The sequence below is a fragment of the Schistocerca serialis genome, chromosome 1, assembly GCF_023864345.2.
Source record: "Schistocerca serialis cubense isolate TAMUIC-IGC-003099 chromosome 1, iqSchSeri2.2, whole genome shotgun sequence".
Classification (NCBI taxonomy): Eukaryota; Metazoa; Arthropoda; class Insecta; order Orthoptera; family Acrididae; genus Schistocerca; species Schistocerca serialis.
The window spans coordinates 373,204,176-373,348,354 of record NC_064638.1 but is presented as its reverse complement, the minus strand read 5'-3'; the positions used below and the strand labels follow the sequence as shown (position 1 = coordinate 373,348,354).

At 43.3% G+C, this 144,179-nt stretch overlaps 1 protein-coding gene across 7 annotated transcripts; it reads left to right on the top strand.

Moving 5' to 3' along the window:
* The first annotated feature begins 58,849 nt into the window (after positions 1–58,849).
* Positions 58,850–119,444, top strand: LOC126470760 (uncharacterized PE-PGRS family protein PE_PGRS54-like). Of its 7 annotated transcripts, none has more exons than XM_050098812.1 (8): positions 58,850–58,964; positions 94,075–94,125; positions 100,344–100,781; positions 100,992–102,452; positions 102,624–103,310; positions 112,236–112,265; positions 114,807–114,854; positions 119,187–119,444. In XM_050098812.1, the coding sequence occupies exons 1-8, from the start codon at positions 58,892–58,894 to the stop codon at positions 119,237–119,239; spliced, it is 2,841 nt and encodes a 946-aa protein (XP_049954769.1). In that variant the 5' UTR covers positions 58,850–58,891; the 3' UTR covers positions 119,240–119,444. The 7 variants fall into 7 exon arrangements, with proteins under 7 accessions (XP_049954769.1, XP_049954740.1, XP_049954761.1 ...); XM_050098783.1 differs by having other exon boundaries at positions 100,344–100,886; XM_050098804.1 differs by having other exon boundaries at positions 100,344–102,227; positions 102,357–102,452.
* The last annotated feature ends 24,735 nt before the right edge of the window (positions 119,445–144,179 follow it).

Sequence of the window (144,179 nt, the reverse complement as noted above, 5' to 3'; positions counted from 1 at the left end):
GTCGTACAAATTGACACATATGCTTAGAATGACATGGTGTTTTATTAGAACAAAAAAAACGTTAAAAATGTCCGACAGATGGCGCTTCATTTGATCAGAATAGCAATAATTAGCATAACAAAGTAAGACAAAGCAAAGATGATGTTCTTTACAGGAAATGCTCAATATGTCCACCATCATTCCTCAACAATAGCCGTAGTCGAGGAATAATGTTGTAAACAGCACTGTAAAGCATGTCCGGGGTTATGGTGAGGCATTGTTGTCTTTCAGCATCCCTAGAGATGTCGGTCGATAACGATACACTTGCGACTTAGGTAACCCTAAAGCCAATAATCGCACGGACTGAGGTCTGGGGACCTGGGAGGCCAAGCATGACGAAAGTGGCGGCTGAGCACACGATCATCGACAAACGACGCGCGCAAGATATCTTTCACGCGCTAGCAATACTTTGTTTTCTTTTTTGTTCTAATAAAACCCCATGTCATTCCAAGCATGTGTGTCAATTTTTACCTCTCTATCTACATTATTCCGTGGTTTATTAAGTTTTCAAATTTATACTGACTTTTTGATCACCCGGTATTATTGTCACTCCACCTGTATTATCGGTAACAACGTTCACAGCAGTGAATGCGCGCACTGCTCCATGCGTGGTAAAGCCGATCTGGGGCGGGAACGTCGCCCACAGAGGCCATTTGCACCGGCAAGACGTGCATTATTCGGCGAAGCTGCGTGATGTCCGGTGCGGCGTCCTCCCTTTCACCTGACCGCCCACCGGTTTCCAGGTAACGCATCTGCTTCTCGTGACCGTGGACTACCTGCAAGACGGGCGCCATGCTCATATTCTGAGGATGTTATTTCCACAGCCTCGCATCGGCAACCACACGAAACTTTGATCTACATAAAAGGCGTTTTCAAATGAATCCCATTACAGACCTCTATTCATTGACCAAGGAGAAACTAAAAACAGCAGACTACCAAGTATGTCAAACGGACATGTCAAATTTGACGCGGCTAATGCGGCGTAAGGTGGTGTAGGCTGAAAAAAAATGTGAATTTTTATAGAATTCAGTTTTATTTTGAAAGTACAATGCATGGAAGGGACAAGTCAGTCATAAAATTAATGTTTTCTTGTCATAAAACTAAAGTAAACTCCTTCCGAACGGAACATGAAGGCCCAACGATACCGACCGGCCGCCGTGTCATCCTCATCCACAGGCGTCACCGGATGCGGATATGGAGGGGCATGTGGTCAGCGCACCGCTCTCCCGGCCGTATGTCAGTTCCCGAGACCGAAGCCGCTAATTCTCAATCAAGCAGCTCCTCAGTTTGCCTCACAAGGGCTGAGTGCACCCCGCTTGTCAACAGATCTCGGGAGACCGGATGCTCACCCATCAGCCCGACAGCGCTTAACTTCGGTGGTCTGACGGGAACCGGTGTTACTACTGCGACAAGCCGTTGGCTTCTTCCTGTCATAAGTAAATCTTAAATCTGTTACAAATTCCCTACATTTTCATAGGAATGTAGATTTATTGTCAATGTGCAGTAAGACAAAGGGGAACTATAAAATTAAAATTTTCTTCTTGATAGTTGACATCTCTTCTCTGGCACTTTCTTTTCCATTCTGCGAGAAATGATATTTCTACGATTATTTTAAAAACTGAAACAAGTTCTGCATCGAAATGGAGACTTATTTGCCTTCAGTATTGGAAATAACTACTCACACCGATAAATACTGCCAACCATGGATATAATTTCATATGGGAATTTTCTGGTACATTCAAACTCAGTAGGAAAATATTTGTTAAAGGCAGAAGACCAACTTCACTGAATTTTCACTTGGGGACTGTATCACACTCGATTTCAATTGCCTCCAGTATCTAATAAAATGAGGACCAACAGTTAGTCAAAAATGCTGAAGAAATCAAAGAAAAATTGTCTTTCAAAATTGTATAAGCTGCATCGTTGATTCCTGTTTTAAAACAATGATATTCATAACCGGCCCGCCATTGTTTTATTTTTCTGAAAATTCTATTCTTAAAGTCCATTGTACGTCGGTCCGAAACACATTGTCACTATCTTCCTACAGTATTTCATTACTCCGTGCAGTTCTTTCAAAGAGTCCATGTATGGCGTTTATTGCCTATGAATTGGTAAGTGCGCTCTGTCGACAAATATTGTAACTGTTTTTTGCATTCTATTTAGCGTCAACGTTCACAGAGCTCGCGTATTTCATCTCGTACAAAGATCTCACAACCCATGCTTGTTACGTATTAGAAACGCAAAAAATACTTTAGAATCTTATTTTGCGTCCGATCATACACTTGTACTCATTCCCCTTCTTTTACTAATAAGGTGGTAAAGAATAAATTACCAGAAAAGTGAGAAAGAAATGGAGCCACTACAGATTTCAAATCAAAGTATGAGCTGACTTTCCCTTCCCCTGGAAACAAGTTACCAAACGTGTCCCTCTTCATCACTCTACAATAGATGTTAAACTAGATTTATTTCGTTTAAGTACATTATAACTGTCTGGAATTTGCTTTTAGTTTACTGATTTAATTAATACCATTACTTTCCATTTGAACATTGATCTGTCGATGTAAAGTACTTCTTGGTGAATCAACGTTTTTCCATTTAAATTCTTCAAAATTATCCGTTAAACAAAAGCACTGAAATTTAATTCTCTGTACATTCTCTCGCTTAACAAATCCGCACTTGTGCTGTCTATTGACGTGTCTCACGTCACTGTATCAAAGGCAACAAGAGTCCTCAATTTCAATGCTCGCAAAATATACTGTGCCATAGAGGCACAAAGGTGAGTTTTACCTCAAGAAATACACTCTGTATCACTTTCGCTCGTCCTTATACACACACACACACACACACACACACACACACACACACACGCACACACACACACACACACACACTTTCTGCCTGATGTAATCAAAACATGGCTCCCGAAAGGATAAAGACTTTTCTCGCCCATATCCACTTCTTATAAAACTGTAATATTTATACATACTTCATCCAATTTCGTGATTAATTCACCATTATTTCTCATTGTACCTTATATATTACCTTTCTTAAATATCAACGATGTCCTTTTTTGTCACTGTTCTTCCCTCATGACTCCCACACTCACCTTTAAATAATTTTAAAATTACTTTATGTTTCCTTAATTGTTTTCATGGCCTCTCCTCTCCTTACAGTGAGCTGTTTTACCTACAAGTTAGTTTATTAGCCCTTTCTCTTGTTACCTCATTTTATATTCTGTTTCCTCAATTAGGAAGTTATCAGTTACCTACAATTGATTGTTCAATTTTCTTGTAATTCTTTCTTCCCAAAAACAAATGCAAAGTTCTCATTTATTTTTTCCTGTTTAATATATTCATATTACACGTGCTTACTACTAAATCAACACTGCTAAGCCGGTGACAAGCCGAGGGGCCCGTCTCGCAAATAATGGGGAAGCAGGAGTGCAAGGCGTAGCACCTCGTTAAAAGGCCTTGACCCATCAGATCCGGTTGATAGCACGATGTATGAGCCTTTTGCCAGGGTAACGGTGAAGACGTCAACGGCAGTGACACCGGAAAAACAGTCTTTTGGAACTGTGAAACTGGCGAAAGAAGCACCTTTCTTCTCTTTGCGTGTATGAAGAATACTCGTAGAAGTAGCGCCTGTACCCCAGAGGGGCGGCTATTGACAGCATCTGACCCATAACACGAGGCTGATTCTAGCCTGGGCAACCTACTGCCTGTGTGGATACTAACGGGATACGGCTACATTAGTTTTGAAAGCAGTAAATGTCATGCCTCTCCATGTGAAAGAATCCGGAGCAAATGCATCCTCATCCTCTCGCTCAGATCTCCGGGAGGGGAATACGTTGAGTGGAACATACGTGAAAGGAAGAACAGCAGAGTAATGGAAAGAGAAATAAGGTTTGGAGCATTGAATGTCCACACGCTGCTGCAAACAGAAAACTAGAAAATGTGAAACAGGAGTTGAAAAGAAACAGATTAAATTCGCAAAAGGAAAACCAAGAATTGTGAAAGCGGAGCAGGAAGGCTGACAGGACAGAAAATGAAAAATAAAGTAATGAAGGTGCAATATATTGATGGAAGATACACTCCTGGAAATTGAAATAAGAACACCGTGAATTCATTGTCCCAGGAAGGGGAAACTTTATTGACACATTCCTGGGGTCAGATACATCACATGATCACACTGACAGAACCACAGGCACATAGACACAGGCAACAGAGCATGCACAATGTCGGCACTAGTACAGTGTATATCCACCTTTCGCAGCAATGCAGGCTGCTATTCTCCCATGGAGACGATCGTAGAGATGCTGGATGTAGTCCTGTGGAACGGCTTGCCATGCCATTTCCACCTGGCGCCTCAGTTGGACCAGCGTTCGTGCTGGACGTGCAGACCGCGTGAGACGACGCTTCATCCAGTCCCAAACATGCTCAATGGGGGACAGATCCGGAGATCTTGCTGGCCAGGGTAGTTGACTTACACCTTCTAGAGCACGTTGGGTGGCACGGGATACATACGGACGTGCATTGTCCTGTTGGAACAGCAAGTTCCCTTGCCGGTCTAGGAATGGTAGAACGATGGGTTCGATGACGGTTTGGATGTACCGTGCACTATTCAGTGTCCCCTCGACGATCACCAGTGGTGTACGGCCTGTGTAGGAGATCGCTCCCCACACCATGATGCCGGGTGTTGGCCCTGTGTGCCTCGGTCGTATGCAGTCCTGATTGTGGCGCGCACCTGCACGGCGCCAAACACGCATACGACCATCATTGGCACCAAGGCAGAAGCGACTCTCATCGCTGAAGACGACACGTCTCCATTCGTCCCTCCATTCACGCCTGTCGCGACACCACTGGAGGCGGGCTGCACGACGTTGGGGCGTGAGCGGAAGACGGCCTAACGGTGTGCGGGACCGTAGCCCAGCTTCATGGAGACGGTTGCGAATGGTCCTCGCCGATACCCCAGGAGCAACAGTGTCCCTAATTTGCTGGGAAGTGGCGGTGCGGTCCCCTACGGCACTGCGTAGGATCCTACGGTCTTGGCGTGCATCCGTGCGTCGCTGCGGTCCGGTCCCAGGTCGACGGGCACGTGCACCTTCCGCCGACCACTGGCGACAACATCGATGTACTGTGGAGACCTCACGCCCCACGTGTTGAGCAATTCGGCGGTACGTCCACCCGGCCTCCCGCATGCCCACTATATGCCCTCGCTCAAAGTCCGTCAACTGCACATACGGTTCACGTCCACGCTGTCGCGGCATGCTACCAGTGTTAAAGACTTTTTTTTTTTTTCTTTTTCTTTTTTCTTTTTTTTTCACTTGCTGCTCTTTATTTATTGACCCACCTTCTAATTGCTTATGGTGGGTCGTATTAAGCCTCTTAGCCACTGTGACTGGGCTCGGGCCCAGGAGTGGTTATGTGAGTTACCTCCCCTGTTCCCGATCCCACTCACACTGTTGCCCAAGTCTTGCCACGTGGAGGCGGGCTTTTACGTTATTTGTTCGTTTTTGTTCGTTGTGCAGCTTTTAGATACATTACAAATAATATAAATAATACGGAAATGGAAAACAATTTCATTTTGAATTTAAGAAGGAGTAAACAGAAAGATAGGAAAGAAAAGGATAGAGAAATTACCACCACCTATGTGTGGGTTGCGGTCAGGGTCTTGGAATGACCTTCAAGACGCTGGCCGCCACTCACAGTTCACATATGTACTTGTATACTTCATTAGCTTATTACTACTTACATAGTGCAAAATTAAATAATAACTAGTCTAGATGTGATGGAGTGATTTTATTGAATTTCTTTAGGTCTGTGTTTGTGTCATTATGTGTGGTTGTGGGTGTGTGTGTGTGCTTGTCAGACAAGTTCTCGCTTGATGAATGATTGGCACCTCCCGGCTATATGGCAACTCAGCCTGGACGGTGGTTTTCCCCGATCTACATTGTGTATCTGTCGGGTTGGGCCCAGCTAAGGGGAACCACAATTAAGATCCTTCCATCCAGGCCCAGTGTTGCCTCTCGTCGGGAGGCGTAGGTTCGTATGGTAGGTGCCTATCTTGGAGTTAACCCTTGTTTACAGGTGTCATGTCACCTTTGACTGCATATCCTCTTGTGTGTGTTCTTATATATATGTGCTATGTGCGTGTGTGTGTATGTGTGTACATGTGCATGTAAGACCAGTTCCCGCCTCCTGGTTACGCGGCAACTCAGCCTGGACGGTGGTTTTCCCCGATCTACGTTAAGTATCCGTCGGGTTGGGCCCAGCTAAGGGGAACCACAGTTAAGATGTTAAAGACTGCGATGGAGCTCCGTATGCCACGGCAAACTGGCTGACACTGACGGCGGCGGTGCACAAATGCTGCGCAGCTAGCGCCATTCGACGGCCAACACCGCGGTTCCTGGTGTGTCCTCTGTGCCGTGCGTGTGATCATTGCTTGTACAGCCCTCTCGCAGTGTCCGGAGCAAGTATGGTGGGTCTGACACACCGGTGTCAATGTGTTCTTTTTTCCATTTCCAGGAGTGTAGATGATGATATAACTGCAGGGTAGTTCGAAAGAAGTGATATTAATACAGGTATACGTGCCAGCCATCCATCATAGAGATGAGGTGGTGGGCGAATATTTTGAGAAGATTCAAGAACTTATCAAGCAAAAGATAAAAGACCATGGTTATCATTATGGGTGACTGGAATTCAGTGGTGGGTGAAGGAAGAGACGAAGATTCAGTAGGAAAATTTGAGCTAAGTATAATAAATGAGAGAAATGACCGGCTAATTAGGTTTTGCAAAGACAACTCACAAGCGATCGATGATATATCATTGGAAAACCACTAAAGATGACGTCTAAAGAATTTCAAAGATTACCCAGGAGCAGACACAAATTCAGACCACAACCTCGTAATGGGAGAAATATAAGTAAAGTTGAAGAAAGTGTGGAGAGGTACAACGAAAGATTAAACTTGAAGACACCAAGGAGGTAGGTAAGGCATCAGAGTTGGATGACAGGCTTGTGGAAAAATGCGAAAGCCGTAGAGTTGAAGAACGTGTAAATGACAAATGGATAAAAATGATAGAAGAACTCATGGAGTCTGCCAAAGAAGTATTGGGAATTAGAGTGTCCAGAAGTATCAGGAGAGAATGAACAACGAGAGACATGTTCAAAAAGATGGAAGAACGGAGAAAGTGGGAAAAATTGGAAAATGAAGAAGGCAAAAAAGGTACAGGAAACTGAATAATGAATTAAGAAGAGAAACTGAAGAAGCATTGGAAAGATAGATGGAAGAGAAATGTGAGGAAGTAGATACAATGAGGAGAGCCGAAAAGTATGGTATGATGTACAGATTGGCTAATAAGACAATTTTTGAAAGTAAAAGAAAGAAGACTGCCATGGAAGTAAAAAAAAAAAAAGCGGGCCGCACGTCAGTCGAATCAACGCACTGCCTGCTGCAGGTTATAAGACAAAGGAAGAAGAACTCGATAGGATATTCGTTGAGACGGGATGTTCACTACAGATGCTTTGGAAGGACCAGTTTATGGAAAGAGATTGAGAGGAATTACGAGACAGAAAACGACAGATGACATAAAAGAAAGCGATATTACGTAGAGTTGAAGAGGACGGCAGAGTACAGGAAAGCATGGAGAGTTACCATGTGAAAAGCTGCCTCTGGGCAGAACACTGATGATGATGATTAAATCTTATCCTTACACATACCCAATAAGCAACAATATCAACCTTAAACTTTTCCTAATACTAACTCCCTTATAAAATTCTCTCCCACTTACTTTCCTCCATTTCTTCTCCTTGTGTACTTTTCGTTCTACCCTTTGCTGTACAACAGAGCAACACCTCTTGCTCTGTTCCTTTGTACTGATCTTCTGTTTCTGTCGAGCAACATATAACTCAGCTTCTTGCTTAAATGGCCGTTCTGAAACTAATAAAATCTTTACCCTTGTTTTCTAACACCGTGATCGAGTGACTAAAATGCAAATCATTAATAATATTTGACATCATAGTGGACCCAGATGAATCATACTTACTATTTCAATAAGAAGCAGTCATGATCGTAATAAATTATTTAGTTTTGTTTTTGTTTTTAATTTTTTTTTAAATAATATATTGCAACTTGGACAGTTTTTTATCAAAACATATCATTAATGCTGAAAATAGTGAATACCTCTTTTGGTAACATTACTACTATTTCATTCACTCACACTTGTTATCATGTAATCCATTTACTTGATATCAGAGACCAGCGCTGTTCCAAAGTTCTTCCTGAACTAGGATAAAGTACTAAGTAAGTCCAATATTAGGTCAATTACCCTATTATTCACCCATCCTTTGACTAACGGTCGTATTTTTACCCCTTTTTCTAGAACCTCTTCAGTCTATACTTCTGGTGTTTGATCATGCTGGGATCTCATTTAAAATAATATGTCATTCTTCTGCTCGTGTTCCCTTCGTTTGTCTCAGACAGGCCTGACCACGCGGAGGGCAGCCGGGTCTGGTGAACAATCCGGCGTCCCGCACCACTGGACTGTTCCGAGCAAGTGTCTAAGCGAGACGGTCATATGCTGAAGACTGCACATGCGAGAAACTGAGGAAGACGTGTTTGCAGCAAAATGCGACTACTTCTATCGGGCGAATATTTGCAGCATAAGCAGAATGTTATGATTTATTTTCAGTTTTTTAATTTTTCTATCAAAGCAATAATTGAACTACTTAATTCAGTAAATACATTAGACAGTGCTGATACAATGAGCAGATCTACAAGAAGCTTTACATGTAGGCATTTAACATTAAGTTGTGATGTAGACGTTTAGACTTTAGGATTGGTAATATATCTGGAAGAACGATTCAGTCAAACACGTGGAATTATGCAGATTAAAATCTGTTAAACACAAACGCTGGCGGGACTTCATCAGTCTCATAACAGAAATAAACTGTTCGCATACGTCTAAGGGGCAGTCAAATGAGAATGAGATGTATGAAAAAAGTAAGTAAATTGTTTATTATTTAACATGTAATCGCCATAATTGTCAATTAATTTGCCCTACTGTGAGACATGACTGTCAATGCCTTCATGGAAAAATATTTTCGGTTGCCTTCAGAACCAAGATTTTGTCCAGGTGTGCATCTCTTCGCCCGAGACAAATCGACATCCAAGAATGTCTTTCTTTGGGCTCTAAAAATATGGCAATGATCGAGACTGTATTGAGGATGCGTAAGGGCTTACCAGCGGAACTTCTGCAGCGTACTCGAAACGATCTTAGCGACATGTGGGCCGTCAATATCCTGGAGCAGACCAATGACGTCCGTCAACATTTTTGGGTGAGTTTTTTGGAGACGTTCGTGGCTGTCGAATTGATTCGGATGAAGAGGTGCGCGCCTGGGTTCAGTCATGGTCCCACAAGCGACCGGAAATATTTTTGCATGAAGGCCCTGACCGCCTTGTCTCACAGTGGGATTAATATATAAAGAGTCACGTCGATTACTTTTGAAATAATAAACAGATTACCTACTTTTTTCCTCCTGTCTCGTTTTCATATGATTGTCCGTTATACGTTGAACCAAAAACTGAAATAACTTTAGCGACTTGTCTGTGCATTCGAGGATATTGTTCTTGGTATAAAATTTTGTAAGGGTCTTGTAATTTCCTGGATTGGACAAGGAGGTCGCTGAGCCAAGTGCTACATTGTACGTCTGTCAGCTCATGTTGGAACTAATGACAAGTTACATCAGCAGTCGAAACCGAAAATGGTGCCACAGATAAATCGAAATCAGTATTCAAAGTGCAAAATCTTGGAATCTCTTTCAGAACTCCCGATGAAATAATTTATTGAAACGTAGTTATTTGTGGTCCACAAAATACTGCCCTGAGTTCAGAGAAATATTCCATGCCATGAAAGTGAAGCCGATTTTTCCACATGATTAATTCTTCTTCAATACCATGAATTTTGCCCAGCATATCTGTAGCCAAATGATTGTCCCCTTGCATTAAAAGACTTAATGAATTCAAATAATTAGTGATGTCCATCGTAAAAGATTTTGTCAGTTCTCTATTTACCCATAACTCAGTTTTTTCCGTAATGGTTGCCTTAAGTTCAGCCAGCATTCACTCTCGTTCCTCAGAAGACAATTACATCATATCGTTTTTGTGGTGTATTATGCACATGGCCTTCAACTATACCAAAAGTAAAGCAATTTCTATTCATCACTGAATGGTGTGGCATCTCCACTTACTCTTTTAGTGGACTATTGCGTTGATGCCATGGTATTCCTAATGCAGAATGTAAATGAAATATAGCACAACTAGTGTTTTTAGCAAACTGTGACATGTCGACAGCTTTGCTCTAGGTGCGACTCTCCGATTGCAACTTTCAGGGATGCGGGCGTGGAGTTCACGCTCGCGAAGAGCTGTTTGTCCATATCTGGTCTAAGATTTCATCACTTGCGCGTTTACACCTTTTGCCAATCAACTTTGGTTCAGCTAACTCTACCACCTTCCTTTGTGCTCTCATTTCAGCCACATTCGGTTCATTAATCTGTTGTCCTTTGTCTAGTATTTCTACTCCTTGCACTTCAGTGATTAACCACTTTCTCACATCACGGATACTATATAAGCCCGTGGTTTGTCCCAGTGCTGGTTCACCTTTAAATTTCGCTGATGACCTCAATGTTGAACGCCCATAAGATCCAACGTTGATATTTAATCTTCTACATTTTCCCTCACACGTTAGACTTATGCCCTGAATCCTAAATAATGCGTTAACTTGGTGTCTTTTCAACCGGTCTACTACCAACAAAATTTGTACACTTAGTTCTGTTATCACGTATTTAGGATGTAGGAATTACATACCACCTATGGAAAATCTCACTCACGCCACTTTCGCCATCTTTCTGTTTTAACTTTCCTCTACTCCTACGATACAAGTCAAACCCTAAATCAGTTAACAAATTTACAGTTCTCATACTCACCTGATCTTCACTGAAGGCCGAAACTAAGCCTTCATACTCTCTTCCTCTTTTAACAAAGTCTCCCTCAAAAATTAACCTTCTGATTTCCAAAATCCGATTGCTACACTGTTTCTCTCCTCTCACAGGTTTCCGTGCGATTTGCTTGATTAAGATACAGTAATTTGATCCTGAGTTACTGTGCCTACGACTTCCGTTTCCCCTCACATTTCCACACTGCTCTTGGATTTTGCCAAGAATGTCTATGTCCGTCATACCCATCTCCTCTCCCGATTTTTCTATTTTGATCATCTGGTCTTTGTTACCTATCACCTCTAAATTTATTCTTAAAATTTAGACCTGGATTATGTGTTATTGACAATAATGCACGTCAGGCAGAGAAATGACTCTACCGTTTCTTGTACACATCACCATATTATGGCTATATGTATTCCACTTACTCCCATACACTTCCTCAGTTTAGAAATTCCAACAATACTTGAACATTCTACCAAGTTCCAGCTATTAGGTTTTCTTTAGCTGCCCTTGGCAGTTAGCTAATTACCAAATGTGATTTATCGGCTCTTTCATCTAGATATTTGGCTTGATTTACATTCCACTCTACGAAATTCCTATGTCCACCGCATGGTTCGTTATAAGCTCCAGGTCTTAAAAGCTGCAGCCGTAAACGGTTCTGGCTTACTGATAACCAAAATTTTGCTTTGAACTCCCTCTCAAACTAATTCACACGACTGCAATTTATTCACAGTTAAGTATTCCCACTGCAATGCACTACCCTCTAAAAAGCTAATTAATAATCGTATTTTTCTTTGCACAAGACCATGAAGAGGGTAACGTGCCCTGAAATGCTAAAAAAAAAAAGATGAGTTTTACTTTGGGGATCAGATGTAGGAAATTTCTGTGTGATACCATTGCCGATTTCGATGCGAACTTCCTCACCACGAACTGAAACCTCCATTCGAATTCACACTTCCTGAATTAGGATTACGTACACATCCCCTCTGGCCGACACTGCCTGGCAGAATTCTTTACTTTGTGCTATGTTGTACTGCTTCTGTCAGTTTGGGCGCTGATGGCCTACCAGAATGTAGTAAGAGGCGACATAATACTGAATATGGGTTTGTACATGTTGCGTTGTTGAAATATGTATTTCTAAATATCATTTTTGTCGTATGTTCGGTATTTGGAGCACTGATTTTATACTGGGGATATCCCTAAACGCCTAATGAAATGTTAATAAAAATGATAGTCGTGACCAGTACGAGAGTAATTCGATAAAGGAAACACCATAGGAAATAAGAAATGAAGTCATGTCGTAACACCATAGGAAATAAGAAATGAAAAGTCATGTCGCAAGTGCTCCATCGTTGGCCGAATTCGACATAAAAATGCAACAGTGAGCTCTTCATTCTCCCGTTGTCGTCCCCTCCCTTCACATTCCAACCCATCGACGGAGTATTTGGCATAGTTTATGATCAACAATATCTTTGTTATTTAAAGAGCAGGTACTTTCGTATGACTTGCAATCAGTTTGCAAACAACTCACTAAGATAAGCGAAACAAGCCAGGAAGTGAATTAAAACATAAAATAGTTATAATGCGCCTGGTTGCAATCCAACATAAATTAAAATTTTTAAATGCTGCCGACCACTAGATTCACGACCTCCCGTCTGCTGACATTGAACGCATATTCGCCACCTGCTAGTCACAACAATTCTTTGTTGGAAGCACACACAATAGACCAGAGATTATACTGAAGAAGAATGATCCGGGTACAGTCCACATGGTATCTCCCAGAACAGGAGGTCAAGGTGTCCTCAGCTGCATCAAATGCTACAGCCTCACCTTCGACACAGGAAAACCCCAACAGCCGTGTGTAGAATTGCCGTGGTCACGAATTCCTGTGAGACAACACCTGAGGTATGTGCAGTGACGATGCGGCTTGCATGAATTAGAATAATTTTTCGTTTGCTTTTCCTCGTTCCCCTTTCTGTTTCCTACATAACGATCGACACATCTTTTTTTGGCTCAGGCCACTGTCGACTGGACACTGATTTAGTGACAGCTCCTGTATGGTACTACAACCCTGTTTTAAGGTGCTTAAGACGCGAGAAATGACAGAGATGTTGGTTATTGACATTTTAATGGCAGAACTGAGAAAAGAGCCGAGGTGCTGAACGTGATACAGTGTACAAGACCTGTAAAGAATGTAGCGTAGCAGGAGAAGCAAGCGAAACTGGTTTGGGCACGGGGGCCAATAGCCAATGCGACTGTTTCCCTACATGTTTCGTTTTTCAGCATATAGAAAATAACTTTACAGGCCAAGTATCTGAGATTACAAAAAGTAGTGGACCGCCCTTGCATTTATCATATTTATGTACAATATGTCATCAAAAGTATGCGGACGCCCACAAAAACATACGTTTTTCATATTAGGTACATTGTGCTGCCACCTCCTGTCTGTCATGCACTCCATATCAGCGACCTCAGTAGTCATTAGACATCGTGAGAGGGCAGAATGGGGCGCTCCGCGAAACTCGCGGACTTCGAACGTGGTCAGGTGATTTTGTGTCACTTGTGTCATACGTCTGTACGCGATATTTCCACACTCCTAAACACCCTCAGGTCAGTCTCCGATATGATAGTGAAGTGGAAAGGTGAAGGGACACATACAGCACAAAAGCGTAAGGCCGACCTCGTCTGTTGACTGACAGAGACCGCCGACAGTTGAAGAGGGTCTTAATGTGCAATAGGCAGACATCTATCCAGACCATCACACAGGAATACCAAACTGCATCTGGATACACAGCAAGTACTATGACAGTTAGGCGGCAGGTGAGAAAACTTGGATTTCGTGGTCGAGCGACTTCTCATAAACCACACATCACGCCGGTAAATGCCAAATGACGTCTCACTTGCTGTAAGGAGCGTAAACATTGGACGATTAAACAGCGGAAAAACGTGTGGAATGACGAATCACGGTACACAGTATGGCGATTCGACGGAAGGGTGTGGGTATGGCGAACGCCCAGTGAACGTCGCCCTGCCAACGTGTGTAATGCCAGAAGTAAAATTCGGAGGCGGCGGTGATGTTATGGTGTGGTCGTGTTTTTCATGGGCCGGGGGGGGGGGGGGGGCTTGCACTCCTTGTTGTTTTGCGTTGCGGTATCACAGCACAGGCCTACATTGATGTTTTGAACACCTTCTTGCTTCACACTGCTGAAGAGCAATTCGGGCATGGCGATTGCATCTTTCAACATGATCGAGCATCTGTTCATAATGCACGGCCTGTGGCGGAGTGTTTACACGACAATAACATCCCTGAAATGGACTGGTCTGTACAGAGTCCTGACCTGAATCCTATGGAATACCTTTGGGGTGTTTTGGGACGCCGACTTGGTGCCAGACCTCACTGACCGACGTCGATACCTCTCCTTAGTGCAGCACTCCGAGAAGAATGGGCTGCCATTCCCCAAGAAACCTTCCAGCACCTGACTGAACATATGCCTGCGAGATTGGAAGCTGTCATCAAGGCTAAGGGTGGGCCAATACCACAGTGAATTCCAGCATTACCGATGGAGGGCGTCACAAACTTGTAAGTCATTTTCAGCCAGGTCTCCAGATACTTTTGATCTCATGGTGTGTATACACTAGCGAACCCGGCAATGCTTTGCAATTACCAAATATGTATTATAATCGGATTCATGTCCTAATTTCCTTCTCCTTCCTATACCTGTCCATCTCGTCCTCCCCCCTCCTGCCTCTGTCTATCTCCTCCTCCTTCTCTCTCTCTCTCTCTCTCTCTCTCTCTCTCTCTCTCTCACTCACTCACACACACACACACACACACACACACACACACACACACACAGAGAGAGAGAGAGAGAGAGAGAGAGAGAGAGAAAGAGAGAGAGAGACAACCTCCTCCTCTCCATCCTCTCTCCGTTCATTTCCTCGTTCCCCTCTCCATGTCCATTTAGTCCTCACCCTCCCCCCTCCCACCGCTCTGTCTGTCTCCGCTTCCTCCTCGATCTCTAACCTTGAGCCTTGATTACTACTATTGGTAACAACATCTTGATTGGGAATTGAAGTCTCTTAAAATGAATGGGTAAAGCGGTTGGTATCATTGGTACAAGGAGTATGAAAGAGAGCACACCGGTTGCTGGATGCGTGACGGTATTAGTTCCAGTGACACTACTCCGCATAATTTTAATATACGAATGGATCGGATTACAAAGTTTCGGACGATTCACATTCCCTAGTAGTATTCAAAATAAGTCGATAAACCATTAATATAACATTCTAGTTTTCTTTCAAAGCCGAAAGAACATGAAACAGCACATTGTTGTGTATACAATTCCTCTTTAAAATTATATGTAAGGAGAAAGACTAGGAGAAACAATTTGTCTAATGGTTTAAATTCCCTGCTATCGTAGATAAACCTGACTGCGATACTTTTCCCAAAATAGCACAGCATTTTTTCTTGCAGTCCATTTTTAACATAAACAAGATTTAAAGAAAAGTATAGTTTACCTTGAACTGCCCGAACAACTCTTACTCTACGTATTATAAATATTGCGTTTTAGTTTTCAGTATTCTTACCCTAGGTAATGTAAATATTCTCAATTTAATTTGCGTTTTAGCTTTCACAGTGTCAAATGGGTTAAAGTCTGCATTGAGCCTAGTGAGTATTTACGTGTCGCGTGCAGGTACAGGGTGTTTCAAAAATGACCGGTATATTTGAAACGGCAATAAAAACTAAACGAGCAGCGATAGAAATACACCGTTTGTTGCAATATGCTTGGGACAAGCAGACAAACTTTCGAAATTACAGTAGTTACAATTTTCAACAACAGATGGCGCTGCGGTCTGGGAAACTCTATAGTACGATATTTTCCACATATCCACCATGCGTAGCAATAATATGGCGTAGTCTCTGAATGAAATTACCCGAAACCTTTGACAACGTGTCTGGCGGAATGGCTTCACATGCAGATGAGATGTACTGCTTCAGCTGTTCAATTGTTTCTGGATTCTGGCGGTACACCTGGTCTTTCAAGTGTCCCCACAGAAAGAAGTCACAGGGGTTCATGTCTGGCGAATAGGGAGGCCAATCCACGCCGCCTCCTGTATGTTTAGGATAGCCCAAAGCAATCACACGATCATCGAAATATTCATTCAGGAAATTAAAGACGTCGGCCGTGCAATGTGGCCGGGCACCATCTTGCATAAACCACGAGGTGTTCACAGTGTCGTCTAAGGCAGTTTGTACCGCCACAAATTCACGAAGAATATCCAGATAGCGTGACGCAGTAATCGTTTCGGGTCTGAAAAATGGGCCAATGATTCCTTTGGAAGAAATGGCGGCCCAGACCAGTACTTTTTGAGGATGCAGGGACAATGGGACTGCAACATGGGGCTTTTCGGTTCCCCATATGCGCCAGTTCTGTTTATTGACGAAGCCGTCCAGGTAAAAATAAGCTTCGTCAGTAAACCAAATGCTGCCCACATGCATATCGCCGTCATCAATCTTGTGCACTATATCGTTAGCGAATGTCTCTCGTGCAGCAATGCTAGCGGCGCTGAGGGGTTGCCGCATTTGAATTTTGTATGGATAGAGGTGTAAACTCTGGCGCATGAGACGATACGTGGATGTTGGCGTCATTTGGACCGCAGCTGCAACACGGCGAACGGAAACCCGAGGCCGCTGTTGGATCACCTGCTGCACTAGCTGCGCGTTGCCCTCTGTGGTTGCCGTACGCGGTCGCCCTACCTTTCCAGCACGTTCATCCGTCACGTTCCCAGTCCGTTGAAATTTTTCAAACAGATCCTTTATTGTATCGCTTTTCGGTCCTTTGGTTACATTAAACCTCCGTTGAAAACTTCGTCTTGTTGCAACAACACTGTGTTCTAGGAGGTGGAATTCCAACACCAGAAAAATCCTCTGTTCTAAGGAATAAACCATGTTGTCTACAGCACACTTGCACGTTGTGAACAGCACACGCTTACAGCAGAAAGACGACGTACAGAATGGCGCACCCACAGACTGCGTTGTCTTCTATATCTTTCACATCACTTGCAGCGCCATCTGTTGTTGAAAATTGTAACTACTGTAATTTCGAAAGTTTGTCCGCCTGAAAATGTACTGTTGTCCCAAGCATATTGCAACAAACGGTGTATTTCTATCGCTGCTCGTTTAGTTTTTATTGCCGTTTCAAATATACCGGTCATTTTTGAAACACCCTGTATGTTGTCAATGCTCGCCGCGAAGTATCATGAAAACGAAAATGGAGTATGCAGAAGAAATAACCAAATATTTGTACCAACAAAGATTATAAATTTCATTGCTGCTCGTAGAAAACGTTACTTCTTTTCTCGCTACATGCAAGAGTGGAACATGATAGTACGCATAGGTATTTACCTTGAAACGTGGAAACTCTCCTACTCCTGTAGTAGTACGTTCTAGTCGTCATCATGTCCCGCAGTAACGGAGCAGCATTAGTTTAAGTGGATGCAAACTCTCGTCGAGTGTTCACTGGAAGAATTAAGCTAATTGAGGGAGAATATTTCTTCTTTTTAGAACTTGTCATATTGAGTTTCTTGTTACTACGGAAACGCGCAGAGGTCTCTGACATTGTTGCACCAAAGATATTCCATGGATCATATATTGTTGCCGACGTGTTATTACTGGATCTGAGCTTATATAAATTTTATTACTGATTATAGAGTTTGCCCGTAACTACATAAAAATGAGTAGATAAGAACGTATAACTTGGACTACTCACTTCCTGTGTTTCGTAAGAATAGCTATAATTGCAGAAAATTATTTCACATGTAATGTCAATTTATGTAAAGTCAAGTCTCCGAAGATGTTCACTAACAGTCCTCTGACATTTTCTTTAGTAGTTTTTTAAATAACTTCAAACACTTATTTCACTCGTATACAGCAGAAATCTTGTGCATTAACACTATTATATTCTTCGCAAGCAATTACACACAATTTTAAGAATACTTTATCCCCACTCAAATTTAACACATTCAATGGCGCTAATACACTGAAGCGCCAAAGAAAATGACATAGGCATGCGTATTCAAATACAGACATGTAAAGTGGCAGAATACGGCGCTGCGGTCGGCAACGCCTGTATAAAACAACATGCGTCTGGCGCATTTGTTAGATCGGTTACTGCTGCTACAATGGCAGGTTATCAGGATTTAAGTGGGCTTGAACGTGGTGCTATAGTCGGCAGACGACTGATGGAACACAGCATCTCCGAGATAGCGATGAAGTGAGGATTTTCCCATACGACCATTTCATGAGTGTACCATGAATATCAGGAATACGGTAAAACATCAAATATCCGACATCGCTGCGGCCGAAAAAAGATTCTGCAAGAACGGGACCTGCGACGACTGAAGAGAATCGTTCAACGTGACAAAAGTGCAACACTTCTGCAAATTGCTGTAGATTTCAATGCTGGGCCATCAACAAATGACATCGTGCGAATCATTTAACGAAACAACATCGAATGCGCTTTCGGAGCCGTGCACTATTGATGACTGCACGACAAAAAGCTTGACGCCTCGCCTGAGCCAGTCGGGGCCGACACTGGACTGTTGATGACTGGAAACATGTTACCTGGTCGGACGAATCTCGTTTCAAATTGTATCGAGTGGATGGACGTCTACGGGTATGGAGACAACCTCATGAATCCGTGGATCTTGCATGTCAACTGGGGACGGTTCAAGCTGGTGGAGGCTCTGTAGTGGGGTGGGGCGTATGCATTTGAAGTGAAATGTAACTCCTGATACGTCTAGATACGACTCTGATAGATGACACGTACGTAAGCATTCTGTCTGGTCATCTACGTCCGTTCATGTCCACTGTGTATTCTCACGGACTTGGGCAATTCCAGGAGGACAATAGGACACCCCACACGCCCAGAATTGCTACAGAGTGGCTCCGGGAGCACTCATGAATTTAAACACTTCCGCTCGCCACTAAACTCCCCAGACAAGAACATTACTGAGCATATCTGGGCTGCCTTGCGACGTGTTGCTCAGAAGAGATCTCCAACCCCTTGTACTCTAGCGGATTTATGGACAGCCCTGCAGGATTCGTGGTGTGAGTTACCTCCAGCACTACTTCAGACATTAGTCGAGTCCATACCATGTCGTGCTGCGGCACTTCTGCGGGGGCCTTACGCGATGTTAGGCAGGTGTACCAGAGTCTTTGGCTCTTCAGTGTAGTTTGGTAGATAAAGACAGCCTTCACAGTTCTGCATGTGGCTATAGAATAACTGATTTATAGTCACACAACATTTGATTCAGTTAGAGTCACACATTTATTTTTTATTTGAAAATTTACAATAAATAAGTATCAGTGACACAGACGATTCCAACGGCAATTCCTTCTATGAGCTGATTTTTGCATGGTAGGCTTTCCGCGACTGGCGACAATCAGACCTTTGCATAGGAAGTACAAGAATGGCTTTCCCTGCTCTTACTCGATTGCATGCAACAGTCGTAAAGAAAAAAAAAACACTCACACAGTTAAAAATGGCTCTGAGCACTATGGGACTCAACTGCTGAGGTCATTAGTCCCCTAGAACTTAGAACTAGTTAAACCTAACTAACCTAAGGACATCACAAACATCCATGCCCGAGGCAGGATTCGAACCTGCGACCGTAGCGGTCTTGCGGTTCCAGACTGCAGCGCCTTTAACCGCACGGCCACTTCGGCCGGCTCACACAGTTACGTCGGTTCATCTACTACTTTGACCCTAATACATCAAAGGCATTAGTTAAAAATAACGCATGATTGAACGCCCCTCAGCTCTACAAGAAGGTAGGGCTCGGAACACTGTGGCACACTATTCTTCCAAGTCAGATTCCAGTCTCATAACTATTGGCTCGTTTTTGATGTAGTACAATGTCGAAGGAAAATGCTACCGTTTGGTGGAATTTTGCTGCAGTAGCGACTGCAAGAGAGCCGAGAAATACTAAAACTCCTCAATCAGTTTAAAACAAAATGTATTTTTTGACACCCTACCATAAGCCAACCAGTGAAGATATTAGTCACTTGTAGCACCGTTTGCGTAACATTTTCATCTGCTTGCATCTTCGTACATGACCCCTTTGCCACACTCAACGCAATAATGAGCATATAGAATAATAATTTCCATCCACACATACTTCAAGATACCTGGAAGTTCTTATTAGCTTACTGAAGCTGTTTATCGGTTCCCTTATCTGTGCAAAAATTCATGCAACCTTTCCGCTACCTTCAAATTTATGAAATTAGGGCGTTTATTGTAAAGCCCGTTAGGCAACCCAACAAATCTATCACAATTCCATCTAAATATGCACAACAAAATGACTACATAATCGATTACAGTAAGCCTTCGTTTGACATCCTAGCACTGTAATGTACAGGGTAATCAAAAATTCAGTATAAATTTGAAAACTTAATAAATCACGGATAGAGAGGTACAAATTGACACACATGCTTGGAATTACATGGGGTTTTATTAGAACCCAAAAAAATACAAAAGTTCAAAAAATATCCGACAGATGGCGCTTCATCTGATCAGAATAGCAATAATTAGCATAACAAAGTAAGACAAAGCAGAGATGATGATCTTTACAGGAAATGCTCAATATGTCCACCATGATTCCTCAACAATAGCTGTAGTCGAGGAATAATGTTGTGAACAGCACTGTAAAGCATGTCCGGAGTTATGGTGAGGCATTGGCTTCGGATGTTGTCTTTCAGCATCCCTAGAGATGTCGGTCGATCACGATACACTTACGACTTCAGGTAACCCCAAAGCCAATAATCGCACGGACTGAGGTCTGGGGACCTGGGAGGCCAAGCATGACGAAAGTGGCGGCTGAGCACACGATCATCACCAAAAGACGCGCGCAAGAGATCTTTCACCCGTCTAGCAATATGGGGTGGAGCGCCATCCTGCATAAACATCGTACGTTCCAGCAGATGTTCATCAGCCAGGCTGGGGATGATGCGATTCTGTAACATATCGGCGTACCTCTCACCCGTCACGGTAGCTGTTACAAAACCAGAATCACGTATTTCCTCGAAGAAAAAAGGCCTGATAACGGTAGATGTGGTAAATCCAACCCATACCGTGACTTTCTCGTCATGCAATGGAGTTTCCACCACAGTTCCAGGATTTTCGGCAGCCCAAATTCTGCAGTTGTGGGCGTTGGCAGACCCTCGGAGCGTGAAATGAGCTTCGTCGGTCCACAACACGTTACTCAACCAATCGTCATCTTCCGCCATCTTTTGAAACGCCCACATCGCAAATGCCCTCCGCTTCACTAAATCGCCAGGTAACAGTTCACGATGCCGATGGATTTTGTACGGATAGCATCGGAGCGTACGCCTAAGTGCCAACCAAACAGTGGTGTATGGAATGCCGATGCGACGTGCGACTGTACGAGCGTTGACTTCCCCGTGCATAGACGAACCCGCTACAGTCTCCATTTCTTCCTGAACTGTCTCAGCTGCATTACGCCTTGTGCTCGGTCGGGGTCTATCCTCTAAACAACCGGTGGCTTCGAACTTCGAAATCATTCTCGCCACAGTTGCATTCGAATCCCCTTCCTATGCCGATAGGATCGTAACGCTGAACTAGCACATTCCCCATTCTGATAATACAGCTTCACTAAAAGCTCCTTTTCAGGTAACGTCAACATTCTGCGACTGCTGGCGCATCTGATTCTCTCTCTCTCTCTCTCTCTTTTTTTTTAGCACCATTTATTCACTTTGGGGGTCAGGATTGTGATTTTTTTCTAACTTAAAAGTTCACCAATCCGTCGCCCTTGGTGGGGTGCTGTGCCTTGCAAGAAGGCTTGGTGTTTGTTGGTCCTTTCCTCTTGGTCCATGGTGTAGCTGCGGCTGGTTTGTCGCTGTCTTCTTTGTCCATGTTGGTTCAGCGTCTGCTTGCCGCTAGGTTGTCTCTTGCTATACGATCTATTTGGTCTGGTTTAAGGTGGTTGGTGGTTGGATTTAGCTTCTGGCTGGGAGTTGGGGGGGGGGGGGGGGGGGTTGTATAACCTGACTTAATCTGTGGGATCCTCTGTGATGGAGCGTGGCATTCTCTGTTTGTGCCAGGTTTTTGGTCTTAGGGTGCCTACGTCTGTTAGGTGTCGGCAGCTGTTTCTGATGTTGTCTAACTTTTGGAAAATTTTTGTAGTCTGTTTCCTAATCGTTTGATCGAGTGTGTCCATCTCCAGCTGTTCATGTAATTGGGTTATTCTGGTCCAGTAGGGTGCTCCTAGGATCCACCTGAGCACCTTGTTCTGCACCACCTGCATTTCATATTTCCTTGTTGGGCAAGCCACCGCCCATGATGAGCAGCCGTATGTCATTGTGGGCTGCACCGTTGTCTTGTATAGTGTCCGTTTTGTTTCTGTTTTCAAGTTCTTGCTCTTGAAGAGAGGGTAAAGGGCCTTGGCTAGGTTCAGGGCTTTTGATTTCTTTTCTCTGATGTGATGGTGGTACAACAGCTTTCTGTCCAACGTCACGCCAAGGTACTTGACCTCATCCCTCCAAGGTAGTTCCTGGGCGTTGAGCCATAGGTGGTTTTGCAGGACTGATCGCTTTCGGGTCTCTCTCACTACAGCACCTTTTATACACGATTGTCATGCGCAGTCACTGACGTTTTGCTGTCCAGCGCCATCTATCGGACATTTTGTGAACTTTGTTTCTTTTTTTTTGTTCTAGTAAAACCCCATATCATTCCAAGCATGTGTGTCAATTTTTACCTCTCTATCTACATTATTCTGTGGTTTATTAAGTTTTCAAATTTATACTCACTTTTTGATCACACGGTATATTTGCAAGGAAACGAAAACATCAAATAAAACAAACAAAAGAAAAGCTATCAATAAATAAACACAACATAATAATTCCTTATGTGCAAAAACAACTGACTTCCAATGTGCGCCGGCCGGTGTGGCCGAGCGGTTCTAGGCGCTTAAGTCTGGAACCGCGAGACCGCTACTGTCGCAGGTTCGAATCCTGCCTCGGGCATGAATGTGTGTGATGTCCTTAGGTTAGATAGGTTTAACTAGTTCTAAGTTCTAGGGGACTAATGACCTCAGAAGTTGAGTCCCATAGTGCTCAGAGCCATTTGAGCCATCCAATGTGCAGACGTTCTAATGAAACGAATACTTCGGGGAATCTTAGTGAAAGCATGAGAAACCATACAACGCTTAGTCCTGTTCGATACGTTGAACTGATTACACTGTTTCCTCGCAATAACAGTCAGTATAATCTCGACACTGCAAGCTGTGATGGGTAGCAGCAGATCTTCCAGTTAAACGCCGCATAGTTTTGTTTGCCCGTGAGACGCACGGAAGTCTAAACCCTGAAAGTTTAAATTATGGACTCGCAAGATCCCTTAGTGTGATGGAAAGCAGTTCACTTCCGGCACAGGTGGAGTGCGGACGTGGTATTTCCGTCTACTTACACCGTCTGAGAATTCTTCCTCAGCCAGCGGAAGTAGTAACAGTGTTGAAGTGAGGTGAATTCCCTGAGAGTCTGTAATAACAAGAAATGTCGGTGGGAGAAGGGCCACCGGACAAGGCTAGATGTTGTCGACGGTACTGAACGCTATGATACCAATGGAGAAACAAATGTTACCACTAGTTCACAACAAGCAAATCGGAAGCGCCCAAATAATTTTTGCAGATTCCGTAGTAGGATGACAAGAAAACACCTTAGTGTCTTTGTTTGACTCCAGCGTATTAAATTTATTTCATCACTAGCCGGTCTGTTTTAGCTGGTGGTTGTTATGTAACTTCTGCACGCTAGGGGTTATAACATTTCTTCCCCGTTTCCTTGCCTTGCATACTACACATATCAAAAAAAGTTTTGCATCACCTCTGTTCCGAGAGTTTCGGAACCCGTACAGAAAATTGGAAAAGAGATCAACATAAACATCATTTCTGCACTTTTTATTGCTCATGAAAACTACACATTGCATGTTTTACCACCATACAGCGAGACCTTCAAAGGTGGTGATCCAGATTGCTGTACACACCGGTACCTCTTAACACCCAGTAGCACGTCCTCTTGCATTGATGCATACCTGTATTCGTCGTGGCATACTATCCACAAGTTCATCAAGGCACTGTTGGTCCAGATTGTCCCACTCCTCAACGGCTATTCGGCGTAGATCCATCAGAGAGGTTGGTGGGTCGCGTCCTCCATAAACAATTTTCAATCTATCCCAGGCATGATCGTTAGGGTTCATGTCTGGAGAACACGCTGGCCACTCAGATCGAGCGATGTTGATATCCTGAAAGAAGTCATGCACGAGATGTGCACGATGTGGGCGCGAATTGTCGTCCATGATGATGAATGCCTCGCCAATATGCTGCCTATATGATTGCACTATCAATCGGAGGATGGCAGCCACGTATCGTGCAGCCGTTGCGGCGCCTTCCATGACCACCAGCGGTGTTTGTCGGTCCCACATAATGCCACCACAAAAGAGCAGGGAATCTCCACCTTGCTGCACAGTGTGTCTAAGGCGTTCAGCCTGACTGGGTTGCCTCCAAACACATCTACGACGATTGTCTGGTTGAAGGCATATGCGACACTCATCAGTGAAGAGAACGTGATGCCAATCCTGAGCCGTCCATTCGACATATTGTTGGACCCATCTGTACCGTGCTGCATGGTGTCGTGGGTGCAAAGATGGACCTCGCCATGGGCGTCGGGAGCGAATTTGCGCATCATGTAGCCTATTGCGCATAGTTTGAGTCGTAACACGACGTCCTGTGGCTGCACAAAAAGCATTATTCAACATGGTGGCGTTGCTGTCGGGGTTCCTCCGAGCCATAATCCCTAGGTAGTGGTCATCCACTGCAGTAGTAGCCCTTGAGCTTCCTGAGAGAGGCATGTCATCGACAGTTCCTGTCTCTCTGTATCACTTGCATGTCCGAACAACATCGTTCTGGTTCACTCCGAGACGCCTGGACACTTCCCTTGTTGAGAGCCCTTCGTGGCACAAAGTAACAATGCAGGCGCGATCGGTATTGACCGTCTAGGCATGGTTGAACCACAGGCAACACGAGCCGTGTACCTCCTTCCTGGTGGAATAACTGGAACTGATCGGCCGTCGAATCCCCTCCGTCTAATAGGCGCTGCTCATGCGTGGTTGTTTACATCTTTGGGCGGGCTTAGTGATATCTGTGAACAGTCAAAGGGACTGTGTCTCTGACACAATATCCACAGTCAACGTCTATCTTGATGAGGTCTGGAAACCGGGGTGATGCAAAACTCTTTTGATGTGTGTATTATATGGTCCATTCTCTCGCAGTTTTTATGATCACATGGCCTTCCTTTCTCAGACTTGGGACGAAGAGTATTATTAAAAAATATACATCGTCTAGGATACAAGACTGACAAGAAAAATCTCAATATAGTTTAATAACACAGAGAAGACAGTGAGTAGATGTTAATTAATACGTTTTAATTATTATTTATCCTTCCTCACATGTATGCGATTGTAGATTAATAACAATTTCTTCTAAATATTAATATTTACACATGCCGGCCTATCTCATAAGCTTGCTTGTAATGGTAGATTACGGTTTCCATTCATTACATTACTGTTAATAGTGTATGAGAAGGTAAATGTATCTAATAAATTTCAAAAGCATCAAAGGCATACTAGAATTAACTATATCTGATCATTGTCCACGTCGTCGGAAAGAGGGAGATAAAAGGAAAGGATTCCACAGATGAATTGTTATTTATACTATCTTTATTATTATTATTATTATCATTATTACACTCTAAGACAAAAAAACGACACTCCACATATTATTATTATTATTATTATTACACTCTAAGACAAAAAAACGACACACCACAAAGAAATTACCCAAATAGGACGGAAATCGATAGATGAGATGTACATGCACAGACAAACAAATGGTCACAATTTCAGGAGAATTTGATAATTTATTCAAGAGAAAAATTTTCACACACTGAGCAAGTCAATAACGCGTTGGTCCACCTCTGACCTTTATGCAAGCAGTTATTCGGTTTGGCATTGATTGATAGAGTTGTTGGATGACCTCCTGAGGGATATCGTGCCACATTCCGTCCAACTGACGCGTTGTGTCGTCAAAATCCAGACCTGACTGGAGGGCCCTGTCCATAATGCTACAAATGTTCTCAGTTGAGGAGAGATCCTGCGATCTTGCTGGCGAAAGTAAGGTTTGGTAAGCACGAAGGCAAGCAGTAAAACCTCTCACAATGTGGGGGCGGACATTATCTTCTTGAAATGTAAGAGCGAGATGAATTGTGATGAAGGGCAACGGAACAGGGAGGAGAATATCGTGGACGTACCGCTGTGCTCAAAGGATGCCGTTGATGACAACCGTAGAGGTCCTGCTACGAAATGAAAGGGCACCCCTGACCATTTCTGATTGTCGGACCATATGGCGGGGGACAGTCAGGTTGGTATCCCATTGCTGTCCAGGGCGTCTGCAGACACATCTTCGCTGGTCGTCAGAGTTCAGTTCGAAGCGCGACCCGTCGCTGGAAACGAACCTACTCCAATCAATCAGATTCCAGGCCAAAGACATTTATGGAGACGCGCCAGACAGCGGTGTGATATCAAGCTCACCGTCGTCCGCGGTACGGCCCGTCAGTCAGGTATGCTGGTCTGGGGTGCCATTTCATTTCATGACAGGACCCCTTCGCTTGTCATCCGCAACATCCTTACAGCACAGCTGTACGTCGACGATATTCTACGCCCCGTTCTGTTGCCCTTCATGGCAAGCCATACTGGGCCCACATTTGACCTAGGTAATCCTTACCTGCACTCGGTGATAGTTTCTATTGCTTCTTTTCATGCTTGCCAAACACTACCTGGGCCAGCAAGGTCGCCTGATCTCTCCCCATCTCAGAACGTTTGTAGAATTTTGGGCAGAGCTCTCAAACAAGCTCTGTGTTTTGAGGATATAACGCGCCAATTCTACAGAATTTAGCACGATATCTCTCAGGAGCACAGCCAACATTTCTATCTATGTCAAGGCGAATAGCTGCTTGCAGAACGCCAGAAGTGGACCAACGCATTATTAACTTGTTCAATTTGTGAAGCTCTTTCTCTTGAATAAATCCCCTGAGCGTTTGCTTTTCTGTACTGTACATCACACCTACCGACTTCTGTTCCCTTTCGGATAGTTCCTATTAGGTGTTTGTATTCTCTCTCTTCCTCTCTCTCTTTCCTCAGAGTGTATTACAGCTATCTCTGATCTGTGACCCACATATATGTAGTTTGTACTATTCATTGCTAACAACCGGCCGGGGTGGCCGAGCGGTTCTAGGCGCTACAGTCTGGAACCGCGCGACCGCTACGGTCGCAGGTTCGAATCCTGCTTCGGGCATGTATGAGTGTGATCTCCTTAGGTTAGTTAGGTTTAATTATTTCTAAGTTCTAGGGGACTGATGATCTCAGATGTTAAGTCCTATAGTGCTCAGAGCCATATTCGTTGCTAACAACTTTATTTGTTTCAAAATTAAAAACACGGAGGTATTACACGGCCTTGACTGGTATTTTGTTTCCGACTTCGATTATAGGCGGTCTGTAGAAAGTGCCAGAGGGCAGGACTGCAGTACCATGAAATTGACCGCATGTGAGTTCAATCCCTGACAGTACCGAACAAATGTAGAGAGTGTGATTGCTTGTCATTAAGAGCACCAATATTAGGCGTGTGGCGGAAGTCCTCATGGAAATAGGAGGTAGGTCTGAAAAGAAGGCCAGTGTCTGCTTCGTTTGCCTGGCAGGTCTCGCACGAGACGTGGAGAAGGCTCTCCTGGCAGCAACTGAGCGCACAGGTCTCGCACGAGACGTGGAGAAGGCTCTCCTGGCAGCAACTGAGCGCACTGCGTGCTCCCGGCTGCAAATTGTGGCTCTTGTCGCCACAAATGGCGCCTACTTGATGCAGGGAGTAGCAATTGGCCCTCAGCATAAGCAAATGTAATCTACTGCGATTACATAGACAGAGAGACCCTATATTCTATAATAACACGGTTACAGAACAATTAGTAGAGGCCGTTACTTCCATCAGATGTCTAGACCATGCGTACCGAGCAATTTGAAGTTGGCATATCGCATAAAGTTCACTGCGGATAAGGCGGATGCCACACTGAGATTCATTAGGAGATTTCAAAGGAATTTCAGTCCACCAGGAAAGGAAGTAGCTTACAAAATTTTCGTTCGACAAATACTCGAATACTGCTCGTCAGCATGAGATCCGTACCGGATAGGGTTGATAGAGAAAATAGAGAAAATCCAAAGAAGAGCAACATGTTTCGTTAGAGGTTCATTTAGCAAGCGCGGAAGCGTCTCGGAGATGATCAACCAACTGCCGTGGCAGACGCTGCAACAGAGGCGTTCTCTATCACGGTGAGGTCTACTGTTGAAATTTCGAGGGCGTACATTCCCAGAAGAGTCACCAAACATATTGCTTGCTCCCAGGTATATCTCGCGGAAAACTATGCAGATAAAATTAGAAAGATTCGAGCCCACACGGAAACTTATCAGCAATCGTTCTTCCCGCGAACAGGAAAGGGAGAAATGACAGTGGTTCACACAGTAAAGTGGCTTTCGGAGTAAAAATGTAGTGTAGGTTAATGTCAAAGAAACAACTGTACGAGCAAGCGAATGTGATTAACACAATCCCATATGCATACTTAGGGACTTCAGAAAGTTCCTACTGCGGAACAAGAATGGCGCATTGTCAGAAGAGAGAACATGTCCTGACTTTCCTGCAGACCAATTGTGCTGCGATACGAATAACGGGAGCATCACAATACGAGAGTGAAACGGCTTGACAACTACAAACGCAGTACGATTCTTGTGGGCAAATCGCCGAATCTGCACACAAATTAGCAGTGAAATTCTGGCCGTATGTGGACTGAGTCCAATGTCGCGTCCAGCCTAAGTGAAATGATACCAACAACTTGACCACGGCCTCACAGACGTGGGTCATGCTGATCAGGAATGACAGCCGGCGGCATCGACCACTGACTACAATGTACAGGTCTCTTTCCGGCAAGCTGAAAGAACATCTCCAGCGTGAATGATTTTCCAGCGGTGAAGACGTACACACGGCGTTCCCGAATGGCATCTTGACCAAGGAGCAGATTTCTATCGGCCAGAAATAGAAATATTACTAGAACGTTCCGACTATTTTTTTACAGAGAATTAGTGGCTATGTTGAAAAATAGTCTCATGTATCTGTGTCACTTTGAAGTGCAGTGCAGCGTTCAATAAAACTTACTTGGCCCACCATAATAGTGTGTTACTTTTTGAAATTCCCTCGTACATAGCATTATAATTACGTTTTCTCTTTCTTGTAATCATCTAGCAGAGTCAAGTGGCTTGTAATGTATTTAGTTTACTTACGCCTGCATCTCAGTCTAAACTTTCCCAAGGAATTATTCAATACTATATTTTTGTTTGTAGTGTGATACTGAATTTTGAATGAGCCCTAATGTGTTTCGTGCTCTTCAGGAACGTGTTGGCCTTTGTCTGTTATGTATATTTACGTCTACAGGGTGTAAAAAAGGTGCACACACAACATTTTAAAGTGTTTATCAGTAATAAAAGAACAAATTTTTATGTGACCAAAATGTCACCAGTCTCTATTTCTCCGCTAGGGATCTATGGAGGTTTTGAAATTAGTGAGACGGTGTTCAAACTACCGTGTGATGAATATTGTTTTAGAGACGTTGCTGAAAATGTCATCCGTTTACACTAATACACAACTGGCATCTGCGTTTGGTGTACGAGACACCGACAGTCACTCCAGAACTGATTGCCCGTTTGGGTGAAGCTGCAGCCGTTATTCGTGAAACACGGGGTAGCTCTGAGCGCGTTAGACAGTCATCAGTACGCAGAAGCCAACTATGGGATAGTGATGGTGGACGACATTTTCAGCAACTTCTCTAAAACAGTTCTCATACACGGCAATTTGAGTAACGTCTCTGAACATCACTAGTGTCAAAATCTCCAGAGACCCCCAGCGGGGAAATGCTGCGCATAAAAGAGTTTTCTTTTTACCTTCTCCAAACGGTATAGAATTTTCTGCATGGCATTTTTTACATCCCGTGTGATTCATTGCAAACTTTTTTCTCATTACATACAATTCGCTCCCCAATTCATGAGAGTTCCACATTTTTTTTATGCTCATGAAAAAGTTACTGCTTTACGTAGCTATGGATGTTTGTAGACTGTAATCAACTCAGTCTTTCAAACAATTTGTTAATAATGTAGTTGGTTCTACATTGTACTTTTTATTGCCCAATTTTACATTATTCCATATCAACTGGCTACACAGCCAGTTTTCTATAGTAAGGATTGTTTTCATCTGATGCGGGTTCTAAGACGTCACCATAACACATGTAAGTTTAATAAACGTTACGCAAATTGAAGCCCAAATATTCTTATGAAAGCACAGTAGTACGTTTACATAGTTTCTCTGGTTCATGTGAGAATTTCGCAACTACCATATTATATTAAAATAAAGAAACTGAATGCGCTCTCTGTCCATTCGTGCCAACAGTGTTATCTACAATTTTTGAAATCGAATATCAGTTGCAGCACATTCTTAGCACGGATTAAACTTGAGCTAGATTACGAACAACTTAAATTGGAAGGAACATGTAAAAAATGTTATGGGGAAGGTTAATCACAGACTGCGTTTTATTGTCAGGACACTTAGAAAATGCAACAGATCTACTAAGGAGACTGCCTACACTACGCTTGTCCGTCCTCTTTCAGAATACTGCTGCGTGGTGTGGTATCCTTACCAGATAGGACAGACGGAGTACAACGAAAAAGTTCAAAGAAGGGCAGCACGTTTTGTATTATCGCCAAATATGGGAGAGAGTATCACAGAAATGATACAGGATTTGGGCTGGACATCATTAAAAGAAAGGCGTTTTTCGTTGCGACGGAATCTTCTCACGAAATTGCAGTCACCATCTTTCTGCTCCGAATGTGAAAATATTTTGTTGACAGCGAGCTACATAGGGAAAAACGATCACCAATATCAAATAAGAGAAATCAGAGCTCGTACAGAAAGATATAGGTGTTCGTTCTTTCCGCGCGCTATACAAGATTGGAATAATAGAGAATTGTGAAGGTGGTTCAAAAATTGGTTCAAATTGCTCTAAGTACTATGGGACTTGACATCTGAGGTCATCAGTCTCCTAGACTTAGAACTGCTTAAACCTAACTAACCTAAAGACATCACACACATCCATGCCCGAGGCAGGATTCAAACCTGCGACCGTAGCAGCAGCGCCGTCCCGGACTGGAGCGCCTAGAACCTCTCGGGAACAGCGGCCGGCGAAGGTGGTTCGATGAACCCTCTGCCAGGCACTTAAATGTGATTTGCAGAGTATCCATGTAGATGTAGATGTAGATGTCGTTTGTAAAGGGCTTATTATAATTAAAGGCTGTAGAGCTGATGGAGAAGGAGACGTCACGAAATATTTCTCTAGGTAGTCAGATGGATACAGGACACTAACTATTGATTTTGGTCTAGTGACAACCTTAAATTTGTCTCGCGGTTACGATGGTTGTCACTTTTATTTATACCGGTTTAATAGTGTAGTTGTGGAAAGAGTCGGCATCTAAAGACTTCCAAGTAACTTTGCCAAGCAGTACGTCGCGAATGTCTCTCGGAAGTCGCATGTTTGTAGGGGTGCATGGATTCCGGCAGAGACAGTGTGCGGGCATTCGCACGACGCCGCTACAGCTTCAAATATGTTTCAACACGACCTGAAAAGTAATAGTTGACCTGATATTAAGTTACTGCAAAATTCAGATGATATATATGAACACGTAAAATACCTTTAAGCACAAAGAAGAGACCAAACTCTCAACAGCCATCTCAAACACGAAAACAACCAGCTGTTTCTGTGGATTAGAAATAATTACCAAGGAAATCAACTATTGTCCTGTTTACAACCCAAGTTAAGATAACTGCTTGTAAGACAGCCCCAATTTTTAACTATAAAATCGTAGACTCGATTTTTGAATTTCATATTAGATTCCCGGTTACACTGGTGTCGTCATGTCCACATACAACGTTGCAATAACATAGGTAACTAGTAGCAGACAATATCCTACAAACTATAAAGATGACTCAAACGAACTACTTGCACATTTAAGTTGTCACCAACGGAAATCTGTGCTGTTGGACATTATATTTACGGACCATGCGTCGTTGTCAACCTGAGCTCTTGGGCATTCCATGCACCACGGACAAATGTGAGTGTGGTTGTATCTATGCGTCATATATCGTGCAGAATTTTTCCTATAAGCAGAAGATAATAATTGTACATCGTTGATGAGAACCAAATTTAGCATTTAAGAATATCGTAGAATGCCACAGTGTGTGATTTTGGTATATTAATTGTACATCTGAAAGGAACTATTTTGTCTGTTGTGTGTTGTGATTGTGGCGTAAGAAGGACAGGTGGTAAGGGGACCAGATAGGTGTTGCTTGGTTTCTTTTCCGTTGGGGAAGCGCTGGGGTGCAGTAAGAAATGAAATATAGTGAAGTTGGTCTTTAAACTGTGGTTTTTACTGTGCCAACCAGCTGCACACATTCAACAAATCGTGATTTAATGCGAAAATTGGTAAAGGCGTGAATGGTAACATCAACTCCTAAGGAGCCAAATGTAAACAGTACGCTTTACGACAAGATTTTCACAGCCAGCAGTGTCGAATAACATTGTAACGTAGTGGTTAACTCATTCACAAATTATCAGCCTACAGAATTTTTCGGACAATTTCATCGTTCAATTCCCGCAGGGAGTGATCTCTTCGGACAAAATCGAACTATATACCAGACTAGGCCTCAGACAGTGGCGTTTTCTCCTCGAGAGAAATGCTTTTATTGACTGAATAATCCATGAACGTGATGTATCTCCACTGTGGTACTCTGCTATTTTCCAAGCATCATAGAAGCTCTTTTATGTACCTTATTTGGTTGCCAGTACCAGAGAAACAATTAGGAGAGGAACGTCTACGCCAATGCTGTAATGTTGTCTCCAGAATGATGGTTTCACACTACAGTATAGACTACAGTATTACGAAATTTCTTGACAAACTCAAATTGTCTGTCGGACTAGGACTGAAACCCAGACCTTTGCCTTTTGCGGTACGTCCTCCACTATACCCTTTTTTGCAATGAATGCTAGCTCAGGATGGTATGTAGGAGTTGGAAAAAAGAAGGAAATACTGGCAGGATGCAGCTGTCAACCAGTTCGTGAGTCGTCTATGGGTGGGGGGTGGGTCGGACGGTAACACCATTTCCTGCGAAATAGTAGCATCCCCGTTAGAATGGTTCAAATGGCTCCGAGCACTATCGGACTTAACTTCTAAGGTCATCAGTTCCTTTGAACTTGGAACTACTTTAACCTAACTAACTTTAGGACATCACACACATCCATGCCCGAGGCAGCATTCGAACCTGCAACCGTAGCTGTCGCGCGGTTCCTGACTGTAGCGCCTAGAACCGCTCGGCCACTCCGGCCTGCCGCATCCCCGTTAGAAAAAATGGTTCAAATGGCTCTGAGCACTATGGGACTTAACATCTACGGTCATCAGTCCCCTAGAACTTAGAACTACTTAAACCTAACTAACCTAAGGACAGCACACAACACCCAGCCATCACGAGGCAGAGAAAATCCCTGACCCCGCCGGGAATCGAACCCGGGAACCCGGGCGTGGGAAGCGAGAACGCTACCGCACGACCACGAGATGCGGGCTCCCGTTAGAATTTCCCTTCCGACACCAAGTTACGAGCTGTTTAAAATTTTCACAGCGGCCTGCCACCAAACGTAAAGTGAAAAAATAAATGTCTATGGCCTGATGACGCATTCGGCTACGTCGTCATCAGTCGCAATTGCGAAATTTTTGTTCCGTATTTCCTTCGTTAACGTAGAGGAAATCTGTTTAGTTGGTTCACCACACAATTTGTTATCAGTAAGGTCGAACAGGTCAGAATATACGCTGGAATATGGATCTATCTGTCCAATATAGTGAAGTACACGTAATAAAACAATGAATTTCAAAATAATGTGCCGGCCGAAGTGGCCGTGCGGTTAAAGGCGCTGCAGTCTGGAACCGCAAGACCGCTACGGTCGCAGGTTCGAATCCTGCCTCGGGCATGGATGTTTGTGATGTCCTTAGGTTAGTTAGGTTTAACTAGTTCTAAGTTCTAGGGGACTAATGACCTTAGCAGTCCCATAGTGCTCAGAGCCATTTTTTTTTTTCAAAATAATGTGTAAAAGAAATAGAATTAATCCAGAAGGAAGAAGAAGTACAGGAAGAAGTAAGGATGTGAGGGCGCGTCGTGAGTCGTCCCTGGATAGCTCAGTGGGTAAGAACACTGACCGTGAAAAAGAAGGTTCGGGTCCTGGTCCGGCACAGATTTTTAAACTGCTACGAAGTTAGAAACCACCATTCATATTTACCCAGAGAGATGTCCTGGAGGTGCGGAAGTTTTGAACGAGACAAACATAAATTATTATGGTTTAAAAACAAAGTATTTCAGATATATCAGTCGCACGACATAGAAATTACCTCTCGTAAGAAATGTTTTGCCATCAATGAGTGATGCGACTGTATATTGACATCGTGTTGCCATAGGTCAGATAAGAAGGTTCTTTTATAAACGGAGATGAGAAAGTTCCGGGAAAGGCAGTGAAACCCTAATTATATAACTCGACAGTCAAGGCAACAGGTATCATAAATTTGTGGCAAGTGAAACCAGTCTGCAGTATATGAGTAATTATATTAAAGATACTTTAGCAATACTTGGGCCTTTGATGATAAATTGACGGGTGCGATAGTTATCCAACATAAACTGCGGAGCGAACGCTCCCTTGTCCACGAAACGTGCATCGCTTGGTCGTTACACTGAAATGCAGCTGTCGCAAATATCCAGAGATCACGCTAGTGTAAATGTAGCCTAGTCTTTGGAGCTATCCATATCCCTTTCGCTGTTTCCGTGAGCCAATCTTGAGGAAACTAGTTACAATAGTACGTAAGTCTCTCACTCTCGCCCGAGAGCGGTGGAGTACTAGAGAGCAGCGACGTTCGAATTATCTTCTAACCGTCCTGGTTCACATTTTTCGTGGTTTCCCCAACTTGACACAGACGCATGCCGCATATATTTCTCAAATAGGTCATTTTTCCATTCTCCTGTATTATTTCGTTAATGTTTCAGCTCCAAACGGCGTATACAGGGTGGTCCATTGATCGTGACCGGGCCAAATATCTCACGAAATAAGCGTCAAACGAAAAAACTACAAAGAACGAAACTTGTCTAGCTTGAAGGCAGAAACCAGATGGCGCTATGGCTGGCCCTCTAAATGACGCTGCCATAAGTCAAACGGATATCAACTGCGTTTTTTAAAAAATAGGAACCCCCATTTTTTATTACATATTCGTGTAGTGCGTAAAGAAATATGAATGTTTTAGTTGGAACACTTTTTTCGCTTTGTGATACATGGCGCTGTAATAGTCACAAACGTATAAGTACGTGGTATCACGTAACGTTCCGCCAGTGCGGACGGTATTTGCTGCGTGATACATTACCGGTGTTAAAATGGACCGTTTACCAATTGCGGAAAAGGTCGATATCTTGTTGATGTATGGCTATTGTGATCAAAATGCCCAACGGGTGTTTGCTATGTATGCTGCTCGGTATCCTGGACGACATCATCCAAGTGTCCGGACTGTTTGCTGGATAGTTACGTTATTTAAGGAAACAGGAAGACTTCAGTGACATGTGAAACGTCAACCACGACCTGCAACAAATGATGATGTCCAAGTAGGTGTTTTAGCTGCTATCGCGGCTAATCCGCAGACCAGTAGCAGACAAACTGCGCGAGAATAGGGAATCTCAAAAACGTCGGTGTTGAGAATGCTACATCAACATCGATTGCACCAGTACCATATTTCTATGCACCAGGAATTGCATGGCGACGACTTTGAACGTCGTGTACAGTTCTGCCACTGGGTACAAGAGAAATTACAGGACGATGACAGATTTTTTGCAAGTGTTCCATTTAGCGACGAAGCGTCATTCACCAACAGCGGTAACGTAAACCGGCATAATATGCACTATTGGGCACCGGAAAATCCACGATGGCTGCGACAAGTGGAACATCAGCGACCTTGGCGGGTTAAAGTATGGTGCGGCGCTATGGGAGGAAGAATTATTGGCCCCCATTTTATCGATGGCAATCTAAATGGTGCAATGTATGCTGATTTCCTACGTAATGTTCTACCGATGTTACTACAAGATGTTTCACTGCATGACAATGGCGATGTACCTCCAACAGGATGGATGTCCGGCATATAGCTCGTCCGGTGTGGCCGTGCTGTTCTAGGCGCTTCAGTCTGGAACCGCGTGACCACTACGGTCGCAGGTTCGAATCCTGCGTCGGGCATGGATGTGTGTAATGTCGTTAGGTTAGTTAGGTTTAAGTAGTTCTAAGTTCTAGGGGACTGATGACCACAGATGTTAAGACCCTAGTGCTTAGAGCCATTTGAACCATTTTGAACCACATAGCTCGTGTGCGATTGAAGCGGAATTGAATAGCATATTTCATGACAGGTGGTTTGGTCGAAGCGCACGTTCACCGGATCTGACGTCCCCGGATTTCTTTCTGTGGGGAAAGTTGAAGGATATTTGCTATCATGATCCACCGACAACGCCTGACAACATGCGTCAGCGCATTGTCAATGCATGTGCGAACATTACGGAAGGCGAACTGCTCGCTGTTGAGAGGAATGTCGTTACACGTATTGCCAAATTCATTGAGGTTGACGGACATCATTTTGAGCATTTATTGCATTAATGTGGTATTTACAGGTAATCACGCTGTAACAGCATGCGTTCTCAGAAGTGATAAGTTCCCAAAGGTTCATGTATCACATTGGAACAACCGAAATAAAATGTTCACACGTACCTACGTTGTGTATTTTAATTTAAAAAACCTACCCGTTACCAACTGTTCGTCTAAAATTGTGAGCCACGTGTTTGTGACTATTACAGCGCCATCTATCACAAAGCGAAAAAGTGGTCCAACTAAAACATTCATGTTTCTTTACGTACTACACGAATATGTAATAAAAAATGGGGGTTCCTGTTTAAAAAACGCAGTTGATATCCGTTTGACCTATGGCAGCGCCATCTTGCGGGCCAACCACAGCGCCATCTGGTATCCCCCTTGAAGCTAGACAAGTTTCGTTCTTTGTAGTTTTTTCGTTAGACGCTTATTTCGTGAGATATTTGGCCCGGTCACTATCAACGGACCACCCTGTATAAGATGTTGAACGCTACTCTTCCTTCTTACTCCCTAAATTTAGTATAAGTGCACTCTTTTAGATTTTAACTATCATTAAATGTAGACTGATCTGACAGTTTCATTAATTATCCGGTATTTGATATTACAATGTGGGAATGATATATTTATGATCACATCTTGGACTTGACGTAGATTATCATTCTTCTGAAGCGATTATTTTGTCAGGTATATGTACTTGTAGCCGAAGTGTAGGTAGTCTTCGAAACGTCGAAACGGTGACACCATTAGGGGCAGGATAGCAGTTCATTTGGAAAAACTTGGGAAGCGAAAATGTAACAAACTATGCCCCGTTTTTCAGTATTCCTTACGAAATCCATGCAAAAGTGTGATCAGAGGCGTGAGCGGAGTTTTTCTTTATTCCATCAGGCATGTGATTCCGCTGACTGTAAGTATGGAGATTAAACTACTTTATAACACGGAAATGTTTACAACGTAAAAAGTTCGAGAGAGAACTTGCGCAAGGTAAACCTGCTCTGCGGAACGTAACATTGTGTAATGAACGCCACATAGAGGTAGTTACGTACAGCGTCCTGGTGCCGGCCAGCAGTGACCGTACAGGTTCACAACGGAGTGCCGCATCATGCTGGTTGCACGGCTACCGCGGTACAATTTGCGGGCACTGTTGAATCTAGTGTGTCATCTAGGGCCATGATGTTACGCTTGTTGGAATTTCGAGTATGGGCAAGGTGTGGTACTCGCTTTCTTCCCTCAGACACCTTTTCAATGTGTAGCTCACCACAAAGAGTGTCACGAAATACGCAGATACGAGAATTAGTCATGAAGCTTAATTACATGGTGACAATTATTGAACTAGATGAAAAAAATGAAATTAGTTACATATACTGCGTACACACACTTTATTCAACATGTAAACGTCACTACAGATATTCGGATTTAGGCTATGACATGTTCAATATGCCTTCCATCATTAGCGATGATGTAACGCAGACGAACAGCGAAATTCTGCACGACCCGCTCATGTGTCGGAACACTGATGTTGTCGATGCCCCCCTGAATGACTGTTTTCAGCTCAGCAATGGCTTTTGGGCTATTCCTATACACCTCGTCTTTATAGCCCCACAAAAAGGAGTTGCATGTGTTCAGATCCAAAGAATATGGCGGCCAGTCGAGGTCCATGCCCAGAGTCATAATGCGGTCCTCAAAGTGCTCCTCCAGGACATCAGACACTCTCCTGCTTCGATGGGGATGAGCTCCTTCTTGCATGAACCACGTCTTGTCGAAATCGGGTTCCCTTTGGATAATGGGGATGAAATCATCTTCCAAAAGCTTTACCTACCGTTCGGTGGTCACTGTGCCATCAAGGAATATCGCACCGATTATTCCGTGACTGGACGCTGCACACCACACAGTCACCCGTTGAGGGTGAAGAGACTCCTCGATCGCCGCGCGGGATTAGCCGAGCGATCTGGGATGCTGCAGTCGTGGACTGTGCGGCTGATCCCGGCGGAGGTTCGAGTCCTCCGTCGGGCATGGGTGTGTGTGTTTGTCCTTAGGATAATTTAGGTTAAGTAGTGTGTAAGCTTAGGGACTGATGAGCTTAGCAGTTGAGTCCCATAAGATTTCACACACATAAAAAGACTCCTCGATCGTGAAATGCGGATTCTCAGCCACCAAATGCGCCAATTGTGCTTATTGACGAATCCATGCAATTGAAAGGGGGGTTCGTCGCTAAACCAAATCATATTCATATCATAATTCCCATCATTCCCCGCGGTCAACCGTGAAGTTTGAACGTACTAACGCAAGCCGTTCAGAAACTATGACGTTTTCTTTCATATGATTCAATAACTCGAAATAAACCAACCTGTGACAGTGAAACTTGGTGTTAGTTTTCTTCTATATATTCACCCTTCAATGATACACATTTTTCTGCGTTTTCAGCTATTCCGGAAATTTTCCACTTCTAAACACCTCCTCATTCAGGAAATGCCTCCCGTATCTTGTCAAGAGATTTCAGTAATATGCTGCTTCGCAGCATAATCGAGCATTATCTATCAGCACCACACGATGGCAGTGACAAAAATCACGCATCAGCATGCCCAATGATGGTTTATATTTGTACTCTTTCGGTGGTGGTGAATCCACAAGTTTCCACTGCCTGACTTTCTCCTTAGTCTGTGGATCTCAGTGATACAGCCAACATTCGTCCATGATGATTAAAAAGACAAATGGATTGGCCTCACACATTTCTGCTGCTGCCTCAGTGTGACTCGTTTTTTAATGACCGTGAGCAGTCCCGGACTCCAATGGGCAGCAACGCTTGTCATTTTCAAAATGTCGTGCAGGAAGTTGAAAATTGATCCATAACTGAATTTCACATTTTCCGCTATGGCGTCGATAGTGATACGCCGGTCTCTGAGCACCAGAACCTCCAACTCTCTTGCGACTTCGTTTCCTTCGTCATACAGAGTTGATGACCACACTGCAAACATCTGCGCCACCTAACCAATGTGTGATACTGGTGCGTCGTTACCGCACACTTTCACCAAGTCAGCGTGGACTGTCGCAGTGTTGTTCCCTTCCAAATGCACAAAACTAATCACCGCAAACTACTTCAGTTTCGTGATTCTTCAGTTTATCAAGGCGTATTTCCTGCTAGAACTGTCCACGGGTGTACTCCGGTCCTTAGTGTCCAACGGGCAGAATATTTCGGCAATCAGACATGTCGCCATCGTCAGGTGCGCCATATTGTTTTGGCTCCTCTAGTGTCGTGCGCTCGTACGATACTCTAGAGCGAGAATTTCAATGTGCACCAGGGCTGTACAGGGTACCTGCAAACCAACAAAAAATTTATTACTTTATTTTTTCGAGATGATAATTAAATCTTTGTGACTCTCCTCGTAAAATCAGGTAGACAACGGCTACTAGAAAGACCTATAAGCAGTCATTTTTAGCAATTTCCTCAATTGGACGGGAAGAACGTAAACATAATAGAACAACACAAAGCACCCTTTAACATGCACTGTAGTGATTCGCATCGCATAGATGTGGTTGTAAATGCAGAATTGGAAAACCAAAAAAAAAAATCTAGGAACAAAATGGGAATAGTGGGATCACCAGCTACAGTTCATTTGTAAGTTAGGAGAAATCGACGGCCACATAGGGTATGAAATTAACATGTTTTAATATACGGTGATCTTGTAGTCCATCTCTAGTACTAATAATCGTGATTATGCTGTGGGTGCTAACCCTCTGGCGGGTACAACATTGTGTGTAAGTTTGCAAGTATTTTATTCAGCTGCTTCAAGGCAATCAAGTTCTTCTTTCAAAGGTTCTCACTGTTTATGCATGTTGGGTTTGTGCCTATGACTGAAACCAGGCACAATCATCGCAGTGAAAGAGTTCTTCACTTTTACCTAAAAAAGTTTGACAAGTCAAGAGCAACAGTAATTCCTTGTTGAACCTGACAGCATTGTTTATAAAGAGTTCGTCCCTACTAGCCAGACGGTCAATAAACAGTTGTTGAGCAATTTTCCTGGACGTTTAAAGAAGGGCATGAAGAGAAAAGCCAACAGAGTTGGCGTATGAACTACTGGGTAATCCACGTCGACAATGCACAGCCGCATTAGGCCTTCATTGTTCAGGAATTTTTGACTAAAAACAAGATAGTTGTCTCCCATCAACTGTACTTACTAGACAGTTTCGTGTGACGAAGTTGAAAGGGCAAAGAATTGATTTAGTGGAGGAGATTCAAACGAAGTCACTTAGGGTGCTGAACACCCCAGCAAAGAAAGGTTTCTTGGGTACAGTTCTAAAGAAACAGACACTTTGCGATTCTTGTATTCTCTCCCAAAGCCGACTAATTTGGAGCTGATCGTTCAGAATAGGATCTATACATGACGTAACAATGTCAGTTAACATATTTCGGAAACTTCTGGCTACCATCTCGTACGTGAGGCTGCAGTCATGATAGTGGACACGTATTAGCGGCAGACTGTCGTGGAAGATTGCTGACGGTCGCGTTCGATAGGTGTCGAGCCCTTTCGCACTACTTTAGTGTGGCTTCTGGCGAATGATGATCTGCGCCTACACACTGTGCCAGTCGACTCGAAGGAATGCGCGAAGTTAGTGGCTCCGCTGGCTTGCAAGGCAGGTTCCCAGCGGCATACCGTACCAACGCGTTTTAAGCTGGCCTCACACCGGTCGAGTTCATGTGGAGTTGTGCGAGTTTTGTGACGTCACTTTCTCTTTCAGGCTGAGAAGACATTTCGTCACGCGTAACACAAAATAGTTTACGCGATATTTCGACAAAGTTCCCCGGAAAATAGAACAAATAAGAAGCAAGAACGCTCTCTTCTTCATATGCAGAACTTCGGAGACGCCATATTGAATTTCTCGTTTTCAAGTGGAGCCCATAATTGTTGGGTTTTATATTATAGCTTATACCCTATGTATGCTGTATGCTTATACCCTATGTATGCTGTTTCTAACTACCAGCACACTGAAGGTCCCTTGAAAACGTGTCGTTGTATGTACGACTTGTTATAATAAAATGACAGGAAATGTCATGTTGGTGGTTAAAGAATTTCCGTATTTAGTTATTTTCGTGTTATAATTTGCGGGTAATGAAAGTACATCGTTTCAAGGAAATGACACACTGAAGATTCATCAAAAACAAGTCTTTCTTGGTAGGACTTGTTACAATTAAATGTCAGTTAATACTCATATATGGGCGAGTAAAGCCTTCAAAACATCGTAAGAAAAAATACAAAGTCGTTTGTTGTTTAAGCGGGCGTAGTTTGTAGAGGAGGCTAGTTACGACACAGCACCAATCGGTTTCGCATATTACTCTGATCTAATTTTCGTTTTTCACCTTCATGTTTTGTAAAAGAAGTATTTTCTGTAGAATTCGATGTTATGTGAATATAAGTGTTCTGTCTATCAGGAGCGAGTTTGGCCGATTCTGTGTAGTTTTACAAACTAATGCACTTACTGAGTGACTATGAAACTTTCATTTTTGCCTTTTAAGATGTTCATTGATACTGGTTTGCATTTACACTGAAGAACCAATATCCTGTAACCCTCGCCCCCCCCCCCCCCCCCTGAGCATGCAGAAGTGCCGCAACACGACATGGCATGGTCTCGACTACTATCTGAAGTAGTTTTGGAGGGAACTGACACCGTGAATCCTGCAGGTCTGTCCATAAATCCGTAAGATTACTAGGAGGTGAAGATCTCTTCTGAACAGCGCGTTGCAAGACATCCCAGGTATGCTCAATAATGTTCATGTCTGGGGAGTTTGGTGGCCAGCCGAAGTGTGGTAAACTCAGAAGAGTGTTCGTGGAGCCGCTCTGTACCAATTCTGGTCGTTTGGGGTGCCGTATTGTCCTGCTGGAATTGCCCAAGTCCGACGGAATGCACAATGAACATGAACGGATGCATGTGATCAGACAGAATGCTTCCGTAGGTGTGGCTAGACGTATCTAGACATACCAGGGATCCCATATCACTGCAACTGCACACGCCCAACACCATTACAGACCCTCCACCAGCTTGAACAGTCCCCTGCTGACATGCAGGGACCATGGATTCATGAGGTTGTCTCCATACAGGTACACTTCCATCCGCTCGATACAATTTGAAATGAGACTCGTCCGACCAGGCAACATGTTTCCAGTCATCAACAGTCCAATGTTGGTGTTGCTGGATCTTTTTCGGCCTCAGCGATGTCGGAGATTTGATGTTTTTTTTACCACATTCAAGATATTCACGGAACACTCATGAAATGGTCTTTCGGGAAAATCCCCACTTCATTGCTACCTCCGAGATACTGTGTCCCATCGTTCGTGCACCGACTATAACGCCACGTTGAAACTCACTTAAATCTTGATAATCTGACATTGTAGCAGCAGTAACCGATCTAACAACTGCGCCAGACACCTGTTGTGTTATACAGACGTTGCCGACCGCAGCGCCATATTCTTCCTCTTTACGTATCCCTGTATTTGAATACGCAAGTCTGTACCAGTTTCTTTGGCGTTTCAGTGTATGTAGACTAAGTTACAGATAGAACAACATGATTAGGACATGGACAAGGGAAGAAATTTGCGTTTTAATAGAGGCAATGCAGGGATTTTAAGCGTGTCCATTTTTATAAACAAATTGTGTGTTTGGAAGGCACATGCAGCTGACAACCGCTGCCGGAGAGCACTGCAGTAGCAAATCACGTGAACTAGCACGTGCCATGTGATGATGGAGCTGTGTATCGAGAGGTCGGGTTTCCCGTCTGCATCCACGTCAACATTAGGTGCCTCGTCCCGCGTGTGGACGGCCGTCCGTGAGATGTGGGTAAGCCCATGAATGTAGTGCTTTCTCACGTTTCGTGAGTAGCCAAACGAATTCGCTGGTGGCTTACTACGACAGCCGTGTCGGTCATCAATTGCAATCAGAGTGATCACGTCCAAATTGGACAGCGCTGTTCTCCATTTTTCGCGTGGTGAGATCTCTCTTTGCAAACAGGTAAAGGAAACCGAGAAAGAAAATATGCCGAGTGAGATAGAGAATGAGGCAAAATGATTTTCCCTCTTTGTTAATACACTCCTGGAAATTGAAATAAGAACACCGTGAATTCATTGTCCCAGGAAGGGGAAACATTATTGACACTTTCCTGGGGTCAGATACATCACATGATCACACTGACAGAACCACAGGCACATAGACACAGGCAACAGAGCATGCACAATGTCGGCACTAGTACAGTGTATATCCACCTTTCGCAGCAATGCAGGCTGCTATTCTCCCATGGAGACGTTCGTAGAGATGCTGGATGTAGTCCTGTGGAACGGCTTGCCATGCCATTTCCACCTGGCACCTCAGTTGGACCAGCGTTCGTGCTGGACGTGCAGACCGCGTGAGACGACGCTTCATCCAGTCCCAAACATGCTCAATAGGGGACAGATCCGGAGATCTTGCTGGCCAGGATAGTTGACTTACACCTTCTAGAGCACGTTGGGTGGCACGGGATCCATGCGGACGTGCATTGTCCTGTTGGAACAACAAGTTCCCTTGCCGGTCTAGGAATGGTAGAACGATGGGTTCGATGACGGTTTGGATGTACCGTGCACTATTCGGTGTCCCCTCGACGGTCACCAGTGGTGTACGGCCAGTGTAGGAGATCGCTCCCCACACCATGATGCCGGGTGTTGGCCCCGTGTGCCTCGGTCGTATGCAGTCCTGATTGTGGCGCGCACCTGCACGGCGCCAAACACGCATACGACCATCATTGGCACCAAGGCAGAAGCGACTCTCATCGATGAAGACGACACGTATCCATTCGTCCCTCCATTCACGCCTGTCGCGACACCACTGGAGGCGGGCTGCACGATGTTGGGGCGTGAGCGGAAGACGGCCTAACGGTGTGCGGGACCGTAGCCCAGCTTCATGGAGACGGTTGCGAATGGTCCTCGCCGATACCCCAGGAGCAACAGTGTCCCTAATTTGCTGGGAAGTGGCGGTGCGGTCCCCTACGGCACTGCGTAGGATCCTACGGTTTTGGCGTGCATCCGTGCGTCGCTGCGGTCCGGTCCCAGGTCGACGGGCACGTGCATCTTCCGCCGACCACTGGCGACAACATCGATGTACTGTGGAGACCTCACGCCCCACGTGTTGAGCAATTCGGCGGTACGTCCACCCGGCCTCCCGCATGCCCACTATACGCCCTCGCTCAAAGTCCGTCAACTGCACATACGGTTCACGTCCACGCTGTCGCGGCATGCTACCAGTGTTAAAGACTGCGATGGAGCTCCGTATGCCACGGCAAACTGGCTGACACTGACAGCGGCGGTGCACAAATGCTGCGCAGTTAGCGCCATTCGACGGCCAACACCCCGGTTCCTGGTGTGTCCGCTGTGCCGTGCGTGTGATCATTGCTTGTACAGCCCTCTCGCAGTGTCCGGAGCAAGTATGGTGGGTCTGACACACCGGTGTCAATGTGTTCTTTTTTCCATTTCCAGGAGTGTAGTTTGATCCATGGTATGACGAGATTCTCAAAGACGTAGAACATGTGTTACAAACAAAAATATATAATATATATTCAAAAAAGACGAGATACGCTAACGTTGCTTGCAGAGACCCGAAATGAAATGGTCCTTATTGATGTGAGGTTCCAAATTTGAAACATATTTCCATTTATAAGCTAATACAAACTTGTGACAAGCATGACAATTTAGATACAGAGAACAATATAAGGTACTTCTTAGGCTATTGTAGCCACGCCTCATCAAACAGAAAGTTGTTTACAAAGTACAACCTCAACAGACATAGTATTATTCACACCTTTTAAAAAGCATAGTGGTCGGTTAGGAGCGCTGCAGTTGATCCAGGACTCGTAACAAGCGGTTATAAGACCCACTACCGCCGACTTAAGCCACGGTACTGAAGTTGTGTGGGTGGGAGGGAGGGTGGGTGGGTGGGTGTTTGTGTATCATACGGTTGTATAGGATCAGCACAGTAAGATGGATTGACCTGGAGTCGTGACCGAATGGCAGAAAGGAGCTAACGTTTTTGGACGTACTACACATGACAACACTGTAACTGAAACTGCCTGATTTGTTGGAAAATTAATGAGGACTGTCTAATTTGTCTACAAGGTATGGTGCACTACTCATAACCATATAACACGACTAACATGGCGTAAAAACTGGCCGCATAAAATGCCTAACCCACAGCGACCAGAAAGAAGTGTCACGCCTTGTCATTGACAGTCGCTTTCAGACTGGACAGGAATTACTGCTGCCAGTGAATGCAGTTCCCGAGCAAAGAATATGATGGGAACAGCATGCAGTAGACTTTTGAAGTCGCATACCTTGCAAAAGCCAATTGCTGACAGTGGCACTTAATGATGGATATCTGCAGTGAGCCAAACAACACAGAAACTGGACAACAGCTCAGTGCAGACGTGTAGTATGACCCCACGTAAGAGCGACCTAACCTCTTTTCTAATGATCCAAGGCGTCGAGTGCCAATGAGGCGTTTAACTCACAGAGCGTGGAGGGCGTAGTTCAGGCTGGAGGTTGTTCTGTGATATTTTGGGAGTGTTTTTCATACCATTATCTTTGTTCAATCGTTCAGGTTACCGTTGATGCGAAACGAGATCTTTATTCCAGCATTATCTGTGACCAAGTGTCGCCCTTTCTCTACTTCTTCCAAAATGTGTCGTCCTTTCGTCTACTTCTTCCAAAATGACAGCAACCGCGTTCACAGGGCTGCACACATGTGTTTATGATTTGACGAACGATAAGGCATTGTATAGCGCCTCGACTGGGCCACTACCACACCCAATATGAATCCCATGGAAAGTTTCTGACATCATTTCGACAATTTGGTGAAATGTATCATTCAAGATTCTCGCAGTTTTATAGATCTGTTGGATGTAATCAACAATTAGTGGCTTCAGGTGAGTGTGACATACGTGAAGAAACTTACGGACTCTCTTACTCGTCGAACTGAGCCCATTATCAAAGGTTGACGCGTTGTTACTCGGTATCAACGTGATATCTCCTGAGGGATGGATAATTTTTGCTCCAGTGTTCCTTTTTACGCATATCTCATTAATGCATTAAAGAAGACACGGTTTGCTTAACGTTCTCGTTGTTTATATCATTCTTAAAATATGAGTCAACTGATTCTACTTACAAATTCTTCAGTGGAGTAGCCGCGCGGGATTAGCCGAGCGGTCTAAGGGCGCTGCAGTCATGGACTGTGCGGCTTGTCCCGAAGGAGGCTCGAATCCTCCCTCGGGCATGGGTGTGTGTGTTTATCCTTAGGATAATTTTGGTGAAGTAGTGTGTAAGCTTAGGGACTGATGACCTTAGTAGTTAAGTCCCATAAGATTTCACACACTTTTTTTTTTTCAGTGGAGTAGCAGCTAAGCCCCGAACAAATCCTTTAGACTCCCCTTAAAATGTAGTTTTTGAGTAGCTAATCTTTTTGTGGCGGCTATCATATTACTGAAAATTTTTGTTTCTCACCTAAGGTTACTTTAAATCATTATACAAACTATTTTTATTTCTAGTATTAATTCCATGAAGTAACCTGTTGGTTTGAAAAGGATATATATTAATTATTACGCATTTTATTAAAGAATAAATATCCTGGTAAGTAGAAAAGCATTCCTCGCGTTCCTCGAATATTGCTCTGCATAACTTTTTTGCATTCACACCATATATAATTCGTGCTGCACGCTCTTGTATTCAGAAAACTTTAGCTTGATTTGATGAGCTACCCCAAAACGTGATCCATTAGACATTAGGGCATGGAAGTAAGCGAAGTATCCCAACTTTTTCATTTTTGTGTTACATACCTATGTCTGTCAATACCAACTTTGCAAATAACGATGTGCTTTGCTGTTTAAGTAGTTCTGTGGCATGGTCTCCCAACCCAGTGCGGAAACAGTGCCGGTTTTTCTGAAAAGTATATAATGTAGGTACTTTAAATAAGAAAAAAACATATTCTGTTACACAATGCAGTTTTTATACCTTCACGATGATGGGTTGCATTACGTATCTGTTTTCCAGTGGGCTGTTTTCAGAAATTTGCAGTCTGAAAAGGTGCTGCAATCTGTTTCTGTGTATGCCCACATAACCGACAATGAATTATACCACTACAACGCAGAAAGAAACAGAAATAACTACTTACGGAATGGCTAAGTCTGTTTTTCTAATTACTGCGGTATCTTTCAGGGAGACAGAATGGTGTTTGTTATTTGCTCAAACTTGGTCATACGAGAAACAGTAGGGTTTTTCAGTCGCCAGCAAAAAGCACAATTAAATTTGTACCATTACTTACAGTTTTGTCGAGAAACAGTTTTTCCTTTGTTCGTTAATGGCTTTAGGAGCCCTCTGCGAAAAACTTGTGTCTTTTGTCTGCACTATAGTAACTTCTAATTGTTGCGTTCTATCTCATAACACGTTTATCGTAATGATTGTAACCTAAAGTAATAGAATAACTAATGGCCTCAATCGTACCGTGTTAAGTAAATCAATATATGTAAAAAAAATAGGTAAAGACGTAAATTTGGTTTTTGGGAATCTGCCATCGAAGAAACATCACACGGTTTTCTTTTTGGCCATCGAAACATGTCTCTTCTTAATAAATCCCGTTCTGAAAGCTAAGACGTTCAAGACCTGCACGTAGACATCCAAATGGACCAAAACTATATTGGGGTGACTTAGAACATACTGTTACCCCAATACCTTTACAGTGATTGAAATTTCTTCATTAAATTAGCCATCTTCAGGTGCAGACATACCATTGCGTTAGACTTTTCCTAGACATATACCACCATCTGCATACAAGTACACGGGCTCTCGATCCGTCCGTAATTGAATGCTATGTTTTGGTAGACAGACTTTAAAACTGATCCGTGAAACGATCTGCATGTCCTGACAGTGACACACACAAGTACAGCTCAGGTATATTGATAACGTTAGGCAAGTGATAAGTCCACCTGATACATTACCAACCGAATCTAAGGAATGCTTTTAAGGCCAGGTGAAAAGAATAGTCAGTATATACTATCTAATCAAAAGTATCCGGACACTTATTAGCGGACATACGGAGTGTATCCTCTCTTCACGTCCATGACGGCTTCAACTCTGCTGGGGACGCTTTCAAAGAGCTGTCTGAATGTCTGTAGGAGAATGGCAGCCCATTCTTAGTGAAGAGCTGAAACCAGAGAAGGTCATGCTGTTGGACGCTGAGGCTCGGAGCGGAGTTGACGTTCTGACTCATCCCGAAGGTATCCCACTGGGTTCAGGCAGACTATGGACAGGTCAGTAGAGTGCCTCCCAGATGTTACTTTATGGTGGGGTGCGTTGTCATTTTGATATCAATCAATCAACGTCCCCCAATTGCACCTCTACTGCACGCAGTACACAAAGCTGTGAAATGTGTTCACATACTTCCGCATTTAGCAATTTCTTAAGCGTAATAAGAAGACCACATCCTAACCACAAAAAGATCTCTATACCGTAATGCTACCTCCTACGTAGTTCACTGTTGGCATTACAGATGGCCGCGCGGAGTGGCCGCGCGGGTTGAGGAGCCTTGTCACGGACTGCGCAGTCCCTACCGCCGGAGGTTCCAGTCCTCCCTCGGGCATGGAAGCATGTGTTGTTCTTAGCATAAGTTAGTTTAAGTAGTGTGTAAGTCTAGTGACCGATGATCTTGGCAGTTTGGTCCCTTAGGAATTCACACACACACTACAGATGATGGAAGGTAACGTTCCCCAAACATCCACCAAAGCCAAACTCTTCCACTGGATTCGTCATCTGCCCAATGGGGTTACTCTTTACACCATCGCAATCGTCGCTTAGCGATGACTACGGAAATCTGTGGCTTATGCGGAGCTACTGCATGGGGGCTTAATTAAATAAAATGCAAATATTTTTGGTAGCTGTTTGTCCGATTACGCTGTCTCGTAAACGGTTGGCCCTGACTAGTATTATTACGCTATCTGACTGCATAGAACAACAACAAAGAATAAAATGAAAATTTTCTGTTAACACAATTAATTAATTAAGTCCCCAGCAACTATAAAACCTACGAAACTAAAGCACAAGTGTAATTGTTCTGTGTGTGGGAGTGTGACTCAACGTACACATCTGGCACGGTTCTTCTTCAACAAGACAAGAAATTTTAAATACCATTTATACTGACATGATAAAAAAAAATTAGAAATACTATAATTGCGTAAGGAAAGCGGAATTACACTCTAATACAAGAACACAAGCCAGATGCTTTGTTGACTGAACCTGTAATGACGCATTATTCAGGACATTGAAATAATGAGAAAAAAAAGAAAAGTAGTTTGTTACCTTAATTTATATTGATGAAAAGCACTCTAATCATTACAATATCTCCACACCGACTCGCTACTACGACATCTCAACCAGAACTCTCTAATATCACATCTCAGCAAGCACTCTCTGCTACGAGTTCTCGACCAGCACTCTTCACTAGCACATCTCAACAAGCACTCCTCACTACAACATCTCAGCACAGACTACCACGAGACCTCGACAGGCACTGTGGAGGCGGCTGAATAATACTCTTTGGCGCAATCTCTGGCGCCGTGGCTCAGTGTAGCCACCTTTCACTACTCCACCACTGTATCCCATTCTTTTTAATTCCTTACACATAGCTATACTGTTGGTAGCACTTTGGAACTCAGGAGTGATGCCTTCCGCTGATTTCGTGTGGTTTTGTACAGACACGGTCCTCCATGATCGACCGTCTTTGTCTGTCATTAAATGAGATCCGCCTGGTCTTAGTTTAGCTGTGGTTGTTCCTTCGCGTTTCTACTTCAAATTCGATAACCAGCAGTCGGCTTTGGCAGCTTTAGAAGGACTGAAGTGTCTCTGACGGATTTGTTACGTATTTCACATCGAATGTCTAGTCCACATTTGAAGCCGCTGAGCTCTCCGACCCATACTGCTGTTTTTGCTATTCTACTGACAACACGTAACTTTCCTCCTCCTCCAGTACTAGTGTATCTTCTTTTCGTGACATCTACTAATAAATTCCGCATATAAAGCAATTGTCTTCTAAAGTCAGATGTCCTGGTTTCGAGGTCCGGTCCGACACAACATTTTAATCTGCCAATATGTTCAAGGACAGAATTTCTATGACAATTTACGAGAGGATTTTGGGTGCTGTAGCTACGTAGAAGAAGATTAGCACAAAACAGGAAAAGATGGAAAACGGCACCTAAACAAATTACTACTTTAAAAAATACTGCTGCCGCTATATCTACGCCCTTAGTGCGAACAAAATATCTGGATACTCAAAAGGGAGTAAATGACATCTGGTAAGCTTATTTGAAAGAATAAAGCTACATTTTGACATACCACATTAAGATTGCACCGAGGACAAGCTTGTAAATAAACTGCTGGCCATTAAAAGTGCAACACCAAAAAGGATACCAAACAACAATATACAGTGAATACTGTAATAGAAAGAATGAATTATTATAATTTGTAGATGATTTCTGGCAATATAGAGTGGGAAACTTGGGAGACAAAGCTACAACCTCTGGCAGAAACGATGGCTCTGTCCCGACTTGCCCTCGAGTCGAAGTGAGCTTGCATAACAGATACAGGTACCTCAATTCTATGCTGCTTCGACACATTTCAGAAAGTCGTCCATCTTAGTGGCTGGCGAGTGGTACGATTCAATGTTTTGAGTGGGCGGGAGATCGGGAGAACATGTTGCTCAGAGCAACAGACGAACACCGTCAGTATCGAGGTAGGTCAGGATGGCACAGATGACGATGACGCTGATGTTTGGTTTGTGGGGCGCTCAACTGCACGGTTATCAGCGCCCGTACAAATTCCTAACCTTTGCTCAGCCCAATCTCGCCACTTTCATGAATGAGGATGAAATGATAAGGACAATACTAACACCAAGTCACCTCGACGCAGGTGAAAATCCCTAACTCCGCCGGGAATCGAACCTGGGACCCCGTGCTCGGGAAGCGAAAACGCGACCAACAGACCACGAGCTGCGGAAGATGGCACAGAAACCTCGGAGATAACCCACACCTTATCACGTCATGTATGTAATGACTGCCGTCTAAATTATCGGCTATGCGAACCGGAGGTGATAAGAGTTCCGTATGCAACGTCATCCCAAACTATCAAGTGAGGTGCTGGGCTCGTGAGATGTGGCGAAAGGAATCTACATCTACATCTACATCTACATGACTACTCTGCAATTCACATTTAAGTGCTTGGCAGAGGGTTCATCGGACCACAATCATACTATCTCTCTACCATTCCACTTCCGAACAGCGCGCGGGAAAAACGAACACCTAAACCTTTCTGTTCGAGCTCTGGTTTCTCTTATTTTATTTTGATGATCATTCCTACCTATGTAGGTTTGGCTCAACAAAATATTTTCGCATTCGGAAGAGAAAGTTGGTGACTTGTAGCCATGGTTTTGCTCGGAGCCTCCACCCACGGAAACATCCATTGTGATGTCGTATGCAAAGCCGACACTCGACTCATACGAGTGCTGTCCAGAAAGTAAGTTACGATCGGTCGCTAAATGGAAACGACTATGAAAATCCGATAAAGCTTTGCAAAGATGTGTTGGGCAGTGTCTCTAGTATGACTCTAGGTAGAATTATGTCGCTCTTTTCATTCCCGAGCTCTTAGTGAGCGCGTAAAGATGTTATAGAAAGTAGTGTCTCCCGCCAAGTACGAGGGCCTGGTGAGAATTTTCCCCTGAAGCTATGCAAGCAACATTACATAACTGTCGTGCGGTTTCTTCTTCAAGACAATTCTCAGCCTCATTCTGCAGGGCAATGAAGATGTTCCTGCATCGTTTCAATTGGAAATGTTTGGTTACCCACAATACAGCCCGTAATTGTCTTCTACTGAGTTTCACCTCTGCTCAAACGAACCGCTGGCTATGAAGACAACATTTTGGCACAGACAACGAGCTTTAGGCCAGCGTAGAGACTTGGCGGAAAGCACTGGCGGCTGCCTTCTATGGAGGTGATAGATCGCGTCATGGAGAACAACTTTCATTAGAGACTAAATGTTCATTTACGCTTCCCGACGGTGTAGTCTGATAATAGCCGGACCTGGGGCGACGAGATTTCACTAAACTAGCAAAGTCTACAAACCAGATGCGTTGGTTGGTACAGGAATTGGAGAAAAATACGGAAACACCAAAAACATAGCACATTACTATGCCTATTGCACTGTAGGAAACATGCTGGCATTTAAAATAGCTTCCTGTCTTCTCGGAATGGATAAATACAAGTCCCGTATGGTTTTCCAGTGAGTATTACATCATTCTTCCAGCAGAATAGTGGGAAATAAACGTAAAGATGATCCAGGTGGATAGCTACCACGTACTCTTCTCTCGAAAGTAGACCGCAAATTCTCAGTAGAGTTGAGATCTGGTGACTGCGACGGCCAGGACAGATGCGATAATTCATCCTTATGCTCAGAAACTCAGTACTGGACGATGTGAGCAGTATGAGTAGAAACCCTGTCGTCTTAGATCACGGCAACACCATTTGGGGTACAAACATTCCACCGTGGGATGCACCTGATCGACCAAAATGGACACTGAATCCTTTGCAGTAATGACATCTTGCAGAATAGACTTGTGGCCCATGGAGTTGCAACAAGACCCATCCGACCAAATGAGTTTCTTCCATTGTTCCACAGTTCAAGTTCTTATACCTTTCGCAGCACGTTTTCCCGTTATGAGGATTTGCATCACTGATGAGTGGTTTTGGAATTCCAGCTCCCCTTGCAGTGGATTTCTCTTCGTGTTGTTTTGGTACTGACAGGATTTGCGAGTGTGACATTCAGTTCTGCACTGACTTTTGCAGCTGTCATCCTCTCATATTTTGTCATAAACCTCTTCAATGATCGTCTGAAATGACCACTCAACACACATTTTCGTCCGCGTTATGATTTAGTGGATAATATTTATCCGCTTTCCCTGTATTCGATATAGATCTTGAACACGGTGCCTCTTGAAACACCAAACATTTCAGCTCCCTCTGTTACGAAAGCGATCACCGTACGAGCGTCAGCTATCTGCCTACGTTCGAATTCACTTATGTCCGACATGATGAACTCACAACTACACGAAACACTGTTCTGGCCATGACTGACACCCGCAGTGCAATGAGGACCCTGCACAGCTACCACACGTGGTCAAATACGACAGCGCAACCCGCAGACTTGGCTAGCATATGAATTTATCTTCAGGCATGTATTTTTCTCGATTTTTGTCCAACCCCTGTAATGTATCTCAGTGAAATGACAGAGTGATTTTCAACGAGAAAACCTTCAAATGTTCAAATGTGTGTGAAATCTTATGGGACTTAACTGTTAAGGTCATCAGTCCCTAGGCTTACACACTACTTAACCTAAACTATCCTAAGGACAAACGCACACACCTATACCCGAGGGAGGACTCTAACCTCCGCCGGGACCAGCCGCACAGTCATAAAACCTTAAGAATTGGTGTTTTCAAGCAGAGGAAGATAGTTTGGATGCAAATCAGGAACTTTAATGTTTCTGGGCGTACCCCCTTTCATACAGACCACAAGAATGGATTATAGACAACACACAAGGCATGTGCACTTCACAGGGTACCTACTCTTCCATATTCTGATCACAGTTGTGGGATCTAGACCACGCGAGCAACAACGATAAACTGTAATATCGATGGGTCGCGGTGCGTAGGTTGTCGACTTGTGACGCTTGCTGGTAGACGTTTCTGCTTGTTCTTCTTACAAACAAGTAACATTTCAATGTGATTTATGAACGAGAAACCCGCTGCGTAACTGTACCTCATAATGAAGAATGAAAACGACACTTACTGATAAAACATTTGTCTTCGCCATAAATGTATATATTTTTATTCATCATCTCATTATGCGTTTCGGAATAAACTTATCATCAGATCGGTCAACAATGCAATGGAATACGAGGTGGCAGGGTATTTTGTATTCATTTTGACAGATCTGGCGATGGGATGATCCGGAAACACATAGTGAGTGATATAATAAACAAAGAACTGTATTAGTGACCAAGACAAGTGTATAGCCATGCAGTGCTGAAGTATGGAGGGACTGCTATTGGGTTCGTGGATAAATTGATAGCGTTTTTCCATCAGTTAAATTAGCACAACGGATAGACATAACAGAGAATTTTATCGTCAATAATATGTTCTTCATCACTATTTACGGCTTGTCTGCCAACGCTTGGGTAACTTTTCGATCACGCGACTGTAGAATCATGTGGTTCCGAGGAGAAGAACTCGTCGAGACACCTTCGGTGCGCATTTTCATACGGATAAGGTAGTTCTTTTGAAGTTTGTTCGATAGAGAGCGGAAAAAATTAAAAGCTGAAGGCGCTAGATCAGATGAATAAGGTGTGTGTATAGTGGTTTTTGTCAATCTAGCAGAATGCGGGCGGACATTATCGAAGAATAGCATCACTTCACGCAGTCTCCCTGGACGTTGTCTCGGATTGCGTCTACAAGACGTTACAGCTGTCGATAATAAATACTAGCAGTGATGGTTACACCTCGGGAAAGCAATTCGTAGTACACAAGATGCGTGACATCATCTCTTGTGAATGCGTGCACGTCTTTGCATTTGCTGCTTCGTTTGGGCTCAAGCATTCGTTTCTTTTCATTATGTTAGGATAAAGACACCATTACTCGTTACTAGTCACGATACAAGATAGGAAAGATCTCTGTTGTTCACGAGCTAGCATCACATATGGAAGTCTGCTGATTTTTTTGTGATTTTGGCATAGAGCATGCGGTACCCATACACCGACTTTGAACACCGATTTTGAACGTTTCCCACTGCATGCAAATGTCACACGATGGTGTATTGATCACAGTTCGCAACATTTGACATTTCTCGAGTACACTGACGTGGATCGTTGTCAATTAACGGGTTTAAACGGTCTTCATCAAAACCCGAAGGTCTTCCTGAACGTCGAGAGTCACTAACGTCAAAACGATGCTCCTGAAAACGAGAAAAACATTATCTTGCGTGCTCTGTCCAGTGGCGTTATCCCCATACACGACGCAGATGTTTCTGGCTACTTCCGCTGCTGTCACACCTATATTGAACTCAAACAGGCGAATATGTCGAAAATGTTCCGATTTCTCCACTTGGCGGCCGGCCGTAGTCGCCGTGCGGTTCTAGGCGCTACAGTCTGGAGCCGAGCGACCGCTACGGTCGCAGATTCGAATCCTGCCTCGGGCATGTATGTGTGTGATGTCATTAGGTTGTTGTTGTTGTTGTTGTCTTCAGTCCTGAGACTGGCTTGATGCAGCTCTCCATGCTACTCTATCCTGTGCAAGCTTCTTCATCTCCCAGTACCTACTGGTGTATTCATCTCTTGGTCTCCCTCTACGATTTTTACCCTCCACGCTGCCCTCCAATGCTAAATTTGTGATCCCTTTATGCCTCAGAACATGTCCTACCAACCAGTTCCTTCTTCTTGTCAAGTTGTGCCACAAACTCCTCTTCTCCCCAGTTCTGTTCAGTACCTCCTCATTAGTTATGTGATCTACCCATTTAATCTTCAGCATTCTCCTGTAGCACCACATTTCAAAAGCTTCTATTCTCTTCTTGTCCAAACTACACTCCTGGAAATTGAAATAAGAACACCGTGAATTCATTGTCCCAGGAAGGGGAAACTTTATTGACACATTCCTGGGGTCAGATACATCACATGATCACACTGACAGAACCACAGGCACATACACAGGCAACAGAGCATGCACAATGTCGGCACTAGTACAGTGTATATCCACCTTTCGCAGCAATGCAGGCTGCTATTCTCCCATGGAGACGATCGTAGAGATGCTGGATGTAGTCCTGTGGAACGGCTTGCCATGCCATTTCCACCTGGCGCCTCAGTTGGACCAGCGTTCGTGCTGGACGTGCAGACCGCGTGAGACGACGCTTCATCCAGTCCCAAACATGCTCAAAGGGGGACAGATCCGGAGATCTTGCTGGCCAGGGTAGTTGACTTACACCTTCTAGAGCACGTTGGGTGGCACGGGATACATGCGGACGTGCATTGTCCTGTTGGAACAGCAAGTTCCCTTGCCGGTCTAGGAATGGTAGAACGATGGGTTCGATGACGGTTTGGATGTACCGTGCACTATTCAGTGTCCCCTCGACGATCACCAGTGGTGTACGGCCAGTGTAGGAGATCGCTCCCCACACCATAATGCCGGGTGTTGGCCCTGTGTGCCTCGGTCGTATGCAGTCCTGATTGTGGCGCTCACCTGCACGGCGCCAAACACGCATACGACCATCATTGGCACCAAGGCAGAAGCGACTCTCATCGCTGAAGACGACACGTCTCCATTCGTCCCTCCATTCACGCCTGTCGCGACACCACTGGAGGCGGGCTGCACGATGTTGGGGCGTGAGCGGAAGACGGCCTAACGGTGTGCGGGACCGTAGCCCAGCTTCATGGAGACGGTTGCGAATGGTCCTCGCCGATACCCCAGGAGCAACAGTGTCCCTAATTTGCTGGGAAGTGGCGGTGCGGTCCCCTACGGCACTGCGTAGGATCCTACGGTCTTGGCGTGCATCCGTGCGTCGCTGCGGTCCGGTCCCAGGTCGACGGGCACGTGCACCTTCCGCCGACCACCGGCGACAACATCGATGTACTGTGGAGACCTCACGCCCCACGTGTTGAGCAATTCGGCGGTACGTCCACCCGGCCTCCCGCATGCCCACTATACGCCCTCGCTCAAAGTCCGTCAACTGCACATACGGTTCACGTCCACGCTGTAGCGGCATGCTACCAGTGTTAAAGACTGCGATGGAGCTCCGTATGCCACGGCAAACTGGCTGACACTGACGGCGGCGGTGCACAAATGCTGCGCTGCTAGCGCCATTCGACGGCCAACACCTCGGTTCCTGGTGTGTCCGCTGTGCCGTGCATGTGATCATTGCTTGTACAGCCCTCTCGCAGTGTCCGCAGCAAGTATGGTGGGTCTGACACACCGGTGTCAATGTGTTCTTTTTTCCATTTCCAGGAGTGTATTTATCGTCCATGTTTTACTTCCATACATGGCTACACTCCATACAAATACTTTCAGAAACGACTTCCTGACACTTAGGTTAGTTAGGTTTAATTAGTTCTAAGTTCTAGGCGACTGATGACCTCAGACGTTAAGTCGCATAGCGCTCAGAGCCATTTTTTTTCTCCACTTGGCAGACCCTTTTGTAGAGTCCACAGCTCCTCTCACTGTCTCCAAAAGACAAAAGACAGTATGGAAACTCAAATGGCTACAATGAACTACAGGTAAAAAGTGACAGTCGATAAGTAAAGCCATAGCAATTGGAATACCGACATGCAAAACAAAAACGCTGCGAAGTTACGCTTCCAACCTAATTAGCGGTGTGGATCGTACCAACTTTGAGCTGTTGCATTGAAATGCTGATTGTTAGTAGCATCCGAGCCAAACTGACGTTTGTTTGAAGCCATCTCCACGATGTTAAAGTTTAATAGAGGTAAGGTATTTCTGACGCCGCAATGAGACAAATGTCACTAGCTTGCGTGTACTGTACTTGTTATTAAACGTAAATGCGGATATAAGATTGTGATCTAATTCCTGGAACATCACATCCACAGGGAACAAAGAGCGCATCGGTAAAACCCCGGGCCAGCTGCAGCTGCGCCGGGGTGTCCTCTGGCCGCAGCTCGCGCAGCGCGGCGCCTGCGTCCCGGAATTCCGCGCTCGCCGATCTTCCCTCCCCCCCCCCTCCCCCCTCTCCCACCAGTCCCCTACAGCTGGTAACGCGGCGCCTCTTCTCCGCCCCCGCCGCAGACCCCGATATAAAAGCGCGAGCCTGCCCGTCGCATCGCACTGGATGCGAGCGAGCTCACCATGGCCGCTCACCGCCGCACCGCTCATCTGCTTGTAGCGTACCTGTTGGTTGCCACGGCAACCGCCACACCAGGTCAGTACAAAACTGCCTTACCTCCCTGCTGGACGCAACTACACGTTTCTTGCTACAGAACATCCTTGTCTCCGGTATTAAGTCTTTTTTTTCTGTATAGGACCTACTACGTCGTATGTCATATCACTTCAATGTGTCTGTACCATTGTAGACTGTCCGTTTTTAGGAGTGAAATTTGGTTCAAATGCACAGCGTCTTATGTTATTTTGGAAGTATTGTATGAAGGCGATTTTTTGCGATATCACACTCCGAACCTTTTTTTCCATCAGGGTCAGGAAAAGCTTGTTGGGGCAGTGGCTATGTACTGTGATTTTTGTGGATAGTGCTTTCTTGTGGTCTGATAGCGCCCGTCACGATTACGTCTCCTATGTCAACCTCTTTATTACCGAATAGAACATACAGTGTGGCGCACTAAATGTGTTACCATATTGTTTTTGAGTATAAACTTTATTGTCAATACAATCTGAAAGGAACATATACTACATTGAAGAACCGTCCATGGAGATTTGTTCTAACTCGGCACATTCTCAATATGTCCACCATCTCGCTTCCTAACTTCCTTCAGACGAACACTGAAGTTAGTGATTACCCTACGGCACATGTCTTCCGTAATTTCACTGCAAGCTTGAAGAATAAGTCTTCTGAGCTCCATTAAATCACGTGGACGTTTCGGGAAAAATTTTTCCTTCAGGTACCCCCAAAGAAATAAGTGACATGGATTGAGGTCTGGACTATTGGGGGGCCAATTTCGTCCGTCATTCAAGCGACCTGGAAACCTGAGTGAAATGATCCGCATGTCGAAATGCCCGTGTAAAAACTCCAACACAGTGTTTGCAGTATGTGGCCTTGCTCCATCTTGCATGAACCACTGCGTGTTGAAGGGAAGGCAGTCGCAAGGAGCTGTGGAATGAAGCTGTTGCGAAGCATGCTCAAATAACGCTCGCTGTTCACAGTTTCGTCAAAGAAAAAGGGTCCAATAAGTCCGTGACAGGAAATCGTTGCCCACGCTGTAATCCTCGGAACCACTTGTGGGTTTTCAGTGGCCCAAAAGCGTACATTTTGTTTGTTAACCATACCGTCTAAATGAAAATGCGCCTCGTCTGATAAGCAAATGTTGTTGAGAGTTTCTTCCGTATCCTCCGCCAACTGAGCAAACAGTAGTCTCTGCTGGTTGTGTTCTTCAGTGAGCTTCTGTGCACAGGTCATTTTGTATGGGTACATATGGAGGTCACTTTTAAGAATGCTTTGAACGGAGCGTCTGGATATTCCCAGTTGCACTGCTGCCTTTCTACACGATTTCCCGGGACTTCTCTGTACAGCAACTCGTACCGCTTCAGTATTCTCCGGCGAACAAACAGGCTTAGGCTGAGGTAGCTTCGCTTCCAATACTGTTCCTTCCTGTACTCTATCGTACAACCTGTGGATGGTCTTCTTGCAAGGGACCCATCGTGTATTAAACTGTTGTCGAAAACGCCTCTGAGTCACAACAAGGCTTTTCGTTTCATCAAAAAGTAACACAATTGCCGAACGTTGCTGTGTCGTCAGTCTTCCATTGTCAGCCATTGCTGCTTACAAGTCTCCCAGCGGCAGTATCGTGAATTACACGTCATTTCGTAACTCATTTGTTTTTCCAAGCTCTGCTGGTACTGCTGTAGAGATCCCAGAAGGATATCTAATATGCGTCGTACATTGTGGAAGAAACAATTGGTAACACATTTCGTGCGCCACCCTGTACATGCAACATTCTCGGTTGTGTGTGAGGCTTTATGAGTGTGTGTGTGTGTGTGTGTGTGTGTGTGTGTGTGTGTGTATGTTCCACTACGGTTTGTTCCCTCTACAACTCCATCTTGCGCCGTGGAAGTTATTCCCAGATGTCTTACCCCGTATCCTGACATTCTCTCCCGTCTCCTTATCAGTGCTTTCCACATATTCCTTTTCTCGCCGATTTTGTGTAGAAACTCTTAATTTCTGGATTTATCAGTCCACTTAATTTTCAGCATTCCTCTACAACACTACACCTCAAATGCTTTACTCTCTTCTTTTCCGTTTTTCCTTATCGTCCATGGTTCACATCCTGCTCCAGACGTTCATACTCGTAAAATTCTTCCTAAAATTAAGGCCGGTGTTTGATGTGGATTTCTTTTAGTAGGGAGAGCTCTTTTCACTTGTCCTAATCTGTGTCTAGTAGCATCCCTGCTTCGTCCATTATGCATCATTTTGCTTCAAGGATAGCACAATTCCGTCTACTATGTGGTCGCCAGTTTTAGAGACAAGTTGCTTTACTCTCAGTCCATATTCTGTGCCCTCTAGACTGTTCATTCCGTTTAACGGGCCCTGTAATTCTTCCTCACTTTCACTCTTCATATCCATATCTTTAGCGAATGTTACCTGTGACATGTGTACACTATTGATTTTAATCCCGCTCTTCAAACTTACTTTATTTTCATCGTTGCTTCTTCTACGTTCAGTTGGAGAGAGAGACCTCACCCTCGCCTCACTCCTTTGTAATCAGAGTATTTGCTTTTCCATTCTTATTGTTCCCTATTGATTCTTTAATATACTGTATATTAACCGTCTTTCTCTGTAGCTTACACCTATTTTTACAAGAATTTCAGACATCTTGCTACATTTAACGTTGCTGGACGCTTTTTACTGCTCGAGATACCCTGTGAAGATGTCTTGATTTTTCTGATGTCTTGTGTCCATCAAGCGCAGCATCAGAAGTGCGTCTTTCGTGAAGTCAAACAGATCGTCATCTACCCGATGATATGGAATGTCGAGCAAAAACTTAAATTAGGAATGTGGAGATTAAAACCTACGAGATCTGCTACTCACACATTTGAGAAATTAGTTCTGATGTGCATGGACGTTTCGAGACACATATTCGCATTTGCAATTGTACTCTTCAATGAACTGTGCTACAACGTGTACTGTGTGGTACATGGTATATTGTAATCGTCCTGCCCCTGTGGCCGCATTTCTATTACATTTTCATACGAAACGCGGAAGAAACACTAAACACCCTTACGTGAAAGCCTGTGTTCCTTTAATTTTCCCTATGCACTTGATCTCTTCTCCTAATTGATTTGTATCTGCAGAAAAACAGTATGGGGTTTGTGGGTCCGTCTTGAAACAATAACTTTCTGTTATTCTCCATAAACTTGTATTCGTTGAACTTCCCCATCATCTACAGGTATTTTTACTGTAGTTCGTCGGAAGTTGGGATTTTACATAGTTGAAAAACGTTAATTTCCATTATTTTTCATTTAAGTTTTCGCTTATGTTCATTGCAGTATCTTTTACCTTTTTTCCTCACATGTCGCTACTTTCATAGCCTATTGTGCATTTCTCACACAGCAACAAGGGCATCTATTACTACTGATTTTATTTTTGACCTTCCATAATATCTGTATTCTGAAACTGCGAAATCACGGACGATTCTTCGCATTGCAACCATGATTACGGTTTCAGAATATCCATGGAGAACTCGAACTTTAGCGACAAATTTCTGAGGATGTTCGGGGGGTTTTCTGAGTATTTTGATGTAAGGAAAGCGTAGTCTCGGTTTGTTACACGAATTACCCCAGTTTAAATAGCATCACAGTAGCGAAAAATCCTGTAATATGCAATTAGTAAAATGTACAAGACACAGATGTGAGTAATCCGATGACCCTCAGGCGAAACACGTACACTTTTATTACAGTTTTTTCAATCTCCTCCGTCAGTGCATAGTGAACTCATTCACGAGGTGCCTATAAGTCAACAACAGTAAACTTATCCATTCTGATCCATACGGCTGTGTAACACTGTTAACGTACAGCAACACGATACCTTGACAGAATCGAACAGTACTGGGTGCAAGCTTGAGGTACAAAATGGTTCAAAATGGTCCCAGCACTATGGGACTCAACATCTGTGGTCATCAGTCCCCTAGAACTTAGAACTGCTTAAACCTAACTAACCTAAGGACATCACACACATCCATGCCCGAGGCAGGATTCGAACCTGCGACCGTAGCAGTCGCTCGGTTCCGGACTGAGCGCCTAGAACCGCTAGACCACCGCAGCCGGCTGCAAGCTTGAGGTCGAAACGTGAAGTAGACCTAATCGTTGTCAACAGCAGGTATCGTGAATAAATGGAACATGTTTGTTTCGAAACAAACCACACAGGGCATGTCGTCAACATTTGCAGTGCTCTGCAAATATTCTCAGTACAATACAGGTACCAAGATAAATGGGGTAAGAAATAACACGACATGAAATTACTTTATAACGAGCCACCGGAGACCACGAGGCTCTTATACTAAGAGGGTCAGAAAATATCGAGGAACAATATTTGATACTTTGTTGGTGGAGTGCGAGTTCACCCTTCAGACGTTATGAAAGACTAAAAATAAATTTCGTTAAAATGAGGCTCTCAAGTTGCAAATGACACGCTGTACGAGAAACGCACAAAAATTTATCAAAGTAATGACGTGTGAGAAACAGGAAAAGCAAGAGTTATTGCACTGAACATAAAAAACTGCTCAGAATAGTATTAAAAATTAACATGCTCCACTAGCAAACAATCTGTATTTTACATGTTCTAGAATGAAAAAGATACATTTTGGGGAGAACAAACAAATTTTTACATCGAGGGAGACTCACAGTTTTACCATCGTGGTCATTACGCAAGACATTTGCTGGTGGAATGGGGACGTTTCTTGGTTTGCATTGGACCTTCGGTGCTCGGAAATTTGACCGTAAGATTTTACAGGACAAACGACATCTTTCTTGTAATGTCTCCAACTAATGTTCATACCGTATTCCTCCCACTATCTCGTGACAACTGAAGAGCTACGTAAAGAGATGTACAACTCTCCTTCGAATCCACCAATTCCGTTAATCAACACCAGTAAGGGTTGAACACCGATGAATGCGATGGTAGAATGAGTAGTGTGCAGCAACCTTCATTGTTGATAAATATTGGTTCCTTACTATTTTTCTGATCATTTCACTCTAATACAGGTTTTTCTGCTTCTTACACAATAAATCAACATTATCAGATACTGCTACATGCTCTGATGAGCCAATACATAATAACCACTGCCCATCGCGAGGAGGAATCTCGATTGGTGGCGTTGCGAGCACGTGACACGGTAATGAAAGTTTATAACGGGACCAGAGACGAGTGGTGCATTATTCTAGCCACGACAAGGGCTTAAATTGGGAAATCCGCTGACATAAACGGCTTTGACAAAGGACAGATTCTTATGGGTTGGCGCCTGGGATCGACCATTTCAGAAACAACACAGCCGGTCAACTTTTCCCGCGCTAGAGCATCTACGGACGATGTCCACGCCTTATCACAGAACGTGGAGTTCGGAGGCTGCCCGCCGCGCGAGGCAGCCGCGTGGTCTGATACGCTTTGTCACGGTCCGCGCAGCTCTCCTCGTCGAAGGTTCAAGTCCTCCCTCGGCCATGTGTGTGAGTGTTGTCCTTAGCGTAAGTTAGATTAAGTAGTGTGAAAGTTCAGTAACAGATGACCTCAGTAGTTTGGTCCCGTAGAACTTACCACAAATTTACAATTTGAGCGTATCCTACTCTGTAAGGTAGGATGGAACTGTGGCAGATCCGACGACAAGGTACAATGCTGGTGCAGCTGCAAGTGTTTCGGAACACACCACTCAGCGCACCTTGTTGAATGAAGGGCTTCACAGCAGACGACCCCTACGTGATCCCATGTTAACACGACGACATTGTCAGTGACGATTGCAACTGGCACAGGATCAGCGACGCAGGACTGTGGATCAGTGGGAACTTGTGGCCTGGTCGGAAGAATCACGTTTCGTATTACGCCAGGTAGATGGGCGTACGCGGATGCACCATCCGCGGCTCGAAACGAGCTCTGTGCAAAGGACGCAGGCCGATGGGAGCAGTGTTATACTATGGAGGAGCGTTCGTTCACCTGCGTTTCCGTGGAACCCGTAGTAGTAACCGAAGGCACCATGACGACTGTGGATTATGTGAACATTATTGTGGAGCACCTGCATCCCTTCCTGCTTGATGTATTTCGCAACGGCGTTTTCCAGCCGGATAGCTGTCCATGGCACAAGGCCAGAATCGTGCTACAGTGGTTTGAGGGGAATGCTAGTGAACTCATGTTGATGTCTTGTCCACCTAAGTAGCTTGATCTGAACTCCATGGGACACATGTGGGACGCTTTCGGGTGCCAGTTTCACACCCACAAACCGTGGGACCGTAATTTACGGGAATTGCGTGACTGTGCGCAGACGTGTGGTTCCATATACCTTTGGAAACATGTAGACTCTGTACCACTGTCGCTGCTGTACTGAGTTCCCAAAAGTGGAGCAACACCTTATTAAGTAGGTGGCCATAACGTTCTGGCTCGTCGATATCTTTTGCAGATGTGATTCTTTCCACTGATCGCCAGTTATATGCTTAATGGATGGCGTGGATTTTCGTCTACTTACTTTTACTGATTTTATTTATGTTGGGGATGGCTGCCAGTCACCAAGTGCTAATGATTCCCTCTGGAATTCATGTCAATGTTCTAACGGCGCCGCTTCCTCGAACACAACTACGTAATCTGCGTACAGCATCATAGAGCTACAAAATGATTTTTTTGGTTTTTTGCATATTTTCATTTCTGCGAGTGAGCCTGATTAAGAACTGTGTACTAAATTATCTTTTTTCGGAGATCTTTAATCAGATCTCATACCAGTTACGATTTTATTTGCTAGGTGATCTTGGAGAATTGTATCGAAGGTTTTCGACGAATAAAGAACCACGCCATCAACCTGTGCTCTGCTACTGACAACATTTTGTGTCTCGCTCTGTTCACTCACATTCGGTTTCACACCGTCGGTACCTGACTTATCTGTATCAGTTCCTGGAAAGTAGTGGTTCCGTCTCCAACAAAAGTCACCATACATAATATATACCAGATTTAGTGCTGCTCCAGTTCCTTTCTAACGTTTGGTTGTCGCGTACCCACTATCCTTCCAGTACGGTAGCTATCGTGATTCTACTGGCAAAGTTTATATTATCTTCGCATAGCCAGAGAGAGGGGGGAGGTACTTTATACCTCCCTTTTGAAAAAATTGTAATCTAGTCAGTTACTTTACATTTTAAAATTTTGAAAAAAAATATTTATTGTTCATAATTAATTCTTCTAGCAGATGTCATAAATGTTTTAAATTTTTAATCAAATTCTTGGTAGTAGATGCTTTCCCCAGTATCATACTCAATATTTTCAGACTGAAGACCTTACTTACACATCGCCGGCCGAAGTGGCCAAGTGGTTCTAGGCGTTTCAGTCTGGAACCGCGTGACCGCTACGGTCGCAGGTTCGAATCCTGCCTCGGGCATGGATGAGTGTGATGTCCTTAGGTTAGTTAGGTTTAAGTAGTTCTAAGTTCTAGGGGACTGATGACCTCAGCTGTTAAGTCCCATAGTGCTCAGAGCCATTTGAACCATTTGAACTTACACATCAACACCTCTTTAAGTATATTGTGAGTAAAAGTGTACAACAATTAACGGAATCTGCATATTTTAAATTTTTTACGGTGGCGTAAAGAACCACCCTCTCCCATGGCGACGTGCGTTATGGAAATTGAGTTGGTACCGGTAGGGTTAAAGATCATAGTGCATAGGCATCTGTCCCTGCTTCTGAACAGAATACTCACACTGCTAGGAGAGAAGTATGGATTATTTTCATCGGTTCTCTATTGAATCAAATCCTTAAAAGAAACAGGAGTTTCTACAGTTCTGTTCCATCCAACTAATGTTTCAAATCCCAAGAAGATATAAAATAAGCTAACAGTTACCATAATCAGCGGGAATAATTGCGATTATCAAGTGCTCCTGTTTCAAGCGTTGAGAAGGGATATGCATTGGGATATGGTAGTCTGTCGGTGAGCAGTTTACATGCTCACCGAAAAACAAGTCATATTTATGATATCTTCTATCATTTCTCAGTAGAACACTTTCATATTAACGTTGAAGAACATAAAAGCTTCGTTTTTCTGCTAATATATATATATATATATATATATATTTAAACCTATTTCTCAACTTATTTGGCCGTGTGGAGCTTAACCCTTACCTGGTTGTAACAGCATCTGAGTCCATCCACACTCTTAAGCTTTATGTTATCCAATCAACCAGCCACTCAATGCCAGACCTCAATCCCAATTCTTCTCCACAAACGTGCACCACAATAGAATTGTCATATATCTTACATTGCAACTCCTCACAACCTATACTGTTATATTCATGCTTCTTTGGTGCTTTAAAATTACATGTCTTAGTTAAATACTGCGTCTGGTACTGTTCATCTCGAAATCTGTAATTTAATGTGTTTTGTGTATACCATAACGAGCAGTCGAGTTGACGTTTCTCACCTAATGTCATGACCAAACACTGAATGAGTGTTGACAGTACCTATGTTTCTAATGTTTGGTCTTCTATGCGCTAGTGTCCCTTGTGAACAGTAGCCAGTTGATTCCTGACGTTGGTCTAATAAGTTGAAAAACAGATTCGAAGTATACAAATATTAGCAGAAAAAACGCAGTTTATTTGTTTTTCAGCCTTAAATACAAAATACGTACCTGTAGAAGGAAGGAACAATGTTAGATTGTATTGTAGCTTCAATATTGACATTGTCGCCGACTGAACAGGCTCCGAATACGCGATGGCATTGAAATAATGATGCCAGGGTTTTCCTGAAATGATTTAGGAGCAGCTACGTCAGAATGATCGGACTTAAATCCTCCTACACAATGCTAGGCGAGTGGTATAACTACTGTGTAACCTCATTCGATATGTAGAGTATGGATGATGCATAAGTTCGTAGCGTTTTTGTTTGGTATGTTGGTATTCCGGTTGCTATGGGTTTATTTATCGACTGTCATTTTTTACCTGCAGTTCACTGTTGCTGTTTGAGTTTTCATACTGTCCTTTGTTATTTGGAGACAGTCAGAGGAGCTGCGGACGCTACAAACTGTACTGCCAAGTGGAGAAATCGGAATATTTCTGACATATTCTTCTGTTAGAGTTCGCTAGGGGGATGACAGCAGTGGAGGCAGCCAGAAATATTTGTGCCATGTACGGGGATAATGCCATTAGATAGAGCAAGGCAAGAAAATGGTTTTCTCGTCTTAATGAGAATCGTTTTTACAGTAATGATTCTTCATGTTCAGGAGGACCTTCGGGGTTTGATGAAGATCGTTTAAACGCATTAATCCACAATGATCCATGTCGGTGTACTCGAGTACCGGCAAATTTGATGAACTGTGATCATTCTACCATCGTGTGACATTTTCATGCAATGGGGAAGGTTCAAAAATTGAGTGTATGGGTACCACATGCTCTAAGCAGAACTCACAAAAATCAGCTGGTGGCGATGTGTGCATCTCTGCTTACTCCTCATCAATTGACTCGTGAACAACACCAGCCATTCCTACCCTGTATCAAAAAATGGCTCTGAGCACTATGGGACTTAACATCTATGGTCATCAGTCCCCTAGAACTTAGAACTACTTAAACCTAACTAACCTAAGGACATCACACAACACCCAGTCATCACGAGGCAGAGAAAAATCCCTGACCCCGCCGTACCCTGTATCGTTACTGGTGGCGAGAAATGGTGTCTTTATGCTGACATAAGAAAAAGAAAGGAATAGTTGAGCCCAAAAAAGTAGCAAATCCCAGTAGAAAGATCTGGGCGCATTCAGGAATGATAGTGTTATGCGTCTGGCGTAACAGCGGCGGTGCGGTGTATTGCGAATTGCTTCCGCGAGGTGTAACCATCACTTGTGACATTTTTGTTAACAATTGGTACGTCTTGTAGACGCAATGAAAAACAACGACTGCGTGAAATAATGCTACTCCACGATAACCCCCGCCTTCTTTCTACTTTACTGACAAAAAAGACAATACAGTAGATGGGCTGGGAAGTCATTCCGCACCCACCTTATTCACCCGATCTTGCGCCCTCAGATTTTCACCTTTCCCGCTCGCTATCAACAACCTTCAAGGAATTTCCTTTCCGGGTGAAAATGCGCTCAGAACACGGCTCAACGAGTTCTTCGGCTCAAAACCACGTCTTTTCTTGTCACGGAATCGAAAAATTACCCCATCGTTGGAAGATTGTTGTAAATAGTGAGGCAGAACGCGTTACCGACGACTAAAGGCTCTGTTGTTATGTGTATCTGTTGTGTTTATTAAACTTACGAAAAAACGCTACGAACTTCTGTACTAACCCAGTATTTCAATACATTGACGAACATAAGCTAAAGTCAACTCATGATCAAGCAGCTATGTATTTTTAACAAGATCTGTATTGTATTTTCACTACTGACTTTTCTCTTATTACAATTTGTTAACTGCAACTCTCGAAACTGTTGTGCAGAAAATAAACCGACTGAAGACTTTCTGGCGATTTAGGTGAGTCTGATTAGTGAACTAACGTATTAGCAAACTCGAATCAAATCTTTTTGTGTATTAGACCTCGTTGTTTTGTAACACTGAAAACGGATATAAGAAAAACGACGTTTCCGCGGTACTTCCATCGGTTTTCAGGGAGACCAGCTTGTAGCCTTGATCAGGTTGCAATAATCAGATACAATGTTTGTACATTTAGTTGTTGTTAGCGGAGGAGAAGTGTGGACACCTCAGTTTATATTTCCAGAAACCTTGTTGCGTAAACTCGAGAGTAACCAACCGTTCATAGATGTATGGCCCACTGGCCCCATCTTCTTTGACAGAGACTCGAATATTTCTTGCACAGACAACAAAGATGAAAATAAATGACTGTTAAAGACAAAGGAACCAGTTTTTACTTTTCTCCATTAGTTACACGTGAGATCAAGTAATGTGGACTTCATTATTTTACTGTAAGATACTTACGAACGAAGTTGTAAAAGGAGGGGAGGACGTCCGAACACCTTTTAGGGAACCCAGATAAACAAAGAGATGGAAGAAAAGAAGTAAATGACATTTCTGAGACGAACAATAAATATCTGAAGTGCTAGGAGGAATATTTGTTTACTTCTCGATCTAAAGATCCAGGAAATAGTCGCTAACGCCTCCTGGACGTAGGCAAAACTGCAATCACAGTCCCACTGACGTAACATATCCGCAACGGTAAGACGCCCAAGCAGCACTTAACAGAAGTGTGCCAGGTAAATATAGCACCTGTTTACGAATGTCGTAGTGACAATTGACGGTCTGGAAGAAGCAGATGGGTTAAAATTGTACTCTACTAAGTGCACAGTCACTGTCGACAAATCTGTAGTTCCAACACAGCCATCAGTCGCTTGTCTGTTAACTTGTAAAGTAAGAGTACAACATTATCTGAAATTAACCTAACTGAATTCCACACAACAGAACGCATTAGAAGCTCTGTATTGCGTCACTCCTCTATCTTCCGCATGTTCAGGTGAAACGGCATTTCAATGGGAGAAGTCATGGTCAAGAGGGAAATGTATCTATCCAGAAGTTCTGCATAAAGTCTCGAAAGGTCACAGTAATCTGTAAGAAACTGTCAGCACGTTTATTTGCAGGTGCGCTGTTATTTAGTTAAAATAAGCAATGTTGCGTGGTCCTCATCCCGGTGCGAGCACTTCGGCGGCTTGCGTGCCATCTCTTAACTTATTAATTCAGTCACGATCCTCTTTTGGCATCACGCACCTGAGTACACCCGTCCCAGACCTTCCCCACGCCACAAAGATCTGGCAAGGTCAGCATGTATCGAAACTTGAACTTTCTCTCTACCAGTTAACCATTAGGCCGCACTTACGTTTCTTTCCTATTTTTACCATCTTAGTAGTGACGTATGTGTAAAACAGTATACAGGTTGTGTGAATAACTTGCCCTTTAATATGAATAGTGTTGGAGCGACAGTAGTAGAAACCTGACCAGAAAATGACCTTTCAAAATGTTATGGCATTTTATTTTATTTATTTATTTATTTGACTTTCCTCCTCATTCATATTTCCTTATACAATGACGAAACAAATCGGAACACCAAAAAGTAATTAGTGCAGAATAATGAAATTTCGGGATACATTTGTCTAGGTAACAAATTTAAGAACATCACGCTATCACAGGTTAATGCAAGCGCGAAATAACCCATTGCAAATGTGAAATGCTGATACATTAATACATCTACATCTACATCTGCATACATACTCCGCAAATCCACAATACGGTGCGTGGCGGAGGGTACCTCGTACCACAACTAGCATCTTCTCTCCCTGTTCCACTTCCAAACAGGACGAGGGAAAAATGACTGCCTATATGCCTCTGTACGAGCCCTAATCTCTCTTGTCTTTGTGGTCTTTCCGCGAAATGTAAGTTGGCGGTAGTAAAATTGTACTGCAGTCAGCCTCAAATGCTGGTTTTCTAAATTTCCTTAGTAGCGATTCACGAAAAAAACGCCTTCTCTCCTCTAGAGACTCCCACACGAGTTCCTGAAGCATTTCCGTAACACTCGCGTGATGATCAAACCTACCAGTAACAATTCTAGCAGCCCGCCTCTGAATTGCTTTTATGTCCTCCCTCAATCCGACCTGATAGGGATCCTAAACGCTCGAGCAGTACTCAAGAATAGATCGTATTAGTGTTTTATAAGCGGTTTCCTTTACAGATGAACCACATCTTCCCAACATTCTACCAATGAACCGAAGACGACTATCCGCCTTCCCCACAACTGCCATTACATGCTTGTCCCACTTCATATCGCTCTACAATGTTACGCCCAAATATTTAATCGACGTGACTGTGTCAAGCGCTACACTACTAATGGAGTATTCAAACATTACGGGATTCTTTTTCTTATTCATCTGCATTAATTTACATTTATCTATATTTAGAGTTAGCTGTCATTCTTTACACGAATCAAAAATCCTGTCCAAGACATCTTGTATCCTCCTCCTACAGTCACTCAACGACGACACCTTCCCGTACACCACACCCGTACACCGGTGTAACCGCCAGAATGTTGAATGCAAGCATGCAAACGTTGAATGCATTGTGCTGTACAGGCGCCAGGTGTCAGCATGTCAGTTTGTGGGAATCACTTGACCGGTCAATACCCAGGGACGGGTAATGCGGGTTGTAGATGACACTGGGGTTGACGTCCGATGATGTCCCATATGTGCTAGACTGGAGACAGAACTGGTGATCGAGCAGGCCAAGGCAACGCTGCAGAGCGTGTTGGGTTACATCAGAGGAATGTGGGCGAGCGTTATCCTGTTGGAATGCTGTTCAAATCAAATGGCTCTCAGCACTATGGGACATGACATCTGAGGTCATCAGTCCCCTAGACTTAGAACTACTTAAACCTAACTAACCTAAGGACATCACACACATCCATGCCCGAGGCAAGATTCGAACCTGCGACCGTAGCAGCAGCGCGGTTCCGGACTGAAGCGCCTAGAACCAATCGGCCTCAACGGCCGGCGGGAATGCTGTTCCTGAAAGTCACCACAACAGGCTGAATCACCAGAGTGAGGTGCAAATTTGCAGTCAGGGTGCGCGGGACAATCACCAGAGTAATCCTGCTGTCATACGAAAGTGCACTCTAGACCACAAGTCCAGCTGCATGTCAACTGTGTCTAGCAACCAGGTAGGTTGGTTGCAGGCCCTCAGCTTCCTCCTTCTAACCAATATACGGCCATCATTCGCACCGAGGAAGAATCAGCTTTCATTAGATGACACGACCTCCACTTGCCTTCCAATGAACTCTCGCTTGACACCACTGAAGTCGCTAAAGGCGGTGGTGGTCTGGAGTCAATGGAATGTACGCTACAGGGCATCTGGCTCGGAGCTGTCCTTAGGTAATCGATTTGTAACAGTTCGTTCTCTCATTGTGGTGCTAAGAGCTCTTCAGATTGTTGCTTGAGATCCAATGGTTGAAATGGTTCAAATGGCTCTGAGCACTATGGGACTTAACAGCTGAGGTCATCAGTCCCCTAGAACTTAGAACTACTTAAACCTAACTAACCTAAGGACATCACACACATCCATGCCCGAGGCAGGATTCGAGCCTGCGACCGTAGCGGTCACGCGGTTCCAGACTGAAGCGCCGAGAACCGCACGGCCACACTGGCCGGCGAGATCCAATGCGATGCACCAGAGTCATACACCAAACACGAAGGTCTTCTCTCTCGGTAGTAGCACTTGGCCGACCGGAGACCGGTCTTCTTGCTACCGTACATTTCCCTCACCATCACTGCCAGCAGTCGTTTACAGTGGATACAACCCTGCCAAGTCTTTCTGCATTTTCGCAGAAGAAACATTCAGTTTCTCGTAGTCCTATTACACGACATCGTTCGAACTTGTGAGGTGCTGATAGTGGCTTCTTTGTCGCTTTAAATGCATTCAAGACTAACATCAGCTCACCACGTCCAGCCTCAAAGATAAATAACGCTCACGACCGTTGCAGTGCATATTTTAGGCAAACCTGATTTTCTTTGTCATAATGATGCTACTAGCATCAGTCTTGTGTGACTAGCGTAAGATTTGAAAAGACGTGGTCTTTTAGATGTAGTAACACGCCAAGTAACTTTCGTTCACGTCGCACAACTCCTTCTTGGTATTGTGATTTTTTACCGTCAGTGTATAAGTTAATTTCGTTCAGCTGGATCAGTGTAAAACATTGGCAGAAGAAAAATTCACGCTGATGGAGCAGTCACAACACATTCGTCTGCAGTGATTTCGAATTTCCACAGAAAAACTACATACTTTTTTTAATAACCGCTTAGGTGTTTTACACGTCTTTGACGATCATTCTGGTTAAGTTACTTACTGGGTATGATACATGATTTATACAGACCCGAAAAATGAGGGACCCTACCATGCTTCCCTGTGGCGCTCAAAATGACATATCATTTTCTTATGAAATGTCACTGTTCTGAGATAAGACGTTGGATGGACCCCATTACAAATTATTCGAACTAATTACCCATATGTGATGAAATCCACAAGGTCTTACTTTCTTTTTATAATTTAATACTGATCCAGTGCCATGTCCCTTTCGGAAATGGATGGCGGAGTGTTTCTCTTGATCTACGTTTCCAATTTCACGGACCCCTGATTCACGCAAACTGCGCTATCTAACTGTGTGCGCACTTTCAAGGATATGGCTTTCTTTTGTAAACTGTTAAGACGATGAAAGTGTTATGGACTTCTCAGTCTGCTAGATATGTAGAGCTGTCATTTTCCAACTGCCACTGTTAGTGTGTGGTTGAAAAATTAATGTTCTTGACGCCAGCCTCTACGGTACGCGTTATGTAACTTGATGTTCCTCAACATTCAATTTGTACTCTATTTGGTCAGTATAAGTAGAGCGTCACCGGTGCACAAACTTTTCGTTTTCTTTTAATCTTCCAATTTTTAATTCATTTTAAATTTTAAATTCATGACCAAGTACTTAAGTTTTTAGTTACGACTTTATGCTGTTGACAGAGAAGCGTTCGATAAGAACTCAGCAGGGAAAACACAGCCGCCAGCTGGGCGACCTGCTGCACGTGACATTTCGCGGCCTCAGGTGACGCAAGCTGGTACTAATCAGCCACAGTCTCAGCTAATGAAGCGCTACGTCCTTGAATCTCTACCGTGCATTTGGTTAAGTAATATGTTCTATAATGAGATAAAGTCGAAGATATTCGCTCACTAATAAATTGTTTCACCGGCCATGCCAATTTATTAGAAGCAAAGGCAGATCAATGCACCTAGAGGCTAACTGAATATCATGAAATCAGTCTTCTTATACTGTTCGTAGTACAATATTTCGCATTCGCTTGTTTTGAGTATGGTTTTCAACTTGTTCATTCTTTTAATTTGCTTACTATGTAAGTGTTTTCTGTGTGTCGGTTTCCCTTAATCTGCAGCCACGACCAAAGGCATCGCCGGCCGTTGTGACTGAGCGGTTCTAGGCGCTTCAGCCTGGAACCGCGCTGCTGCTACGGTCGTAGGTTCGAATACTGCCTCGGGCATGGATGTGTGTGATGTCCTTTGGTTAGTTAGGTTTAAGTAGTTCTAAGTCTAGGGGGCTGATGACCTCAAATGTTAAGTCCCATAGTGCTTAGAGCTATTTGAACCAAAAGTATCTTTCTGTAACAAATGACTGCTTTCGCAACTGACGGCTGGATTTCATGCTGCTCGGATTCGCTCTGATAAATTCCAGATTCGCACGCACGTTTTTTCTGCCATAGGAACGAGAAATTTCCCCATGCCTTACAAAAGAGATGCAAAAAGCAGAAAAAAGGTCACAAATGAAAATATATGTTAAAAGATACAAAAACATTCCAGTAATCATCGTTTCGCAAACGAGCCGTTTCCGAGGCATTTAGGAATGTGTGGTCACGAGCCACCACTGACTTCAGCAGGGAATGTCCTGGTTGGTACAAATATACAGGGTGCACATTAATAGAACCGACAAACTCCAGGGATGGAATGGAATGGAATGGAAATGAAGGAAAAAAGGCCCTATAAACATGTGTTCGAAAATGCATCGTTGCCGCGATACATGGCGCTGACGATTGAAAAATCATCTGACCATGTGCTGTGTGTTCCTCGTGTGTTGCAGGCTGTGTGACGCAGCGTACTGTAAGCAGAATGGCCTGATATTTATGTCGGGTACAAGTCGAGATTATGTTTGTATAGGGCCAAGCAGATGGAAACAGTCGAGAGGCAGCACGGCTATGCCAAAACAAGTACACTTACAGACACCAACCACGCAACACAACATTTCAAGCCCTTTCTGGGCGTTTGTACGATCGTGCGTCCTTTCACACAGACGAATGTGCAGGGAAAAATCGGACTGTGCAAACACCATATTTGGAGGACCTGGTTCTACAGGGTATTGAGACGAAGCCTAGTGCAAGTCCCGCCAACACGGCGTAAGACAAAATATGATTATGCGTATCCTGCGTGACAGCCTCCGCTATCCCCATCACCTGCAACGAGTGCAAGGATTATCAGCAACGGATTCCCCTCTACGGGAAGAATTTTGTGGATGGATTTTGCACCAGACCGTCAAAATTATGGGGTTTCTGTCATCAGTCCTCTTTACCGATGAAGCAATATTTACCAAAACTGGCATCACCAGTCTGGATAATCGTCGTCTGTGGGCTACAGACAATCCTCGGAAAATGTTCGATGCGTGCTCATCAGCAATGGTTCAGCATCAATGTGTGGGCAGTGATTCTTGGCGACCACACACTTGGACCGGTTATTATTCCACAACGCCTCGACAGAGGAACGTACAGCTTCCTGCGGAATATTCTGCGTGGGCTGCTTGAGAACGTGTCTTTGGCAATACGACAGGTTGTATGGTTTCCGCGTGACGGAGCACCACACCACTTCAGCATTACAGTTCGCCTACATCTCAACAGCATCTTCCCAGCACGTTGGATAGGAAGCGGAGGCCATGTAGCATGGCCTGTTAAATCGTCAGACTTAAACCCCTTGGATTTTTAGCTCTGGGTGCATCTGAAAAGCTTTGCATACGTTGTACTAGTTTCTGATGTATAGACCCTTCAACAGCGTGTTGGTTCAAAAATGGTTCAAATGGCTCTGAGCACTATGGGATTTAACGTCTGAGGTCATCAGTCCCCTAGGACTTAGAACTACTTAAACCTAACTAACCCAAGTCATCACACACGTCCATGCCCGAGGCAGGATTCGAACCTGCGACCGTAGCAGCAGCGTGGTTCCGGACTGAAGCACCTAGAACCGCTCGGCCACAGTGGTCGGCTGTGATCGTTCAGATTTGAATTGTTCCTAATCGTTATTCCTAGGCATCTAGCTGAACTGACAGTCTTTATATTTGTGTGATTTATCCTGTAACCAAAATTTAACTGATTCGTTTCAGTACTCATGCGGATGACCTCACACTTTTCATTACTTGGAGTCAACTGCCACTTTTCATACCGTACAGATCCCTTGTCTAAATCATTTTGCAACTGGTCTTGATCTTCCGATGACTTTACTAGACGGTAAATGACAGCATCATCTGCAACCAGTCTAAGATACCTGCTCAGATTGTCACTTACACAGATTAGAACCAGCAGAAGGCCTATAAAACTTGCTTGGGGAAAGACAGGCATCACTTCTGTTTTTGACTCTCCACCAGCTACTACAAACTGTGATATTTCTGACGGGAAATCACGAATCCAATCGCACAACTGCGACGATATTCCATAGACACGCAACTTGTGAACTCATGAACTGCGCACTTTACGTTTGAGAGTACTCCACGCGGAAAAAAAAAACGGAGAATTTGTGTCAGTAACTTTGGAAGCCAAATAAAAGGGCGTTTTCGAACTTGGACCATATTGGCTTGTTAGTAGCCATCAGCAGTAAGATGTACAGATTCTTCACCATGACTGCCACATTCCGACACTATGGAGCATGGGTTAAATTTGACTCCAATTAGACGAACGTCGAATCGGATATAAAAAGTAAAATAAACGACGCACCACGAAGTAATTTACTGAATGCAACGGGAATCGGTACATGTAATGTACCTGTACAGACAGACAAATTAGCGCAATTTCAGAAAAAATGGATGATTTATTCAAGTGTAAGAGCTTCACAGACTCAGCAAATCAATAAAGCGTCGGTCTATGTCTCGCCGTTGTGCAAGCAGTCATTCTGCGTGCCATTGATTGATAGAGTTGTAGGGTGCTTCTTGAGAGATATCACGCCAAATTTTGTCTGGCAGGCGCGTTAGATCTTCAGAATCGTGAGATGATTGGAGGGCCCCGCCATTGATACTCCAAACGTTCTCAATTGGGGAGAAATCTAGAGATCTAGCGAGCTTACTGGCAAAGGTAAGGTTTGGCAACCACAAAGAGAAGCAGTAGAAACTTTAGCCGTCTGCGGGCGGACATTATCTTGCTGATATGTAAGCCTAGGATAGATTGCCACGAAGAGCAACAAAACGGGGCATCGAATATCGTCGATGTATCGCTGTGCTGTAAGGTTGCAGCCGATGACAAGCGAAGGGGCCATGCTATGAAACGAAATGGCACCCCAGACCATCCCTTCTGGTTATCGAGTCGTATGGCGGGCGACATTCTTGTTCTTATGCCACCACTATCTGTGCCGGCTGCAGACATGTCTTCAGCGTAGAATCTCATTGACTGCAGTATAATTGTTTTCAGTGATGAGCTCCGACGATCAGCGAAGACGCTATACGGCTCGACGACCAGGAGTGATGGTCTGGGTTGTCATTTGTTTTCGTAACAAGATCCCTTTGGTTGTCGTCTGCGGTACACTTACAACACAGCGTACGTCGATGATATTCTACACAGCGTTTTGTTGCCTTTGTCCGCCCCGATAGCTGAGTGGTCAGGGCGGCGGCCTGTCACGCCTAGGGGCCCGGGTTCGATTCCCGGCTGAGTCGGAGATTTTCTGCGTTCAGGGACTGGGTGTTGTGTTGTCCTCATTCTCATTTCATCATCATCAGTGGAAGGCAACGGGAAACCACCACTGGAATCACTTCGCTAGACGCTCATGCGGTGGACCTCTCTGACGAGGCTTCCCCTATGACAAGACCTGACAGAACACAAAATAAGTTGTTGCCTTCCATGGCAAGGCATTCCTGGCATAAATTTCAGCAAGATAATGTCCGGCCGCACACGGCGAAAGTTTCTACTGTTTGTCTTCATGTTCGTCGAACCCTACCTTGACCAGCAAGGTGCCGATCTGTACCAAGTTGGGAACGTTTGGAGCATTATGAGAAAGACACACCAACTTTCTCGAGATTAAGACGATCTAACGGGCTAATTGGACAGAGTTCTGCATGATATCCCTCAGGAGGACATGAAGTCAACACCAAGTAGAATAACTGCTTGCATAAAGATTAGTACTGCTTAGGACAACACTTCGTACCGAGGTCAGTGGCGGATCGCAACCACACACCACCATTTATCTCGCAAACGGCTCGTTTGTGGACCTGTGTTTACCGGAACGTTTTTGATTCAGTAATCATATATTTTCACACGTGCCAGCTTTCGTAATTAATTATGCTACACTGTGTATAAGGACGAAGAAATAAAGAACGCGAAGACTTTTTTCGAAACATGTATTACTATTCCATGTAACTTTCTACATCTAAATCTACATGGTTACCCTGTAATTCACACTTAAGTGCCTTGCAGAGGGTTCATCGAACCATTTCCATACTACTTCTCTACCATTCCACTCTAGAATGGAGCGTGGGAAAAAGGAACACGTAAATCTTTCCGTTCGAGCTCTGATTTCTCTTATTTTATTATGATGATCATTTCTCCCTACGTAAGTGGGTGTCAACAAAATATTTTCGCATTCGGAAGATAAAGTTGGTGATAGAAATTTCGCAAATAGATCTCGCCGAAAGAAAACCGCCTTTGTTTCCGTGACTGCCACCCCAACTCGCGTATCATATCAGTGACACTCTCACCCCTATTGCGCGATAACACGAAACGAGCTGCCCTTCTTTGCACTTTTTCGGTTTCCTCCGTCAGTCTTACCTGGTAAGGATCCCACACCGCGCAGCAATATTCCAGCAAAGGACGGACAAGTGTAATGTAGCTTGTCTCTTTTGTGGGTTTCTCACATCTTCTAAGTGTTCTGCCAACAAAGCGCAGTCTTTGTTTCGCCTTCCTCACAATATTATCTATGTGGTCTTTCCAATTTAAGTTGGTCGTAATTGTAATTCCTAGGTATTTAGTCGAATTGACAGCCCTTCAATTTGTGCAATTTATTGTATTGCCAAAATTCATCGGATTTCTTTTAGTACCCATGTGGATGACCTTGCACTTTTCTTTGTTCAGTGCCACTTGCCACTTTTCTCACCATACAGAAATTCTCTCTAGATCATTTTGTAATTGGAATGGATCGTCTGATGATTTTACTAGACGGTAAATTACAGCGTCATCTGCAAACAATCTAAGGGGGCTGCTGAGATTATCACCTAGATCATTTATATAAATCAGTAACAGCAAAGGGTCTATGACACTACCTTGCGGAACGCCAGATATCACTTCTGTTCTACTCGATGATTTACCGTCTATCACAACGAACTGTGACCTCTCTGAGAGGAAATCACGAATCCAGTCACACAACTGAGACGATTCTCCATATCGGTGGCATCGGTCGCATTGTCGGCGTGTGAGAATGAGGTCGCCCCTCCCCTCCGCCCTCCCAACACCTCCCCCCCTCCCCCCCCCCCCCCCCCCTGCAACGCTCGTACTGCAGTCGCAACTGGGACTCAGGCCTAAATGCGGCGATACATAGAGATTAGGACGAAGAAGACCATCATACTCGCTGAAAATCAGGAAGGCTTAAAGAAACTACTGGAGACCAAACTCGGACTAACTGTATGAAAACATCTGCACATTTAAGGACACCAATTTATTATCATCCTTCATAATTATGTTGTATCTTGTTATCGTAAAAGATTTTGATCAACAGATGAGAAATGCATAATGATTCATCATTGTTAGTTATTGGAATGGAGGCAACACAAAGGGATTGTGAAACATTCTACCACTTTTGTCAGCTAGTTAACGCTTCTCGACATCACAGACACCGTTTTTAGCTTTCCCATACAAAAGTAATACATCGCTGAGTTATCAAATAACTGAACCTTTTGGTCGCCCAATATATTTGCCGGTAGTCTAATAATCAAAAAATGGCTCTGAGCACTATGGAAATTAACATCTGAGATCATCAGTCCCCTAGTACTTCGAACAACTTAAACCTAATTAACCTACGGATGTCACACACATCCATGCTCGAGGCAGGTTTCGAACCCGTGACCGTAGCGGTCGCGCGGTTCCAGACTGAAGCGCCTAGAACTGCTAGGCCACAACGGCCGGCTCTAATGATCATAATAATAATAATAATCTGTGAGAATATTACATTAATATATGAAGCATTTCAGCATTCACTGAAACTAGCATATCACTGATATACGCGCCGGCCGAAGTAGCCGAGCGGTTCTAGGCGCTACAGTCTGGAACCGCGCGACTGCTACGGTCGCAGGTTCGAATCCTGCCTCGGGCATGGATGTGTGTGATGTCCTTAGGTTAGTTAGGTTTAAGTAGTTCTAAGTTCTAGGGGACTGATGACCTCAGAAGTTAAGTCCCATAGTGCTCAGAGCCATTTGAACTGATATACAAGACGTCTCCCCTAAGAGATGTCAGGCGCATTTTCTCTGGTTTATAGGCAGATATTTAAAATATAGTTTTTGCAGTGTGTAAGTGGCGTCTACCGAAACAAATAGTGCTCATCACATTTTTCATGCGACCCCCTCTATCGCCGGAAAGCGACAGTTTGTTTCCCGTTACAAACATAATGATTTTAAAGCGGAATTTTGTGTGCCCATTCGATAGAGTGGTGCGATACTTGATTTATCACTATGTATTAACAAGGTCAACAAGACGTGAAGATTAAACAGCAGTGCGGCAGCGACTCAGTAGCGCTGCAAGCAGCCATCACGGGCCACGGCAGTCCCGTCGTTGGTGGAGCACTGGTTAGTCTTGCTGTCTTATTGTCAGTATTTTAATACAAGTAAAACGAATATCGCAGTAGACTCATTTGGGGCACGCCAAATTCCACATTGAAGACTATTTTATTAGTAACGGGAAACAAACAAACAGTTTCCTTGGACACTGGACGTCGCTTCAAACACGCGACGAGCAGTATTCTTTCAGGTTGACTCCAGCTTCACGTTACAAAAACGGAATTGCAAATATTTGCCGAAACAACAGAGAAAATGTGCCTGAGGGCTCTTAGGAGAGACGCCCTGCATAATGTTTTCAAACTGCACCTACGTGCCTTCCTGTGGGCGTTTAGCGTAGCCCTATAAGTATGTAGTTTCCAGTATCTTCTAATGAGTTTCTTATTCTATCTGACAGGTAAAGTTATGAGAAGCTTTTATCACTGTAGATATCATAGGCTTAGCTGACTAAGAAACGCTGCATTTGTACGAATTCCAGTGTATATCCCTCACTTGGAAAATTTACAGTGGATTTATAAGTGACGTTTCCTAATTCGTGCATGGTTCAAATGGTTCAAATGGCTCTGAGCACTATGGGACTTAACTTCTGAGGTCATCAGTCCCCTAGAACTTAGAACTACTTAAACCTAACTAACCTAAGGACATCACACAACACCCAACGTTCATCAGACGACCCGTGCCTAAGGTGTCACATCTGACTGGCATGATATAACCGACCAAGAACTGTATTCTCTCTGGAATATCCTCCTCTTGAGATCCGAATGAAAGTGTTCACGCATTCCAGTATTTCATTTCTGAAGAAAAACGAGAAAATTAACACTGAGTCCGAATCTGTTAATCGTGATAGCTGGATTGGATACACATTCGAGGATTTCTATTTCATTAAACTAATTGAACGCTGTTATTTTTAATTACTTCTCATCGAAATGCACGCACCAGAAATGCACAGGTAATCGCATCACAACATTTGTGTGTCTCTACTTCTGGCAAACGCAACGAGCGATATACTCATATACGTTGCTTTGCTTTTCTTGATCCTTTGTTTGTGCGATTAATTGTTTTTAGGTACTCTGGTGAGAAACTATTGACTTTGGACTCCTTTGACTTGTCAAACCTTGCTCTCGCCCTTCAGTCAGGTCTTATCCAGTAAGCTGATTTTCCACGCCTGAAATGCTCCGTAATTGGAGTCGTGATTCGCACTCCGTGTTACTTTATTAAGATAACCCAAAGAAATTTCTTCCCTCTATTTTCTAGATGAGAGGCTCTTCACCCAGTGTAGTTTATAACTTATTTAGTTTATTCAAGATATTTTTGAATAGGCTTCAGTTATCGAATTGCACCTCTTCTGTTACGGGGTGGACTTTTGCAACAGAACCCCCACCACACCCCTAGCGCGCCATAGTTATTTTCTGCGCTCTCTATCTCTCAGGAGCAAACTATTGTGATGATAAAAAAATGTTCAAATGTGTGTGAAATCTTATGAGACTGAACTGCTAAGGTAATCAGTCCCTAAGCTTACACACTACTTAACCTACATTATCCTAACGACAAACACACGCACCCATGCTCGAGGGAGGACTCGAACCTCCGCCGGGACCAGCCGCACAGTCCCTGACTGCAGCGCCCCAGACCGCTCGGCTAATCCCGCGCGGCATTGTGATGATAACACACATTTTGCAGTGCAGTGTATGATAATGGACTTGTGAGGACTGGTTGAAGCGTCCAGTTTAGCATACAGAGGGGTCCAAAAAAATGTATCCACTGATTAAAAGTCCATAACTGGCAAACTAATTGACGGAGTTGTCTCATCTTTGGCAGTGTAATAGTTTGTAGTTCCGTCAATCGCCACACAAGCGTTGTATTGTGTTGTTTTGTTTTGTCAGATGACAGTCGCCAGATAGTTAGTGTTTTGTTCTTAGTTTCACCTAGTTATTCGAGTACACATGGCTGGCGCAAGGCCTACATTCCATGAAAGGAAGTCAGTTTTGAAGTGGTATTTTAAGTACGAAAACATTAATGAGGTTCAACAGCAATGGCGAAATGAATATCAAACAGAGCCACCGCCACGTTTTAACGATTGGTCGCATTCGAAACAAATTTGAAGCCGAAGGCTGTGTTAAAGATGTACGCAAACAATGATCTGGACGACCTGTAACAGTAACAAGTCCAGCTAACTCCCGTCGTGTCTTACAACAATTCACTCGCTCACCACAGAAGTCTGTGAGACAGTGTGCCCGTGAAACTGGAGTGAGTCGCTCAAGTGTTCGGTGAATTTTGAAGACAGCAAAATGGAAGTGCTACATCCCACTATTGCTACACGCAATGAACGAGGACGGCCCAGATCGTAGAATGGAGTACTGCGAGTGGTTTACTAACATGGTGCGCAACGATGAAGAGTTTGCAGAGATGATTGCGTGGTCTGATGAGGCACAGTTCAAACTCAATGATACAGTAGATCGCCACAATTGCATCTACTGGGCCGCCGATAATCCGAACGTGCATGTAGAGAAAACCGTGAATTTGCCGGGAGTAAATGTGTGGTGTGGGTTGTCTTACCGGGGCTTGATTGGGCCATTCTTCTTTGACGGCACAGTTACCGGTAAGATGTACCTTCAGAAGCTTCAGACATCCATTTTACCTGCCATCCGAGAATTGTATGGAGACGGAAGAGTTTACTTTCAACAAGATGGTGCCCCAGCCCACTAACAAAACCGTGTTAGGGCGTGTCTCGACGAAGATCTACCAGGAAGATGGATAGGCCGTAGAGGTGCTGTGGAGTATCCACTACGTTCCCCAGACCTAACGCCTCTGGACTTTTACCTGTGGGGAACACTAAAGGACGTCGTTTATCGACAAAAGCCACGCACATTGGATGAAATTCGAGAATCCATCGTACATTCATGTGCAAATATCCAACTGAACACGTTGCAGTCAGTAGTTCGTGCTGCAGTTCGGCGGCATCGTTTATGTGTGGATGTTAATGGTGACCATTTCAAACACCTACAGTGATATCTTTAAGTTGAACTTTAAGCTACACTTTCACCAAAAATGAGACAACTCCTGCAATTAGTTTGCAAGTTATGGACTTTTAAACAGTGGATACATTGTTTTGGACCCCTCTGTATAACCATCTTCCCTTCAGTTGATGTATCAGTGTCAAAACTTTCTTTTACACTCCAAAGGCGGTTTAGGTTTTGTACACAAGAATTTAATGCGCAGTACGGTGGCCAGGAACTGTATGTCACCACGTATCTCTCATTTTTCTGGTCTCACCATTCCCAGCTGAATAACTCACATTGAGATGGCTACGGCATGCAGTATGTATTTGCAGACCTATTAATTTATATTGCTTTGTTTACTTCGCGAAGAAGCCGTGAGGTATTCCTTACAAATCCCCATCAAAGGTTTCGCAGAAAACCCTGTTACGGAATGGGCGGTTGTGGTAAGCGGCGTAGTAATGAAAACAAATACAATTGGCTATCCTGACTTTTTCAGTGCTTTTTTTCCTCTTCCGCTCGCGCCATCTCGCCGTCGTCATTGCCTTGGGAGCAGACGATGGGGGCAACAGTCGCTGCATCCTGTCGCCGTATTGGCCAAACAGCCCCCAGGGTCGCTTAACACAGCTGGCACGTGCAGCGGGGCGGTGCGACGCGGTGCACGGTCTTAGCACAAGTCATCGCGCGGAAGTCATCTCGACAGCCAACGGCGTTCGCTTTCGCCCGCAGCGAATCGGAAATAACAGACGCGAAGGCGCGCCGAGTTGTGTTCGCTGCAGCCGTAAGAAAAGGCAGTCAGAGATGCGCCGACTAGATTGGCACTACGACGTGACCTTGGCGAGCGCAAAACGAAATGTAGTTTCCGTTTTGTTTCTTTCGTTTTTTTCTGTTACACAGTCGTGTGACGTCTAGCTGAAGGAAACATCACGTGTTACGTACAACCAAATCCTATCCTTAGTTTCAGATAGCAGGGCCGTACCGAAGTGATTCTGCGCCCCTGGCACAACTGCCATGCTGGAGCTTCCACCCTCCCACCCCCCCCCCCCCCCACCCCTGTTAGTAAGAACTTCCAGACAATTTTTTTTTCTACACACACTTTGTAAAGATTACAATATTCTAAATGTGTTTAATGAAAATGAAACATTACTGAAAAATATTACTACAATGAACCATACTGATTAAAAATATTGCGTACTACAAGTTAAATGTATCACTCTAGTGAATGATTTACAAATTGTCTAAGCTTTCTAAGGAAACCGAAAGGAAAACAAAATTTATATATTTCTTTTTACAGTTACTTTCCTCTGGTTTTACTATAATGAATAAATAACTGGTTTCATTACTTCCCCAACAAGTAATAACATTTCATTTTAGATCTTCCTAGGAATTATGGTTCAAATGGCTCTGAGCACTATGGGACTTAACATCTGTGGTCATCAGTCCCCTAGAACTTAGAACTACTTAAACCTAACTAACCTAAGGACATCACACACATCCATGCCCGAGGCAGGATTCGAACCTGCGACTGGAGCGGTTACGCGGTTCCAGACTGAAGCGCCAAGAACCGCACGGCCACAGCGGCCGGCTAGGAATTATGTTTTCATTATAGAATTTAATTTGTGTTTTCTTGGTTTGAGCAAAGCAACTCATTGATTATGCCACTGAAATCAGCTTTAGTTGATGTGTTCAGATCTATTGCCAAAATAGGTAAATTTGACAGCCTCCTTGCACTTCTTTCAACTTAGCTAGATTAGATTTACTTTCATTCCAATTGATCCGTAGTGAGGAGGTCCGCCAGGATGTAGAACATGTCAGAAAAAACAACAACACATGATAAATATTTACAACTAAAACAAATAAGCTAATGTACCATTCCACAGGTCCCAAGTGGAATGATCGTCATTTTTTAACGAACACTATATGAAAGAGTCATTTTACAAATACTAATGCACTGAATTTAAAATAAAAATGTTTTTTTATTTATTTATAAGGTAATAAACTTGTAATACAACTACTATAATACTTATTTACAATGAACACATTACTGCACTGTAATGGTGCAGAAGTTAGATTGTACTTACACACACACACACACACACACACACACACACACACACACACACACACATATTTACAACGAACACATTACTGCACTGAAATTGTGCAGAAGTTATATTGTACTTACATATATACAAATCAGTTGGTTTTACTGAGAAATTCATCAATGGTGTAGAAGGAATTGGCCACCAATAAATCCTTTAGGCTTCTCTTAAACTGAATTTCATTGGTTGTTAAGCTTTTTATGGCTGCTGGTAGTTATTGAAAATGTGTGTTCCCGAATACTGCACACCTTTTTGTACAAGACTAAGTGTCTTTAAATCCTTGTGAAGATTATTCTTATTTCTAGTATTGATTCCATTAATTGAGCTGTTGGTTTGAAAAAGTGATATATTTTTAATGACAAATTTCATTAAGGCACAGCGACTAATAGCTTCTGTAATATAAGGGCTGTCATATGAAAACGAGACAGACTATACAGGATGTAACGGGCATGAGAGCAGATATTTCTGTTGGTGAATGAGAACGGTGTACTGAACAACATCAGATTTACGTCATCTGCAGACTAATAATTATATGTCTTAGGTTGGAATGTCGAAGTATATGTGACAAGAGTATGCCATTAATGTTTATTTTCCCCTGGATACTATGCCAGGTGTTGCAGTGTGGACACTTTAACACAAAACGATTAGCGTATACTGACAGACGTAGTTCACATAGTGGTGCATTTACGGCTGTGCAGTAAGCCTCAGGTCGTAAAGTTTGTGGCGTGTTTATGGGAATACTGTTCGGCACAGAGAAAAAAGAACCCACACGCTGATGGGAACGTATTAAGGCAACACATATAAAATTACCAGCACTTATACCCGTTACACCGCCGCGCGGGATTAGCCGAGCGGTCTTAAGGCGCTGCAGTCACGGACTGTGCGGCTGCTCCCGGCGGAGGTTCGAGTCCTCCCTTGGGCATGGGTGTGTGTGTTTGTCCTTAGGATAATTTACGTTAAGTAGTGTGTACGCTTAGGGATTGATAACCTTGGCAGTTACGTCCCATAAGATTTCACACACATTTGAATATTTGAACCCGTTACACCTTGTATAACGGCCATGGCGCGACGTTGATGACGCAAGTAGGTGTGCATAGAAGGGCCCTCTGTTGGGAATCAGGAAGGAACAGCGTGAACATTCGCCGCTGTGTCATTTGTCCCTTTAGACGTGCTCGACGTGAGGTCAGCGAATCGTGTGTGCTTCCGACTTCATTATGCAGCGCGGGGAAGAAGAAAATCGAGGTGTGGTGCGGTTTTTCACTGCGGAAGGAGTGTCAGGAAGTGAAATAGATGCCCGAATATTTGCAGTGTATGACGAACACATATGTCACGTGAACTTGTGTTTGCGTGAAATAAACGATTTCGAGAAGGTGGGGCATCACTGAAAGACAACATTCAACCAGGAGAGGCTCATCGTGTTGTTACCCCATCTGACATCGCTAGCCGGCCGGTGTGGCCGAGCGGTTCTAGGCCCTTCAGTCCGGAACCGCGCTGCTGCTACGGTCGCAGGTTCGAATCCTGCCTCGGGCATGGATGTGAGTGATGTCCTTAGGATTAGTATAGTTAGGTTTAAGTAGTTCTAAGTCTAGGCGACTGATGACCTTAGATGTTAAGTCCCATAGTGCTTAGAGCCATTTGAACCATTTGAGCTAAAATCTGCACACCTGGATACAATCATAGTCCCGTAGGCAATCGCAAACTTTTTGGATGAAGGCATTGACCGTCTTGTCTCACAGCGGGATGAATTTATTACCAGTTATGCCGATTACTTTTGAAATAATAAACAGTTTACCTACTTTTCTTCTATGTGTCGCGTAATGAATTATTTTCACTTACATAGCTGATTGTCTGAGTTTGGGATCAGGAAAAGCGATGTAGCAGCACGAACTCCATTGTTGAAAATGAGTGACTTGTGTAGGCGGCAGCTATGTGAAACAAGCGTACTGTTGCCATATAACCAAGCTGTCGATAGGTGTCTGATTGGCAGTTTCTTTTTTATGCTACTTGAACGAAGTGAAGCCGTAGAAGTGACACACAACAGTTTGCGGGCCGAGGAAACAGCTTCCTTTCGCAGGCAGAGAATAGGACGAAGTGCAGAAGAGCTCACATACCTCTTCCTATTAATTCTGAAAGTGATTTCCTTCCTTGGCTCTGTTTCCTGCCAGATTTTGAGCCCATCTGTGCCTCCGCCTTATATCGCCTCTGCCTCGGCATTGCTCCGCCCCTGACAAATACGCTGATACGCTGTTGCACTCACTTCTGTTCGTTTTAATGAGTGGGGGCACCCGCTGACTGGCACACACGTACGAGGTGTAGTCATAAATTTTTAATTATCACCCCAATAAATAAAATCCGGTAACTATATTTTTGTTCGCTGAAACGAGTCTGCAGTCCTGGTACTCGCTGAAATCCACGCAGCACGAAACAGTATCGTGTCGTTATTCGATTTCTGCTTTTGCAAGGGAACTACGCTGCAACAATACGCGTTGAACTGGTGGAAGCGTGCAGCAACAACGCACCATCATATGACAGAAGATGCTTTTAGTGTGATCAAAGAAGACTAAATGACGATAAGCGAAGAAGCAGAATATTTTTCTGCGAAGAACCAGGAATCACAAAAGAAGTGAAGACTCTGGTGTTCTATGATCCGTATATCACAACCGACGTAATAGCGGAAAAATGAATTTTTTTATTTATATTAGGGACTGAATACCTTTGAAGTCAAGATGGCAAAAACAAATCTTCTTTACTTGGATTGATTACTAGTTTCAGTTAATAATCTAGCCGTCTTGTTAGTCGAAACTAGTTATCAGCCTAAATAAAGAAGCAACAAAGATGTGCCATAAACGTAAACCAGGAGAGGGGTGACCATGGAGAGTAACTTGCTTAGTCTGCAATTTGCTGAACTAGTTGTAGACGAAGGAACTGTGATGCAGAGAAAACTAGAATCCAGTATTCTTTCATTTACTACTCCATTTTTACGCGTTTCGGCGTTAGCCGTAATCAGAGCATATGTAACACAAACGTATGGAGGCACTTGAGGGCTAGCATATAGCAAACAGCAGGTATAGAAAACAGTTACAGAAAAGACACATGGAGCAAAATGGAACCGTACTGTACGACTTATTTTATAGTTATAAATAGTTAATTGTGTTGCTCTTCTTCTTCTTCTTCTTCTTCTTGAAGGCACCGGTTGTCAGCTTGAATGTTGTGTGGCACCAGCTAGTGACCACGCCATTGTACAGCTCTGTACTCACAATCTGAATTCCGTGTTTGCTCAAGTTCGTTGGAAGTCAGCCATGTAACTATGTAATCCTATGGCTTTTATCCGAACCAGTGTAGGTGTTCTTTTGCAAAATTATAGATGTTTCTAGTATTAATGTAAAGTATGGTTCCATTTTGATACATTGTCTTATCTGTAACTGTTTGACGTACCTTCTGTTTGCTAAATACTATCCCTAAGTGTCTGCATACATTTGTGTTACGTATATTCCATTTTTTTTACACACAGATGCTGATGATGGCTAATACCGAAAAGCGTAAAAACCGATTAATAAATGAAGCAATGTTAAATTCTCGTTTTCTCTGCATTGCAGTTCCTTCACCTGCGACCAGTTCACTGAATTACAGACTATGCAACTAAAGAAGAACTCTTATGGACCTTCACGTCATAGGTTTTCCATCACTGAGATACATAAGAAATTTACAACAAATCGCTGATCTCCTCAACTTGGGAAAAAGTGAAACTCGGTCACAAATCAGTTTCAACATTTTGCACGTTACAAAAGCTCTTGCCCGCAGGGATCCGTGACTGCTCACGCACATTCAAAAAACCCGCGAGACGGAGGCAGCAGATGAATTGTTACAGCTGTGTGAGGCCAATTTTAGCCGTCTGATCAAAGTGGAAGAGTGCTGGGGCAAGGTCCCGAGACAAAGGAGCAAACCAAGCAGTGGGATAAAGGCCAGGACCCAACCACCATACGGCAACGTGACACTGTGTATATTCTGGAACTGCCGTGGTGTCGTGCTAACAGGTTGTGAGGCAAACCATCACAGGAGCATACTACCGTAAACTCCCGACGAGTTTACAGGAGGCTGTCAAGACGTAGCGTCGCGGAAAGTTGCCCAAGGACGTGGTTTTTCTCCGCTACAACACCGTATACTATTCTGCACGAGCCGCGCGGGATTAGCCGAGCGGTCTTGGGCGCTGCAGTCATGGACTGTGCGGCTGGTCCCGGCGGAGGTTCGAGTCCTCCCTCGGGCATGGGTGTGTGTGTTTGTCCTTAGGATAATTTGGGTTAAGTAGTGTGTAAGCTTAGGGACTGATGACCTTAGCAGTTCAGTCCCATAAGATTTCACACATTCCTATTCTGCAGGACGCAGTCAAACATGCTGCTCCTTTGAACGAATAACTTGTGCCTCATCCCGGTATTCTCCTGACATGGCATACAGTGACTCCTTCCTCTTCCCTCGGATGAAGAAACCAGTGCGTGGCAGGTGTTGCGGAATGACAACGGGTTGATGTTGCAAGGATGAACATACAAAATGCAGACTACTCCATCCAGCGTTAGGCAAAATGTTTTGCGATGAAGGACGAATATGTAGAGGACTAATATCATCACGAGCTTTTGTGGTAGCCACTTGATGTTTTCAAGGTGACAATTAAAACTTTATGTCTACCCCTCGCATATGATCTCCGCAGGATAATTTCAAGTAATCGACGCACCCCGTACATCTCTCAAACATTCTGTCTTCGGAGAATTGTGTCTGACTTTTTATACTCTTCTTTATTTTAGACACAATAATTCAGTAACATAACGTAATAACAACGGTAGTCGATTTCGGTCATACGTTGGTCATCTTCAGATTCTACAGTGGGAAGTGGCGAAAACTGTTACATTAAAATCTTAAAATCAGGTACAATTTTGCCCGTTCCACTTGGAACTAGCGTAAATCAGAATTCTTATTTGATGAAAAATAATGGCTATCAATTATTTTTCCAGTTGTTCCCTCTTTTGTCTCAGTGTCGCTTTTCTCGTTGTAATAAGTCAGGGTAGCAGTTACTGGTATCTGACCTAGTTTGTCATGCCAATTAGTGTGGGTTTCGTGTTCTGTGTTACAGGGTACCGTGACTGAGCAAAAACATGAAATTACGCCATCACTCGCTGAAATAGTCATGAAACTAGCTAAAATCATACCCAATTTGATCAATATGCTAAAAGGTTGGGAGATTCGAAAACTGCTTTAATCTTCCACCCATTTTACAGAATGCAGAAACAGATTTAAAAAAAAAAGTTAATGTCAAAGGTTCCATGCAGTTATAGGTTTCTTTCTTAAAGTCAATACAATAATTTATCCAAATAATTTCAGCGTATAGCTATTACGTGTCATTTCATCTGGAAGATGGCCTATAATTGGATCATTATCCTTGAGAGAAATTGTTTTGACTGAAACAATACACTCTCGGCATTTCACAGACGTCTCTGGAAATGAAACCGATGAGCAGCATTGCACACCATAGAACTAACTACGAAATGTTGTTGTTGTGGTCTTCAGTCCAGACACTGGTTTGATGCAGCTCTCCAAGCTGCTTGATCCTGGCCGGCCGCGGTGGTTTCGCGGTTCTAGGCGCGCAGTCCGGAACCGTGCGACTGCTACGGTCGCAGGTTCGAATCCTGCCTCGGGCATGGATGTGTGTGATGTCCTTAGGTTAGTTAGGTTTAAGTAGTTCTAAGTTCTAGGGGACTGATGACCACAGCAGTTGAGTCCCATAGTGCTCAGAGCCATTTTTTTTTTGCTTGATCCTGTGCAAGCTTCTTCATCTCCCAATACCTACTGCAACCTACATCCTTCTGAATCTGCTTAGTGCATTCATCCCTTGGTGTCCCTCTACGATTTTTACCCTCCACGCTGCCCTCCAATACTAAATTGGTGATCCCTTGATACCTCATAACATGTCCTACCAACCGATCCCTTCTTCTAGTCAAGTTGTGCCATAAATTTCTCCTCTCCCCTAGTCTGTTCAATACCTCCACGTTAGTTATGTGATCTACCCATCTAACCTTCAGCATTCTTCTGTAGCACCACATTTCGAGAGTCTTCTTGTCTTCTCTTCTTCTCTAAACTATTTATCGTCCATGTTTCACTTCCATAAATGGCTACACTCCATACAAATACTTTCAGAAACGATTTTCTGACACAAATCTACGCTCGATGTTAACAAATTTCTCTTCTTTAGAAACGCTTTTCTTGCCATTGCCAGTCTACATTTTATATCCTCTCTACTTCGACCATCATCAGTTATTTTGCCACCCAAATAGCAAAACTTCTTTATTACTTTAAGTTTCTCATTTCCTAATCTAATTCCCTCAACATCACCCGGTTTAATTCGACTACATTCCATTATCCTCGTTTTGCTTTTGTTGATGTTCATCTTATATCATCCTTTCAAGACACTGACAATTCCGTTCAACTGCTCTTCCAGATCCTTTGCTGTTTCTGACAGAATTACAATGTCATCGGCTAACCTCAATGTTTTTATTTCTTCTCCATGGATTTTAATTACTACTCCGAATTTTTCTTTTGTTTCCTTTACTGCTTGCTCAATATACAGATTGAATAACATCGGGGACAGGCTACAACGCTGCCTCACTCCCTTTCCAACCACTGCTTCCCTTTCATGCCCCCCGACTTTTATAATTGCCATCTGGTTTCTGCACAAATTGTAAATGTCCTTTCGCTCCTTGTATTTCGCTCCTGCCGCCTTCAGAATTTGAAAGAGAGTATTCCAGTCAACATTGTCAAACGCTTTCTCTAAGTCTACAAATGCTAGAAACGTAGATTTGCCTTTCCTTAATCTATCTTCTAAGATAAGTCGTAGAGTCAGCATTGCCTCACGTGTTCCAACATTTTTACGAATTCAAAACTGATCTTCCCCGAGTTTTTCCATTCGTCTGTAAAGAATTCATGTTAGTATTTTGCAGCCGTGACTTATTAAACTGATAGATCGGTAATTTTCACAAATATTCTTCTTGAAATCTGAGGGAATTTCGCCTGTCTCATACATCTTGCTCACCAGATGGTAGAGTTTTGTCAGGGCTAGCTCTCCCAAGGCTATCAGTAGTTCTAATGGAATGTTGTCTACTCCCGGGGCCTCTTAATATATGTGTTTCCTTTTTTTTCGTTATATACCTGTACTAAAGTATTTGAAACAATGATACACAGTTTTTCGGTTCAAAGAACAACTTAAATGATTACTAAAATAACAAATGGAATTCTGTCAGTTGTGTTAAAGTAAATGATGGATGCCAAAAAAGGAAGAAAAAGAAAATCCAAACAAAACTGAAAACGTAAATGTCTCGTCAGAATTACAAATACTGTTCTTTCACAGTGAATTAAACTTCCAAACACTCACAGGGACACATACAGCGATACACTCACAAAAACATTGTGTAAAAGACATCGTAATCAGTAGTTTCGTTTTCTTTTCAGATATCGGCTATGGACTACGGCCGAAGGGGAAGAGTTCCTCCGGCAGCTCGAGTAAGTACATTCCTCATCTGTATTCCTCACATAACAAAAACAAAAACAAAAAAACTCCACAATGCTCCTCTCTCGAACTATCACTGTCTGCTATTGAAATATTCCTTCATATCCTTGCAATGAATCACGTAACTAAAATTTTAATGTATCTTAATCAAGTATTTTTGTTTTTTCCTAATTTGTTTGCGCTACCTTTCACCCCTGTAAAAATCCATTTTTCGTTTGTTACAATTTATTAGAGATTTTAATATTATTGTTCTTAAACGTATTTCAATTGCTTAAAACTAATTATTGTAGGTTCAGTAATTTATTTTGTGTACCTCAGGAGCCGTCAGGTCATACAGCGATGTTAATAACTCCGATGCTTATAATGAATTATCGTAAACATTATGTTAAATGAGTTCACGGAACAGTGGAATGGACTGTCTGAATTTTGACATCGGTTTGACACAATTTGTCAGGCCAAACATGTCTGACGAGCATAACACGCAAATGACCCAGTAATATTCTACATGCATTTCTCGCAATGATAATTTCAAATTTCAGTGACCCTTCATAGGATACCCATACTCAAACTGCACAGAGTCAAGAGGTGTAATAGTATGGCGTTGTAGGTAAGAGTGCAGTAATGTAAATTAAATTACGGCATAGAGAGTGTGTGACGTAGGTTCTTCTAACATCACACAAAGTGTATGCTCCCTTGACTCACTTGGAAGTACAGGATTTTTCAGGAGTAACATGCAATGCTCTGGGAAACGGAGTTGCTGGGCATAATGCACAACAAATTTAATATCAATTGATTATTTATCCCGAACGGATGTCCAGCTCTAGCTGTTTGTAAGCATACGCTACAGATCAAATATTCGTTTCTTCTTGTCATTCATGAGTCAAACATAAATAGAGACTTCTTGTTGAAAGAAGTCTAAAAATATTTTACCGCAAGATTTCTAAAAATTCAAGTGTTTCGCCTTAAAGTATTAATTGACTGTTTGAGGAGGATTACCTGCTGGACGTAGAGGAGGATTATCTACTGAGTGGTGCTAAAGGCACCCAAAACACGTACTTCATCGCACATAAAAATTTTGCCATACGCTTTACCAAATGCATAACAAGAAGTAATAGGTCGATGTCTGAAGCTATGAGTGATTACAGAACAGGAACTCCATCACCAATAGACTTGCTCAGAAGTTGTACACTTGCGTCGGTAATATAGAATACTTCCGGCGTTCTGCAGCTACGTAGATAGCCGAGAAGTCATAGCAATATGTTGCCTTAGCCCTGTTAACTTGCCATGCAAAAATAGCAAGTATATAAGTGGCATTTATTAATCTTAGTTTTTCCACTTTATGTTCAGTGGCAAGTATGCGAGTCAGTTCAATCGGTCATCTGAGATAACGATATCTAACATTCGTTTGCACGCCAAACAGCCCGTCATCTTTCAGACCATACCACTTACTCACAGAGGAACGAAACTGAGATTTCGTATCGGTAGTTCCACATGGGTTTTGGTTTCTTGGAGACAAGGAACGCGTCTCACGTGTAAGGCGGATTACGTTGCGGATGAACGGAGTTTCATCACTCACACATATTAGTATCATCAAACGAAATGAGCGTTAAGCCCAATAGAAAAATAGTATATAGTTCCAATGTCTTATTTGCGTAGCTTTTTCTCACGCTGAAGATGAAATGATAGTCTTTCATTACGCTGTGTTTCCCATACACGTATCCGTGCAACACAGAGGGCGTGAGTAATTAGTACGGCTGCGACGACATTCATCAATCGTGTTCACAACTTCACGCACGTTTTGTAATAGTCCTCGGTCAGATGACGTGCGTGAACTTGGACGTGTATCAGTTCCAAGATATGTCACGCTAAATCTGACAAACGCTCCTTCGCCTTGGAATACAGCGCTTAGGATAGCGTAGGCGGTGCTCTCCCACGACTGGTGTCAAAGTGCAGTCGCGGAATCTGTAAGGAATTGTTAGCATGGCTACATTTTGCATTTGCTCATACATATGGAGCCTTGCCAGCATTGCTACTGAACACAACTAGTATTACAACATACCGTAGCTTTTTCTTTATAATACACAGTCCTCTTGTATTTATTCACGGTGAATGCTGTTTGCATTTTCCTTATGACTTTGTAGTAGGATTTTTTGGTGAGGAAGGGGTAGAGAGTAGGGGTGGTTGCTGAGAGAGTGAAAGAAGCCCCTCCCAGCGTAACGACTAAAGCGTTAAGCGAAGATAAGCAGGCTGAGGAGAAGACAAGAGAGTACACGAGGCCCGTACTCGGTGCTTTACACTGAGAGTCTGTGAAAGCGGACGTGGAACACCCACGTAACTAAGGTATAATTGTTTCGCTTAATTAAAACATGTAGACTTATGCAATAATAACACACGTTTCTTCCGCAGACCGCAGTTGCTACTGCAATGATGTGATAATGTTTGATCGGAAGGGCTGGCACTAACCGAGAAAAAGTCCTCCCAGCTCAACGTCCTTAGGCCCCTAACGATTGAAAATGAAGTACTGACTGCTGAAAAATCTTGAGTGCACTGTAAACTCATTTCCATGGCAACACACTGTTGTGAACACTACAACAGTGTTACTGCCCGAAACAGAGGTTGTTGCAATGTAATCCGTAATTTAAAATGTCTGTTGCTTGAACAGAAACGAGAAATTAATGTTCAGTTTCACACAGTGAAACTTCGACAGGAGTTACCAGCAGACTATTCTGAAATTTCTTGCCAGACTAAATAATATGCTCAACCGGGGCTCGAACAACGAACTTTGTCCTTCATGGACAATGCTCTCACCGACTGAGCTATCCGCTCACTATTCCACCGCAGCCTCTCAGTATTTGCCAATACCTCTCTCTTACCAGCCAAACATCACAGAGAGTCCCAGTCCAGTACACAGTTTTAATCTGCCAGGAAGTTTCAAAGAAGAGCACACTTCGTTGAAGAGTGAAAGATTCATTCTGGAAGCAACGCTCTAGTCTCTGAACGAGCCTTTTCCCCGCTGCATCCCTTCTTCCAGGAGTGCTAATCCAGCAGAGTGTGCAAGGGATTCTCTGTGAACCATTTGATCCAACCGAGGAGAACTCCACCCTTCAAAAATTCCACAGGGACGGATTCGAATCCAAGTAAAGAACACAACATTAATATGATACCTAAACTAAACACAATTGAAATGTCGTTAAGAGTACCAGGATTATGTCTCAGACCTTGTCTCAGTAATGGATTCGTATTCAGAAAAAGTAGCATTATCGTATACTACAACTTTGCGCATTCCCCCTGTGCACATTATATAGTATCTGGGTCCGTATTTATTACACTAAAGGGTGCTTATGTTTCGGTAATCTTTTTAAATGGAGATTTATACGTTTAATTAACTGTAGCTCTAACATCTAACATCTTGTTAGGTACTACGGCAGAATTAGGTTACAAGCCCATACTAAGGCGGAGGTAAATTTCCTACTATTGGGTGTAGACACTTAAAAATGATTTTATATGTCAACATCTAAAAGGAATGTACTGGGGATGACCCACAATGTCGACAGCTCTAACATTTCATTAATTCTTCTTGGAATTCAATCAGATTGTCGACACCCAACTGGTTAATGATGTTTCTGCATTCCTATTACCCATAACTTTTTTAAAATGCAAGCTGCTAGAAAAAAAAGTGTCACCTGTTACTACAGGAGGTAGTATTGGTCAAAACTAGAAGAAAAGTTACTATAACGATATGTCTGCAAACCAATACCTGTTGAGATATGGGCTGAAGATCCGCTGTTAACAGCCTGCATTTTATTTGCAGGAGATGGCATAGTAAATTACCAAAATACGCATGTTTAGGGAGGCATAAATCTTCAAATATATAAGGTGGCGAGACAGCAGAATCGCTTCAGTATCAATGCATCATATGAATTGTCGGTGACCTACTGATGGCTTTATACGCTGTACCAGACAGATTACACTGAAAACGTCGTCGGATAGCGATATGCACACATACAGGTGGCGGTTGTATCGCATATACGAGGTATAAAAGGGCAGTGTAAAAGGGCAGTGCATTGTCGTAGCTGTCATTTGTACTCAGGTGATTCATGTGAAAAGGTTTCTGAAGTGATTATGGCCGCACGATGGAAATAAACAGACGTTAGGGAATTCCTAGATAAACAGTGTCAACATTGTGCCAAGAATACGAAATTCCAGGCACTACCTCTCACCACGCACAACGCAGTGACCGGCGGCCTTCACTTAACGACCGACAGCAGCAGTGTTTGCGTAGAGTTGTTAGTGTAACAGACAAGCAAAACTGCGTGAAGTAACACCAGCAATCAGTGTGAGACGTACGACGAAACGATCCGTTAGGACATTGGTACCAAGTTTGGTGTGGTGTTAATGTGCTGTCGCAGCAGACGACCCACGCGAGTGCCTTTGCTAACAACACGACATCGCCTGCAGCGCCTCTCCTGGGCTCGTGACCATATTGGTTGGACCCTAGACAACTGGAAAACCGTGGTCTGGTCAGATGAGTCCCGGTTTCAGTTGATAAGAGCTGATGGTAGGGTTAGAGTGAGGCGCAGATCCCATGGAGCCATGGGCCCAAGTTGTCAACAAGGCACTGCGCCAGCTGGTTGTAGGACCATTATGGTGTGGGCTATCTTTACGTGAAATGAAGTGGATCTTCTGGTCCTACTGAACCAATCATTGACTGGAAATGATTATGTTTGGGTACTTGGAGAGCATTTGCAGCCATTCATGGACTTCATGTTCCCAAACAACAATGACATATCGCCAGGCCACAATTGTTCGCGATTGGTTTGAAGAACATTCTGGACAATTCGAGCGAATGACTTGGCAACCCAAATCGCCCATCATGAATCCCATCGAACATTTATGAGACATAAGCGAGAGGTCAGTTCGTGCACAACATCCTGCACTGGCAATACTTTCGCAGGTATGGACGGGTATAGAGGCAGCATGGGTCAGTATTTCTGAAGAGGACTTCCAACGACTTCTTGAGTCCATACCACGTGGAGTTACTGCACTATGCTGGCCAAAAGGACGTCCGACACAATCCCATTACTCCTGACACCTCAGTGTAACAGGTGTTGTGTGTCACCGATTTTTGCGCTGTTGGTGAACTTCACCCTTTCAGAAAGGCGACGACGTTGGTTCATGCACTATGGCGCACTCTTTTCTATGGATCGTGCGCCACTACTTCGTTACAACGCTTCTTGGGCTATGGGTTGATCGAGGAGGTCCACCTGCATGAGATCCACATTCACTGGACCTGAATGTGTGAATTTCTGGCAATGGGAACATTTAACAGCATTGGTGTGCCCAACCCAACGACAATGTGCGGTACATGTGAAGATTTCCAATGAACAAGGCGTATCTGAAAAAGCGCATAATTCACTGTGAAGGAGGACTGGAGGATGTGTCAGGATGTGTGATAACCACATGCAGCATTTCCCATAGTGTCTACTTAGACGTATGGAAATGAGAGGATAGATTGACATTATAGGAACTTTTTGTCTAGTTTTAACTAATATTATCTCTTGTAGGAATATGACACATTTTGCTAACATCCTGTATTTTTTTCGAATGAGGACTGCAATACTACGAAGCACAACTATTCGAAAAAATAACAGGATAAAATGCTAATTGTAGAATCAAGACTACCAGCACAGTGTACATTCTTCCCATTTGTATGTTACTGATGCTAATAGTGCAAACGAATCTGATATGTACCAACAGATTCAGCTCTTGTGTCATATATGCATTCCCAAATACAAGTGTGATAAATTTTGCTTCAGATATTAAGAAACGTTCTATCACAGCAGTCCCTATGTCAAAAGCTTAATAAGAGCATACATACAGTTTTTCTATTCAAGGGAATATGTTTAAGATGTGTACTACAATAAAATACACAAAAAAATATTCAAAGCTTGTTTATCGTAATAACTCCGAAGTAATACAGCGCTCCAAAAGAAAACTTAAATATTTGTTCACAGTATCCTTTCACAGAGAAAGTATTCGCATTTAGTAACCCATAAAGCTCTAGAAAAGTTTAAAAGGAAGTCAAACATACAAAAAAATGTTTCAGTATCGTTCAACACACCTCAATATTTTTCAGCATTATCCATTGCCTCAACACTCTTCCTGCTGGAGTTTACTTGAAGAATAATGGAGCTTTGTTTGACTTTTACAGGTAGCTCAAGTGCACAGTCATCCTCGAGTAGTGGTTCAATATCAGGAGGGCTAGGAGGCTTTGGTGGCGGCCCTGACGGAGGATTTATCTTTGACGGCAAGGGTCCTGGAGGCTTTGGTGGTAGTGGCGGAGGTACAGGGTCCCAAAGCAGTAGTTCCTCACAGGCTGGTGCAGGAGCTGGAGGTTTGGGAGGATTTGGGGGTGGTTCTGGAGGACATGGAGGTCCAGGAGGCTTGGGTGGATTTGGAGGAGGTTTGGGAGGTTCAGGTGGCTTTGGTGGTGGAGGTGCAGGTGGCCTGGGGGGCTCTGGAGGATTTGGAGCTGGTGGAAAAGGCACAGGTGGTCTGGGTGGATCAGGAGGTTTTGGTAGTGGTTCAGCAGGCCTAGGAGGAGCGGGAGGAGGAGGAGGAGCAGGAGGAGGAGGAGCAGGAGCAGGAGGTTTTGGTGGTAAGGCACCAGGTGGCTTTGGTGGAGCTGGTGGATTAGGAGGTGGTTCTGGAGGGTTTGGAGGAGGTAGTGGAGGTATTGGTGGAGGAGCAGGAGGTTTTGGCGGTAAGGGACCAGGTGGCTTTGGTGGAGCTGGTGGATTAGGGGGCGGTTCTGGGGGGTTTGGAGGAGGTAGTGGAGGTATTGGTGGAGGAGCTGGAGGTTTTGGTGGTAAGGGACCAGGTGGTTTTGGTGGAGCTGGTGGACTAGGAGGTGGTTCTGGAGGGATTGGAGGTGGCATAGGAGGAGGAGCTGGAAGTAGTAGCAGTTCTAGCAGTAAGAGTGATGCTGCGAGTGGAGGAATTGGTGGTGGAGCTGGAGGTCTTGGAAGTGGCATTGGAGGTTCTGGAGGAATTGGTGGTGGTGTTGGGGGCCTAGGAGGATCTGGTGGTTTTGGTGGATCTGGAGGATTTGGAGGAGGTAAAGGAGGACTTGGAGGTGGTTCTGGTGGTTTTGGTGGAGCTGGTGGTTTTGGGGGTGCAGGATCCGGAGGTTTTGGAGGCAGTGGAGGAGCAGGAGGTTTTGGAAGTGGTGGAGGTGCAGGAGGTTTTGGCGGTGGTAAAGGAGGTGTTGGAGGATTTGGAGGTGGTAGTGCTGGATCAGGAAGTGGAGCAGGTGGATTTGGAGGTTCTGGTGGCACTGGAGGACTTGGTGGTGGAAGTGGTGGCTTTGGGGGTGGTAAGGGAGGTGCAGGTAGCTATGGAGGTGGTGGATCCAGTGGCTTTGGTGGTGTTGGAGGGTCTGGAGGCCTTGGAGGTGTGTCTGGCGGTTTTGGAGGTGGCAAAGGAGGATCAGGTGGTTTTGGAGGGGCAGGAGCGAGTGCAGGGAGTGAAGCAGGCGGATTTGGGGGTGCTGGAGGGCTTGGTGGAGGATCAGGAGGCTTTGGAGGTACAGGAGGGCTTGGTGGGGCGTCAGGAGGATTTGGAGGTGCAGGAGGGCTTGGTGGAGGGACAGGTTTTGGAGGTGGTAAAGGAGGGGCTAGTGGATTTGGGGGAGCTGGTTCAGGGAGTGGAGCAGGTGGTTTTGGGGGCTCTGGAGGTACAGGAGGGTTCAGTGGAGGAACTGGAGGCTTTGGAGGTGGTAAAGGGGGTGCTGGTGGATTTGGAGGAGCAGGAGGGCTTGGTGGTGCAGGAAGCGGTGTGGGAGGTCATGGAGGAGTTGGGGGAATAGGAAGTGGAGCTGGAGGATTTGGCTCTGGTGGAAAAGGAGGAATTGGAGGAAGTTCAAGTAGCTCAGGCAGTAGTGCAGGAGGATTTGGAGGAGCTGCAGGTCTTGGCAGTGGAACTGGAGGTTTTGGAGGTGGTAAAGGTGGCAGTGGAGGATTTGGAGGTGCAGGAGGTTTTGGAGGTGGGTCAGGTGGTGCAAGTGGTGGTGCAGGATCTTTTGGTGGTGCTGGAGGTTTGGGTGGTAGTTCTGGAGGCTTTGGAGCTGGAAAAGGGGGTGCTGGTGGATTTGGAGGTGCAGGAGGTTTTGGAGGTGGGTCAGGTGGTGCAAGTGGTGGTTCAGGATCTTTTGGTGGTGCCGGAGGTTTGGGTGGTAGTTCTGGAGGCTTTGGAGCTGGAAAAGGGGGTTCTGGTGGATTTGGAGGAGCAGGAAGTTATGGAGGTGGAGCAGGAGGTGTAGGTGGAGGAGCAGGAGGATTTGGAGGTTCAGGGGGTTTGGGTGGTGGAGCTGGAGGGTTTGGAGGCTCAGGGGGGTTGGGAAGTGGAGCTGGAGGTGGAAAAGGGGGTGCAGGTGGGTTTGGAGGAGCAGGAAGTTATGGAGGTGGAGCAGGAGGTGGAGCAGGAGGTGTAGGTGGAGGAGTAGGAGGGTTTGGAGGTTCAGGAGGTTTGGGTGGTGGAGCTGGAGGGTTTGGTGGTGGAAAAGGTGGTGCTGGTGGATTTGGAGGTATAGGAAGTGGAGGTCCTGCCATTGGAGGTTTTGGAGGAGGTGCTGGTAGTGGATCCAGTAGTAAAAGTGATGCCAGCAGTGGGAGCATAGGAGGTGGAGCTGGTGGACTTGGAGGAGCTGCAGTTCCTGGAGGTTTTGGTGGTGCTGGAGCTGGAGGCTTTGGTCCTGGAGGCCCAGGTTCTAGTGGAGGAGCAGGAGGCCTTGCAGGTACTGGAGGCATTGGAGGTGTTGGTATTGGAGGCCCTGGGGGATTCGGCAGCAAAGTACCAGGAGGATTTGGAGGTACTGGTGGTTTAGGAGGAGGTTCTGGTGGAGCAGGAGGTTTTGGAGGTGGTGCTGGAGGTTTTGGAGGTAGTGCTGGAGGTGCCGGTGGAGCTGGAGGCTTTGGAGGATTCGGTGGTGAAGGAGTCAGTGGAGGTGGATTTGGAGGCAAACTTTCTGGTGGTGGACCTGGTAGCTTTGGTGGACCACCTGGAGGTTTTGGAGGTTTCTTTGGAGGTGGCTCAGGCTCCAGCAGCAAGAGTAGCTCAAGCAGCAGCAGTGGCAGTTTCGGCACTGGAGGCTCTGGTTCTGACTCTTCCAGTAACACCAGTAAGAACTAAAGTATTATCTTACACTGTAATTAATGTTTCATTTATTATTTATATTCTGTAATGAGCGTATATGAGAGATATGATTCACTTTATGTAATTATTTAAGGATATATACAGGGTGGATCATGACTGGGCCAAATATCTCACAAAATAAGTGTCAAACGAAAAAACTACAAAGAACGAAACTTGTCTAGCTTGAAGGGGGAAACCAGATAGCGCTATGGTTGGCCCACTAGATGGTGCTTCCATAGGTCAAACGGAAATGAACTGCGTTTTTTTTTTTTTTTTTAAATATGAACCCCCATTTTTTATTACATATCATGTAGTACATAAAGAAATATTAATGTTTTAGTTGGACCACTTTTTTCGCTAAGTGATAGATGGCGCTATAATAGACACAAACATATGGCTTACAATTTTAGCCAAACAGTTGGTAACAGGTAGGTTTTTTAAATTAAAATACAGAACGTAGGTACGTTTGAAAATTTTATTTCGGTTGTTCCAATGTGATACATGTACATTTGCGAACTTATCATTTTTGAGAAGGCATATTGTTACAGCGTGATTACCTGTAAATACCACATTATCCAATAAATGCTCAAAATGATGTCCGTCAACCTCAATGCATTTGGCAATACGTGTAACGACATTCTTCTCAACAGGAGTAGTTCGCCTTCCGTAATGTTCGCACATGCATTGACAATGCGCTGACGCATGTTGTCAGGCATTGTTAGTGGATCACGATTTCAAATATCGTTCAACTTTCCCCACAGAAAGAAATCCGGGGACATCAGATCCGATGAACGTGCGGGCCATGGTATGGTGCTTCGACGACCAATCCACCTGTCATGAAATTTGCTATTCAATACCGCTTCAACCGCATGCGGGCTATGTGCCGGACATCCATCATGTTGGAAGAACATCGCCATTCTGTCATGCAGTGAAACATCTTGTAGTAACATGGGTGGAACATTACGTAGGAAATCAGCATACATTGCATCATTTAGATTGTCATCGATAAAATGGGGGGCAATTATCCTTCCTCCCATAATGCCCCACCAGACATTAACACGCCAAGGTCGCTGATGTTCCGCTTGTCGCAGCCATCGTGGATTTTCCGTTGCCCAATAGCGCATATTATGCCGGTTTACGTTACCGCTGTTGGTGAGTGACGCTTCATCGCTAAATAGAACGCGTGCAAAAAATCTGTCATCGTCCCGTAATTTCTCTTGTGCCCAGTGGCAGAACTGTACACGACGTTCAAAGTCGTCGCCATGCAATTTCTGGTGCATAGAAATATGGTACGGGTGCAATCGATGTTGACGTGGCATTCTCAACACCGACGTTTTTGAGATTCCGATTCTCGCGCTAATTTTCTGCTACTGATGTGCGGATTAGCCGTGACAGCAGCTAAAACACCTACTTGGGCACCATCATTTGTTGCAGGTCGTGGTTGACGTTTCACATGTGGCTCAACACTTCCTGCTTCCTTATAACGTAACAATCCGGCGAACGGTCCGGACACTTGGATGATGTCGTCCAGGATACCGAGCAGCATACATAGCACACGCTCGTTGGGAATTTTGATCACAATAGCCATACATCAACACGATATCAACCTTTTCTGAAATTGGTAAACGGTCCATTTTAACACGGGTAATGTTTCACGAAGGAAATACCGTCCGCACTGACGGAATGTTACGTGATACCACGTACTTATACGTTTGTGATTATTACAGCGCCATCTATCACAAAGCGAAAAAAGTGGTCAACTAAAACATTCATATTTCTTTACGTACTACACGAATATGCAATAAAAATGGGGGTTCCTATTTTTAAAAAACGCAGTTGGTATCCGTATGACTTATGGCAGCGCCATCTAGCGGGCCAACCATAGCGCCATCTGGTTTCCCCCTTCAACATGTTTCGTACTTTGTAGTTTTTTCATTCGATGCTTACTTCGTGAGATATTTGGCCCTGTCACTATCAATGGACCACCCTGTATATATTGTACCTCATCATCATCGTATACTGTATTTCTCTCGTCTCTCTCTGAATCTAAAAATATCAACAAATATCTCTTATGTCTCTCTCACAACATGCTATCAAAGGTGTTGTAATTAATGTCCCCCTTTGAAGGATTCCGCTGGAGTAATGAATCCTTCATCAAGGCTTTTTATAGTATTACTGGAGTATATGTATCATTCTCCTCAAAGCTTTAAGAAACAAATTATTTGGTTACTTTTCTACAGTCAAATGCATCCCAGAAAGAAAACAACTGCTGTTCTTTTAGCGCAACTAATCTGCTTCATCTACATTTCCCTCTATACTCATTCAGGTGTTGCCTGTGTGGATTTCTGCTGCCACCAATTTCACACATCACTCAACGTTAATTTCCCACCTATTTGAAATATATATATATATATATATATATATATATATATATATATATATATATATATATATACAGGGTGTCCCAGCTATCTTGTCCACCCAAAATATCTCTGGAACAATAACAGCTATTGGAAAAGGACTTTCACCGGTATCAATGTAGGGCTGGGGCCCATGAATGTACATATTTGGAAACATTCTAAAACGAAAGCATATGTGTTTTTTAACACAAACTTACGTTTTTTTAAATGCACCTCCTATATTTTTTCTTCAGCAATCCATAGCATGACAAAGCACATACACAATGGCGTTGATTGCATCGTAATATTCCCATTACATCCCGAGATATTGAGACGCGAAGTTGACGCTTGAAACACCCGACATGCGCTGCTAGCGCACGTCCTGAGGCTCAGGCGTGAACCCCATGCTGCCCGTAATCGGAGCAGGATGGCAGCAGTCCGTATTATTCGTTTCGGACCTATTGATAAGTATGGAAGTGTGATTACGCATGTCAATCACATCGCGATTACGGGCAGCATGGGGTTCACGTCTGAGCCTCAGGACGTGCGCTAGCAGCGCATGTAGAGTGTTTCAAGCGTCAACTTCGCGTCTTAATATCTCGGGATGTAATGGGAATATTGCGGTGCAATCAACGCCATTGTGTATGCGCTTTGTCATGCTATGGATTGCTGAAGAAAAAATATAGGAGGTCCATTTAAAAAAACGTAAGTTTGTGTTAAAAAACACATATGCTTTCGTTTTAGAATGTTTCCAAATATGTACATTCATGGGCCCCAGCCCTACATTGATACCGGTGAAAGTCCTTTTCCAATAGCTGTTATTGTTCCAGAGATATTTTGGGTGGACAAGATAGCTGGGACACCCTATAATTTTTTCGAGCATGTTAATTTCAATAATATGTCTCCTTATTGAAATTGTAGTTAGCATTCCACATATTTCAAAATTATATTATTGAAATTAACATGCTCGAAAAAAATTATTTACTCTTAAGCATTTTTGTATCCTAAATCGCTTAAAAGCATACGAAATGAGTAGAAGGCAAATAGTTCTGCATATATACGAAACACTATGGCTAGTTTTGGAATTTAGTGAAAGGATGCTCACTAGAGCGTTACTGACTACTTTGGTTTAAAAGGTGACAGTACATTGAGTAACTCTTTTTGCATGAACTTCAGAACAGTTCCTGCGCTTTGTTTCTACCTGAACTGGAAATCCGCATCTTCACCTGTTCAAGAATCAAATTACTGATTTAAGTGAATGTTTAATCTGTTCCAGTTGGTGCTCTTTTTTCAACTTCAGGGTGTTTCAGAAGGGGTGGTCAATATTCATGGATATGACAGGAATGATCATTCGAAACAAAAGAGAAGTGTGAATATGGGCTCTGAAACGCATGAGCTGTGAGGAATTCTTGATCTTCGACACTGTGAAACAAATCTCTTCTACTGCAAGTTCTTTCATTTCCATATTTTGAGAAGCGGTAGTATGGACCAAAAAACGAAAAAAAGTCCAGTAAAAAAATGGCTCTGAGAGCTATGGGACTTTACTTCTCTGGTCATCAGTCCCCTAGAACTTAGAACTACTTAAACCTAACTAACCTAAGGACATCACACACATCCATGCCCGAGGCAGGATTCGAACCTGCGACCGTAGCGGTCGCGCGGTTCCATACTGTAGCACCTAGAACCGCTCGGCCACTTCGGCCGGCAGTCCAGTAAATATGTGCTTTAAAATGCATAACTTAAAAGTTATGAGTGCTTGTTCATTAGAAGAGTTGTGTTTCGAAGTAGCGAAGATGAACAAGTGCCCGTTATTCTTGAGGTACGCGTTTTAGAGCACATGTTTACTGGACTTTTTATTGTTTTGGTCCATACTACCACTTCCGAAAATATGGAAAGCAAAGAGCTTGCAGCAAAAGAGATTTGTTTCATAGTATCGAAGATCAAGAATTCCTCGTAGCTCTTCAAGTATGCGTTTTAGAGCCCATATTTGCTTGACTTTCTTGTTTCGAATGGTCGTTCCTATCATATCCCTGAATATTGATCATCACATCTGAAACACCCTGTATACAGACTTTACCTTACAACAGAAAAAATGTAATACGCTGGTGGCGAAAAAATGTGTTAAGATGTTGTTCTCAGAGATGAACCTGAATAAAATCGCTGTACGGAGACATGCATGCTAGACACAACGGGCCCTCAATGTCAACGCTCTCCTTCCAGAAAACCTATAGACGTTTTTTCTCGTCACAGTATCTGCTAATTTCCGATCATGGTTCCGCTGTATGAATGACACCTGAGATAGAGAACAGACTTGTAAATTATTTTCGCTAGAGGACTCAGTCATGTCATCTTGTTACAGCAATCACAAATATTCATTTGTGAACAGAGGCATCTAATGATTTTCATTGTACTGCACTAGAATCGTAATTTTATTCATCTTGCCATAGCGAAGCTGAAATTTGTACGCTTTTTCTCGTGGGAACCAGTAGTAATGGGAGAGATTCCACGTTGGACATAATGCTCAGTAGCTCGGTCCATACAGCTAGTTCAGTGTTACCAATTAGTTTCACCACCTGTAATAAAGGTCGGAGGCTTTTTCCGTGAAGGACTTGTCACAGCAATGAGGCTGTTTATTGAATACCTCTTTCCTTGGATAAAAAGGATGGTATAGTTACTCTGCATTAATTATGTCATCCTCATGAAAGCTCTCTTCGCTGATGTATGTACCATTCAAAGGTCACATTCCATAATAGGAGTGTCACAGTAAGTCGTATTTTTTAATCCACGAATTCCTTCAGGGTGTTACCTTCGTCTTACTTTTCTAAGTTCCTGCATTTACAGAATAAGCTATAGTTTGTCGGTATTTATATCAGTTGCATTTGGACTTTAAAAATGTTATATGTGTAAAGGCAAATTATTTTACCAGTTAATAGAAAACATTACGGCAGGCATTCATGAGCTGCAGGAATGAGATTTATGTTCACCGTTCTCGATGCTTAGGCGTTACACGGATACATTCAGTGTGTTGGCAATTTTTCGCGTTCATCTAGTATCACATTCACGATCTTCTACGAAATACAGGCTACTGGTACTTGTCAAACCCTGGTGATATTTGAAAGAAGCTATTCAGCTAGAAAACTGAGAACACCATCATTTGTTTTTCATCCGCTTCCATCGGAAAACAGAATTACTTCTCTCTTACCCAGATACCAAATCTCTTAAAGATATATATACTTTTTACTCTCCATAACGAAGCTGTTGATTCCGTACTCACGTATGATTTTGAGCATTATGATATTGGGAAAAAGCAATTAGATTTACTTCCAAGTCATATTCCTTAATACGTTGTGGTCTGTAACATTTTCAATAATCGTTCGAATTGTAAGGACTCTGTAGCTCAGTTCGAAGTATGGCATACGCAGAATTACGAGTAGAAGACCAAGGTCGCACAGGCGTGTATGATGCTGATCCGGCGCACAGTCCAGATACTGCACCATGCGATTTCCATCTGAAAAAAACATCTGCGGAGAAATACATTTTGCATGATGAGGAAGTTCACACAGTGATTCTCCAATAACTGTGTGACCAAGGTGAAGATTTCTGTGTCAGAGGCACTGATCGATTGGTAGAACTTCCGATCGTTGTTTACGTGGACTTGGTGACTCGGCTGAATAATAGTGTGATGCTCCTTTGTCACTTTGAAGTATAGTGCAGTATTCAATAAAAGATATTTGACCTGCCAAAATACTGAGAGATTTACATTTTGAAGTCCCTTCGTAGTTGCTATAGCTCTTACCGATTAATCAGTCGAGAACTTATTGAAATAACTATCAGTAATTCTGTCTTTTTCAAAGGTGATGCTTTGCGTTTTCTAAAAATACAGTCCGCAGCTCGTGGTCATGCGGTAGCGTTCTCGCTTCCCGCACCCGGATTCCCGGGTTCGATTCCCGGCGGGGTCAGGAATTTTCTCTGCCTCGTGATGACTGGGTGTTGTGTGATGTCCTTAGGTTAGTTAGGTTTAAGTAGTTCTAAGTTATAGGGGACTGATGACCTTAGATGTTAAGTCCCATAGTTCTCAGAGCCATTTGAACCATTTTGAACTAAAAATACAGAAAACTAGCCGTATTACCTATACACAAGTAACAACGGCATACACTTTTCTTCCTCCACTTGCTGCCAGGTCACACCTCTCCTTTCAACAGATATTCTCACTCCCATTTTCCACCGTGTTCTTGGGCGCCCTCTAGGTCTTTTGCCATCCATCTTTAGTTCTTCCATAATTTTGGGGAGTCTCTGCCCGTGCATCCTCTTAACATGCCCATACCATCTTAATCTCTTTCTTTCAATTTCTTCTCTCATACTTTCTTGTTTGAGGTCCTTTCTAATCTCTACATTCCTTACTCTGTCCATTCTTGTTTTTCCCTTAACTGCTCTGAGAAATTTCATTTCCCCTGCTTGCAGTCTGCTCCAGTCCCTTTCTGTCATTGTCCATGTTTCTCCACCATAGGTGACAATAAGGATGTAATAATTCTTATACATATGGAGTTTTGCTCTTTCTGAAACTTCATTATTCCAAATCAGATGTTTTATTGTTTGGTAGAAATTGCCTCCCTTCTATAACCTCCTATTAATTTCGTTAGTTATTCTTCCATCCCTAGATATTTCACTCGCTAAATAAGTGAAACTTTCTACCACTTTGAGGGGTTCTCCATTCAAGGTAATATTTCCTTTGATTCCTTTCTCTCTTCCAAATACCATTACTTCACTCTTATCTTTATTTATTTTTAATCCATACCTTTTCATTATTTCCTTCCACGCATCAAGCTGTAACTGTACATCTACCTCTTTATCACCCCATATTACCATATCATCTGCAAAAATCATCTTTTTGTCTTTTTCTTTTACTATATCTTTAACTCCCCTATTAATTCCCTCCATCACAACATTAACAAGCGCAGGAGATAGAATACTTCCTTGCTTAAGTCCTTGTCTTATTTCGAAGTATTCAGAGTTCGCCAATGGTGTTCTAATTCTACAGTTGTGGCCTCTGTACATTGTCTTTATAACATTAATGTATCCATCTTCTGTATCTATCTTCTTCATTTCTTCTCACTTTCCCTGTCAACTGAGTCATATGCCTTTTCTATGTCTATAAAAACCATTATCACCCTTTTGTTATACTCCCAACTGTTTCCCATCAGTTGACGGATAGAAAATATCAGGTCGATCGTGCTCCTTCCATTCTTAAACCCATGCTGTTCTTCACTCAGCTCCTATTCTATCTTTTCACTTATTCGATTTAGTAAAATTCTTTCAGAAATCTTGGCTGTATGACTCATGAGGGTTATTCCTCTGTAGTTTTTACAAAGTCTTTTATAGCCTTTCTTGAAGATGAAAACAATGTCTCGTGTTTTCCAGTAAATACCACCAGTAAATTGCGCATAAAGATCTGCATGTATAATTATGATGACAATAATGACAATTACGACTGTGATGATTGCTGTGTGTTAAGAAACCTCGGTAGAAACATCACGAGACTAGCTACCACAACCTTTTTAATTTAGCGACACTTTATTATAATATAATATTAATAATGTAAATCTCTGGAAAGACAAGAGGTATTTTCATATTTTTGAACATAGATAGCCAGAATAACAATCAGCTATCATGTATCCAAAGCAGTTTTCGAAATAATTTCATAAAACATTTGTCTCTTATTTCACTCCTTTTCGTTGATATAACTTTCAAAATGCTTTATTAGTTCTTCAATAATGATTTATTTCCAAATAAACTTTCACCCATTATTTTTCCTCCTTGGTGGTTGAATCTCCAAAGTTGCTGAAACACGTATTTCTTTTATTTCTGGCTGAGAAATCAAACACCAATTTTCATAGTTCTAGCTGCAAAATTGCCTTAATAGCGACATATTTTCAAATAGTTTTTCATCCACTATTTCACCCCCTGAGGAGTGGAATGTGAACTAATCCTTTTTAAGCGACCCCTACGGTATAAGACTTCCGTCCCTAATTTCTACCCTTAGCACTTAGGTTTTCAAAGGAACCATCCAGGCATTTGCTCTAGGTCTCCAGTCAGCTCAGCCTTCAGAAATATGCATTTATTCTAATCTTTCACGTTTTACGATGGCATCCATCCACCTTGCATTGGACCGTCTTCTGCACTGTTTTCGTCTCTTGGAATCTAGCAAAGAACTTCCTTGCTCCATCTAGCATCCATTCGCCTAGCTACATGTCATACTCACTTTTCGTAAAAGTCATAGTTTCGTCTTGCCGTTGGCTCCCTAAACCATTTACTAATTCTTCTTTTGTTACTAGCAATTCAAAAAAATAACTCTCCTTTGCTTCTTGACTAATGTGTAGTTTTGATATGATTTTTGAATTGCAGTTTCATGTTTCACTGCAATTTATAGTTCACTTCATTATTAAATTTAAAGTACTAACTGTAATGTGTATTTATAAAAGATGAGTAAAACACTAATGTATTCTGTTCTTCAGTTTCAGGAAACTTTGGTACTCCCGGATTCGGTAAGTTTTCACAGTCAATCACTATTTTTTTGAAAAAATTTTAAGTAACGTACACTAAAAGAATAGCTATTACCTGATTTTCGACATACAAAAATGCCACATACGAGATAACTGAGCAAAAATCCCGGAGAGGTTTATGCTATTTTGTCGCAGTGAACTGCGTTTCTTTTAAATTTTTATTTTATGTTACAGTTTTGTACAGTCAAAAATTTATCGTCTCCTATTAACCTAGTGAACCGACAAGAAATAATAAACAGGAATGAAGATACTAAGTTCTTAAGCGTCCATGTTGATGAAAACTTAAACTGAAAAAACCATGTAGTGGCCCTTCTCTAAAATTTTAACGCTCGGCAAATGTTGCCAGAACAATTACTGTCAACTAGGGATGAGGAAGTCAGTAAGCTAATACATTTTCCTTCACATATTTTGATACGCTGATGTCTTACGCGAAAATATTCTGGGATAATTCTTCACATAGACAAAAAGTATTTACTGCATAAAGGAAAGTAATTAGAATTGGTTCAAATGGCTCTGAGCACTATGGGACTCAACTGCTGTGGTCATCAGTCCCCTAGAACTTAGAACTACTTAAACCTAACTAACCTAAGGACAGCACACAACACCCAGCCATCACGAGGCATAGAAAATCCCTGACCCCGCCGGGAATCGAACCCGGGAACCCGGGCGTGGGAAGCGAGAACGCTACCGCACGACCACGAGATGCGGGCAAATTAGAATTATACATGGAGTTGACAAACATACATCTTGTAGGCTTCTCTTTAAGCAGATGCGAATATTAACCACTGCCTCACTGCACATGTATTTACCTACGAATTTTTTTTTTTTATCGTCACACCAACCGAGTTCGAGGGCAGCGCTCTTTGTCTAATCGCAGACTGCAGGTTTCGACTACTGGTCGGATTCAAGTTGTCACAGAACATCAGCACAGCTACTGGTAAAGCTTAAGTAACTACTGTTTTGGTCATACCGTAAAACTATTCTACAGCCACATATTTGCACTCATGAACCAAGAAAGGTAGGATCAAGTAAAAGTACAAAGTATTTTATGTCATGTCCTATACAAGCGGCATGTTCAGAATAATAACAAAAGCTCTCCAGATCGGCTTCTGACTAAGCTATAGATGATTTGAAAAATTAGGGTTACGACATATGTATAGAGTTACTGTTTCTGCACTGTGTTAATGTGTATCAGTCTCTAAAGTCTTGTGAATCAAACCGTCTAGATCGCTTATTATACGTCTTTATGTATGACGTTCTTTCGGCTACTGCCTTCATCTGACCAACATTTTAACTTATAAAACTATGTTCAGTGTCATTATCAATGAAACCTAAAAAGGACAGCCTCTTTTACCACGTGACGATATGGTGTGCGTTTATTGACGTATTCAGACTTCCATGATGTTCAAAGTGCCTGACTGTAATTGGTATATATCCTGACAACGCTTTTTAGTGGATTAATCACAAATGAAAATGGCAACTTGGTGCCGAACCAGTAATGTGAATATGACATATTTTAAGTGATCGTGACGTAATCAATTATTATTCAAACATTTATGAAGCTCACATATTTCCAATTGGAGGAACGTCTATTCTTAAAAAAACTCTTCGATTCCGTTCTGCATTTACTCGTTTCCTTAAAAATAAATGTTCACTACATACATACTTTCTTTTTTTCGGAATGCTTTAAAAGAGCGTGAAGATCGTGCTTCACTCTTAATCTCTAGCCTCTTGGTTATTTCACCCGTCCTTCTCCTTCCTAAAATACTATGATCCCGCTTTACCATGTTTAACAGAAAATCTCGAAACATTGGTCAAATACGAAACTTCAAGATACGTATACTAAGAAGTGAAATGTATCTCTTACTGAAATGACATATCTATCACTGACTTATATACACAAGTAGAAACAGTTTCGAGCTTTCAAAAGCACAATTCCATCACTAGCAGCAAGATGCACGAGAATAGAATAGGATGTTGATGATACTAGAACACTGAGTGGGGTGGGATTGGCATGCAGGAAAAACAGAGGGATACGTTGCAAGTAAAGCTACATACGAAAATCATGACGTTATTGACACATTTCAGTCATCCTTCCAAAATTATCCGTTACATGTGTCTTATTTTCGTATACTCACGGTTGCATTATTAATTAATTAATCTATACAGCTGTTCTTGAATCTCATTGCTTCGTAATAATTATAGGTTTCATTAACATTTACGTGAGTGCAAGTTCAGGTATGTACAACGGAAACTATGAATGAAAGTGTAAGCTTCGGCATACTTATTTACTAGCGGGTCGCCGTGTATTTTACTGTTAACCTCTGCAGCAGGTCTGTCAGAGAAGCAGCCAAAAGGTAACCTTGAATAGATACTGTCCATCCGCAACAAAAAATCAAAGACTTCCACGCCGAATCAGAACTAACTTAACAATTGCGGCCTCCGTTCGAGTGTGATAGTCAATAGTTTCCTGCAGCTTTGTTGTGACCCTGAAACTAACGTCGTCTCCACTTCTGTCAACAGGTGGCAGCGGCAGCGGCAGCTTCTCCAGCTCTAGCAGCAGCAGTTCCAGTAAGTGGCGCACAGATGGCGACGCTGTCTGCTTTCATACACCCGTGGTTGTAATACGTGATATATCTGATTCGTGCAGTGCAATCGCCGTATAAATTTATTTAGATGTTCTCTCCAGTCTTAATCGATTAGATGCAATACTGCTCGAGACAAAAATTCGACGACTCATTTAATCCTCATATCGTACGAATTGCTTTTAATAGCGGTTAATATCACTATTTTTTGTTTAACGGACAGTTTATTAACTTCGTGTTAAGGGTCCACAACCTTTATAATTTTAAAATGAAATCGTGTTTGTTTTAAATGCAGTATATCTTGAATGGACCAGGCACATCATAGCAGGGATTTAAGTAGATAAAAGTGCGTACTTTTAGTACGGTATACTGGAGTGCATGCCTGAAACAAACGGTCATTTGTGAGATAGTATGCAGAAACCCCATGATATGGTGGTTTCGAATCATCGGCTTCGGTGCAGCCGGAATGTTGGGCCTGGATAATTGGTGGCCGTATTTTGGGACCAGTCTTCCTTCCAGATCGCCTAACAGACCCGAACTATAGGCGTTTCTTGCAGGTGACTCTGCTTCCTTGCTATTGATGCTTCGAAGTGTTACGTGGCTGCTACATGACGGTGCTCCAGCCCATTCTGCCATTAACGTCCGGACGCATATCAATCGTGTCTTCCATGGCCGAAAGATCGGACGAGGGGGTCCGGTTGCACAGCCTGCTTTTTCATCGGATCTCAACCCTTTATGGTTATGGATTATGGGGCCATCTCAGAAGTATCGTGTATGGAAAGCCCGTTCCAGATGTGGAGACACTGAATCAGCGTATTCATGCTGTCTATGACACTGTTTGAATGCAGCCTGGTCGATGTGAACGTGTGAGACAGAACTTGCTCCGCCGCTTACACGCATGGATTGAGGCACATGAAAACCATTTTCAGCACATACTGTAACTGTGGCTGCATGGTACAGCGCGTATTAGACCGCAGTCTCTGTTAAGAAACATGCATTTCCAGACATAGTTTCGTTAGACCTTTTTTGTCCCTTATCCTCTCATAGATTAATCCCTACAGTTTGCTCACGGTGGAGAAAATCGCTCTGTATTTAATCAATAGCAGATTTTTTAAAGAGATATTGTAATCGACATTGACTGTAGGAATTATTTTTCTTCATTGCTGTAATTTCACCCTTAAGGCCATACCAAGTGTCACAGAGCAAAAGACTGTGCTTCGGCACACGTCAAACTTCAAAAATCCTGCGATATCCCATATGTACACATATCATCGTTGAATATGAGTCTCTTAGAAATGTTGACATCTTTGGCACAAATCCCAGTAAACCACTGTTCTTGTACATTGTTTACAAGTGAACTGCCTCATTTCGTTCAGTAACGATTATGATGTCTTTAAAAAACTTCTATACAACTGTGAACCCCAACGATTAGAAGTTAATCAGTACAATTAATTGTTGTTCATCTTAAGTATCTTAATGGCAATAAGAAAACACATCGCCCTGAATCAACATTGTACGTGCTTGAATCTGGATAGCTGGCTTCCTCTGGAGCTCCGCTGCCAACGAAGCTCTCTGGGGGTGCCCCAACAACAGTCTCACAACTGCAGCTTGTCACTATTTTGTCTACATGTCTTCCTACTCCAAAGTTTCTGCAACGATTCTGTAGTACCACCCTTTGATAATAGATGTAGCAGTGATGATAGACTTAAACTTGGGTGTAATGCTTTTAATCATTAACGAAGAACATGCTGCTATGAATGTTTATGCCAGACCGGGGGTCGATACACAGTCCGATCTACAGTTTAAACATGTCTCAAACGACCGAAGTGTACTTCGCTAAAAAGTTAAAATATGTCGTCTCTTACTCAGCTGATTTAGCACACGCTATAACTGTTCGTGTCAACACAATACTTGCTTCCCCGCCTGATTTCCGGTTGGCAGCATGTTCACTATAGACAGAACACGAATTCAGTTTCAGAATCAGAGTGGATGTTACCAGTATCGACCAGTTGGAGGGACAACACCGGGTCTCGAGTATTCGAAGGAAAAGGAAGTTTAACGTCTCATCGGCAAGGTGGTCATTAGAGATAGAGAAGAAACTACAGCAGGAAGAGCAGATGGGGAGGGGGAGGGGGAAGGGGGGACGGAAGGTCATTGAAAAATTCTCTCTCTCTCTCTCTCTCTCTCTCTCCCTCTCTCTCTCTCTCTCTCTCTCTCTCTCTCTCTCTCTCTCTCTCCCTCTCTGTCCATCACCTCCTCCGCCTTTCTATGCTCATCTTTTCCCTTCCCTCTCTCTCCACCTCTACCAGCCGCCTTCCTCTATCCAACTCCTCCCTCCCGCTTTCTACGTCCGTTTCCTCCCATCTCTCTGTCCATCTCTTCTTCCCTCCCTCTTTATGACATTCAACCTTGTTCATTGTTATTGCCAATTCAGATTTTGTAGTAGTATTCTGATCATAAGCCAATAAGACGTGTATACCACTTTCCTTTTTTGCTAAGAAAGTTATAGCATCGCATATTTTATATAAGTATTTATATAGTGGAAGTACTGAAAGTATATAGCCTATGTCTGTCCGGATATTCATTAGAGTATTGTGTAAAATCTAAAGTAAATTGGTCAGTAATTTTTTGAGATTTTTGGTAATAACGTATACAGTAAATATTTTTTATATATATTAAAAATAGGTATTTAAAAACACGCGTGTGCAACGTCTTGTCAAAATTTCAAAGGAATCGGTGAAGAACTTTCGGGGATGTAAGATATTGAACAAACGAGCATTTACAATTTTATATAGATTTACATGCATATTAATACATTATATGTAGCGCTTTAGTAGGTATACAAAAACACGTACGTATTTGAATTAATGTTGTCTCATAATTTGAAAGTAATCGGTAAAGAACTTTTACAGATTTAAATATTAAGCAAAGAAACATTTACATTTTTATGTATATTGGTTAGGACGGTATACAGGGTGAAAAGTATTTAAACCGACAAACTCTGGGAGGTTGTAGGGAACATCAAAACAAATATTTTCCCCTAATGTCATTTTTTCGTATGAGGAGTAGTTAAACCGGTAGAGGAAGATTCCTCTGGCGGCAAATTAATTAAACCAACAAACGCTTTTCCATTTTTTTATGACCAAGAGACAACACATTAACACAACCCAATTTCAGTTACAGTAGATTTTCAAAAATGCCTCCATTGACAAGTAAACAAAGGTTACACCGTCGGATCATGTTCTGTCTGAAGCGGGAAAAAAACCCAGGAGGATCATGAATTGTTCCTGCTGCTGCTACTATCCGGGCAACCAGATCCTCTTCTGATGCAACAGGAGTTGCGTAAAGACGGTTGCGCATCTCTCCCCAGACAAAAAAGTACAGGGGGGACATATCTGGGGATCGAGCAGGCCATGGTACAGGACCACCTCTGCCAATCCACGTTTCTGGGAATCGTCGGTCCAGGAATCGACCCACACGACGATTGAAAAGTGCCGGCGCCCCGTCATGTTGGAACCACATGCGTTGTCTTGTATGGAGCGGGTAGTTGATAAACCCGCTGTGCAGCTCGTCCGTTGTGGTGCGCTGCGTAGTACGCACCAACCATATCAATGTACTCACTCCAGGTGTATCGCTCCATTAGTAAACAGAGACAGCAGTTGCCTACAACTGAAGAGCGTCAAAAAAATGGTTCAAATGGCTCTGAGCACTATGGGACTTAACATCTGTGGTCATCAGTCCCCTAGAACTTAGAACTACTTAAACCTAACTTACCTAAGGATATCACACACATCCATGCCCGAGGCAGGATTCGAACCTGCGACCGTAGCAGTCTCGTGATTCCAGACTGAAGCGCCTAGAACCACACGGCCACACCGGCTGGTGAAGAGTGTAATACAGCCTCTAACAACTGAAGATCGTAATACGGCCTCCACCGGTTTAAATAATCCTAATAAGAAAAAATGACATTAGGGAAAAATATTTGTTTAGATGTCCCCTATAACCTCCCAGAGTTTGTCGGTTTAAATACTTTTCACCCTGCATAATAAAATTCATACGGTGAGCACATAAATTTCAGGTGATACGAAATGTCTGAAAAATACGGCTCATGCTCACAGTTTTGAGCGATATACGATTGCCATTTCTAATTCTAACTTCTATATTACGACACGGACAGCCGATTTCGGTTCATTCCACGTTCAGTGAGGTGCAGTCATTTTTTGTCGAGCCTGTGTACATTTGAGAACATTTGTGAAATTATACACTGTCTCTTTTATATGCAGTTCTCTTCCTGACAAGGATGTTCTGCGTTTTGCAGGCTTCAGCGGCAGCGGCGGTCACTCCAAAGGGCCCAAGGCGTACGGCCGCTGAGCAACCGCCGTGACTGGGCCCGCCTTTCAGCTGGGACTGGTTTCTCGACCCGTTTCATCAGTCACATCACCAGGAATTGTGGTTTTCCGTCCATGTGTCAAAAAGACATATTCATCGATTTTATGTGATACCATGTGATATTAAAGACAACAGTACTGATGTGTCATTATCTCTTCATATTACGCGAAATAAATTTTTCATACTATTTGAGTGTATTTCATTTCTTCTTTCGATTTTTGGTACAAATGATATCGATTTACTAATACTTAAAATATTTCCAAAACATAAATTTTACATTTCATATACGAGGGATGGAACTTAAATAATGACAACTATTTATTCACAACCAATACAAAAGAGTTGCATGTTTCCACCTGTTACTGTCCTTCAAAGTAGTCACCAGCGTTGTGTAGAACCCGTTGCCAATGATGTGGAGGGCGTAGTATACCCTTAACAGAGCCTGTTCTGTTGAAGGTGCTAAGAGAGCGGTTTACTGCCTGTCTAATCTCTGGAACAGTTCTGAAGCGAATGCTACGAAGTGGTTCTTCATCTTCTGAATCAAATCAAAGTCACAAGGACTTAATCCCGGTGAGTATGGTGGGTAGTACAGTACTTCCCAGTCCCGTCGGCCGAAGAGAGCAGCCACAGCTTGCGCTGTATGCGCCCGCGCATTGTCGTGCAGAATGAGGGGTGGGTTGTGCAGAAAGTCTCGCCGCTTCTTTCGCAAAGCTGGTCGCCGGTGATGCTCCAAAAACGAACAGCAATACTACTGTGCATTGACAGTCTGCCGTGGAGAACGTAATGCGTTAGGATAACACCATCACAGTCGTACACGAGAATCACCATACCTTTCACCATATTGTGGCTGTGACGCACTTTCGACTTTCGCGGCGACCCATAATGACGCCATTCGTTGGATAGGAGTTTCAGTTTTGGCTCGTTCGATGTGGCCCATGTCTCATCCAGTGCTACGATACGGCATAAGAAAGCCTCTCCTTCGCTCTCATAGCGCTCCATGTGCGTCTGAGCAGCGTCGTAACGCATCCATTACTGTCTGTCATGCGGAACCCATCGTAATGCAATTTTTCGCGTGCCCAAGCGTTCCTTCAGGATGCAATGCACAGTCGTATGCGCTAATCCGGTTTCGTGGGCGAGCTCACGAATCATATGGCATCGATCACTGTCCACTAACGCGGCAACAGCATGCACTACTACTTCAGAGACGCTAGGACGACCTGCCTGATGCATGTCGGCCACAGTTTGTCGACCTTCGTTGAAGGCTTTTACCCAACGTGCCAGTCTTCTGTACGGCAATGCCGATTCCCCGCACGCCTCTTGAAGAGCTCGGTGACACTGTCGTGCTGTACGACCTCTGGCACATTCAATCTTGATCCAACTCCGTTGTTCCTTTTTCGAAAACATAGTGACACCGTTATGTTAGAGCGCTCGCTCACAAGTGACTGTTTCCCTCGATTGTGCGCACGCTGGTGAAGTGGGAAGGGCGAGTCCATTTGCTCGGAGATAATTTAGGTATGTCAACAACATCTGCTATCAGCGACGATGGTAGATTCCATTGCACAGTGTCTCCACAGCAGTGTTGCCACTATTTAATTTACAACCTACGTATTTATTCATTCAAGCGATGTGTAGGCCTTAACTGGTATGTAAATATTTTAATTGCAATACCGTTTGTGCAACTATTACGTCAAGCAGTTGTATAAGTAGTGCTTAATAAAATCCTTGACATCTTCTAGCATAAATAGCGCAACAGTTGATAGTAGAACACAGAAAATGCAGAAACACTTCTTTTCTCTTTTCAGATCCCTAGAATGTAGCCAAAGAATTAGCGCGAAGTTACCATTTTTCATGAAAAATGTTTGCTGTGCATGTGTTTCAAAATTTTGGGCACTCTCGTTATCAGTAGTAATATACAATTTACCATCACCTAGAAATTTTAGAAAACACATATTCTTCCAGGGCGTAAGGAAGGAATAAACAAAATAATCTATGAAATAAGGAAGACGAGAACAGACTCTTGAGAAGTATAGATCCAGTATCTAATTTCTTCTTATGTTATGCCTGCAGCTAAAATAAGAGCTAAACTGTCACGTAATTATTACAACGTTACAAAATCATTTCGTTACTAATTACAGTTTTTAATTATTGTGCAAATAAATAAAGCAGCAAACTTATGGTTTAATGTTGTGAATGAGCTTTTCCCAAGATAAAAACTGGGATAAAACCTTTACGAAAGTCAAAAATCAAGAAGTCTGTATGAACGTAAAAAAGTGATTTTCACTTTAGGCACTTTCCTTTCTGTACAAAAGCGATCTGTGTGTGGTCTATAAGGCATTACCTACCAACACCCCATAGTACGCCTGCGGTTTGAAGCCTTATTATTCTTAAAAAAAGGTACTACTGAGAATATAGATACAAGAAGAATGTTGAATAGTCTTATTCATTCATTCATCATGTTTAATGAATCCCTTCAGGGAGGAGAGCTTTCAGGGATGTGAAATGACTCAAGTCGGACATTATCAAGCGGAAACAGGCAACGCAGGCTGCTTCTATAAAGCACATTGACAAACAACAATCTACGACTAGTGCTAATCTAGCCACATTGACAATTATGCTGATTACTTCTAGAATACTTTATAAAAGTATATTTATATCAGAAAAAAGCAGTTACTTTGAGCAAAAGCCGCTGCCCTCTCTGTTACACTATTCAGCTGATGTTTTTATCTAATGGTTGATATTAAGTATTTACGTAACTTCAGAGAGAACACTATCAGTTGTCTATATATTGGCAAAGTAAACATAAGGGCAAGTCAACTAAAAACGACACAGACGGCAGAAAAGTAAGAAAATTGTTTATTATTTCAAAGGTAATCGCCATAACTGTTAATAAATTCATCCCACTATGAGACAAGACGGTCAGTGCCTCCATGAAAAAATGTTTGCGGTTGCCTACAGAATCATGATTGTACCCAGTTGTGCACCTCTTGCCCCGAAGCACATCGACGGCCACGAGTACTTTTCTTCACGGCTCCAGAAATACGGAAATCGCATGGGAGGGATTGGGACTGTGAGGAGGATGTGTAAGGACTTCCCCGGGTTCGATTCCCGGCGGGGTCAGGGATTTTCTCTGCCTCGTGATGGCTGGGTGTTGTGTGATGTCCTTAGGTTAGTTAGGTTTAAGTAGTTCTAAGTTCTAGGGGACTGATGACCATAGATGTTATGTCCCATAGTGCTCAGAGCCATTTGAACCATTTTTTTGTAAGGACTTCCCATAAAAACTACTGCAGCGCAGTCGAAACTTCTTTTCCTTCAGCGGTTGTCCCGAGTGCCTGCGGTGTTCGCTACATGGGTCCGTTGTCTCCATTTCGCTCTATCACGGGCTGCATCTGGGTGGATGTTCAAGCATTTAAGGTCTTTATGAATCGTATCAGCCCAACGTTCCTTAGGTCGTCCTTTGGGTCTTCTGCCGACGACTTCAAGTGTGCAACCCGCCTTGGCAATAGAGTCATCACCGACCCATAAGACATGCCCAAACCATCGAAGACGACTCTCACGCGTCTTGTCTTGGATCGGTGCAACACCAAACTGTTTCCTAATACTGTCATTGGAAACGTCATCTAACATGGTGAGGCCCGTGGCCACCTTAGCACCTTCGTTTCCATTACCCTTAGGGGGCGTTCTGTCTCAACTGTAGTCGGCCGGCACTCACAACCATACAAGGTGACTGGTCGGATGACAGTGAGACAGATTTTTGATTTTAAATTATCTTTCAACCTGCGGTTGCCACTTCATTCAGGCTGCCTGAGTTCTGGTGTTCATCTCTCCGGTGAGTCGGCCGTCAACAGTGATCGTGGAACGAAGGTACTTAAACTTACTCACACGAATCAGATCTTCACCATTAATCGTGATGGTTCCCATTTCATGTCCGTCTGACGTCATGTACTCTGTTTTCTTCAAATTAAAACGCAAACCGTGTTGTGCCAACCGGTCACTCCATTCTTGAGTTTAGCTCTGCAAATCAAGCTTGTTTTCTGATGCCAGCATCACGTCGTCAGCATAAATTAGGGCCCATGGTAATTGCCGGTCCAGGTCAGAGTAGTCGAAACAACCTTGGCAATTTGTGAACAGTCCTTATCCCGCAACAGAATGACGCCATCCGTCAACATTCCTGAGCGTTTGGACTTGAGAGCAGGTTTCAAATTGTGGAAAGTGTCCACGAACCACTTTGCGTTAGTTGTGGCCGCCGTGTTCTAGAAAGTCAATGAGCAGCGGGCCCTTGCAGTCAAGGAAAATGGTCTTCATGATTTTCGCGAAGCTGATGCGCGCGGCTTTTTTTTTTTGCGATGGGGGTGAATCCATGTGTTTCCATTGTTGGCTCGGACGCTTGCTCTCCTGCTCAGAATGGTGACATAATATTGCATCTTCCGCAACAATACGTGACATATTATTCATCGTGATAAGACACCAGATGCTGCACTGACGCCGCCATTCTGTTCAAAGCCTGCTCCTCCGTCTGGCAGTGGCGAACCCACTGCGCACACATTTCTCGGAACCTCCGATGCTCTGTCGTGATGGCGTGAGAGGTAGCGTGACCGTTGCCCAGCATTAGCCGAATGTCTTCCACCATTCACCATAGGTCATTCCTGACAGCAGCATACACGGGAGCAATGACAGAAGGCTTAATGACACAATGAGACTGTCCTAACCGTCTGCTGTTTTTCAGTGAGACCCGACCGTCTTGAAATCGTTACTCCATGCAAACACACGCACCGTGACATACTGTCTTTGCCATACACAGCAGACATTCGGGGCTGAGTTTCACCCCCGACACTCCCACCGCAGTCAGAAACCCCGAAGTACCTCGCCGTTCGTCTTTCCCGACCTCCATAGTGAAGTCGGATGCATACACAACTCGCTGATCTCATGCCGAGCACGTCTAAGAGACAAATGTCACAGCGGTGAAAATTCGCGCTGTTCCTTCCTAATTCCCGATAGGGGGAACTTCTATACGCACACCTACCTGCATTACCAACTTCTGCACCAGGCTCGTTATAAAGTCTGTCTCATTTTCATTTCACTGCCCCTTATATGTGCTTAATATCAACATTAGAGTTAATGGGAATTTAGAATCATGAGTCAAAATATTGTGATGGAAATGGAAATGCCGTGAGACTAGGGCCTCCCTTCGGGTAGACCGTTCGCCTGGTGCAAGTCTTTCTATTTGACGCCACTTCGGCAACTTGCGTGTCGATGGGGATGAAATGATGATGATAAGTACAACACAACACCCAGTCCTTGAGCGGAGAAAATCTCCGACCCAGCCGCGAATCGAACCAGGGCCATTAGGTATGACATTCCGTGGCGCTGATCACCCAGCTACCAGGGGCGTTCAATATTGTGATAAATTGTAACAATAGATTATCAGAAATGCTCTTATTTAATTTTTGAGTATCTGGGGAGTTATCATTTCCTATGTGATGTGTACCTACATGCTACGGAAATATGGTATGGACTTGGACTCCTCCCCCTTTTTATCACGTTCTACAGATGCCTGAACGCCTTGCACTCCGCCTAGTCTTTCGGATCCACCGGCATCCTATACCAACTCAAAAAATTCTCTTCCATATTGAGAAATTCTCTTCCATATTGAGAAATTGCCTTCCATATTCAACACCTCCGAATATTCCATGTTACCCATTAACTCGTCACTACCCACCTCCTAGTTGCCTCCCTCTTTCCTGATTCGCCGGCCGCAGTGGCCGAGCGGTTCTAGGCGCTACAGTCTGGAACCGCGCGACCGCTACGGTCGCAGGTTCGAATCCTGCCTCGGGTATGGATGTGTGTGATGTTCTTAGGTTAGTTAGGTTTAAGTAGTTCTAAGTTCTAAGTGACTAATGACCTCAGAAGTTAAGTCCCATAGTGCTCAGAGCCATTTTTTTCTTCCCTGTTTTGCTACTGTGCCGCATCTCTACCACCACTTTCCTCCAACACTACATCCCCATACCCTCCACGACCTCTCCCAGCAAAACTGCAATCGCCTTTCATTAGCCGACCACGAAATCCTCCCTGATATATACGCATCGGGCAGGATGTAAAAGAAACCACATCACGTCCCCCCGGCGTATGGGATAAATAAAGTAACTAGCAGCAGGGAAAGGCAGTTTTATTTACAAAACAAGTCTGCAAGCAGACTTTCGTGTTGTGCTTGTCGTATATCGTTCACCATCTACCAGTTCAGGTGTTTCTCCATTTCCGTGATGTTCCCACGTGAGGAAAACAAGCCTATGGCCATTCGAGTTGCCAATCCTGGTATATGTTCAATATCGCCTGTTAGTCCTGTATGGTACAGTTCCCACATACTTGAGCAATTTCCGGGCTGGGCCGCACGAGTGTTTTGTAAGCAACCTCTTTTGTAGCCTGATTGCATTTTCTCAGGACTATTTTGATGAGTCGGACATGTCATCTGCTATGTCATAATTCCATTGTACATTCCTGCAAATTATTATTCCCGGGTACTTGTGTGATTTGGTTGGCTCCGTTTGTAAGTCACTGTTATTTTAATAACAAGAAATTACTATTTTTTTCCTTTTTGTGAAGTGCGCAGTTCTACGTTTCTGAACATTTAAAGCGAGTTGCCAATGTTTGCAGGACATTGAGGTATTATCAAGATCTGACTGAATACTTGTGAAATTTTTTCAGGCACTATGTCATTATAAATATGACTGCATTATCTGCAAGAAGTATAAAGTTACTGTTAATGTTATCTGTAAGGTCATGGACATACAGCATGAGTAGCATGGGTCCCAACATGCTTCCTTGAGGGACGCCTCAAGTTATTGTAATATCTGTCGATGATTCTCCAACCAAGATAACTTGCTGTCCCTCCCTACCAAGAAATCTTCATCCTAGTCACAAAGTTCGTTTGATACCTCATATGATGGTAATTTTGTTACTAAGAATAGATTTGATGCTAAGCCAAATGCTTTTTGGAATTCATCAAATACTGCACCTAACTGATACTCTTGATCCCTGGCTTTCAGGATTTCATGTGACAAAAGTACAAGATGGATGTCACACAATCAAAATTTTTCCAATCCATAGTGGTTGTCAAAGAAAATCTCATTCTGTTCGAAATCCTATAATAGGTTTGAGTCAGAACACGTCATAAACATCTACATCGGATGAATGTCAATGATATTGGACGGTAACTTTGAGGATCACTTCTGCTGTGCTTCCTATAGTTACGGGCTGACCTAAAATTTCTTGAAACTACTGGGAAAAGTGTGCTTTTAGAGGGATTTAGCCTTAATATGGTTAAAATATAAGATAATTCATCCACAATTTCTGTATAGAATCTGATAATAATTCATTGAGTCCTCCGGCCTTCGTTTAGTTTCACCGATTTCAAATGTTTCTCAGTGAAACTCACACTTGTCTATGTCGGCCGTTATTACAGTGACAGAGAATTAAACTTGGCCAACATTCCTGAATCCTCCTATGTGAAGAAACATTGAAAATAATGTTCAGAATTCCTGTCTTTGCAGCGCTAGCTCCAGTTTCAGCTCCTGTGACGCCCACTAGTGTCTGGACACTAACTTTGGTGCCACTTATAGTATTCACTGGTGAGCGGAATTTCTCTGGTATTTTTAGGCCTTCCAGTAAGATTCTGTTATGATAATCGTTGAATGTGTCACCGTTTTAAGAGTCACCATTTTGCTGTCTATAGCCCTGTGCTTTGTTTTACAAAATGGTTCAAATGGCTCTGAGCACTATGCTACTTAACTTCTGAGGTCATCAGTCGCCTAGAACTTAGAACTAATTAAACCTAACTAACCTAAGCACAGCACACACATCCATGCCCGAGGCAGGATTCGAACCTGCGACCGTAGCGGTCGCTCGGTTCCAGACTGTAGCGCCTAGAACCGCACGGCCACTCCGGCCGGCTTTGTTTTACATCTGTTATGGAGTAGTCGCGGTTTCTTCAGGGACCCACAACTAGGTTCAGTTTCAATGTAGACATCGTTTATTCGTATTACATCTAGTCCCCCTCCGTCATGAGTGGGCTATGCAATTATCTCTTCTAAGCAGTTATCACACATAGCGTTTATTATAATTGTGCAGAGCGTCTTGTCACGCTCTTCAGTTACAAAACTGTAGTTGTTCCAGTTGATTCTTTGATAATTCAAGTCTCCACCAAAGATGACAGTATAATTACGAAAAATATAGACTAACGAGCTGAAGTGTTCTCTCAAGTTTCGGGTTCATTTGAACGTGAACCTGCTGGTCAATGGAAGGACCGAGTTGCAAGTATATGTTCAGTAATGATACTGATTTTTGCGCGAATACTCTTGCATACAGTTTCAATTTTTAACTCCGTGGATAACCGTTTCTTTTCTACTGCAACGAACATACAACCTCCAATTCTTATTAGTCTGTACCTTCAGATTCATTCCAAAAATCTTACTGTTGTCAGTTTCGAGCTTAAACCAACTTTCTGTACCAAGTAATACACTGAATCGCCAAAGAAAGTAGTATAGGCACGCACATTCAAATACAGAGATATGTAAACAGGCAGAATACGTCGCTGGGTTCGGCAACGCCTACATAAGGCAACAAGTGTCTGGCGTAGTTGTTAGATCGGTTACTGCTGCTACAATGGTAGGATATCAAGATTTAAGTAAGTTAAAAAAAGTGGTGTTATAGTCCGTGCACTAGCGATGGGACACAGCATCTCCGAGGTAGCGATGAACTGGAGATTTTCAAGTACGACCATTTCGCGAGTGCACCGTGAATATCAGAAATCCGGTAAAACGTCAAATCTCCGACATCGCTGTGGCCGGAAAAAGCCCCTGCAAGTACGGGACCAACGACGACTGAATAGTCCAACGTGACAGAAGGCAACCCTTCCGCAAATTGTTGCAGAATTTCAATACTAGGGCGTCAACAGGTGTCAGCTTGCGAAACATTCAACGAAACATCATCGATATGGGCTTTGGTCGGACGAGTCTCGTTTAAAATTGTATCTAGTGGATGGACGTGTACGTGTATGGAGACAACCTCGTGAATCCATGGTCCCTGCACGTCACTAGGGCACTGTTCAGGCTGGTGGAGGCTCTGTAATGCTGTGGGGCATGTGCAACTGGCGTGATATGGGACCCCTGATACGTCTAGATACGACTCTGACAGGTGCCACGTACGTAAGCATCCTGTCTGATCACCTGCATCCATTCATGTCCGTTGTGCATTTCGGACTTGGGCAATTCCATCAGGGCAATGCGTTACCCCACACGTCCAGAATTGCTGCAGAGGCGTTCCAGGCACACTCTTCTGAGTTTAATCACTTCCGCTGGCCACCAGACTCCCAGACATAAACATTATTGAGCATATATGGGATGTCTTGCAACGTGCTGTTCAGAAGAGATCTTCACCCCCTCGTAATCTTACGGATGTATGGACAGCCTTTAGAATTCATGGTGTCAATTCCCTCCAGCACTACTTCAGACATTAGTCGAGTCCATGTCACTTCGTGTTTCGGCACTTCAGAGCGCTCGTGGGGGCACTACACGATATTAGGCAGGTGTACCAATTTCTTTGGCTGTTTAGTGTATATGAGGTACAATACTTTGTTCACGAACTTAAAACTTTGGGACATCGTTACTAAGCTTCGGCAATAGATTTCTACGATTTTTTGAGAGGAGAGGTGTGCGGGGGGGGGGGGGGGGGGAGGGGCGAATATTTGCAGCTTGAACTAATACTTCAGTGTCTCCTGCAACAGTCATTATCTCTACTGAATGAAATATTGTGTAGGGTTGTTTTTGTGGATTTCTTAGCACACCTTAAATTCATTCTTGGTATTAAGAACAAATACCACTGGTGAGTATATGGATTGGTAGGTAAGTGTAGGAATACTCACGTCCCGTGGCCAAGCGGTTCTAGGCGCTCTAGTCCGGAACCGCGCTGCTGCTACGGTCGCAGGTTCGAATCCTGCCTCGGGCATGGATGTGTGTGATGTCCTTAGGTTAGTTAGGTTTAAGTAGTTCTAAGTCTAGGGGACTGAAGACCTTAGATGTTAAGTCCCATAGTGCTCAGAGCCATTTGAACCATTTTGAACTCACGTCCCTGAAGAGGCCTCTACAGTTTGTTCAGTTATAATTTTTTCACAAGATTCCAACTGCGTGCTTCTGTAGAATAAATATGTTTGACCGTAGCTGCATTTTCGTAGAGGATTACGGCACCGAGTGGAAGTACAAATGTATGTTAGTAATCCGTTGAGCAGGTCAACATAATGTCGAAGATTTTTAAACGAAAAGAATGTGGAACTGAGCTTCTTGGTTAACTTCCCTAGGTTCTTTTCCCACCTGAGTTTACTATTCGTTTAGATGCCTAGGAACTTCAAATATGGAACCTCGTCCGGTATATGTTCAATGAGCTCTACTTCCTGTATCTGTAAGCCATTTTTAGTCCTTTAGTATTGCAAAATTTGAGTCTTTGTAATACTAGGGATTAAATTGTTCGTGATGAAGCAGTAATAAGCCCGTTTCTTTATTGTACTGGCTATGTCTTTTATGGGTATGTTTTGGTGCTTCATGAATATTTTATCGTCAAACAATACAGTTTATGAAGATTCCTCCTGTGCTCCTGATGAATCGTTTACCTGTGCTAAGCACAGGAACGGACCAAACATTGAACGTTGCAGGATACCACCCATGCAAGAGGAATGTTTTCAGCACAAATCATTTTAGCATACAAAGATCCGCAGAATCTAAGGCCTCTGCAAGATCGCAGAAGCTGCTTGCGAGGTGATTTTTTTTGTTTAGTTTCACGAAAAATTAATTTTAAGATCATCCATATAGCCTTCTCCATATAAATCCAAAGGAGTTTTTGTTAAAACCTTACTCTCAGCAAGGTGGTGCTGTATTCTTTTGTAAGCTATCTTCTCAAAAAGTATGAGAACACGCGAAGGAGAGAGGTCTATAATTACACTTCATTTGTTTACATTAGATTCCATAAATGGTTGTTACTACCTCATAATTAGTTTTTTCTGAATTATCAAAATTTAGTATTAGAAATAAAAGAGTTACTGCTGTTCAGTGACCTAATGATTCTTGTAATCTGTTTAACAGCTGATTTTGCAAAACTGATGTTTAATTGTGTAGCATACAGTGCGTGTCGAAACAAATCTAATGGATGCGCTTTCGGCAGCCAATTTTTGTCGCTTTTTTCAATTGCTGTTAGGAATAATTCATTGAATATCATGCCAATGATTACAATTTAACAGTCTCGCCGCTAGTGTCAGCAGGAAGTTGAATATCATTTTCCTTAGCGAATGTATTCCTTCGCACCTAATCATGCTCCACACTGCCATAGGTTTCTTCTTCTAGTTCTGAACGTTTTGTGGACAAATCAGCCTCCCAAAGCTACCTCAACAGAACAGAATTACGGAACCGATAATGTATAGAATTTTGCTGGTTTCAAATCTCTTGCTATAAGAATATTAGAAGGATCAGGAACACGAATCACCAGTTGTAAACACTGTTCAGCTATCAAAACATCTTCTAACAGTTATGAGCAGCAATGGTTTACAATTTGAATATCACTATGACTTTTCTGAATATAAGTTACAACATATTTTGTTTTAGTCATGTTCTTCATACCTAAACAAATTTTATGAAGAGTGAAATTCTTCACCTTCGTCTTCATGTGGTACAAGCGAAATGTTAAATATGTCCGCTGATTGGTTATTGGAAATCGATTACGTTTGAGAGTAAATTATACAAGTCAAGGATGATAAATCGCTTTCGATAGACACCATTGTCTAGAGTTGCATTCAAGTGCGCGATCTGTACTCTAATGTTTCAGTAAAATGGCTAGTTAGTTCCTAACTTGGAGCGATATACCCTGAAAAAAGATCAAACTCTTCATATTCTATTTCTTGTGGAGTGTTTAAGGCGAAAGCAGGCTAATGAAAAATGATGGAAGGGTTTGGCGGGAAGTGTACATAGGAGTTTAGTGTTCCATCTTGTTTACTCATTAGTCCACTAACATTACTTACTGGGTTTTTTTCTCGGCATCTTCGGCCGATTTTTGTTCAACAGTTTTCCTGGCGTTTCGTCAGTACGAGTGGCTGACATTATGAAAGGTCGATTTCCGTTGCAGGTGCCGGACTATCGATTTACGGATAGCAATATGGCGATCTTTTAGCAAGATGTGATTAATTTTATTCGTCACTTCTTTGGAAAAAAAATCTCAATCGTATGTCTGGAAAATGCGAATCTGCGCTGTACGTATTATCGGACTTAATTACTGGAGGAGAGGTCCCATCGGTTTGTTTCAGTTTCTGTACACAAAAACAAAACAACTTGTTTTGGGTAACAGCGATGCTGTTTTTTATTAACAACATATTGTCACCTTTCACTATAACGTTTTATTTATTCATAGTTCCGATTCCTGCCATTTCAACAGATGTTGAATGCTGAGTTTCGCACAGAGGCTGATTACTTTCTACTCACGCCGATGCAGTCTTGAGAATGGCCTGATGCCAAAATTGTAGTCCCGAATAAAAAAAGTGCAGTCAAACACGACAACACGACGTCTTTGAAATGAAAACACACGGAAGGACAAAAAAAAAAAAAAAATAGCGACGCACCACGAAGGAATTATCCGACTGGGATGGAATTCGATATATGTGATGAATATCTACTGACAAACAAATCTGCAAATCTGGAATCTCACTGACTGGAGTGCAGTTGTCTTCAGTGATGAGTCCCGCTGCGAACTGAGCCCCGAAGAGCAGTGAAGACGCGTGTAAAGACGTCCCCGTCAGCGGTGAGGTGCCAGCCTAACTGCCGTCCGACATACGGCCCGTCAACCAGTAGTGATGGTCTGGGATGTCATATTATTTCATGGCAGGACCAATTTCGTTGTCATCCGCAGCACCCTCACAGCACAGCGGTACTTCGACGGTATTCTCCACCCCATTTTGTTGTCCTTCATGGCAATCCGTCCTGGGTTTGCATTTCAACTAGATAATACCCGCTCCGACGCTGCAAGAGTTTCTGCTGTTTGTCTTCGTGCTGCCAAACCTACGTTGGCCAGCAACGACGCCGGATCTCTCCCCAGTTGAGAATGTTTGGAATATTATGGGCAGAGTCGTCCACCAACTCGGGATTTTGACGATCTATCACGTCAACTGCACAGAGTTTGGCACAATATCCCTCAGGAGGAAATCAGCATCTCTATAGGTAATGCCAAGCAGAATGACTACTTGCATAGGACCAAAGGTGGATCATCGCGGCCGGCCGGGGTGGCCGAGCGGTTCTAGGCGCTACAGTCTGGAACCGCGCGACCGCTACGGCCGGAGGTTCGAATCCTGCATCGGGCATGGGTGTGTGTGATGTCCTTAGGTTAGTTAGGTTTAACCCTCCTAATACCGTGGGGTCTATAATGACCCCAGGCCGTAATTTTATGTAAAATATACCTTTTTCCTACTCCTAAAATTATGAAAAATTCAGACTTTTCCTGAATTAAGTAATGGGTTCGTAATATATTAATATAACTTTCTGAAAATATTTAGTTTTGCCTAAAATCAAAAGAGAACCACTGAATACCATTGGGGTTAAATGCGACCCCATTTCTCTCTTGCGGTATTATTACCCAATAATGCTGCATTGAATCCGTAACTGTTGCTGTATTTCCTTTGTTTTATTCTTGTAAATATTGTTGTAACGTGTGATTGTTGCCAATACTTTATAAGCCGACAATTATTTGTTCCATACAAGTGGAGACTGCTATTGTGTGTGTTGCATCTAGTGGAAAATGTCTCGACACCTTTCCGTAGACGAAGTGTCTGACATATTACTGCAGGATAATCCTCTATCTGTAGAATCAAATAGTGATATCAGCGATATAGTTTCTGAAGCCTCATGCAGCAATGGAGAAATTGACGTCTTAGAGAGAATATTCCTGGATCAGACAGAAGTTTAGAAGAAGATTTGGACAGCGCAGATGTCCAGCCTGAACAGAAAGTTACACATATTTCTGACTGTTATATGTAAGTACACATTGTATTTTTGTAAATGTGCGTTAGGGTCTAGCGCCAAGGTATACTCTTTGTGTTTTTTAATTTTTTTTTATTTTGTGTACATCTAAAAACAAAGAATTGTGGCACAAACACGAGTTGAGAGGAGCTCATGGAAGCGAAGAGAGACTGAACACAATGCGAGTAAAGCCAGGTCCAAAAAAATTCGCAGTGAAAAATGTAGACTCCATAGAATCAGCTTTTCAGTTGTTTCTTAGGAGAAACATTGTTGATGTAATTCTAAAGTGTACTAACAAAGATGGTAGTCGTGTTTACAGTAGTAAATGGAAACCAGTAGATGCCATTGAATTGAAGTGCTTTATCAGTGTCTTGATCCTAGCGGGTGCTTACAAAGCCCACAATGACGCAGTTACACATCTGTGGAACAGAGAGGATGGTAGACCCATTTTTAGTAGCAATGGCTAGAAATCGCTTTACGCAAATTTCAAGGTGCATCCGATTTGATGACGCAGATGTGAGACGTCACAACTGTGCTCCTGACAAGCTGGCTCCCATTAGAGAAATATTTGTAATGTGGGTACACACATTTCAAGAAGCATATGTTCCTCACAGCAACGTAACAATTGATGAACAACTTGTGGCATTTCGTGGTATATGTCCATTTCGGCAATATATTCCTTCAAAACCAGAAAAATATGGGTTGAAATTATGGGCTGTATGTGATAGTGCACGTCTTTCGTTCTCAATCTCCAAATTTACACTGGTCGACAAGAAAATGAATCTCGTGAAGTTGGTCAAGGCAAGAGAGTTGCTTTAGATAGGATGAAAGGCTTAGAAAACAGTGGCAGAAATGTAACAACTGACAATTTTTTCACTAGCCTTAGTTTGGCGAGAGAACTTCCGAAAATCAATCTTACACTCTTAGAACCAAATAGAAAAAATAAAGGAGAACTACCACAAGCTTTCACTCAGACCAAATATTCAACTATTTTTGGATTCCAAGAGCATGCTTCAATTGTTTCATATTGTCCGAGAAAGGGAAAAGTTGTAACTTTGCTCAGTACAACGCATTCAAGGAAGGAAGTGGAAGATCGTGAAAAATGCAAGCCAGTAATGATTCTGGGTTATAATGAAACAAAATCAGGAGTAGATACCATGGACAAGCTGGTTAGAATGTACACTACAAAGAGGATGAGCAGAAAGTGGCCAATAGTGTTATTTTACAACATGATTGATATCAGTGAACTGTATGCATTTATCATATGGCTACATCTTACCCCAGACTGGGGAGAAAAGATCAACTACAAGAGACAGGCGTTTCTCATAGAATTCGGAAAGCAGCTCGTGGGAAGAAAGCCAGACAACATTATTTCCCCAGTACTTCCATCAACAGTACAGACAAAAAAAGATGAAGGTGTCGGTTTTGTAAAACGTCTAAGGATAGAAAATTCACCTAATGTGGATGTTCTGTGTGTAAAAACCACTCTGCAATTTATTTCTGTAAGTGTAATGCGTCATAAATGTCAATTTGGAATTTAATCAAAAATGTTTGTAGTTTCATGAGAATCGTTTGTAAATTTTACGGAAATAAATAATTTTAAAAAATATGCATTTTAATTTAATGTAATGGCACTGACATCATGTTTTAGATTGTGGAAAAAATAAGAAATGTGATTTTATTCTACCATTATTAAAATTATCCTTAATAAGAAATAAATTCCGCTGGGGTCACTAAAGACCCCAATGGTACTCAGTGTAACAAAAAATACTCGGTATTAGAAGGGTTAAGTAGTTTTAAGTTCTAGGGGACTGATGACCTCAGAAGTTAAGTCCCATAGCGCTCAGAGCCATTTGAACCATTTTGGATCATCGCGTTGTTGACTTGCTCAGTTTATAGAGCTCTTTCTGTTGAATAAATAGTCAATTTTTTCTGAAATTGCAATATTTTGTTCGGCTGTACATGTACATCACGAACACCGATTTCTGTCGCATTCGGACAATTCCTTCGTGGTGCGTCCTGTTTTTATTTTTTATTTCTTAAAATCATGTTTTCTCACTGCGCGATAAATGTTATTCTGTATTTATATTCTTACGAGAGAATTACTACTATTAAGAAAATATAAAAAATACAACATGAAATATTCGATCACATTTTGCCATTTGTAAGCAGGGGTGCTGAATTTGTGACGTCTATAAAGTCTCGGAGCAATACAGGAAATTTCCACTGAGACCATCTTTGACCACAGTCACGAGCTCCTCAGAAACTGACGGAAGAGTTGCGGAGATTTCATTCGTACATTAGGGCAATGTATCTGGCATAGCCCGTGTTTGGACAGACTACAGCAGATGCTAAACAGACCGACTTCAAAAAATAAGTTACACATTCCGTCCGAACCTAGTGGCATATTGTCAGAAGTGAGTAAATGTTATGGATTTGCTGCAGATACAGTTCTGCTACGGTACAAATAAAAGGCGCAACACCGTTTGAGCGTGAAATGACGTCGAAAATGGAAAAGTACTGAAAAAATTTACTCTGAACAGTACGACTTATGGGCAAAATGCTTTTAATGTACACAGATTCCCCATGAAATTCTGAAGGCATACGGCTGAAATGCAATGTTGCGTGCAGCACTACTGAAGTTATGCCAACAGTTTGACCAAGTCCCAATAGACATGAGTGAAGATGATCGGGAAGGAAGGCCATCGTCGTCGACCATCGACACGAGGAACTGATTCACAGCCATCACAAGTTTTTCGACGATGAGGACCCTCATATGGCTCCGTGACCATGGAGAGGATTTCTGTCGTCGAGGAACTGAATGGCAGATAGAACGTTCCACCATGGTGACTATGTACAAAAAGAATGGCATGTATCTGTGTCACTTTAAAGTGTAGTGCAGCAGTCAATAAAAGTTATTCTGACTGCCATTACAATGTCATGAACTTACTACAGTAACCAACTTTATTTATGTATTCTCGTAATGAAATCGGGCCATGCACGGGGTGTATCACCAGTGATTCTTTCCGCATTCGTACGCAAATGACATACGAAAGCAGTAGAGTGACTCAGTCATCTCATACCCTAGTCAGTCACTGTTTGCAGCTTTTAGAGTATGTATGTTGATTTAGAAGTTGATTTGAGGGGCTTTTCAAATATTAGATGACAGCGAAACATGTGTCATCGAGCAGGGCTGTTTCACAACGAAGGAAAGGGGGAGCGGAAAGGCACGCAAAACAGGCACCACCTACGGCTTCGACGAATCCACTGGCGTAAACTGCTTGCTCCATCACCGCAGCGGACCACGCACGGCCGTAACCAGCCAAGGACGACCGGAGTGGCAGCACTGACGCATCTGTAGCTCGCCTGCCACAAACAACTCTGTCCTGTCTTCTGCCCCAAAATCGAGTAACAAGATCGTAAGCTCTGGACTGCTAAAAAGTGATATGAATGACAATATTACAAGAAGAGTACCCCGTACAATCGCAAACACACAATCGCTTCACAGAATTCCTTCAAGTCTGTCCAGGGAAAAGGTCTCTTGAACCGCACCAGAGGATGGATGTTACACTCGTATCCACCAGTACGTGACCAGGTGACAGCGGTTAGTACTTGGGAAGAGTAATGTTGTGTTTATATTTTTGTTGTTATGATCGAGTATGGAAATAAAGGAAAGGAGAGCGAATGGTGCCACATGGGCTCCTTCCGAAAAGAACCATGAGGTTCGCTGTGTTTGAAATCGATCTCTGCAGACAGATACACTACACAGATATAAAAGAATACCGAACTTTATCCCGGACAATAGCACGCAATGTAGTTATGTAGTTATCAAGAACTGCACGTCACTCACTCAACACTCCCTCAGCCTCGTTCTATATGAATACTACCTTGTAGAACACCACTATGTCAGCATGACATACCGACCAAGCTGGCGAACTGCAGTAAATGCCTCACATAGCTTATATTAATCATTGTGGGGGCCGTGAACCAACTCTCAAACAAAATGACATGTTACAAAAGCAAGACGTTCTACAGACAAAATGGTGCTAGGAAGGACACAATTATCACAGTTCATTAGTTATTGTTTTCTTCTCCTTCCTCGTTTTGTAAATTAACTACCAGACCAGCCGGCAACTCCTCGTAATCGCTAAATGTGTGTTCGAATTGGATGTCCCGGTCTATCTGTCCATCTCCCGCTCCCCCGCCCCCCACCGCCACCTCTCTCTCACCACCTCTTCCCCCCCCCCCCCTCTCTCTGTCCATCTCCTCCTTCGCTTTGTCTGCACCCATTTCCTCCCTTCACTCTCCATCCATCGCGTCTTTTCCCCTCTCTCTGGCCTTAGCCCTGTTTACTGTTATCGCAAACAAAACCTTCATTGGGAAATGAAGTCGCTTAAAATGAGTGGATAAATTGGTTAGGGTCTTTGGTATGTGAGGTGTCAGAAACGTCTCTCCAGCTGGTTGATTTGTGAGGTTAGTAGCTTCCACGACAGTACTTCTCCTACTTGTAAAGCGCGAATGGGTAGAATTACGTAATTTTGGTCGATGCAGACTCGGACGTTGTGTTCTATTCATACCCCCGATAGGTCATAAACACAGGTTTCCTGTTTTCTGTTACAACCGATTGCGACGAAGAAAACAAAACAACACACTGTTGTGTATACGATTTTAGGTTAAAATTATATACAAGGAGAAGGAATTCATATATGGGAGCAACATTTTCTCTAAATGCCCTGTTATGGTAATCAAAACTGACTGTGACAAAGAAAACGAAACTGCGCATTTTCACACCACAGCACAGCACATCACTTTGTTTTCCGCAGTCTGTTCTAACAGAAAAACTGTACATTTAGAGTACCCTGAAAAAAAATTATATATGATTACAAATATCATTACGGTGTGGTGCAAAAGTTCGATGTAGATCGCTCGAGAACTATTCGAGATATTTGAAATAAATTAGAAAAAAATGTAGCGTATGTCTGTCCAAATATTCCCAAGAGTAACAAGTAGGACTTTGAAGCAAATCGGTAAGAATATTTCCCCTTCATATACAGGGTGTTACAAAAAGGTAAGGCCAAACTTTCAGGACACATTCCTCACACACAAATAAAGAAAAGATGTTATGTGGACATGTGTCCGGAAACGCTTAATTTCCATGCTAGAGCTCATTTTAGTTTCGTTCTTCCACCTACGCTCAATGGAGCACGTTATCATGATTTCATACCGGATGCTCTAACTGTGCTGCTAGAACATGTGCCTTTACAAGTACGACACAACATGTGGTTCATGCACGATGGAGCTCCCGCACATTTCAGTCGAAGTGTTCGTACGCTTCTCAACAACAGATTCGGTGACCGATGGATTGGTGCAGGCGGACCAATTCCGTGGCCTCCACGCTCTCCTGACCTCAACTCTCTTGACTTTCATTTATGGGGGCATTTGAAAGCTGTTGTCTACGCAACCCAGGTACCAAATGTAGAGAGACTCTTCGTGCTCGCATTGTGGACGGCTGTGATACAATACGCCATTCTCCAGGGCTGCATCAGCGCATCAGGGATTCCATGCGACGGAGGGTGGATGCATGCATCCTCGCTAACGGAGGACATTTTGAACATTTCCTGTAACAAAGTGTTTGAAGTCACGCTGGTACGTTCTGTTGCTGTGTGTTTCAATTCCAAGATTAATGTGATTTGTAGAGAAGTAATAAAATGAGCTCTAACATGGAAAGTAAGCGTTTCCGGACACATGTCCACATAACATATTTTCTTTCTCTGTGTGTGAGGAATGTTTCCTGAAAGTTTGGCCGTACCTTTTTGTAACACCCTGTATATGAACACAAGCACTCTCTCTCTCTCTCTCTCTCTCTCTCTCTCTCTCTCTCACTCACACACACACACACGCGTACACACACGGCCGCCTGGTGGTGTTGCGGGCACACGACGCGGTAACAAAAGTATGTAAGCGGAGCAGACACGGAGCGGGGATCACCCTAGCGAAGGTACGTGCCGCAAAGCAGGAAATCCATTGACATAAGCGACTTTGACAAACGGCAGATTATTGTTACGCAGATCCCGTGACCGCGTATCTCGAAAACGACGGAGCTGGTCGAATGTTCAGGTGTTTCTGTCGTCAGCTCCTACGGAAAGTGGCAGAAGAGTAGAGAAAGTACCATTAGGCGCTAAATTGTTGGTCGTCCACACTCCTTACAGAACGTGGGGTTCGGAGGCTTGTCTGCCTTGTAAAGTGGGATAGATGGAGATCTGCGGCATCTCTGCCGAAAGAGTATAATGCTGGTGCATGCACAAGTGTTTCGGAGCACACCGTTCATCGTACTTTGTTGAACATGGAACTCCCCAGCAGACCACCCCTACGTGTTCACATGCTGACCCAACGACATCGCTAACTACGATTGCAGTGTGCACGATACCATCGGGATACGACCGTCGATCAGTAGAAAAGTGTCGGCTCTTCGGGAGAATGACATTTTTGCCACACTAGGTCGCTGGTAATCTCCACAAACGCCATCATCGCGGTGAACGGTGGCTCGAAATGTGCAGCGCGCCACTGACGCAGGCCGGTGGGACCAGTATTATGCTACGGGAGGTGGTATCCTCCTTCACTTGCATGGGACCTGTGGCAGTAAACGAAGACACGCTAACAGCTGTGAACCACTTGCATCTCTTCATAATTGATGTCTTCCCCGACGGGAATGTCATGTTTCAGCAGTATAATTGTTAGTGTCTCGGAGCCATAACCGTGTTTGAGGAGCATTATAGTGAACTCACGTTGCTACCACGGTGACCAAATTCGCTTGTTGTAAATACTATCGAACCCATCTGGATCGCTATCAGGCACCAACACCGCGTACGCAAATCAGCGGCCCGTTATTTGCGCGAATTATATGATCTGCGCATAGACATCTGATGCCACAATAAACCTACCAACAAATTGTCGGATCTCTGATACGCAGAATCAGTGGTTTATTTCGTTCCAAAGACAGACAAACAAGCTATTAAACAGGTGTTCATAACGTTTTGGCTCTTCAGTGTATATTTATATTTATATACCATATACATGGTGAGTCACCTAACGTTACCGCTGGATATATTTCGTAAACCACATCAAATACTGACGAACCGATTCCACAGACCGAACGTGAGGAGAGAGGCTAGTGTAATTGTTTAATGCAAACCATACAAAAATGCACGGAAGTACGTTTTTTAACACAAACCTACTTTTTTTAAAATGGAACCACGTTAGTTTTGTTAGCACATCTGAACATATAAACAAATACGTAATCAGTGCCGTTTGTTGTATTGTAAAATGTTAATTACATCCGGAGATATTGTAACCTAAAGTTCACGCTTGAGTACCACTCCTCCGCTGTTCGATCGTGTGTATCGGAGAGCACCGAATTACGTAGGGATCCAAAGGGAACGGTGATGGACCTTAGGTACAGAAGAGACTGGAACAGCACATTACGTCCACATGCTAACACCTTTTTATTGGTCTTTTTCACTGACGCACATGTTCATTACCATGAGGGGTGAGGTACACGTACACACGTGGTTTCCGTTTTCAATTACGGAGTGGAATAGAGTGTGCCCCGACATGTCAGGCCAATAGATGTTCAATGTGGTGGCCATCATTTGCTGCACACAATTGCAATCTCTGGCTTAATGAATGTCGTACACACCGCAGTACATCTGGTGTAATGTCGCCGCAGGCTGCCACAATACGTTGTTTTATATCCTCTGGGGTCGTAGAAACATCACGGTACACATTCTCCTTTAACGTACCCCACAGAAAGAAGTCCAGAGGTGTAAGATCAAGAGAACGGGCTGGCCAATTTATTCGTCCTCCACGTCCTATGAAACGCCTCTCGAACTTCCTGTCAAGGATCAGCCTAGTGTTAATTGCGGAATGTGCAGGTGCACCATCATGCTGATACCATATACGTCGACGCGTTTCCAGTGGGACATTTTCGAGCAACGTTGGCAGATCATTCTGTAGAAACGCGATGTATGTTGCAGTGCTCTCCGATACACACGATCGAACAGCGGAGGAGTGGTACTCAAGCGTCAACTTTAGGTTACAATATCTTCGGATGTAATTAACATTTTAGAATGCAACAAACGGCACTGATTACGTATTTGTTTATGTGTTCAGATGTGCTAACAAAACTAACGTGGTTCCATTTAAAAAACGTAGGATTGTGTTAAAAAACATACTTCCGTGCATTTTTGTATGGTTTGCAATAAACAATTACACTAGCCCTTCTCCTCACGTTCGGTCTGTGGAATCGGTTCGTCAGTATTTGATGTGGTTTACGAAACATATCCAGCGGTAACGTTAGGTGACTCACCCTGTATATTTAATCACATGTAGCCTATATCTGTCTCAAAATTTATTAGAATATAATGTAAAAGTTTGAAATAAATTATGACAAGAACTTTTCTAGATTTTTGCTGATAATGTTTTCCCTGTATGTATTATACAGGGCGCCAGGGGTATAAGTGCTGATACTGTGACACTTTAATATGTACCCACTTCATTGTGTTAGTTGTTTTTTTCTCTTCATCTAACAGTCTTATTGCAAACATGTCAGATAATTTGCTGCCTGGAGTTTCCCGCATGGTCGCGTCTGCACCACTAGGTAGAGTACGCCTGTCAGTATAGACCAACCGTTTTGCGCCCTGGTGTTCACATGTCAACGTCTGACCTGCCATCCAGGGGAAAATAAGCATTAATGGCTTTCTCTTGTGACATGTACTTGGAGGTACTAACCAACAGAGAAACATAGAACTCATAATAGCTGTAATTGTTAGACCTCAAATGAGTAAATGCTCATGTAATGGTCAGTGTACTGTCCTCAGTCACCAATATATTTGCACCTATACCCCCAATAGTATGTAGATACATATATCTATATATTATATGTATCAAAAAATATACAGACGATGTCCGTCTGAGTGTTTATTAAAATATCACATAAAAAATTTGAAGTAAATTGGTCAAAAACTTTTCGAGATGTTAGACATCATATTATCCTTTTATAGTAATGAATATAATGCACGTCCATTTTTGACGTTTTTTTCTTTTTTCATTACATAATTTGTCACGGTAATTTGCTGTTTGTATTTGGAAAAAAAATATCTGGTGTAGTTGGAAGAACGTTGACCTAAATCTTGCGTAGTGAAACGAAGTGCGGGAACACTCCATTGTATTTGGAAAAATGAAATGGTAAAAGTACGATGGTAATGTACGTGATGGTGAGGAACAGCAGTCAAGGAATAACTCGGATGAGAATTTACGTCTACATCTGTACTCCACAAGCCGACTTACTATGTGAATGTGGCGAAGGGTACTTTGTCCGCCACTGTCTACTCTATTCTTTCCTTTTACAGCAGTGAATGAGGCTCGGAAAGAACGATTGCCGGAAAGGCTACGAGTGGGCTCGGATCTCTCTAATTTTATCTTAGCGGTCTTTTCGCGAGATAGAAGGAAGCAATATATTTGTTCATTGTTCAAGAAAAGTACGCTCTCGGAATTTCGACGACATTCCACACAGTGATGCACACTGCCTCTCTTGTAATGTCTGCCACTGGAGTAGGAAGAGCATCTCAGTGACGCTTTGGCGGTTACTATACGATCCTGTGATGAAACGAGTTGCTCTTCTTTGGGTCTATTCTGTTTCCTCTTTCAGTCGTATCTGATAAAAGAGTCCACGACGAAGAGCAATACTCCAGTATCTCTGTAAGGAGACTTTTGTAAGGTACCTCCTTCGTTAGTGGACCACAGCTTCCAAGGAATCTTCCAAATGAATCTCAGTCTGCCATCTGCCTTGCCTAATGATAGTTTTATGAGATCGTTCCGTTTTAAATCGCTCCGTACGAATACAATAGTGAGTTTCTGTGCCTCTTTATTCGCAACGCATTACATTGGTGTACGTTGAAGGTCAACTGCCGAGCTCTGCTTCAAGCGACGATCCTCCCAGGTCTTACTGCATTTCGCCATAATTTTCTATTGTCGCGAAATATATGTATGTAACAGTACCTTGGAGCTTCCAGCGTGCACCGATAGGCCATGACCCATAAAGCTCCATTAAAAGATATGGCATACATGAGCAAGTGTGCAACGGATAAAATCACATGTTGGCAACGGAAAGGTTAAAGCGAACGGGTGTATACTTCAAATGAGAACAATTAAATGGGGGAATACCAAGGACGACACCTGTGTATTGTCATCAGTACATTGAAAGTGTCAGTCGTGGTCAGAACAATATTGTGTGCAGTTGTGAGAGCTTTATGTAGGAGCTAAATGAATTTTGGTGTCGCATGTTGGGTGTTACAGTGCGCATGTTAGTCCAACTGTTTGGTGTTTCAAGAGGCACAGTATCGAGGAGACGTACCGTACACAGGGAAAGCGGAAAATTATCATCATTCGCCAAATCACAACGTGGACGGAAGTGTATGATGAGTGATAGTGACACATTGTCATTGAAGCGAACTGCGTCAAAAAATGTACCTTGACGGTATTAGAATCGTCGTGAAGTCAGCTTCAGGTGCTGATTCTCTAAATTTTCTCATTAGTGCTCCTTGAAAAGAACGTCACCTTCCTGCAAGGATTACCATTTGAGTTCCCGAAGCATCTGTGTAATACGTGCGTGTTATTCGAGCTACCAGTAACAAATCTAGAAGCCTGTCCCGAATTGCTTTCAAGTATTCCTTTAACCCTCCGTTACTCGCGCGATTATTCGTGACATCGTCACTCGCGCGGATGAGTGGTGTCATCCACAATGAAAGCGGTCTATTTGTACACTTTGAACGGTTTTTATGACTGGTTTTACGATTTTTTATTAAATCTAAATATAATACATTTAATAT

Excerpts from the sequence above, each read along its gene's own strand:
- LOC126470760 (XM_050098769.1), top strand. The coding sequence starts at position 58,892 with ATGGCCGCTCACCGCCGCACCGCTCATCTGCTTGTAGCGTACCTGTTG. Across the intron at positions 103,311-112,235 it reads TGACTCTTCCAGTAACACCA|TTTCAGGAAACTTTGGTACT; the intron begins GTAAGAACTAAA and ends TCTGTTCTTCAG. Across the intron at positions 114,855-119,186 it reads CTCTAGCAGCAGCAGTTCCA|GCTTCAGCGGCAGCGGCGGT; the intron begins GTAAGTGGCGCA and ends TGCGTTTTGCAG.